This window comes from Oncorhynchus tshawytscha, linkage group LG04 (genome assembly GCF_018296145.1).
Source record: "Oncorhynchus tshawytscha isolate Ot180627B linkage group LG04, Otsh_v2.0, whole genome shotgun sequence".
NCBI classification, from domain to species: domain Eukaryota; kingdom Metazoa; phylum Chordata; class Actinopteri; order Salmoniformes; family Salmonidae; genus Oncorhynchus; species Oncorhynchus tshawytscha.
The window spans coordinates 36,071,665-36,205,945 of record NC_056432.1 but is presented as its reverse complement, the minus strand read 5'-3'; the positions used below and the strand labels follow the sequence as shown (position 1 = coordinate 36,205,945).

General features: G+C 43.1%; 4 protein-coding genes across 15 annotated transcripts in view; 1 reads left to right on the top strand and 3 right to left on the bottom strand.

Annotated features, from left to right (window-relative positions):
- Positions 1–15,383: 15,383 nt before the first annotated feature.
- LOC112248643 (T-box transcription factor TBX1) lies at positions 15,384–25,039 on the top strand. Of its 3 annotated transcripts, none has more exons than XM_024417840.2 (8): positions 15,384–16,209; positions 17,664–18,003; positions 20,186–20,287; positions 20,534–20,705; positions 21,273–21,428; positions 22,910–22,977; positions 23,258–23,358; positions 23,930–25,039. In XM_024417840.2, exons 1-8 carry the CDS (start codon positions 15,888–15,890, stop codon positions 24,313–24,315), a joined length of 1,647 nt encoding a protein of 548 aa, XP_024273608.1. In that variant the 5' UTR covers positions 15,384–15,887; the 3' UTR covers positions 24,316–25,039. The 3 variants fall into 3 exon arrangements, with proteins under 3 accessions (XP_024273608.1, XP_024273607.1, XP_042176621.1); XM_024417839.2 differs by having other exon boundaries at positions 17,613–18,003; XM_042320687.1 differs by lacking the exon at positions 15,384–16,209 and having other exon boundaries at positions 17,054–18,003.
- A 4,579-nt stretch (positions 25,040–29,618) lies between these two features.
- Positions 29,619–66,276, bottom strand: gnb1l (guanine nucleotide binding protein (G protein), beta polypeptide 1-like). Of its 2 annotated transcripts, XM_024417838.2 has the most exons (8): positions 66,163–66,261; positions 55,426–55,597; positions 48,964–49,125; positions 48,623–48,748; positions 47,016–47,178; positions 45,321–45,413; positions 40,439–40,654; positions 29,619–31,747 (listed from the first exon to the last, which is right to left on the bottom strand). In XM_024417838.2, the coding sequence occupies exons 3-8, from the start codon at positions 49,071–49,073 to the stop codon at positions 31,466–31,468; spliced, it is 990 nt and encodes a 329-aa protein (XP_024273606.1). In that variant the 5' UTR covers positions 49,074–49,125; positions 55,426–55,597; positions 66,163–66,261; the 3' UTR covers positions 29,619–31,465. The 2 variants fall into 2 exon arrangements, with proteins under 2 accessions (XP_024273606.1, XP_024273605.1); XM_024417837.2 differs by lacking the exon at positions 55,426–55,597 and having other exon boundaries at positions 66,163–66,276.
- A 26,285-nt stretch (positions 66,277–92,561) lies between these two features.
- txnrd2.2 (thioredoxin reductase 2, tandem duplicate 2) lies at positions 92,562–119,122 on the bottom strand. Of its 2 annotated transcripts, XM_024417834.2 has the most exons (17): positions 119,002–119,122; positions 118,595–118,660; positions 117,668–117,724; positions 117,364–117,508; positions 114,594–114,668; positions 114,074–114,152; positions 113,834–113,896; positions 113,312–113,382; positions 105,807–105,826; positions 105,439–105,530; positions 104,989–105,163; positions 99,857–99,993; positions 98,006–98,101; positions 97,144–97,236; positions 96,313–96,384; positions 95,982–96,079; positions 92,562–95,138 (listed from the first exon to the last, which is right to left on the bottom strand). In XM_024417834.2, exons 1-17 carry the CDS (start codon positions 119,075–119,077, stop codon positions 95,015–95,017), a joined length of 1,539 nt encoding a protein of 512 aa, XP_024273602.1. In that variant the 5' UTR covers positions 119,078–119,122; the 3' UTR covers positions 92,562–95,014. The 2 variants fall into 2 exon arrangements, with proteins under 2 accessions (XP_024273602.1, XP_042176620.1); XM_042320686.1 differs by lacking the exons at positions 92,562–95,138; positions 95,982–96,079; positions 96,313–96,384; positions 97,144–97,236 and adding an exon at positions 97,243–97,346.
- Positions 119,123–122,252: 3,130 nt separating this feature from the next.
- The window catches only part of LOC112248640 (ARVCF delta catenin family member), a 240,150-nt gene continuing 228,121 nt past the window's right edge, over positions 122,253–134,281 (bottom strand). For 5 of the 8 annotated variants that reach the window (XM_024417832.2, XM_042320685.1, XM_024417828.2 and 2 more), the window contains 9 exons: positions 134,006–134,133; positions 132,500–132,650; positions 132,015–132,207; positions 129,942–130,053; positions 129,709–129,859; positions 128,869–128,922; positions 128,233–128,327; positions 125,730–125,842; positions 122,254–123,848 (listed from right to left, as the gene is read on the bottom strand). In XM_024417832.2, coding sequence (XP_024273600.1) covers positions 125,741–125,842; positions 128,233–128,327; positions 128,869–128,922; positions 129,709–129,859; positions 129,942–130,053; positions 132,015–132,207; positions 132,500–132,650; positions 134,006–134,133 — 986 coding nt within the window. In that variant the 3' untranslated portion in view covers positions 122,254–123,848; positions 125,730–125,740. Of the gene's footprint in view, positions 123,849–125,729; positions 125,843–128,232; positions 128,328–128,868; positions 128,923–129,708; positions 129,860–129,941; positions 130,054–132,014; positions 132,208–132,499; positions 132,651–134,005; positions 134,134–134,281 lie in introns of all 8 variants that reach the window. The other 3 variants (XM_024417827.2, XM_024417833.2, XM_024417831.2) reach the window with 3 other exon arrangements.

The window sequence follows — 134,281 nt, the reverse complement described above, 5'->3', positions numbered from 1 at the left end:
CACACACACTTACAGAGGGAAGTGTGCGTAGCTCACACACCCACAGCTCAACACCACTTTGTCCAAGGGTCAGTAAGTGGGAAAACATGGAGTCAGCCGTTCTCACCATTCAACGCTGAAACAACAAACAGCGGGAATCCCAATGGGACAACTTTATTTACACGTTTATGTATCGAGGACCAAAAGCAACTTGTTGTTGGCTATCAAAAGGCAGGAAATATCAAATATTACAACAGCCTAATACACAGCATATAACAAATAATACACAATATTAGCACATTTCAGGCACCTTGTTTAAATGTGACTGTAGATTAGCATATCATGGTGGCTATCCTTTCCTCAGGACCCTTGAGACATTAACTTATGTGAGGTATTTCTTCCTAAAAGGTCTACTCCTGTCTGCTCTGATTCCCTGGTCCTCAGCCCTCCAAGACTACAGTTTAGACTAGAGGCTAGGCTTCAACACCTCGGAGGCCCACTACCCTCCACTCCACAGCCCTGAGAGCACAGTGTATCAGTGTCAGACCCCTGTGGCCTGACGACCTGATACTCTGACCCAGCGCTCCTGTCAAGTGAGACCCACTGAGAGCATTCCTGCTGTGGGAGTCGAGGGGCTGGTCAGTGGCGATGTTGGGGGACTGGTGGGGGAACAGCAGAGCCGAGACCACCACCCACTGTGCATTCCACGGTCGCTGATCCTCTGGAAGGCTTGCCACTAGCTAATTTGCATCAGTAAACAGGCGAGTGGCTTCCTCAAAGGCCCATCGACAATGGGGCATGACGCGGGAATACCTCTCAACGTGTGTGTGTGTGGGGGGGGGGTTAGAGGTGTGTGTATGTGTATGTTTATTCTCCCATCTCGAGGTGCCAGGTGCTCTTACACACCAGCACCACATAGGGGAGCTACAGCTTTTTACAAGTCAGTCAGACAGACAGACAGACAGACTCAGATCTGTCCAGCACTACACTGCAATCCAACAAACCAGAGTTTGGAACATGCATTTGCAGGAAAGATTCAAATGTTCACTCTCCACGATATGTGACATGTCCTCATTGTGCCATTGGAGAGGTTAATAATATGAATATGGGTGAAATCACATCATTTCACCAATAATACTCATGAGGAGGACACAAAACCTAAATGACTTTTATAAACCACACCAATACAATTCATACTGAACTTGATTTTATGATTTTATGTACTGCACTAGATTTTATGTAGGCCTACTTTTAATGTAACATGTCCTTGAGTGTTCTGAAAGGAATCTGCCAAATAAAAGGTATTATTATTATTATTATTATTACTACTATATGCATACAGTCACTACCAGGAAACTCATCTTCATTTCAAGGTTACATTTAAATATTGGTGTAAATATAGTTATGGGCGCATGTTTTCATTGAACAATACAAAAGTTAAATATACAAAAATATATCACTAACATTTACTGATATAAACTGCTCACAGATCCAAACGGATCTACAAGAGTTGTTAAAAAAAAAAGGAATAGGAAAATATATGTTTTTTTGAAAACATGTTAGTCACATAGTCCAACACAGCTCTGTAGCTATGACAATGACGTAAGAGAAAGGCATTCTGCGTGCTACGACATGTAATAAATATCATTACATTCATTCTGGGCCATGCCAACCTCTGAGACACATTGGATGAATGAAGACAAATGAACTGAGAAATCCAAACATACATTTTTTTCTCAAATGAATTACTGTGTTTAGCCTATTCTTCTGTAGCCATGATTGAGAAGGATTTGTTGTTTTCTGAGGGTCTCTGTTTGTTTGTCATAGATCCCACCGATACTTTTACAGGGTGTGTGTGGGTAAAGAGGGATGTGGGCTCCTAAAATATAGGTGAAGGAACTGAAAATAGGGCGCAAACACTATTTTTAAAGGGTAGAACACACACATGACTCGAGATGAGCACAACACCATCATTCCCCCGCTCAACACCTAAATACATGTTTTATTCAAGCTTTTCTGTTGTCCAACAGGAGTTTTCTAGAGGACCCTATCAGGTATTTTGTTATTAGAGCAACACGATGAGAAGTTGAGAGAATTCATTTTAGTTCAGAGTTCACACATTTAATATTTATGATCATGAATCAGAATTAATGTGTTTCAAATGAATAAAACATGAATATTTAAATATTTGAAGTATAGCTAATAAGATCTATATCGATTGTTTTCTCTATGTATCATTCATCAAATTAAGGTTTGGAAAGGTTTTTTAAAAATCGAAGCCTATATGGAAATATGTATGTATGGAACATGAATAGTTTCCATACCAAGATCTTACAGAGAAACACACATCATGGGCCTATTATACCACAGTAAAATAAATATATATATAGTCATGTGTGTGTATATATATATATCATACATAGGTTACTAATATCTGAAAGTACATTTCCAATTTAGATTAAATTCATTTAAATTACCCCCCAAAATTTTTTTTTTTTTTTTTTTACCTTTATTTAACTAGGCATGTCAGTTAACAACAAATTCTTGTTTACAATCGTATTGTCGCCCTTCAATGCCATACCAGGACGATGCTGGGCCAATTGTGCGCCACCCTATGGGACCCCCAATCACGGCCGGCTGTGATACAGCCTGGAATGGAACCAGGCTGTCTGTAGTGACGCCTCCAGCACTGAGATGCAGTGCCTTAGACCACTGCACCACTCTGCAATATTTTATGTTATGTAAATGCTGTAATCGCAGAGCTTTTGTAATCCTCTTCATTCATTTTGGGACGGGTCACAAGTAATTCTCTTTTTCATGTGGTTTAAACCAAAATCTCTAAAATTAGTAATCTTTGTAGTGAGTTTAAATTTTTTTTTTTAAATGTATGACACAAATGTAAATGAATTGATTCCATTTAATAACATAATACATAACCTCATCCCTAAAATTATGAAGTGAATGCACAATTAGAAGAAAGGAATGATTCCAATACATGATAAATGTGATTGAAAATTACCCAAGGAATTGTAGTGTGCCGAAATAACATTAGTGTTGCACTTCCTATAGATCCCATTTCTGTTTTGATGAGACTAATGAATGACAAATATAGTAAATTAGCATTATTGATCAATTATGGATAGATTTAAAATTGTGTTCTCATACAAAATGTATTTATAAAAGTGATGAAAAATATTGAACGTAAAGTTAAATAAATTCATGAATCATGTTTTCTAAATAATGAAATATTGCTTTAAAACATGTATTGAATATATTTTAAATTGTAATCTTTATTTACTTTCCACAAAATCAACAGCCAATTTTTATACAGAAACTGAATTTTTGGGCGTTTGTAAATCGAAGAGCCGAGCTGAGGAAACCTTTTCATTAGAAACAGGACATGTAATCTGGAATCTTTGTTTTCCTTCTGGGCTCAAATGTTCCTCACTTCCACGACAACGGGCAAACGGATGCAAATGGAGGAAATGTTTGACATCACGAACACAACAGTACTGCTTGTGTTAGAACTAGGAGCCATGCAGCCATGTGGTCTGCCTCTGCCTTCCTAACCAAGGTTGTATACCAAATGGCGTCCTACTTTTGGGCCCTCCCTGGTCAAAAGTAGTGCACTATAAAAGGGAATTGGGTGCCATTAGGGAGATCAACCAGGCCACGAAGTGCCCCCCTAATCTGACACAGACCCCTAGACCCCCCCTCCTGACTAGAGTTTTCTAGAACTGTCCGGTCAGGGGTGAGAGAGTGTCAGTTTAGCTCCCCCAGCGAACACAAGTCAACATGCCATAATCCTCCCATCACCTGATGTTACACTGCACCCGGCCTGCAATTAGCCAGCCGGCCTAAGCCACCCACACCCCACTGAGATATAGGGCTACGGCTGGAGCTGGGTCTGGGCATGAAGCTCTGAGCCCCTATTCATAAAGCGTCTTAGAGTAGGAGTGCTGATATAGGATCAGTTTTGCCTTTCTGATTATAATGAATTGACAGGGGACCTGATCTTAGATCAGCACTCCTAATCCGAGATGCTTTCTGAAATCGGCCCTTAGGTAGAGGCCCATGGCACTGGGTGGGTATGGAGCTCTGAGATGGAGCTGCTGGTGTTACAGGCAGGTTTCCATGGCTCTGTGCCGACCGGCCCGGGCCTGGCTGCATGGCCCCTCATCTCTCACTATCACCACCCTGGTGGGGAAGAGATCAAAACAAACACGTGGTGGCGGGCACGGCCTGAGATGATGAATGACTGTAATCAGTATCAGGCGACTCACACTGCTCTCCCATTGGCAGAGCTTGGCGAGCTGAGGTTTTGTCGGATTCCCTGAGCCGCAGAGTGACAGGCTACACACAGTGGGATCTGTGACCTGGATCACCATCCGAGACTAGGGAGGTAACAGATCAGAGCAAGGCTCCGGCTACTTAACATAAAATATCCCCCTTCTTTACTGTGGAGCTGTCCACAGATATACGGTGCCGAGCCTCTGAATGCAAGCACTTGTAAAGGGAAAATGTCAGAGGGAGAAATGGGAAACGTACCAGTTTAAGCAGATGTTTTGGTGATGGTGGTGGGCGCCGGCATATCCATTATGGGCCGGCCCTGAAACAAATTGATGGGTTAGGGAAGGGAATTCCTGGGGCTTCGGAATCGAACTGGCCCCCATTCTCCACATTGTTTAGGGACCATGTGATTTCCCGCCCTTCATCTGGGGAAGGCAGCAGCAAGGGGGAAGAGGAGCACAGGAAGCAGCAATCTCTCTCTCGCCTCGACCCAACCTTCCCGAAACAGCCGTTACTCGTAAACAAAAAGCCATATTGTAGCTAATTTTCCTGTCTTCTCTCAACTCTACAGTGTGTTACCGACGTGGGTGTGGGGGCGTGTGTAGTGTGGGTATCAGCATTGCAGAGGCTGGATCTCTACGCCTATGATCCCCAATTTCACTGTCTGGGCTCTGTGTGGGGTGCAGGGGTGGGGATTCCCCAAATGGACATGTTATCCATTTCCTGCTCATGGTGAGTGGAGACCTGGTCCCACAGTCACAGACCGAATCGGCACGTTAAACTGCCACAAAAAAACATCCAGTGTTTCGCATTCACGGGGTTTCGAGCGGTCATCATGTAAACCTCCCTGTGGTAGGGCCGTTCCTCTGGACAACCTATGGGGCTGGGCGGTGGGCCGGAGGATGAAGAGAAGGAGGAACCGGTGATTGGGTTCCAGCTCCTGAAAGGTGCATTTAGAGACTGGACTGATGTAAAAGGAAGTAGTCACTCAGCTACATTCAGGAACGCAGCGGAACAGGATTTAGCAACCGCACTGAGTTGGACATGACACCATTTAAACAGCATTATTATTAATCGCTGCTGCAGGGGCTCCTAAGGAAGAAAACACACCATGGTGATAAATGATACACACACTCAACATGGGCCTGTCTGTAATGGCATTTGACTGGGGTCTGTGCAGACAAGGCTCTGGTTCAAGTTGATGAAAGTAAAGGCCATGAGTAGTGAGGACTGAACATGCAGCAGGCCGCGGAGGCATGGGGCTATAAGGGAGGGGGAGGGGGGTTGGGGTGAGCTCCTATAGTGTCTAAGACCCCCTCTGCCAGAAACAACATCAGGCCTTCTCATATTCAAATAAATACTGAGCGAAGGGGGTAGCAGGGATGGGCAGGGAGAGGGGGACCAAGGGGGGTGACAGGGGGAGTAAGATGGCTTCTCTACTACATTAAAGCCTATTTAGGCTCATGGGGCTAGCTGAGAAGAAGAAAGCAGGCAGTGACAGATTTATAATGAGCACAGACCTTGCCCTTGCATTTAATACCAGGCTTAAGTCGTATTAGAGACACACAAAAAAAACAGATCCTGTTCAGCTCAGCACAGGTCATGAGGAAGAAAGGCCTTAATTAATTTGGGAGATCACCGAGGGCCCAGCTCCATATCATCGGTTCTTTGTGGCAGGAATGCAAGCTATTTACGGGAAGTTCAATTGGAGGCAGGGAGAGGAGAGGTGCTGACGTCCCGGCCGCTTCCCCACAGATAGGAAAAGGATACTTTTCAAAAGCTAAAAGCTTCCCAGTTTTAAAACAAAGGTGGGGGGGAAGAGAAGAAGTGATTTTGAAAAGGGATCGGTTCTACCCTCCTCTCCTCCAGACATTCCAGGCTGTTTCTGCACTCCTCTTCTCGCTCTCTTTCTTTCTTTCTCTCTCTCTCTGAGAAATCTGCTTAAGCACCGCACGATGACATTCATAAAGACTAAACTCAGTACTACCTTTTCTCTGAACACATGCATCTGCAAACATGATAGGCCTGTCAATGAGGGGTTAATGGCTGCCACTCAGTCTGCCTCTGCCCCAATTGTTCTACCTCAGGCTGTGCCTTGGGGTTGGCAGGCAGGGCTGCATCAGAGCTGAGATGAGATGCATAGGGACTGGTGAGAGCACTGGTCAGGCTGGTCAGACGTGTTGAAGGGTAAAGTTGGCAGCTGTCAGGCCTATATTTGTTAACTCTGCAAAGACATGTGGAGAGAAGACCATCCTTCCCAAAATAAACAAACCGGGTTGGCACACATCTTCGAAAGAAAGAAAGAGAGAAAGGAAAAGAAAGAAATAGCCAGGTTGAGGAAGCAGGTAGAGGAAGTGATTTGGTCTAAGTGGATGTACTTTAAATGATACTGTGGTGCTTTTACCAGGGTCTTGATGGCTTAATGTCATCAAGGTTGGTTGAACTCACTAAGATGACATCGTTAGCTTTCAGTCATCATGCAGCTTCTTTTATTTTTTAAATGGAGGTATGAAAATACAAAACAATGGTTTTATGGCTCAATGTATTCATAGTAGTTCACTGTAGTAGTATTATTTTTGACATTTTGATTGTAAAAGACAAGCAATGTCTGTGATTCATATTCCCCATTACTACACAAACACATCACTGTGTACTATAACCAGACTAGCACAGATGAAGAGAGAGGGGTGTAATATGGCTGAAGCTTTTTTGCCAATTGTGTATTAGCTCTTCATGTGAGCATGTGTGTTGACTTCTTACATAACCTGTATGGACTGCACAAAGCATTATTCATTGAAACATACATTCAAGAATACAGGCCTTATGTTTGGTAAATTCCTGTATACAGTAAACGGAGATATATACACCAGGTGGTTCTTTCATCATGGCCTCAACACTTCTCACTTCTTCATCCACAAAGCACCTGCTCTTTCCATCCTGCCAGATTCAAACTCAACCGACAGCACGTGTCAACCTGTGAGTGTGAGAATCATTTTACGGACACACCAGCCAAACCTATTCACAAATATTATTAAAAGAAGTATTAAACACTCAGACTCAATTAGCAAAAGTTTTAAAAAATAAATTAAATAAAAAACATATTAGCCTACCACGTAAATAGTAATATACAATAAATAACCCATCACATCGCTCTCCACAAATGAGCATTCACTGGTTAAAAATCGTGCTGTGATTCGTGATTAGAAATTTGGGTTATTAGTGTGTTGGAATTTGCCCTGGTCTGGACACTAGGGGATGATGGTCAGACACCATTTTGTTTGTGTCCATTGTGTTTTTATGACCATCCATGTCCGTTTTCAAAGATGACCACACTCAAAAGGGTTGAACAGGAAAGGTAGATTTTCAAGCCAACAAGGAAACGTGTTTCACTGTAAATGTTCCAAGAGCTAGTCATTCCTTTTATGTTTTCAACTTTTGTCACATGTTCGGTCACATGCAATTTTCATTTAATCGCAAAAATATTCCAACAATTTACCAATCACAAATATACGATATTAAGTCTTCACCCAGGGGATAAAAAACGGCTCTCAGAAGAATACATGCACATCTTGCATGGAATTTAAAATAAAGTGCACAGCAATCAAATTGCCTTTGAAACAGATTATCCCTGACGGGTCTACAGTGACACGAAGCACCTGTGTGGCTGGTCATCATGGTCCCATGCTGTACTATGTCCACTGGTAAGGTTATCCCCACATATAGATTTAAAAACACCTGTTGGGCGGCTTCTAGTACAAGACTAGAAAGCAACTCGCTCTTTACGGCTTTTGTGTCTGCAAGTTTCGTGGCAACTAAAGTCAGGTGTTATGTAAGCTACCATTTTAGTTCGTTATCGAATTCGTGCTCATTTGTCAAATGAATCTCAGTTTACGCCACTGGTTATTTACTACTGTGATATCTGAATCGAAATCTGAACAAAAAGCTTATGAACTAACGTAAATGAAAATCGAATAATTGTGGTAATTTAAAGCTCATATTGATCGACCGAAATAACTGAAACGTTATCCAAATGTGTTTTCTGATGGCTGGGTAACGAAATTCTAAATTAAATCATCCCATCACACGAATTTAATCGATTTCAGAGAGTAGTCCGCCACATTGGTTTATTAACGAAGAAGCCAATCATTTCTTACAGTCAAATATTTTGAGTAATGAGTAGCCTAAAGCAGATTGCACCGATTGTCAGGTGGCATGTAAATCCTAACCTCGATAATGTTGTATTGTATCTATCAATGCGTGTATAAAGACATCAAACAAAGAGGTCCATGAGAAAGAGGTTATGAGAAAGAGGTCCATGAGAAAGAGGTTATGAGAAAGAGGTTATGAGAAAGAGGTTATGAGAAAGAGGTTATGAGAAAGAGGTCCATGAGAAAGAGGTTATGAGAAAGAGGTTATGAGAAAGAGGTTATGAGAAAGAGGTTATGAGAAAGAGGTTATGAGAAAGAGGTCCATGAGAAAGAGGTTATGAGAAAGAGGTTATGAGAAAGAGGTTATGAGAAAGAGGTCCATTTTCCCATCTGGGACCAGTAGCAGAAATGCCTTTACATCAAACAGAATGGGCAACGAATTCAAATCTGGTGCTCTTATTAATTCAACGTTGAAATGAGTTTGTATGTAAACCCATACCGATCACATCTCTCGAATTAAAATCGTACAGGGGTATGGTGACAATAATTTGATAGACAATAATGACCAGTGGACCTATTTAGACAATTAAACAAATAACGTTTTGTATATTGATGGCTTTTTATTAAACTGGTTATATATGCACTATTGGCTGTTAATTACTTCTAAATGTTCGTGGAAAGACGGGACACCTCGACCGGGTTGGGCAGCAGCTATTCCGCAAGTCAACTGTCAGCGGTCAACTAGCTGACTTCCTCTCTGTCTAATTCCAAGATTTAGACCAATATTTACATAAGATATACTTTTATATATGGAGCGCGCCGGGTCAGTCCCAACAGTTTCAGTCACGCTGCATGAATGTTAAAATTATTGTTTTATGATCCTTGGACACCACTTGATTTATCGTCTGTTAATTGATCTAAAGTCCTAATTAACATCGAACCTTTTTGCCTCGGCGGTTATGCAGATATAGAAAATAGTTCCTGGACAGTCGTTGAAGATGCATTATGGTCCAAAATGTATTTTTAAATTCAATAGAACCAGATTCTAAAAAGCAAAAAAAATATAAAAAAACGCTCACGTGGTGTGTTCTAGAATTAGTCAATGATTTTCATAGTCATGGATCAGTTAACCCCAAACTGCAATCGAGTCGTGTATTGAGTCAAGCATGCCCAAGTGTCTAAACCTAATCCACATCGCACCTAGACGTTTGATAACACACAAAGATAGCAGAGAACATGCCTAAACCGATACCGTGTGCCCTAAGTTATTTAATGAGGCATGGACTGGGGCTCTTGTTTTAGCGATATATCATGTAACCACAACAGAGGACTATTTAGCACATAGCTTTGGACCACACAGGACTTAGCAAATATATCAACAGGAGACTTTGGCACCTTCAAACTTTTGACAGCGGCAAAAACAACATGCACAACGGTGTCAACAAACAGCGATAAGAATGAATAGACCTATAATAATCACATCAACAACATTAACAGACGAATTAATTCGAATCTGGTAGACTATAGGCCTACTCATAAATTATGTTTTAAGATCTAATAAAAAATAAACTCTATACCAGGCTACATAACCTATGCCTCTTTTTTTTTCAGAGACGTATACATACAACACAACAATACATCAGCCCTATGGGTAAACGGAAATGATAAACAAGCGATGGTTAACGATATAAATTAGCCCTACATTGCGCAAGACATGCATAACGCACAATGACAGTGGAATATACATATTACTGGGACCAGCATAAATTACGTATCTTAAAGAAACATAGAAGGACAGACACTGGACCATTTTACATACATGGGAGAAAGTAGTGATAAGAGGTACTAAGACAAGAGAGAAATACGTGTTGACAGCGTTTTTCGTCCATGTTGTGGCTCAGGTTTATTCACTTCATCCTCACCAAATAGGCTATGCTATCTGTTCAGAGAACGGGACAACTCGCCAAATATATTAATGTATTATTTATTTTGAGATAATAGGCTAATAAAAACAAGTCATGTAAGCCTGTGTCTAAATCTTTCAACTGGATATTATTAGAGTTGTCTATATTCCAACTCCGAGTGTTCAAAATAAATATAGGCTATATCCCTACACAAAACTCATACAATTCAAAAGCCTATATGCTGGTAGGCTACACAATATAATGTGTTCCAAAACTGTGCATATCCTCATTTTAAATTCCTAATGTAAAATCATTGCGAGAGCTCGGGACTATAACGTTCTATCTGCATGTTCCTCAAAATGTAGTTATGGACATAACATTGAACGAAACAAGGCTCTCTTCCTACATAGTACTCTCAATACCCCCAACTCATGTTGTTAAGTTCAAAAGAATACAAGATCGAAATTGCTGCCACAATTCAAACCATGGAACTTTAAAGACAATTATCTCAGAATCATATTTTTGCAGGTAGAACCTTATAGTCACAAGCGCTCGATTGGGCACGTTTAAATGCTTTGAGCAAACCCCCGATATACACTGGTGCCTGTGCTACAGTTCATATTGCGCGTGTCACCTCGAGACATGGTTTGCCCCCCAAAAAATGTTTCTGGGCAATCAATATAGGCCTACTTAATGAAAAAGCGTTCGGCTTTCCGTAGAATAAGAAACACATCTGAAAACGAATCTTCAAAAAATGTATAATAATAAACAAAACATATAATATAGGCTATGCTATATAATATTATTACATCACTAGGCCTACCTATAGGGCTAGTTTGATGGGTTCGTTTAAAAAAAAATGGCATTAGATCGGGCACAAATGAGAAGATAAAGGAATGGAATCACATATTTGTAAAATCACTGGTGTAAAAGGACCATTACAAACCGAGGGCAATATGATGGTTGTTGGATATCAAACATAGGCCAAGATCATAGAATTGCAATTTGGCTTTTGATATTTACACTCTTGGCTCCACCACACTCTTGAGACGTGTGAACAATAATAGGCCTGGATGCTTCTTGAAACAACATACAAACCAAGAGAACTGCAAACAGCGAGATGAGTAAAATACGTTAGCTCAACACCCCTTCCTTTTGTCCCCGGTTTCCTGCAGTTGGAGGTCAATGGCACTGCTGTCCCTGTGCGCGGCTCCTTATCCAGACGGAATATCTACGTTACTGATGGGGATGACGCCCCGGATTTGGACAATATCCCCCAAGGGGCAGCAGGGTAGCCTAGTTGTTAGAGCGTTGGACTAGTAACCGAAAGGTTGCAAGTTCGAATCCCCGAGCTGACAAGGTACAAATCTGTCGTTCTGCCCCTGAACAAGCAGTTAACCCACTGTTCCTAGGCCATCATTGAAAATAAGAATTTGTTCTTAACTGACTTGCCTAGTTAAATAAAGGTAAAATAAAGGTAAAATAAAGGTAAAATAAAGGTAAAATAAAGGTAAAATAAAAAATAAAGGCCTCTTCTGATGCGTCAACATCCAAATTCGGGAATCTAGTATTTCCCAACTTATAACCAACACACAGAAGGACGAAATAAATTACATTACGATACTTGGTAAAATGAACACAGTTTAATTAAGCACGGTAAAACAGGCAATATTTCTGCGTAAGGCCTACACATGATTATTGCTGGGCTAATGTTAAATGGGTCAGTGGTGGTTATAGCCAACATCGGAATAACGACAGATACATCTCGTCTGCTATAACTGAAATATAAAACATAGAAATAATAATTATTTTATGTTTTTGTTGATAATTTGCAGGCTAACTGATCCATGCCGCCTGTTTAAGACAAGCCTAGACGTTTGATAGTGAAATATAGCCTACATCTTTTGACGATGGATGATGAGAACACGATTTTAACAGCATAATTCATGCAAACAAACCAGGGAAATCTATTAAAAAGAATACTTCTGAATACGTTCACAAATAAACGAACAAGGGTGTAATAACCTAGTAGGTAGCCTAAATTATAGGGTTTGAAATAACCTCAATAGAATAATTTAATTGTAGCCGACCAACAAATTAACCCTTAAAGTGGCACACCAAGAAATATATAGACTATGAAAAAATATTTCTGAAAACTATCTGTAGGCCTATTTAGCCTTAATATAGGCCATAAATTAATAATTTGCATTTTCATGACTTAACATTTGATAGTTAACGCATTGCAAACATCTCAACTAGCCGGTTAACTGCCCAATTAGGGTAGACTTAATCAACAACAAAAAAAATGCATTAACATTGTCTGCTTCAGTGATTTATAATGAAGACAGGCCTAGTTAAATGAGGACCGATATCAAATATGAATAAAATGATAATCCTACATGCGTTCCAACATATGAATATTCAAATTTATGTAAATGTATGTGTTTATGGTTCATATGCTCATAATACCTGTAAAATGACATCGACTGAATCATATTGTGAAACATATTGAACATAACAGGCATACAGTATATTAGCTACTGATATGAATGTGAAAATGTTTTCTATTTGCACAGACCAAAAAATAACATAACAATATTTCTCTATTGTCAATAATAGCTAGCTTTGACTAAACATTGCTTTAATGGGCAACTCAACCGCCTGGTAGAGCATCTTTTTCAATAGTTCCTAAAATTATAAAACAATATTTTTAGAATTTCATCATTACAAAATTATGTGTCAGAGGTCAACAACATTTTACACACAATTAGTACCCTACTGAAAATGCGTGATTAACAAGGTTAGGTTTAGCTAACCTTCCAACATTCACCTCCTTTCAACCATCTTTGAATGTGTGTTTGACAAAAGAAAGGAGTTCGCTCGTGAAAACCACATGATCCTTTGACTAACTGGCATTGGATGAGATAAAAATATGCCTCACAAAATTCATATGTTTAATTAAATTTAAAATTGGTTGGCTGCCTGTTAATCGGTTAGGGAACTTGCCCCCAAGTGCTCAATGAAGTGAATCGGAATATGCTATGGAGGATGTCTTGCTGCACCTAGAGACTGGAGAGCTAAAGTAGGCCTATTGCTAATTACTTTCCATAACACACTAGTAACAACGACGGGATGCTTCTCACTGCGCACAACAGAACTGCAAATTTTTTTAGAGGTACTACGGTAAGCTATGCGAAGAAGCAACAGGCACACCTGGTGTAGAGTGAGGAGCCAGCAGGAGTCATAACAGGAAACATGGCCGGGGCTGTGGAGTCCCGCGAAACTTAACCACGCTTTGAATAAATGTAAAATACCCGATTCAAATGTTCAGGAAACATTTCCATTATACTTACAATTAATATGGACATTAAAAAAGGGTTAAACGTTTGGTGCAGTATAGCCTATCCACCAATGCGTTGGGTTACACCTATTTTGTTTCTTATTCGCGATGTGAAAGTAGTCCTATATAACCTACCTATAGGTTTATAGGGTTTAACATTTATAGTCTAATTGGGTTTGTGAGTGAAATTAAAACACTGACAGGCTCAACATCAGGAAACTCATTCGGAAAGATGTTTAGACTTTGTCCACTCAAGTGTCCTGGTAGCCTAATGAAAATATATGTTTTAATATTACAAACCATTTCTCTCAATAATTCGGAAATGTATCTATTAACTCGTCTTAAGTATTCATGCAAAACGCATGAATAAGTCCACTGTTTTCATTCTCCTCCCACCAGTGCGCCAAGGCCTTCAATCGAATTCCTAAACAGTCTTCCTATTTTATCAGGTTCTGTATTTTGTCTGTTATCACCTGGGTATTTACAAAGGACGCTTCCGACTTGGCAATGATGAAGTGAGTTGGTATCAATGGCATCATCTGATAAAAATAAGGAAATGGCCGCGTTGTATTGAGGTGGACTACTTGATACGTTGTTAGTCTTGCATTTTCTTGAAATATCAATATAGCATAGTAACCAGATAGGCCTATAGACTATATAGGAATACAACAATAAATACACAACATTGTGTATTATATCCTATCTAGATGGTTTAGGTCTATTAGGCTATCAAATGGTTATGCATTTTAAGCTGCCTGCTACTGTATAACAACATACATCTTAAGTGTAGGGCCTATATGTTTAGATACTGTCGTAATTAAACAAATAGGAAAATAAATCAGGGATTGCTTGCTGTTAAATAGATGTGTCCCTTTCCATGGTTATTTGCATTAGTTAATTATGTTGGCCAAATATATTAACGATCCAAATAGTTCTGTATAATTCTACACTTAAAAACAACAGTTCACCACAGTAGTTTATTTATGCTCGATAGCACCAAGACAAACATCCAAAACAAATAGGGCTGATCCGCAAAGACAACAGCGGTGCCGCTAACTAGGTTATCCCATTAGTAGCCCGCTGCGGGCCGCAAGTTATTCAATCGCCCAAGTGTAAATTAGACTAAACCCCAGTTGCTATCGCAGAAGCTCAACAAAACATAACTTTTGTTACTATTAATTAATTATGAAGCTTGATAAGCTGATAACCCGATAGGCCTACTGTAAACGCAAGATAATGGTCAAGTGCCTAGGATCGCGCATGATGGCAGCTCTCCTTGCGTTACAGACAGGCTCCCAGGACAGCAGCCCCTAGTGACTTTATTAACACTTGCGCTGAACTTTGTTTACAGTCCACCATGGCAAGCCACAAACTACATTATCCTACGTTTGAGAAAATCTGTAAACGTTGCGAGATGTAAAAAAAAATGCATTTAGTGGACACATCATAATGATATTATCCATATTGCTTAAAATTGTCTGGTGGTGAGATCATGTAGGCCTTTCGGTTTGGGCCAGACATTGCACCAACTAGGCAATGCGTACAATTAATGAGTGAGTGAGTGTGTGGGAGTGAATTCATTGACTATAACCCTAAATGAATACACTATTCCTACCTCTATAAAAGTAGGGATGACAACACGACAATGCATAGGCTAGTTCATTAGACAGGAGGGGACAACAACGCCCACATGTCCAAAGTAGACTATTTGGAAATTACGCGCGCTATCCTTGCACAACCAAAGAACCTAAACATATAATTCACTGTACAATCGCAGTACTTTGAAGTCTGACATCCGCAATGACGTTACATTTGTGTTGTTGTAAAATGAATAAAACATTTGGCACATTGATTGACAAGGTCTTATTCAAATAAAAGTTCCAGTCAAAGCGTGCACACTTTTTTTCGAGCCCTGCATGGGAGGCGTGGAGCTCTCACTTTTGACATTCTCTCTCTCTGCGGTAGCTTCTCCTCAAGGCAGACTAGCGAACTCTTATGACATCACCCAGCCACCGAATGGGGGAAGAAGGGAACAGCTCTCTGCGTATGAACGATGTTTTAATAGAAGTGGATGTGTTTGGGCATATCAATTGAATTCGTGCAAGGGAAAAGTTTTTAAAGTTGTTCAAATCTTCAAAAAGATTCCGTGGGAATACTTTGCTTTGAAACCAGCGGAGTTACTCATAGACTACTTCGCCGAAAGGTCCCTGAATAGGCTACCAACGAATGTTAGAGGCGAAATGTAAAACTATAACTATTGTAGCGTATGTTCCTGCGCATTGTGTCTTGTCTCCTGCTTTCTGGAATAGAGCAGAAAGGAAGCAGAGGAGAGACGGCTTTTCTCGAATTCATTTCTCGCCTATGGACGACAGCGGTCCCCTCTCTCCAAAGGCAAATGCTTTCAGTATAGCCTCTCTGATTTCAGCTGCAGAGCAAGCAGGAAACGCAACATTTGACAAACACGGTATTGGCCTGGACAAGCAACACCAGCACGACTGTTACAGTTCATTGAAAATGCACTACAGCACTGTCACCAGGGAAATGGAAGGTACGAGCGCGGTCTTAACAATAACCGTGTAAATATTTGCCTGCGTTAAGTTTGTTTGTTGATCATCTCAGGTTCTTGTTGCATGTAGATGTGATCTTGTTCCCGTAATATCCTCAAATTGAGCAACCATGTTTGCGTTAGTGTAGATATGAAATGCATAACTTAAGCAATGTTGATACTGGAGTAGAATATTAAAAAAAAAATAGGGATCTATGAAGATATTCCCGAAAAGTCACACCCAGTAGGCAATAGGAAAGTTCGGGGAGAATTATGATGCATATGACGATAAGAAGTTATAACTAATAAACGAATCACAACTTTTAAAACACCCAGTAATCATAGACTACATGTAGCCTATATTCATAGAACTGACATATCTTGTCAAAATAGGGATTTCAGTTGCATTTCAAATCACAGTGAGTTCGTAAATACTACTTACAGAGAAGAAAAGAGCCCGATAACACATTTTGAAATTAGGGAACGCGAAGTTAGTGGCCGGGGTAGCCTTACATGGGGCACCAGTTCGTATTAATGGTAAAAACAGTTGATAGGCCTATATCCAACACATTGGCATGTGTCCCTTATCCCAGTTCCATTTGGCAAAACAATGTAACATACAATTCACCTCGAAATAACCTTATGTGTTTGTTTGTGCATGCAAATAAGTGTTTGTTTACCTTGTAAAAACGTTTACCCTCCACTGTGCCAGCTATCCCGTCTATTGTTACGGGAAGTCGATGTGGGCGATTCCCTTATCCAAAAGTAAATGGGTGCCGGAAAGCCCATTAAAAAGGGGCGCACTTCACTGTCAATCAGTCTCGTCCCAAGGCAGGCGGGGAAAGGGACTTTACCTGCAGTTCCTTATCTAAATAGAAATAAGACCTCTTTTTATCGTGAAGGGGAGGCCCTAGATAAGAGAGAAGAAGTCTGGATTGCAGTGTATCATACTGCAGTAGGGCAGCAGAGCAGAGGCCGCCTGGAATACTTTTGAACACAATCCCTCGAAAAAACAACTTGCGTGTGCCCAGGGTTATAGTTCTACAAAACCATTTCTGATCAGGATTGGGAATTATAATTAGGGTCGCCGAAAAAAACAAGTTCTGAATCAACTTTTTTTCACTATTTGGACGTTTTGCGAGAAATGCTGCGATCAAATTCTGTAACTGTAACAGACATTTTAGGATGTAGGCTGTGGTTTATTACAGCATCGGATGCAACAGCGATGATTAATGAACGCAGAAAACACTAAGACACACTATTGTAAAACTACTCGAACATTTATAAAGGGTGTTTGACGTTGAAGAAAATAACGCGAGCCTACAACTGCTTTTCAGGGTTGTTGTTTTATTTCTATCCACAAGTGCAACGCATATAGTAAAATCCAGCTTTTGGAATGATTTCAGCAATATCCAGTCCGTGGCTGACGCAGCTGTCCCATTTTTGCGATGTTGCAGCCTTCACTACTAGCAGCCTAAGCAGCCTCAACACGTCAGGAAGTTACCATCTCTCCCCGTCCCCCGGGGACCCCTACAGCCAACATGAAACCCACTTTGAGCCCTGCCCGGCCGCTCAACACAGCTACAACTACTCGGGGTCGAACCCGGCCCAGGCCCAGCACAGCGACACCGGAACTTCCAACTGTTCCTCGTCGTCCTCTAGCTCCACGCCGAACAGCAAGTCTCTGGTGAAAAAGAACCCTAAGGTGGCCAACATTAACGTTCAGTTGGAGATGAAAGCTTTATGGGATGAATTTAATCAGCTGGGAACAGAGATGATCGTTACCAAGGCTGGAAGGTGAGTGGAATTTACACCAAGATACATGCAGGCTTCACTGGGTTAGGCTGCACTGGGCCTCCAGATATGAGCTTATGTTATACATGAAGAAATATTTAGTTGCCCATTTCAAATGTATCCCCTGAGAGCTCGCACATACAACGCAAATCATGAGATATGTTGGGAGATATTTAAAGTCGGTGTGTATAGTCAATTGATCTGAAAGATGTTGGTGTGATGCTGCAATGGAAATTACGCAGCAATATCCAGGCTTTGGATCTACTGAAAACATCTTTCAGATCATGTTTTTTTAATAGCTCGTCACATTTTACGATACTACCTAGACAAATTATTCACTAATAAACGATTTAAGGAATATTCTGTAGTGTTATAATATAATTAACTCCAGCCAATAGACAGACAGAGCCCTGATAAAATTTCTAGACAGATTGGAACGGAATCAAATATGCCTATTAGCTTATTAGTATGTTAAGCATTCTCTTAAATTAAGCATTTTTATTTGTAGTAGTAGATACAATTAAGACTATGCTATTTCCCCACAAATACATTCAAAACGGCCTACATGCTTGCGCAGAGAAAGCTCAATATTTCCGACTGAATAATATTACGATATTTATCCAACAGTTTACGCATGCATTTTAGAGAAGAATTGTACGGGTAAATGCCCTTCTGTTTCCCCCTAAATGGGTCGTGCTTTCCTTGACATAAACTCACCGCACAAAATGTGAACTTGAGCTTTCCTATTCTGAGTCATAACACCATACCCAAGGCATTTATTTCTGGAACCCTAAACCCCGATTTACGCGCCAATGTCACAGATCGTTATAAGACCATTAGGGTCGCAGTAGGCCTTGGGTATATGCGTTAACCAACAAAGCAGCGGCACTCAAACATAAACATTAGTCCACTGAGTCTCACTACAGTGAATTAGGGGATGCTACATTAGATTGTTCAAACAGATAGAGAACGGTCCAGAATTCGACTTTATTCGGGCAATGAATAACGAGGTTCCTTTGGTGCTATAGTTATTTTACGGTTACGGTTTACTCTTGATACCCTCCTGAAATGCAGCATTTAGCGCTTTTCAAAAGCGAGTGAAAGTTTTGAAATAGGCCGATGTTCGCATAAAAATAACTTCCTACTGTAAACATTCCACATAATAGTAAAATGACAGGACTATAACCCATTTCTTGCTCTAATATAACTTGATTTCTATGCTTTCTCATAGGCAACAGAGCAACACAATATTTGATGGAATTGTAATATCAGTCAAAAAAACATATCGATTAATTCGCTGTATGACTAGGTCCACTTGCCATATCTATCAGTTAAGTTTTAATAACTGCGTTTTTAAAAATTCAATATTTACAGTTGTGTTTTATGGATTTGAGCTACATAAGAGACGGCATTTAAGCCGGCTCAGTTTACCTATAGGGTGACAGCAGAAAAACATCTGTCATTCCCGAGATACTAAGCAACACAAGATCCGAGGGAGGGTACTTTAAAAGCTACTTTAACCTCACCTATCCACAACTGCAGCCTTGAATAGACACTGACGTTAATTGAGCGGTGATTTTAGGATCACTTTCACTGGTTTGGCGATTTACTCCACACACAATAAAACGTTTTACTGTATGATACACCCCTCATGCGAGTGTGATCAGGAGAAAGAGAAAGTAGGCATATTTATTAAAGAGACGGGGGAAAAGAACAGCCCCTCGTGCGTATAAATGACTGGAATCCATCAAAGGGTAGAAGAGAAATGCAAGTGGATGTGCAGTATTATATAAAGCTAAGCGTCATTTGGGTTAACCAAAAATGTAGCACGTCGTTTATCCACCCATTAAAACGCGTCATACACAGTATAGGCCTAAAATCCCGGGCCTGCTTTTTTTGTGGAATAGGAAGGCGTCATAACATCATGTAGGCCTACTGCAACAACAACCCCCCCAAAAAACATAACAATACGGTTGTGGCTGCGGGTGAAATAATATTTTCGACTGTTGTAAAAACCCAATATGTTATCAAAAAGCATATCACAACATATTGCTCATATCCTGATGGGAATTTCTCAAAATCGCAAGTACACCCAAGTGACAAACACTTGCAGATCAGCCCACACAATGATAGAGCCAAGTCAAAGAAAACTGATTTGAATATATCCATGTGTTTTCTCTGTCAGGCGAATGTTTCCTACGTTTCAAGTGAAAATATTTGGAATGGATCCTATGGCAGACTACATGCTGCTAATGGATTTCTTACCAGTCGACGACAAAAGATACAGGTACGTTTTATTTACCAAATGAACAAGATACAAATCTACAGTTTTCTTGGGAAATATTTTGTGCCAGTGAACATTAGTTGCAGTGGTGTAGGGCAATGGCCTATAGTTCCAGTGGACGTGCATCCAACTCACAGTGGGCCCGAGACAATGCATTTAATTGGAAAACAGAACGTAGGAATTACAATCCATTGAGACCCCCTGTAAACTCGGTGAAAATGTTGCTCGTGTTTCATCTTCCTTTCATAGGTATGCTTTCCACAGCTCCTCGTGGCTGGTGGCGGGTAAAGCTGACCCTGCTACTCCGGGGAGAGTTCACTACCACCCGGACTCTCCAGCCAAGGGCGCACAGTGGATGAAGCAGATAGTCTCATTCGATAAACTAAAACTCACTAACAATTTACTGGATGACAATGGACATGTAAGTATATTGCAGCGAAGACCCTGGTTTACTAAATAGTGTATCTATGAGTAAGACGTTATAGCCCATATCCTATACGCCACATGTCACATGAAATCATACTATTTGAAAGTATTAATTTGAACTGATTCCATCTGCTTTCAAATGGCTTTAAAGAGAGCATGATTCAAAATAACTATACCTGCACAGGTGAATGTCTGTGCGCCAAATAGTTTCCACGGCACAATTCTTTCACATTTCCTAAACTACACAACAACAGTTTTCCAGTTTACCCATTTGTGTTGGATAGCTCTGGGTAATTATATAGGTCTAGTTCATCTTTTTGATTTGACATCATTTTAATCCATGCGTAATTTGATACATTTGGTTGTGCGTAAAATGGTAGGCCTATAGTGCGGAAAATCTATTGACTTCCGTTAGAATTATGCTCATTCATTAATTAACTGACCTTTGCGTTGCCGAGCCAACATGGGATTTCGAAAACACTATTTAGAGATATCACAATCGACAAATATCCATTGAGTTAAGTAAAATAGGCCTAACCTATTCCTCTCTCTCCCTCTGCAGATAATTCTAAACTCAATGCACAGATACCAGCCAAGGTTCCACGTCGTCTATGTGGACCCACGCAAAGACAGCGAGAAGTATGCGGAGGAGAATTACAAGACCTTTGTTTTTGAGGAAACACGTTTCACGGCGGTAACAGCATACCAAAACCACAGGGTAAGATATCGCCCTCTATGTGCTATGCAGATATAATAACACACATTGTAACATATTATAACACGATAATAGATGGTTGTTATTGTTGTTGTTAGTTTTACACTGTATTTCGTGAACAGGCAGTGTTTTTACAACATGGGACAATTTAAAAAGTATAAACGAATGAAGCCAAATATAAATCAGCAGGCCTTAAACAACAGGATAATCGTGGGGCCAGCCTGTTTCCCTGTATTTCTATAATAATGAAGTAAAACGAATAGGGATCTGTTAGGTTATAAACTTGTATTAGATTAGTAATTAACCTAATAATTTGCAGGACAAATAATTATATTGACAAACGAATAACCTATAACTGACGCAAGGATCGCAAATATATATATTTTATTCATATATGCATTATTTGACCCTTCCATATTTCGAACAAGGCACAACCTAACAGCATTCGTTGCAAGAAAACATGGCTTTATTTCATAAAACAATGTAGGCCACATTAAAAAAATGACTAAAAATAGTATTTATACCTCAGTGAAATAGATTATGGATTATTCTGACAAACTTTAAATTAAAGACATGACAAACACATTTAAGAAATAGGCTATAGGCCAAAAAACGCTTTTCTGACCGTGAAAAAAAAGCCTTATTCATTTTACGGAACATCTGATTCTTCCCTCTTCTTTTGATCCCTCCCATTTCAGTTTGATCCCCGTTAACTTTTCACAAAATATTTTATTGTATCAAATAACTGAACATAATTCCTTTACGTGATATTTTTGCGACTGAAAATGATCTGTGTCACTGATGCCCCTGCACAGCTGTCCAGTTTCTCTTTTTTCCTCCGTCTTTCCTGATATGTGTTCTATCTGTTTGACCCCTTCGTATCCAACTGGTCTTCTACGCAAACTAAGGGGCATTCATTTTGTTGTTCAACTCATTCCGGAAATTCATGACCACATAACTTCATTCGCGGATGTACAAAACTATTAGCCTCGTCAATTATAAAAAATGACATGTTCAGCTGACATTTTTATTCAGTGTCAAGGCCACAATAAAACACTTCTTATGACTAAACTGTAATTCTGTAGGCAAAGGCCTAGCCATCATTACAAAAATACGTTTTATATTTGAAGACTATGTTAAAAGATTCCTTACCTACCTTTTAACATGTTGATTATAATAGGCATGTTTCTATACAAGGGAAAGGGGGAGCGGCTATAGCATCGTTCTTTATGGCAACGTAACAGTAAACGCTTTGACCCTCACTAGTTAAGCCTATATCACGCCATAGGCAGATACACGTTCCGCTCAATTTTTTTCGTGTTGAGTAGGCGTAGGCTACATTATATTTCGTGAATATTACACGTTCGAATGTTATGTATTTAACCCTAATAATAACCTAAACGCCGCACGTAATGCGTGTTGTTCTGGGTTGGACTTTCTACTTTGACATGGAGGTTTACCTGACTTTGTCCTTCTGGTTGTAGATCACGCAGCTGAAAATCGCCAGTAATCCTTTTGCAAAGGGCTTCAGGGACTGTGATCCGGAGGACTGGTGAGAAAACTTTAAACTCCATTTAGGTCTACTCAATTTATCAGTAACAATCTGATTAATTTTCACAAAACTGCCTCAACTTGTTTTAACGGACCCAGTGAATATGAAATGTGCTAGTCTATTTACAGCCAATGTCATACATAAATAAATCCCATTTAATTATTTGTGTCTTGTGGCTCTGTTAATGTTCATCCTCTATCTTAATACATAATAAAGCTATTGGCGTTTTTGACACACAAAATATTTGACAGTGTAACTGAATTCACTCTCTCTGCTCCAGGCCCAGGAATCACAGGCCAGGCTCTCTGCCAATTATGAGTGCCTTTGCAAGAACAAGGAACCCAATGTCGTCTCCCCCACAGCAGAACAGCTCAGAAAAAGGTCTGTAGCCCTCCCTTTCTCAGATGAGGAATATAATTAACAAGTTCATTACCTTCACCGAGAGACCAAATTAATCCAGGAATGATCTTTTAGAACAAATGTACACATTTCATCTTAATTTAGCAATACTATAACTGAAATACGAGTAAAGTTTTGCTTTCATAAGTTCATATCCATGAAAAATATAGAACAGATATCACCTACAGTAAATGTAACTTTCACAATGTAGATTGCAGAATTATAGAAATGCATTGTATTACCACAGATCAGGATGCTTTGGTGTGCTTGCTCTTGACTTGGCTAATGTGTTAGTGGCGCAGAGGTCTAAGGCACTGTATCTGAGTGCTAGAGGCATCACTACAGACCCTGGTTTGATTCCAGGCTGTATCACAACCGGCCATGATTGGGAGTCCCATAGGGCGGTGCACAATTGGCCCAATGTCGTCTGGGTTAACGTTTGGCCGGGGTAGGCCCTCATTGTAAATACAAATTTGTTCTGAACTGACTGGCCTAGTTAAATAAAGGTTTTGCCGATCTCTGACTGTCTGCTATTGTTTGTTGTTGACGTTAGAGGACAGTAGGCGGGACTACGACCGGGACCCCAGTGGTACGCCGATGCACGCCGACCCCGCCCATCAGCTGATGTCACGCGTCCTCAGCCCCGCTCTCCCCATCCCAGGAGGCCTCCACGCTGTCCCCCTCACCAGCGGCCGGCCCAGCCCTCCCCACGACTTGCGTACCCCGGACGGCCACCCGCTGGCCCCAGACACCCTGCATCACCACCCATACAAGTACCCCACATCCTACGAACACTACCTTGGGGCTAAGACCCGGCCATCGCCGTACCCTTTACCCGGCATCAGAGGACACACGTACCACCACCACATGAACCCAGCCACAGCTAACATGTACTCTGCCACCAGCGCCCCATCTAACTATGACTACGGGCCAAGATAATGAATGTTTAGCTGTAGCTGGCAGCCGCTGCCCATGGCCGACACACCTGGGCCACCGCTACTAGCTAGCTAGCGCTGTGGAAAAGCAAACACACAGGAGGGGAGGGACAACACAACTCTGTCTTCATGGCTGATGCAATGTCAAGTGAGTCGGGAGATTGCGCGGTGCTCTCCTGTTGCTGGATACCCTCCACCCCTCAGAGAGACAAAAACTTCCGTATTTATTTTAGGGAAACGCATCTTGGCAGGAAGTACAGACTGCCTTCTGAGCCCAAGCAGCGGTCTGTCTTGACCTCTGAACGTTGACAGCAATAGCTCTATATGAGGGTACCTTTTTCCTGTGAGGTAGAGCGAAGCAGACAGTGAGCCCTCTCTTAAAACATGGATGATGCATTATCACGGACTGGAAATTATTATTTTTTTGTGTTGGATGCACTTTGTTTTTTTTTTTGCTTTCAAAAAAGCCATATGTTATATAGTCAATCAAGCTTCCATAAATATACAAGATATTTGCATGTTGAGCTCATCAGATAGGTGTTAAAATGCCTTTGAAATGTTTTTTTTTGTTCGAGAAAAAAAAAATGGATTTGATTTTTTTAACCATCCTGAGATGCAGCCCTGAGAAGCTTGTACCATGGCACTGACTTGCAGCAATTCTAAGTAAATAAAGCAGCAGCATGACTGTTCTGTAACTGTAAAATAAACATCACATTCTTAACTTTTAATTCATAAAGCACGAGTCCTCCCTGCCTGTGTGCTATCACGGGGCCAGGAAAGACCTTGCCTCATTGATTGCATTATTCTGTTTCCTCAAACTGGATTTACCCAGTTGGATTATGGTGTTCAGTGTATGTGTGAGAGAGAGGGGACTTGGAACCTGTCTAAACATTAGGTTGAACACCGACCGATATGCTACAGTTCAAAAGGTCAACATCCACACCTGGGTCTACAGAATTATTCAAATGGTGTGTTGCATAGAAGAGGAATCACGCTACACATACACACTCATAGTTGCACAGTAATAGGACCATACTTCCAAAAGGTAAACACACACATGGAAAGGCCAAGCCCCTTAATTGTCTGTGTGTGTGTGTGTGTGTGTGTGTGTGTAGGCACGCACAAGTGTGTGTTCTGTGTGCACATGTATATATGTGGGTTGTGTGCTTGGGCAAGTGTGTGTGTGGATTGTGTGTGTGTGGATTGTGTGTGTGTGTGTGAAAATAAAGGCAAAAAACAGTAAAATCAACTAGGCATGCCATTGAGCAACCCAGCAACAAAATTTGATACTCAATCAGGAATTCTATCCAACCCAAATGTATTAAATCAAACATTTCTTATTTCTTGTTCTGAAACAAAAAAAAAAGTTTTTTTTAGCTTTAAATGTAATAAACATGTGTAGGCCTAGATGCAATTTTTAGATTTACAAAAATATATATTTCAAAATATTGTTGGCAAATTAAACAAAAAAGTGTAGGCTATAAAACAAAATATTTTTGCAACCAGATGTCAATTGGTCAGACCACGATTCATTAATTTATTGAGAAAACAAAATAGTGCAGTATGGATTCAAACGTATTATCAACATTCAACTTTAACTTATAATCATCTACAATATCAGGAGCGGGAATAGCTTTAACCATGAACAACAGGTCATACAGCCAACCATCTGACTTCCCAGAAAAATACCCACTCTGTCTCTTCTACACAGACAATAAAAAAACATTAAACATTTCCTCCTAAAGGCCCGGTGCAGTCAAACACGTGACCACTCCCAGACAGTCAAAGCAGAATTCTTGCTTGAGAAATTGCTCTGAAGCAAAAAAAAAAATATTTACCACTTAAATTGGGGAAAAAAAATCACAGTAAATCTACTTAATTGTTATCCAGAAATGATTTGATATCGATATTAAAAACGGCTGCGTTGGACATTTAAAGGATCTATTCCTCACATGAATTGCCACAGTCGTGCTATTTTTTTTGCTTAAAAAGGATCACTAGCCAAAAACACACATTCATATTCCGTGCAGTGCTGTCTCTATTAGAAATCGGTCATATAAAGGATGCTTTGTTGTCAAGAATAATTCTTGCTAAAATAACATGCTGTTCGGGGATCTGGGACAATCATGACAATAGGAGACGTCATGATTCATTTCAAGTATGCATCTTCTCTTCAAGCGCATTGCAGATGCCGAAGGGTCCAAGGTAGGTGAAAAGGACGCCCGTGCGCAGGTTGACCTCTGCCTGTTAAATGACTTGTGAAGGAATCGAAGCGTAAATCATGTCCACTCATTTGACCGTCAACTAATTGATCGTATACATTCTGTTTAGGGTACTAACACCAACAGAGACCTGAACGCGTGGATTTCGGGAATATCATGGAATAAGAGCTGCTCTCGTTTGAGGGAAATCGTTTTTCAAAAGACAATCATTTTACTGTAGGTTAAGACTAGGCTACATATTTCCAAGTTGGAACAAAATGAAGATTGAAACACACGCCGATAAATTTGATGATCAAATTAGCCTTGGAAAAACAATACTTGTTTCGATTGAAAGTTATTCCTGACACTACAAACCTACAAAAAATTGGCACATTTACACAATAGTTATTCAATAACTAAAATAATGCAAGCCTAATGTATAAACAATTCTAACATTTACATTTGCCTAAAATCCAGGATAAAAGTGTGATTATATGATACATTTGGAAGCAAAGAAAGTATTCACGAAAGTTTGCCTTTATAGGCCTACCATCATGCACTGATTCGTTATGGACTGGTTCTACAATATTATAACGTCTTACGCTAATTTCGAAACAATAATGCTATTGCAGAGTTACTAACCATTTTGTAGTTGCTAAATACGTAAACACATTTTCCTTCACATTCACATTATTCCTGGTTCCTGTGTGACCTGGACAGGAAGCGTCAGTCTGGAGAATTGAGGCTCCCTTGGCGTGAGCTGAACTTCGGCTGGGCGTAATGAGAAGTGACCCATCAGGAAGGCGAGGACACCGAGACCCAGGCCTCTTCCGTTTGGTCGAGGACTCTTCCGTTAGGTAGACCCAGCTGTGTTTATCCTTGCAGTGCTTCGCCTTGATGTTGGGCCAGTGGTCCCGAACATGCGCCATTCCCCGACTGTCCGCTCGCTGAGGGCCGCCAGGTGAGGACAGGACATAACTGACAGATAATTACCGCTTGGACACAACAAAATAATCTCAGAGCAAGGTGAATATTTATGTGACGGACGATGCGCAGTAGCCTATATCATTAGAGTGAAAAAATATATTTGTGAGTTCTGAGTCCCATAAACTTATCACCGTCAACTAAATCCAAACTGGACACTTACGCATGACAGATTGTATTACGGGGTATGCTACAGCCTACATTACGGCTCAAAAGTAGCATAACTCTTAAATAGAATTGATAATACACTCCATTGCCATTAATTACATTTCTATGCATACTTTTGTCTTATAAAATGCCCTGTAAACATACCACCCTAGATAAAGTAGCCTATACCTGCTCTCAAACCGTGGGACAAGTGGAATTAAAAATACATCTAAAACAGCAGTTCATTTTAGGGGCTGGATGCTGCTCCTTGCAACAGCAAAAAAAAAGTTAAACTACTACAACTAAAACTATTTTTGAACAAAAATATAAACCAACATGCAACAATTTCAAAGATTTTACTGAGTTACAGCTCATATCAGGAAATCAGTCAATTAAAATACATAAATTAGGCCCTAATCTATGGATTTAACATGACTGGGAATATGTTGATAACAGATACCTTAAAAAAAAAAAAAGTAGAGGCGTGGATCAGAAAATCAGTCAGTATCTGGTGTGACCACTATTTGCCTCATGCAGCGTGGCACATCTTCACATCTCCTGGAACTGGAACTTGCGGTTGTACACGTCGATCCAGAGCATCCCAAATATGCTCAATGGGTGACATGTCTGCTGAGTATGCAGGCCATGGAAGAACTGGGACATTTTCAGCTTCCAGGAATTGTGTACAGATCCTTGAGACACGGGGCAGTGCATTATCATGCTGAAACGCGAGATAATGGCAGCAGAAGAATGACACGACAATGGGCCTAAATTTACATTGATAAAATGCAATTGTGTTCATTGTCAATAGCAAACTGCTCGCCCACACGACGCCATAGACATGGTCTGCGGTTGTGAGGCCGGTTGGACATAATGCCAAATAATCTTAAACGAAGTTGGAGGTGGCTTATGGTAGAGAAATTAACATTAAATTCTAGGGCAACAGCTATGATGGACATTCCTGCAGTCAGCGTGCCACACTTTCTCAAGACATCTGTGGCATTATTGTGTGACAAAGCCACATATTTTAGAGCGAGTGGCCTTTTATTGTCCCCAGCACAAGGTGCACCTGTGTAATGAGCATGTTTTATCAGCTTCTTGATATGCCACATCTGTCAGGTGGATGGATTTTCTTGGCAAAGGAAAAACGCTCACTAACAGGGATGTAAACAAATGGGTGCACCAAATTTGAGAGAAATTAGCTATTTGTGCATATGGACAATTTTGGGGATTTTTTTTTCTTTCCACTTAATGAAACATGGGACCAACACTTTACATGTTGCTTTTATATTTTTGTTCAGTGTATATTCACTATAATAAATGCTTCACAATGATCTGTGATACATAGGCTACATTTTAGACATAAGGCCATTACTGTTCATTTTTGATGCACATTCAGCTCAGGTAGGCCTAAATACTGACATTAATTCCTGTGTTTCCCCACTACTAACCTAATGCTTTAAAAAGGTGAGTGGGCATGTCTCAGGCTGAGCCGCCTGTGGAAAAACATACTCCAATCAGACAGAAAAATAAGACTTGAGTGAAATCTTTGGTATTTCTGTACAGCCTAGCTATGCACACAGATGTCTTCAGCTCCAAAGAAGATAGGATGCCAAATGCTTGCCATATGAGGACAGACTCAGGAGAATGAATGATAATGCAACCAGAGGCATCATTTGACACTCATCTGCATCTGGCCCATCTGTTGTGACAAGCCTATCAGAGCTGTGCTCAGATTGTTTCACCTTTGTGTACATCTCCCCTGCCGCACCCCGGCAGCTTGGCATATCTGTGGACAGATATTAAAAACAAGCCGAGGTAGACCTACAGGAGTCGTTTACCTAAAAGTTATGCAGAGAGAGCAGAGCAAGTGTTTCACATTTTCCCAAAGCGAGTGAAGGAACTACAGTTTGTTCCATTTGCCAACGCTGACAGACATTTTATGCTGAATATAAAAAACACCACTAGAGAGAGAGAAACAACCGTGATGCATTCATATTAGTGTGCAGACGACAAACAAAGATGACTCTGCCTGCAAAGCATGGCATTTTAACCACTCTCAAGCAGAAAACTATTTTCTTACCATCATATTCCTATTCATTTCTATTTTATAAACATTCATGGTCAGTTCGTCTCATGTCATCACCCAGTAATCCAACCCACCATTCAATACATCAAGGTATATTACAATCTGTGCTGTAATAGCAGAGGCCTAGGCTAAGCTAAATACTCGACTGAACTGAAAGAAAATATTCAAAATCACAATGGCCCGCTGACCCTTGACCTCCAAGGCCATGGTAGACACGCTAGGTGATAACTGACTGAGGCAGGGTTCTATTGTGTGTCCGGCCCTGTTGTGGGGTCCTCTCGTCTCCATTTATTGACTTCCCCCCTAGCTTGTGGGTCGCTCCTCCATTCAGCACACATCTGCAGCAATGAAGCAGCATTTGATTTATCAGAGAACGGACGGAAGCCAGCCCACGCCACCTCTGTTGTTTGTTCAAAGTCTACAGGAGAAGTAGGAAGCTATTAGAGATTGAAGAAGTCGCGGCAGAGGTCACAGACAAAGGTACGGCGAGAAGTCTGAGCGGAGGGAAGACAAGGACGGAGCACGCGCCAGGGGAGTTAGTTCATGTAATGAACGGCTTGCTCTTTCCTCTTACTTGGGATGGAGGAATATCTCACTGCTGCGAGGAGTCTTTGATTTCTCTGGCCTTTTCCTGTAGTCTAACTAGAATGTCCGGTCTAGGTCATCCCAGGAGACTGGGGCTTTATGAAGCAAAATGTCTATGTGAACGTCTGTTTGAAGTTTATAGCAGTGTAGGCAGCGCAGCCCTGTAACACATGAGATCCCATGCTGCTCATTGACTCACTGGGATATTATTAGAGACACCATTTACACCCAGTAGACAAACATTACATCTGTTTTCTCTGGTAGTTTGACAACAAGTATGCCGGACGGCTTCTCAACTACCCTGACCAAGGAAGACTCATTTAGATTCTAGGTTGCAGTTATACAACTGTTGATGCTTGGTGGATGTACAGAAAAACATATTTATAACCAGGAAATAAAAAAGTTAAAAAGCACAGCAGATACTATTTACATTTGGTGGACTTGGGGTGTAATTCACAAACCTTAAACACATCCAATCACAGTTTGAATTTGACACATTTTTCCCACAATGCACAGGGGCAACATATTGTACTCACAATGACAAACAGAAATACATTTAAGACCAAACTGAAAATACAAGTAACCTCTTAAGTGCAAATCCGTACAGACAGCCTCTCTAGTTGAGGGAAGATTGTTCAGTGGCCCTCCTTAACAAACAGCTTTGTCTCTTCTGTCCAAGTTCTGTGGTTAACCCTGTTTGACTGATGCAGTGTAGGTCAGAGCAGAGGGCAATGTTAAACTAGATCAACAACACAGGATTACACAGTCACTCAGGCGCGACTTATACCTCAAATTCAAGTCCGCTCAGGCAAATCTCCTACCAGATAAGCAAACACAATAAAACAGTTGGTTTTGACCAAAAATAATGTGTTCAAATTAAGTCTCAGTGAATTGTTAGCAGAACTAACCAGCCGTCTTGACAGCTTTTGTTTGGAAGCACAAAGACATCTCATCCTGACCTGATCCATCTTGGCTATGTCGGAAATGTCTTCACAGTCTGAGACAGAAGTTCCTACCCAGTAGTTCACATAGTCCAGCTCTAGTCAGTACATTCAGATATAGTCCTGGGATAGTAAAAGGAGCGTAAAAGAGTTGGTATAATCACTGGCGAGAAGACTCCCTATAACATACCAACAGGGCCCAGTGGCTCACCCAGTGTCCGAGCTGCCCTGGTTGTATATGGACCAGAGGCTGATGCGCTGGTCTTTGGAGCCCGCGGCCAGCATCCTGTTCCTGGGGTCCTGGTGGTCTGAGAAGGCCAGGCTCAGCACCATGTCTGTGTGGTGCTGGAGGACAGCCAGGGGCCGGAGCTTCTTCCAGCCAAACACACGGACACGATGGTCCCAGCCGGCCGATGCCACGATCTTCCGGTCCCCCCGGATGCACAGCTGGGAGATCCCAGGATTCACAAGGGCTACGGGTTCCTGGAGCTGAGGATTGAACAGCAAAGGCCACAGAGAGAGCAAGGAAGGAAGAGGGACCATAAGAATCCATACATTGAGGCTCTCTGAGAACAGTCTTTCACAAACACAAGCATGCACACACACACACACACACACACACACACACACTTTTCAACAAAAGAAAAGCACAGCAATGCACTCAAATGTGGGTATAACATTGTAGGCTGTTAATGGGTCAGGGCTTTTCAGTTGCTAAGTAACATACGCAAAACAGAAACCCATGGAGATTTAAAAATAGCCTTTTCGGCACAGTAATTGAGGAAATCATTTTGTTGCAATCGTCTCACACGTGATCTAAAATGAGACTCAGCAGAATTGCGCAACCAACCGAGAGAGGAAAAATAATTATCAAACACCAATTAGTTCACCAAGCTACTTAATCATTCCCGTCTGGGGAAGTGTGCCCAATAACACAGAGAGAGGGAGAAATAGTGGGAGAAAGAGAGGGAGAAAGAGAGGGAGAAAGAGAGTGAGAAAGAGAGTGAGCGAGAGATTATCAGCTGATCTGATGATTGAGGTCCAAGTGGAGGCCTGGATTGTTGTTGAACCTGGCCAAGAAACTCCAGGGACTCAATCATCGGGCATAAAACATTACGACACGAGTAGTGGAGAGCAAATCCCTCACAATTCAACTATTTGGTTTGGAGTTAAAGGCTGGGAGGTTTTCAATAGCAAGAGCAAATGGGGCTGAGATACCTTTTGTCACTTCTTTACGAGAGAGAGAGAGAGACAGAGTGAGAGACAGAGAGAGAGAGAGTGAGAGACAGAGTGAGAGAGAGAGACAGAGTGTGGGAGAGAGACAGAGTGAGAGAGAGAAGTAAATAAAGAGATAGACCATCTTGTTGAAATCCTCGTTTGCAGAACTGTGTTTCTTTAAGCACCTCTGATGAATTACATGTGCATTGAAAGGACTGGTCGACAGGAGAAGAGACCGAGAAGCACACAGTTGTAACGTCTGCCTGCTTCAGATCACCATCCGCTTCCATTCTCTGATCAACAATGTCCCAGAGACTGAATTTATCTCAGTAAAGGGGGAAACATTGTGACATATTCTAACGGATGGTGCCTAGATCCCCATCAATGGGCCATACGCACCACTGACATTCCCGAAGGGGGAACACACGTGCTCTACCCAGTTCTTCGCAAAGACTACGCAGCGTAACGCTGGTGTGTTTGCATGGGACATCCACATCTAGCCATGGAAGCAGAAATGAATCTGGACAGCGTAAAATTTGACTTCATAAGCTGTGTCCTTGCAGACTAATTGTCTCGTGCAGGAGGTGACACGCCAAGAATTTGTCTGCGTGCTCCTGTTCCGGATGGGAAAATCAGAGGAGTACAGCACTGCATGTGGAAGACGTAAGCCAGGTCCTCCCAGTCCCGACCCTAGTGGATAGAGTGGAATGCAACGGGAGAAAGACTACAGAGGAATGTCATTGATCATAAAACAACCAACGAACCAATACAAAAACCTAGAATAACTTGTAGGATTAATACGGGTTCTTACTAGACTTAGAACAAGCTAATAGTAAGGAACGTATTGTCAGCCGAACTAGACCAGCCCATGTAAGAGACCTACTATTCAACAAAGTGGGGCTGGGTGGGTGGCTGGGGGGTGAAAGAGAGATCATTTGGAATCCCATTATTACCTCAAGAAGTTGGTATGCCCAAACCCCCCTCCATCTGGTTGTCATTACAGACCTTGATAATGATAGGTTCAACTGTCTATTTTTGTTTGATTAGCTTCCCATAGATTGTGTCAGGAAAATGTATTTCAACTGAAGGGGTCAGTTGTAAGCCGCAAATGGCCGTAGAAAAAAACAGTAAGTAATTGTCCATCCATTGTTAGGTTGTAAGCCTAATTATACTCTCTACACTTTCTCCAATCTGAGACATGATGCTGAGAAAATGGCTGCAGGGCTGTCCTCTAGCAGAACCTTCTGTAGTCTAGATGGTTCTGTCTCACACCTCCCTCCTACATCAGGCACTTCCTCCAGTGAGTGTAGTCATCCACTAGCAGTGTCATTATCCCCACCTCAGTCATGAATAAAGTCAATTAGCTTTGTCTTGGGATTCTACTAGGCCTTCGTTCCTGAACCCCCTCACTATCAAATTCTCTAAATCATGAAAATAAGTCTTTGGGACTCATTCATTTTTCTGTTTGAGCATTCTTTCCTGGCTCGGTTACACACACACACACACACACACACACACACACACACACACACACACACACACACACACACACACACACACACACACACACACACACACACACACACACACACACACACAAGGCCTGCTGTCTAAATGCCAGTAATCTCAGCAGTCAGTCACGACTAGGCTACCTCCTGCTCTGCTCAATTCCATAGCTGGGGCCTTCCCAAAAAGCCGTTCCTTTCCCCAGATTACAGGGTCTGGTCCAATGAAAATTCATACGTTCAGATCCTGCTCTTGGCGAAGCGGACAGACAAGGCGGACGTTCAAAAGGAGCGTCTGCTCTGCTCCTCGGCAGATAGCTTAGGAGGACCATTTCTTGGCACGGAGCGCAAAGTTTCACGCTGATCTATTGAAACGTCCCATCATCACAGTCTCACTCGAGCAGATCGTGTCCATTCCATTCCGGAATTCTAGCAGGTATTTCTGACACCCCACCCAGGTCTGAATAACACTGTGGGTGTCAGTGTCAGGGGCCCCGTCTCAAGAGAGAGGAAAGGAGATGGACGTGACGGACAGGCAAGAGCTACACCTGTACCTGCCCTTCAAAACATTTTTTTTTTAAACACTAAAAGAGAATATTTCTTGACACCGGGGCGGCTGGGCCACGCCTCAGAGGAACTGTGAAAGAAGGGATCCAAGTCATCCATCCCTCAGTCCATCACCTCCAGCCTAGATTAGACATCAGTCTGTAATGACCTGACCTATGCTCCCTGTCGGGCTGATAGATGTAGGCCTCACTAGAATTCCTGGTACACTGGAGCAGACCTGGGTTCAAATACTATTTGAAATACTTTGAGTGTTTGCTTAAGCCTGCCTGAAGTGCCAGTCGGGTGTGATATGCACTTTTGGGCCTTCTCTATTGGTGTCAGTAAAATTTTCCACAAACAAGCTCACCCTATCACACCTAAAGTATGCGAAATGATTTCAAATATTATTTGAACCCAGGTCAGCACAGGAGAGTCTATGCAGGTATGTGTTGGTGACCCGGGGATGCTTGGCATTCGGGAGCTGGGCCAGGGTCGGGAGGTTGAGATGGCGCTGGGGTTAGAGATGGCTGTGATTGAGGGATGTGGAGCTCCACCTGTGAGAGCTGTCATCATGTCTCTGGCCTCTCAGAGTCAGCCATGCCTGATTTACACGGCTAATCTCCCTCAGTCTCTCTCTATGCCCACTTCTCTCTACCTCAGTCTCTCTCTCCTCCACCTGTCTATCTGACTGGAGAAAACCATCTCGCAGTGTCTGTCAGCAGTGAGCAGCAACCTAAATCCATATCCATGCACTCTCCCCTGCTCAATACACACACACACACACACACACACACACACGGTATCCTCACATACAAGTAACTAACAAAACAGTTTAGACACCAAGGCTCATCTGAACAGAAGATAACGGCCTCTAGGATCCATGTGTAATAAATTAAGTTCCATGTTTCTGTCCTTATCTGATGTTGATAAGCCCATGTCACAGCCTTCACCTCCACTGAGGAGAGTAGAACAACCATCAGGACAGGACCCCACTGTGTTCGCTCAAACTCAGTCCCCCCCCCCACCTCAGAGTTGACTCCATCCCTCCCCCAGCTCGGGCCTATGGTGTGGGGCTGATTCCACTGCGCTGGGCGGTGTGGGGCTGATTCCACTGCGCTGGGTGGTGTGGGGCTGATTCCACTGCGCTGGGCGGTGTGGGGCTGATTCCACTACTATGGGTGGTGTGGGGCTGATTCCACTGCGCTGGGCGGTGTGGGGCTGATTCCACTACTATGGGCGGTGGGCGGTGGGGCTGATTCCACTACTATGGGTGGTGTGGGGCTGATTCCACTGCACTGGGCGGTGTGGGGCTGATTCCACTGCACTGGGCAGTGTGGGGCTGATTCCACTACTATGGGTGGTGTGGGGCTGATTCCACTACTATGGGTGGTGTGGGGCTGATTCCACTGCGCTGGGCGGTGTGGGGCTGATTCCACTACTATGGGTGGTGTGGGGCTGATTCCACTGCGCTGGGCGGTGTGGGGCTGATTCCACTACTATGGGTGGTGTGGGGCTGATTCCACTGCACTGGGCGGTGTGGGGCTGATTCCACTACTATGGGTGGTGTGGGGCTGATTCCACTACTATGGGTGGTGTGGGGCTGATTCCACTGCGCTGGGCGGTGTGGGGCTGATTCCACTGCGCTGGGCGGTGTGGGGCTGATTCCACTACTATGGGTGGTGTGGGGCTGATTCCACTACTATGGGTGGTGTGGGGCTGATTCCACTACTATGGGTGGTGATTCCACTGGGGCTGATTCCACTACTATGGGCGGTGTGGGGCTGATTCCACTACTATGGGTGGTGTGGGGCTGATTCCACTGCACTGGGCGGTGATTCCACTACTATGGGTGGTGTGGGGCTGATTCCACTGCGCTGGGCGGTGTGGGGCTGATTCCACTACTATGGGTGGTGTGGGGCTGATTCCACTGATTCCACTACTATGGGTGGTGTGGGGCTGATTCCACTGCGCTGGGCGGTGTGGGGCTGATTCCACTACTATGGGTGGTGTGGGGCTGATTCCACTACTATGGGTGGTGTGGGGCTGATTCCACTGCGCTGGGCGGTGTGGGGCTGATTCCACTGCGCTGGGTGGTGTGGGGCTGATTCCACTGCGCTGGGTGGTGTGGGGCTGATTCCACTGCGCTGGGTGGTGTGGGGCTGATTCCACTGCGCTGGGCGGTGTGGGGCTGATTCCACTGCGCTGGGCGGTGTGGGGCTGATTCCACTACTATGGGTGGTAGGGGCTGATTCCACTACTATGGGGCTGATTCCACTACTATGGGTGGTGTGGGGCTGATTCCACTACTATGGGTGGTGTGGGGCTGATTCCACTGCGCTGGGCGGTGTGGGGCTGATTCCACTACTATGGGTGGTGTGGGGCTGATTCCACTGCGCTGGGCGGTGTGGGGCTGATTCCACTACTATGGGTGGTGTGGGGCTGATTCCACTGCACTGGGCGGTGTGGGGCTGATTCCACTACTATGGGTGGTGTGGGGCTGATTCCACTGCGCTGGGCTGGCACTGGGCAGTGGGGCTGATTCCACTACTATGGGTGGTGTGGGGCTGATTCCACTACTATGGGTGGTGTGGGGCTGATTCCACTGCGCTGGGCGGTGTGGGGCTGATTCCACTGCACTGGGCGCTGGGCGGGCGGTGTGGGGCTGATTCCACTACTATGGGTGGTGTGGGGCTGATTCCACTACTATGGGTGGTGTGGGGCTGATTCCACTACTATGGGCGGTGTGGGGCTGATTCCACTGCGCTGGGCGGTGTGGGGCTGATTCCACTACTATGGGTGGTGTGGGGCTGATTCCACTGCACTGGGCGGTGTGGGGCTGATTCCACTACTATGGGTGGTGTGGGGCTGATTCCACTGCACTGGGCGGTGTGGGGCTGATTCCACTACTATGGGTGGTGTGGGGCTGATTCCACTGCGCTGGGCGGTGTGGGGCTGATTCCACTACTATGGGTGGTGTGGGGCTGATTCCACTGCGCTGGGCGGTGTGGGGCTGATTCCACTACTATGGGTGGTGTGGGGCTGATTCCACTGCGCTGGGCGGTGTGGGGCTGATTCCACTACTATGGGTGGTGTGGGGCTGATTCCACTACTATGGGTGGTGTGGGGCTGATTCCACTGCGCTGGGCGGTGTGGGGCTGATTCCACTGCTGGGTGGTGTGGGGCTGATTCCACTGCGCTGGGTGGTGTGGGGCTGATTCCACTGCGCTGGGTGGTGTGGGGCTGATTCCACTGCGCTGGGCGGTGTGGGGCTGATTCCACTGCGCTGGGCGGTGTGGGGCTGATTCCACTGCGCTGGGCGGTGTGGGGCTGATTCCACTACTATGGGTGGTGTGGGGCTGATTCCACTACTATGGGTGGTGTGGGGCTGATTCCACTGCGCTGGGCGGTGTGGGGCTGATTCCACTACTATGGGTGGTGTGGGGCTGATTCCACTACTATGGGTAGTGTGGGGCTGATTCCACTGCGCTGGGCGGTGTGGGGCTGATTCCACTACTATGGGTGGTGTGGGGCTGATTCCACTACTATGGGTGGTGTGGGGCTGATTCCACTACTATGGGTGGTGTGGGGCTGATTCCACTACTATGGGTGGTGTGGGGCTGATTCCACTACTATGGGTGGTGTGGGGCTGATTCCACTGCGCTGGGCGGTGTGGGGCTGATTCCACTACTATGGGTGGTGTGGGGCTGATTCCACTGCGCTGGGCGGTGTGGGGCTGATTCCACTACTATGGGTGGTGTGGGGCTGATTCCACTGCGCTGGGCGGTGTGGGGCTGATTCCACTACTATGGGTGGTGTGGGGCTGATTCCACTACTATGGGTGGTGTGGGGCTGATTCCACTACTATGGGTGGTGTGGGGCTGATTCCACTACTATGGGTGGTGTGGGCTGATTCCACTACTATGGGTGGTGTGGGGCTGATTCCACTACTGATTCCACTACTATGGGTGGTGTGGGGCTGATTCCACTACTATGGGTGGTGTGGGGCTGATTCCACTACTATGGGTGGTGTGGGGCTGATTCCACTACTATGGGCGGTGTGGGGCTGATTCCACTACTATGGGCGGTGTGGGGCTGATTCCACTGCGCTGGGCGGTGTGGGGCTGATTCCACTGCGCTGGGCGGTGTGGGGCTGATTCCACTGCGCTGGGCGGTGTGGGGCTGATTCCACTACTATGGGCGGTGTGGGGCTGATTCCACTGCACTGGGCGGTGTGGGGCTGATTCCACTGCACTGGGCGGTGTGGGGCTGATTCCACTGCACTGGGCGGTGTGGGGCTGATTCCACTGCACTGGGCGGTGTGGGGCTGATTCCACTGCTACTGGGTGGTGTGGGGCTGATTCCACTACTATGGGTGGTGTGGGGCTGATTCCACTGCACTGGGTGGTGTGGGGCTGATTCCACTGCGCTGGGCGGTGTGGGGCTGATTCCACTGCGCTGGGCGGTGTGGGGCTGATTCCACTGCACTGGGCGGTGTGGGGCTGATTCCACTGCACTGGGCGGTGTGGGGCTGATTCCACTGCACTGGGCGGTGTGGGGCTGATTCCACTGCACTGGGCGGTGTGGGGCTGATTCCACTACTATGGGTGGTGTGGGGCTGATTCCACTGCACTGGGCGGTGTGGGGCTGATTCCACTACTATGGGTGGTGTGGGGCTGATTCCACTGCGCTGGGCGGTCCTATGGTACTTCCAGCTCCTCAGACTTGATTGTAGCCTCCCACTGTGAACTACTGTTCCTTTACTGCAGATGTGTTTTTTGTTTGGTTAACGGCCTCCGAGGTTTTTATATTTGTATTACCTCTCGCGGGTCGTTCAACAGGCAAGGCAGAGCAGGGCCGAGAAGGGCAGCCACCCGGAAGGCAGATACCCCAGCCCTCCGCCTCACCATACTGCCGTCCGCACAAAAATACTTTTGTGGGAAGAAGTGGAGATGGCTGTCTGGGCGTCACACTGCGCTGCACTTCAGGATCATTTAAAAGCCCCAGTTGGATCCTTTCCCCCACTCACTTTTTAAAATCTTCTCCAGAATGACATATTAAATCAATATTTTGTGTTTGTTCAAAATAAACCGAATAGCCAGGGCTCCTATTTTCAGTATATTGAATCAAACCCTTTTCAGTGTTATTGCAGGCGTTTGCAGCAAAAAAACAGAGGGTTTACAAATATTTCTAATTCAAGCGTTCATTTGTAAAAAGGCCTGGAAAGAATAACACCCCTCCACAGTACAGAACTGTAGTATATCAAGTCTCAGGTTCCCCTCTACACTGATTCATGGGGTAGACGTGAAATATTGGGCCGTTCCTTTTGACTCATGAAATCAACAGAAAATATGGCGTCAAATGAGGCATTGCGGCTCAGATGCGCTCGGTTGTTACGCAAGATAATATATGGCAGAAGAGTGATGGGATGTTTGTTTTTTCAGAGTCACTAAAGCAGCTAGACTAGAGCATCAGGATGGTTCTGGTCTGTGAAGGACCGAGCACGCACGTGTGTGTGTGTGTGTGTGTGTGTATGGCGGACGGTCTGCGCCTCTAGTGACACCCCAGCCCTGGGCCTGCCAACGCTGTGTAACCAGCGGTCTGATTTATGTCCCAGAGCCCTGCAGAGACTCTTCCTCTGGACTGTATGTTTTACCAGAGAGAGAAGAGAGCCAGGAAGAGTCTGGAAAGAACAGACCTACATGGGTTCAAATACTATTTAAAATCCTTTCAAATACTATTAGTAATTGATTGAGCTGTGACGGAACCAATAGAAAAGGATCAAAAGGGCAAACCCCGCCCACATGGCACTCCAGTCTGGCTAGAGCAAACGTCAAAGCCTTTGAAAGATTTTAAATAGTATTTGAACCCAGGTCTAGGAGAGAGTCTGCGGAGAGGGCTCACACTCACTGACCTGGAGTCTGTGCTGTCCGTCAAGCTTCCAGGAGGCGAGTCTCTTCTCGGAGGAGCCAGAGATGCCCCTCTGCCCGGCGGGGTCAAAGTCCAGGCACATGACGGGCTCAGGGTGGGCGGCCGCACGGCTCAGCACGGACCTCTGGGATACGTCCCACAGCGCCAGGGAGCCGTCCTCATAACCAGCCAGGAGGAGAGGTCCAGGGCTTGAGTCTGGCTAAGGGGGATGAAAGAGCGAGATAACGAGGGTGAGAGAGGGAAAAGAGAGCAATGGGAGAAATAGCATAGGAGATAAGGGGGGGTGTTACCATGGAAGCAAGAGGGCTGTGGAGACAGAGCAGGGATTATCTGTATGGGAGCACACTGACACTGTGTGACTGAGGACCATTACTCTCCAGCAGACTATTACAGTGCTTGTCACTATACTCCTCATCGGTATCTCTTCCTACAGGAGCAGACCTGCAAATAGACTCATTGCACTGTCTAACACACACACACACTGGTTATACAGACGTATTCTATATATCCTATTCTACTGCACATCCAGACAACAGCCTTTTACTATGTGTTTACTGGCTGACTGAAGGATCACTTGTATTGATCAGACAGGGAAGAGGAGTTATGAGGAGGAATACAGTGGGCTCCTAAATCAGTTGAGTGGATGAAAACAAGCAGAGGGCTTCATAGATGACCTCACAGCTGGAGAAAGGGACGCAGGGAGAAAAGGAAAGGCGGGAGAAAGGGAGGGCGCCTCCCTCTCCCCACCCCTGACCACGGGCCCACCATTCATCTTTCTCAGAAAGTAAACGCACAGCCCCCTCAGTCTGAAAGCCCCACCCCCTTACAACCACCTCCACCTCACCTATCATTATGTCTTCTGGAGAAAAGTCAAGCAAAAAACAATATTAGAATGCTGGCAGGTATCGCAACCCAACCAGTTTAGAGGGAGGATATCTCCATAACCATCAAGTATTTAGAAAGCAACTATGCTTCTCTGTATTGGTAGCACTCGTCTTGGAGCCTTCGCTACAAACTTGACCCATCTAGAGGCTGGGCATACCATCTGGCCTCAAGTGATAGTGTGCCCTGCAAAGGCAAGGCTGATGGACGACAGAAATTCTTTCCATATGTGTAAGGAGCCAAGAGAACCGAAGACACTTTCTCCCCTCCTCCGCAAGTCCTCCTCTCACTTAACAGTATATTTCTCTTCTCAAGCCCTAAACAAATTATAGACAGACCCGTGTATTCCTTATAAACACGTCACTAACGAACGATATTAATGAGATTTTAAAAAACAAATAAAAACAAAGTGAAAATCAGCGTTCCCCTGCCTGCCGGCTGGGTTTCTCTGGGTTGCTAAGCGTTACCGCCTGCTGCCCCTCGGCCCTTGCACTTCACTCTGAGAGTAGGAGCTCCTCGATTGACGATGTCACAGGGCGGAGGTCAGGGAACCCCGGGTAGACACCTAATTCATTACATCCTCCGTAGCCCCTCTATGAGAGGGCTCTCTGCTGGAGTAGGGCTCACGCTTCAGGGAAAGATTCATCATCATAAAGCACCGTTGGCCAGATGGATGAACGGTGCACCCGGAGTCAGAGAAGTGGGGCCGCTGTACTGTACTCTATGAAACTGTTGTTCACCATCCAACACCATCTCCTAGGTGCAACCCAAATGGCCCCCTATTCCCTATAAAGTGCACTACTTTTGATCACACACACAAAGCAAAGCTTAGGAGCACAGAGTGAGGTGAGGTCTGTACAGAATGGCACCATATATATATATATATATATATATATATATATATATATATATATATATATATATATATATATGTGTGTGTGTGAAGCCTTGCTTCACTGAGTAGAGGGTCAGACTTGAGCAGAAGAGGTCTTGGGATTTTTCATGTGTTCTTCTAATAACCAAGGCAGGGTCACACATGCTCTACCAATCTGCTGTATGTAATGTAGCACACCATACTCAACCTGTTCATCATCATCAGTCACACAGTCACAGGACTCAGACTACAGTACGTCCCAAACCAGTGGTGGGAAAGGGAGAGAGAGACAGAGAGAGAGAGAGAGAGACAGAGAGACAGAGGGAGAGAGACACAGAGGGAGAGAGACAGAGAGAGAGAGACAGAGAGAGAGAGACAGAGGGAGAGAGACACAGAGGGAGAGAGAGACAGAGAGAGAGAGACAGAGGGAGAGAGACAGAGAGAGAGAGAGACAGAGAGAGAGAGAGAGACAGAGAGAGAGAGAGAGAGAGAGAGACACAGAGGGAGAGACACAGAGGGAGAGAGACACAGAGGGAGAGAGACACAGAGGAGAGAGACACAGAGGGAGAGAGACACAGAGGGAGAGAGACACAGAGGACACAGAGAGAGACACAGAGGGAGAGAGAGAGAGAGAGAGACACAGAGAGAGAGACAGAGGAGAGAGACACAGAGGGAGAGAGACACAGAGGGAGAGAGACACAGAGGGAGAGAGAACACAGAGGGAGAGAGACACAGAGGGAGAGAGACACAGAGGGAGAGAGACACAGAGGGAGAGAGACACAGAGAGAGAGACACAGAGAGAGAGACACAGAGAGAGAGAGAGACACAGAGAGAGAGAGACACAGAGAGAGAGAGACAGAGAGAGAGAGACAGAGAGAGAGAGAGACAGAGAGAGACAGAGAGAGAGAGACAGAGAGAGAGAGAGAGACAGAGGGAGAGGCCCGGTGATGTGACTGATCAGGGGAAAGGAGCGGTGGGCACCCCACCACAGCAGCACATACGGAACCAATCCCATCCCCGTCCATCCATCCGCTCTACTCCACTTCACTTCACTTCACTTCGCCATGACGATGGCTGTGGGGCGATGAGCTGAGAGTGATGGATATCTGTATAGGAACATTTCCTTCTAGCCGGCAGCCTCTGTTCATGTTAAAAGCCTTGCACATCATACATCACGTCCACATCTCCCCTCCGCACAACACATGGAGGCACTTTCTCCCTCTGCTCGCCGGCCTTAGCCAATCAGAATGCGCCGTTAGCTCGTTTACCTTCCAGACCCAGACCCCATTACGCATGCTAACTTTAGGGAGGCCTGGGGAGGAGAGGAGGGGGAAAAATACAGAGCAAAAACCCAAGAGGGGAGGGCAAATGAAAGAGCTACGTAATATGGATTTAATCCTTTCCAAACGTCCAGCGTCGAGCGTTTAAAAGGCGCCAATAAATCTGTTCTCAGGTCTCCGTCAGCATGATGGAGGATCCTTGCTCTCACTCTGTGGCGGGATGGAGGGAGGAGAGAGAAAGGAGAGCCAACTCATTGTCTCCCCTCCAGAGGGTCAGAGGTTGAGGAAACAGCGGGCTGCACCAGCAGGGATCACGTGGATAACGAGGTGAGCGTCTTGTGATTGACAGAATGTGTGGGCAATATATTCAGGCTGCCTGTGTGTGGCTGGACCTACTATACCCCTCAACGCTTGGTTAACACATTCACACGCAGAAACGTGTAACACACAAAGACGTACAGACACACACACACACACATTCACTCACAGTACTGTAGACACACACACACACACACATGCACTCACACAGTACACACTCTCGTACGCACAAACACACATTGTTTTCAACTCTCCCCTGGCAGTTAAGGTTCTGTATCGATCTCCACCCAGCAGCATTGCAGTGAGTTTTCAAGTAGCTCTGTGATAGTAACAGATGATTCTGGCCCGGTGTTGAAAGGATCAAACTGGAATGATTTAATGCAACCTGGGCCTGTTGTCTTACAGATCTGCCTGCCTGCAAAAGTATCCCTCCCATTGACATTCCATAATTAATAATAATATTTTCTGGCACTTAACACTGAAACTGCATTGGCTTCCAAAATCTAATGAAAGGAAATAGTAAAGAACACAACAAGGAAAGAAAACAAAAAAGTATTAAGCAATAAAGGACAATTACCATTGATGTCTGGTGATACATACAGCCACCCAAACTGCCCTGGGTCAACACACAGTACACACACGGCATCGCCTGCTCTGCTTCCTGCTGCCACTAAACTCCCAACGAACACAGACCCAAACTGCCCTGGGTCAACACACAGTACACACACGGCATCGCCTGCTCTGCTTCCTGCTGCCACTAAACTCCCAACGAAGGCAGACCCAAACTGCCCCTGTTGTGTCATCAAACCAACCGGCCGCAATTCATTAAACGTCTTGCATAAGCAGAAAATCAGAAATACTGCAAAGCAAGAAATATTAATTAACCATGAAAATAATTACAGGTCTCTTTCATGGGGGGGAATAAAACTCGACAGTATTTACAAAACAGAGGGCGGTGAAGAATCTTTAGATGCAATGTGCAGCTGGCTGGTGGTTAGAGGGCTGGTTGAGTGGCTGATATATGGCTGTTGAACCCCAGCCCTTGCACACACTGTAATTACAGTGTTGGGACTCGACTCGCTCGTCGTCAATAGAGAAAGGAACAGGAAAAAATGGCCCGGGACAAGTTCTAGCTATAAATCACCGAGCCAAGAGTAGTCTCATATTGGTTGACGTATCTTTTATGTATGCGTCTTGTCAAAGGCTCTCAGCCAATCCGTTTACAACCAGTAAAAATAGAAACATTAAGAAGGAAGAGAGAGGAAGGGAAAATACATTTTTCTCTCTCTCCCTTTTATGGTTGTAAAGTGAACTGACTGAACTCTATAGTGCAGTGTGATGCTGCACTGTAGCTGCAGGTGGCTAGACGGTGTCCCAAAAGGTATCCTATTCCCTTTATAGTACATAGGGGCTCTGGTCAAAACTAGTGCACTATATGGGAGATAGGGTGCCATTTGGGACGCAGCCCTAGACTTCTGGGAGAACAAGACTGTGTATTGGATACTCCTTGCCTGCCATAGCTTGATGCACATGACCATCCCCAGCTTGGCTTGTGGTATCAGGGAGCAAACTGGGCTCTTGCTGGGCAGCTCAATGATCTTCACCTGTAGGAAGAGGGACAGTCAGACACTCAGGCAGAATAAGAAGCGGAGTTCTACATGGTTATTACATTCAAACTATGTCATTAACTTTCCCACCCAGGCAAGAGATGATCAAACAAGCAGATACGTCGTGGTGTAATAATGTTATATGATGTACTGCTCTGTATTTTGTTTTATGTGTGATGTAAGTGCCTTAATGTGTTTGGACCCCAGGAAGAGAAGCTAATGGGGATCCATTATAAATATAAAACATGAACAATGGAGACAAGGCAAACTTTAGGCTGGGTGCCAGTCACTTAATTTATTTATTTTTCATTTTCATTAATCAAGTTCAAACTCGAATCCCTCATTTCAGCGCAGCAACAGGAAACATAACAGCTTTACACTTTATGGCCGTCTTCTTCTTATTAGACTCAAACAGGGGGGAGCAGAGCTACAGTCTATAATACATCCCAATAAGACCTGACTTCCTGACCTAGACACGCTGGCACTGACTGATAAAATACAGTCTAATGAAAGCCCATGAGAGAGAGAGAGCCTATAGCTACTCCGTCTCTGTACCTAGATACAATCTAATGAGAGGGAGGCAGCCCCTATGGCTAGACTACTCAGTCTCTCCGACTGACACAGAAACAGAGAGATACATCCTCATTAAGGCTCAGATTAAACATCCTGTTCAACAGACCAATCCCATTCACACATCACGTTACGCAGACCAATCGGATTCCACATCCCGTTTAAGGGAGTGATCTGTATTTTAATCGGGGTGCCTCATGTTTACCCCGAACTTGCCAGCCAGACAAAGAGGGCTTTAAGTAGCTGCTTCACTCGCTGTGCCTCAGGTGCACACACTGATATCCATAAATAAAACACCCACTCTTTTAATGAATGCTTTTGCAATGGAAGCAATCCGATGGCAACGAGGTAGCGAGGGAGAAACATTAAACCTGCCTGCCTCCCAAATTGATGGTGCAACTCCTTCCCTCCCTCCGCCTCTGGCTCAGATCTACACCAGCGTGCCATGCTTTGTAGCTGAGTGTGTGTGTGTGTGTGGAGGCATGGGTCTAGACCTATGATTAGGATCCCCTGGGAAAGGCATGGATGACTGTGGGAAAGGCATGGATGACTGTGGGGCAGCCAGGGGTGAGACAGGAGAGCGGGACAGAGTGATAAGACAGAGGGTTTGTGTGTGTGTGTGTGTGTGTGCGCACGCATGAGTGCCGTCACAATGTCATTATTGAGGGTGCTGGTCTTGCAGGCGCCCCGTGGCCTCGCCCTGCCGGTCTCTATAGGCTGAAGTTAGCGGTGGCACATCGGTCTCATTCATGTGAGGCTTCATCAGAACAGGGTGAATAACACGAATCTGAAGGCAATAACGGTGCCTGGAAAGCTGCCTGTCGCACACACTAAGAATAACTCACATGAAAGTGGGGGGGAAGGTGAAATGTGCAATCATTCGTCTGTCATTGGCTGATACACACTAAACCTACGCCTGCTCACAAGTTTCTGTAAGAGAGGCTTAAAGCCCTTCCACAAACACAAATCTCTCACCCCCCACTCTCAGCCCCCCCCATCATCCCTCAGCCCCTCCCCTCTCTCTCTCACCTCCTCCATGGCTTCTCCAGCGTGGGCCAGTAGCCATCTCCCAGGGCCAGTCTCTAGCAGGGAGCAGCGACAGAACCCCACACTGCCGGTCCACAGGGCGTCCGTGACATCACTGCGCCCCTCTGCCAGGTCCCACAAGCACACACGCATGTCGCGCCCCTGACTGACCGACAGTACACAGATCATAATCACACACTAACATATTACAGAAAAGACTGCAGTTAACATGGCACCCGCAGTGAGGCTACAGATGTATGGGCAAGGGTTCCCCAAAGGGCAGACAGCAGGCCGAACTCTTCCCGCTGCTGCTTTTATTTGGCCCCCCAATTTTATTGGAGCATTTTTGGACAAAAATACTTTAACACCAGGAAATCAGCTCCAAGTGATTTTTATTTAAGACATCTGTTCAAGTATTCCCACACATAATTAGAAAGACACACGAGTAAGCAAGGCTTGAAATTATTATGTTTTAGTCAAACATTATATCCATTTGGGCTTCTTGCACTTCATTTGCAGTCTACAAATTATTTGTAATTATGCTTCCCCCCCCCGACAATCTGCTCAAGAAAAAAATATTATAAAATCGGCCCATGGCTGAATCTAGTTGATAAGAAAATCAATGGTCCAACCTCATGTCTCTATCATAATCCGTTATTGGAGTTTTTACCCTAGTAGGTTGGCCAGGATTCGGGTGACTAAATCAATGGAGACCACAGAAAAAAAAGCAATAGGAAATCTGGACAATTGCACCTTGTAAAGCAGGCTGGATTCTGTGCAAGGATTAAGGCTACCTGACAGGCTACCTGACAGGCTCACTCGTCATCTTTTCTAATCCGCAGGACATAAAACAAGAGGTAAGATGAATATCAATATTGACAAGTGACATGTAGTATTTTCATATATTATTATTTTTTATTTATTTTAATTTGACCCCTTTTCTCCCCAATTTCGTGGTATCCAATTGTTTTTCGTAGCTACTATCTTGTCTCATCGCTACAACTCCCGTACGGGCTCGGGAGAGACGAAGGTTGAAAGTCATGCGTCCTCCGATACACAACCCAACCAAGACGCACTGCTTCTTAACACAGCGCGCATCCAACCCAGAAGCCAGCCGCACCAATGTGTCGGAGGAAACACTGTGCACCTGGCAACCTTGGTTAGCGTGCACTGCGCCCGGCCCGCCACAGGAGTTGCTGGTGCGCGATGAGACAAGGACATCCCTACCGGCCAAGCCCTCCCTAACCCGGACAACGCTAGGCCAATTGTGCGTCGCCCCACAGACCTCCCGGTCGGGGCCGGTTACGACAAAGCCTGGGCGGGAACCCAGAGTCTCTGATGGTATACGCTTTTCATGTTAATTTGAAATTCCAGTTCTGTCTTGAAGATTTCTCAACAAAAAAACAAGCAAATCTCGCTGCAATGTCAACAGAGCAAGCACTGAGTGTATACCAAGCGTTTCTATTTTCAAATCCTTTTACATTTAATTCAGCTTGTGTCATGCTAACATTGAACCTGGCTAATTTCATACAGCTAAACAATGCACATGGTAAGTAAAAACTGAAGAGCAGTTGAGGCCTGGTATTGTCAGTAAGGTAGTTTGTCATTACCTGATGAGAGCGTCTCTGGAGTAGAGCATGTTGAGCCAGGTGACAGAGGCTCCAGAATGACCTTTTAGAACCCTCTCAGCTCTTCTGGTGGTCAGGTTCCACACATGGACTGATCCCTGGCCTGAGCTACACAACACAACATTCAAGTCCTCATCATTCTTACGTCATAAAGATTCATCTGCATGTAACTAAAGCATGTTGTTACGTATGAGACGTTTTCAAAAACAACAAATCATATACCCAACCATTCAACAAGGACATGTTTAAAAAAAGACAAATGCTACGTGTCTGGCTACTAATGCAGCTCAGCTGTTCTATGGAGACGGGGCGTGATCCCGTACCCAGAAAAGAGCAGGGGAGGGTCCCCTTCACAGCAGCCGAAGTGCAAGGCATTAAGGGGGGATCCAGCCCCCCTCAGGGTGTACAGGGGAGCAGGGGCAGGACGAGCCATCACTGGGTCACTCTCGAAGCTCTGGAGGTCACCACCACAGTCATCTCATCCACTGAAACACAAGCAAGATCCCGCAGTCACAACTGAACTGTGTTAAAAAGGAGAGAGGTCAAACAAACAATGGAGACTGTTTGAAGTGAGTTGGGTAAATCCTGTTCTGATTACAATGGAATTGAGGGGGTTGATAATAAGTGAAAGGAATGAGGGTGTAATTTTAACTTCATTTAGGTGAATTATTCCAATCAGTGCAGATCCAAATCCAGATCCGATAGTGAGATGGAGTTTGGCTAACACGCAAGCCTGGGCTGATGTCAACGGTGTCAGCTATGATTGAGAAAGACCTTGCCATTAACAAAAGGGAATTAATGAATACTACTCTCCAGACAGAGCTGATTAGATTGACTCTTGTAGAAGGAATTTGTGCAAGTTAGAGGTATAATAATAACGTGCCTAAAACAAGCCTTAGTATCCATCTTCATTTGTTGCTATAAAAACAAATGTTTTGGACAGTGTCAAAAGGACTATATTTCATACATCCTCAAATCCTCAGCCATCTTCCATTATGGTAATAATTTGAGAATGTCTAATAGACTGTCTATCTATTCACTACATAAATAAGGCCTGTGGGCATTAGGCAAAGAAGTGGATGAGATATTTCTTCCTCGTCCTTCTAGGCCTGCATGATAAGAGCTGATCTTACTCAATACATCCTAAATCCCACCACTTGACAGCTTAATTACTGCAAACACAGAGTCAGGATTTTCCCTCGAGTTTCGATCCACATACGCTTCTCAAAAGGCAGCAGCAGGATTTTGAATTTAAACCTTTTTGAATTTGTTATGCACAAACTGAATCATTGAACTCTGAATTGAATTAACATTGCATTTAGTTTTAAAATTCAAATTTCAACATGAATATATTCAGTTTTAATATGGTAGATATTGCATTCACTGTCTGTGTATCAAGTTTACAAACTAAACTCAAAAAAAGAAAAATCCTCTCACTCTCAACTGCGTTTATTTTCAGCAAATTTAACATGTGTAAATATTTGTATGAACATAACAAGATTCAACAACTGAGACAAACTGAACAAGTCCCACAGACATGTGACTAACAGAAATGGAATAATATGTCCCTGAACAAAAGGAGGGGGGGTCAAAATCAAAAGTAACAGTCAGTATCTGGTATGGCCACCAGCTGCATTAAGTACAGCAGTGCATCTCCTCCTCATGGATGGACTGCACCAGATTTGCCAGTTCTTGCTGTGAGATGTTTACCCACTTTTCCACCAAGGCACCTGCAAGTTCCTGGACATTTCTGGGGGGAATGGCCCTAGCCCTCACCCTCCGATCCAACAACGGGATTGAGATCCGGGCTCTTCGCTGGCCATGGCACAACACTGACATTCCGGTCTTGCAGGAAATCACGCACAGAACGAGCAGTATGGCTGGTGGCATTGTCATGCTGGAGGGTCATGTCAGGATGAGCCTGCAGGAAGGGTACCACATGAGGGAGGAGGATGTCTTCAGCATTGAGATTGCCTGCAATGACAACGAGCTCAGTCCGATGACGCTGTGACACACTGCCCCAGACCATGACGGACCCTCTACCTCCAAAATCGATCCCGCTCCAGACTGTAGGCCTCGGTGTATCGCTCATTCCTTCGATGATAAACGCAAATTTGACCATCACCCCTAGTGAGACAAAACCGCGACTCGTCAGTGAAGAAACAGGAAACAGTGTTTAAACCCTTTACAGTGAAGATCTGTGAAGTTATTTGGATTTTTACTAATTATCTTTGTAAGACAGGGTCCTGAAAAAGGGACGTTTCTTTTTTTCCTGAGTTTATAATTTCAATTCTAGCTAAGTTTCATATATTCAATTCAATTCTGATTCAAAACCACATCCTGGTACTTTTCCAGACAGGTAAGGTAGAGGAGAACAGATTCAACAGAATCAAACGCTCTGTATGTTAAACAGTAGCTGCTGGCGGTTCTGAAGCCAATGTGACATGTTGAATAGATTTTCTTCCTATGAATGTCTCTAGCGTTTGAATCATTTTGGCTATAAGCTATTATGACCCCATTCCTGAAAGCGAAGACTCTTGAACATGGACGGCACTTCTGTTCACCTTTATTATATTCACAGGCCGCGCAGGAGACGTTAGAATGGCGTGTATAAAAAAAACTTTTTGTATTAAACTTAATTTGGCCACCATAAAAATATAGTTCAATAACCCTGTAACATTCAGGACAACAAGCTGCTTTCTTAACGAGTAGCCTACCGCTTCCCCCCCTGATTCCTCTCATCCCGAGACTCGAACTCGGGACATCTGCCTCGCAAACACAAACACACGTGACCACCCTCCTGAGGTGTTCCAACCCAACACACTATTGAAAAGGCCTTCTTCAAATTGCCCAAGGGGTGACACTTCAAGGCTGATGAGTGAGTTTCACAGAACCCCATCTGCTACATTCACCTCCCAAACTCACTCCACAGTGACCCAAGTGGTTGAGCTCAGCACAACTGTAGATCCAAGTCCAGTGGCACATTGTAAGGGACGTCACGCTGCCTGCTTAGCGAGTACCGCTTCCCCCTGATTCAGCTCATACGGAGACTCGAACTCAGGACTTCTGCCCCGAAAAGACTCTTGGCCACCCTCCTGAAGCATTCCAACACATCGTGCTATTAAAAAAGGCCTTCTTCAATTGCGTAATGGGCGACACTTCAGGCCGAGGAGTGACTTTCACAGATCTCCACCTGCTGCACTAATACAAGTCTTCAAGATACAGCAAGGTTACTCCTTAAAAGATCATAGTTTGGTGATTCATGCTTATGTGATGAGCAACCTGAAGACGTATTCGTTTGACGTGTTAGTTTCAAGTCTCCAGCAAGGGAAGTTATTATAACGGTGTGACTGACTAGACAAAGACTGTGTTAGCCTGCTGAGCTAAAGCCTAGGGATTGGTCTTGTGACTAGGATTTGTCTATTCAAGGAGGTCGTTAAAGGGGGGTGGATGAGCAACTTGTCTGAAAAGTTGTCAAAACCTGCAAAGTTGCATTGTCTGGCGAACAGGAGACCTGGGTTAGAACCATTGAGATATAAAACAGTTCTATCTATGGTTAGAACCCCATCAGTCAAACTTACACGTCTTCAGGTCTCAGGCAAGGTTGCTCATCACATGCATGGATCACCAAACCACCTCTGCTGCACTCTCATTAAACGTGGTGCACAGATCCTCCGGAAATTGTTGGTGTGCAGGAGGCCTGATTTCAAACCCAGTCAGTTATATTGGTGCTGTGATCTCTGAGTGTGAGGTCAAAGGGGGGATGAAACCTAACTGCGGTGGTTTGATGAACCATGCAATTTTGATGAGAAGGCCTAACATTGCTGGAGACTTGAAGATTTGTGTCAGCTTCCTGAACTCCTCCCCATAGGCTTAAGCTAAGTGGGCTAACACAGTCTTGTAAAATGCAGGAGACCTGGTTCAAAACCAGTCAGTCACATATTAAACAAGGAGTAGAAAGGCTAGTCCCTGTGATCATCATAGAGGGGAGAGTCTTAGCTTTCAGGAATGGGGTCATACTAGCTTATAGACAAAACGGTTCAAACGCTAGAGCCAAATTCATAGGAAGGAAATCAATTCAACATGTCACATTGGTGGTTTCTGAAGCTAGAGGCTACTGTTGACAACAGAGAGCGTTTGATTCTATATCTTTCTTGGCTGGCAAAGTACCAGGACGTTGTGTCTGTTTTTGAATCTGAATTTAGAGAACTGAATTTAAAAACGGAATCTGAATGCACCGGAGAAGTTGAATATATGAAACGTTGACAAACTTAAATTATTGGTTGTAAACTTAATACACTGACAATGAATGCAATATATAGCATTTATATTGAAACTGAATATATAAATATGGAATATATAAATTGAAATGGAAATTTAAAGCTGAATGCAATTCATTCAATTCAGTTTCAAATCGTGAACGATAAATTCAAATGAATGAATTCAATGATTAAATTGCATTACCATCGAAAAACAAATTCAAGTTCATTATCTTAATACACAGTAAAAAATGATGGAATTGAAATACAATCTCTGTTGGCACTGAAATTGCTCCGTAAGAAACGTGAGAATAGACCGATTTTGTTTCAAGACTTTTGTATTACTCCTTTTTCGGCAATCTTAGTTTATAATCACACCCACCCCTACTCCTATAGGCTAACCCTTGCCCTCCACATCAGCACACGCTGAAACTGGAGCCGCAGGTATTTTGGAGAAGCTCATTTCAGAAGGTTATTGGTTCAATTGTCCATGTTAATCTGTGAAGCTGAGAGAGACAGACCTCTGGACAGCCTCCCTAATTAAGAAGAGGGCACCTGCACCACCGTCTAACTCGAACCATCACAAAGACCACAGTCATCCCCAGTCCCACACCACTATCCCATTACCACTTCAGCCAGCCAGCCACCACTATCACACTATCACCCAGGGTCTGACCGCTCAAGCAGAGAGAAAGAGGATCCCCTAAAGCTTCTGGAATCGGTCACTGCATCATCATAAATGTCTAGTCTAACCAGAAACCAGAGACATAGGCCTACATCTTAAGCATATTATAGGTTTAACACAAGCGACCTAATAATCTAAAGCACTGACTGTACAAAACATTAGGAACACCTGCTCTTTCCATTGCATAGACTGACCAGGTGAAAGCTATGAGCCCTTGACCAGGTGAAAGATATGTCACTTGTTAAATCCACTTCAAAATCAGTGTAGATGAAAGGGAGGAGACAGGTTAAAGAAGGATTTTCTAGCCTTGAGGCAATTGAGACATGGATTGTGTACAGTGTATTCGAAAAGTTCAGACCCCTTCTCTTTCTCCATATTTTGTTACGTTACAGCCTTAATGTGAAATATATTCAATATTTTTTTCCCCTAATCAATCTACACACAATACCCCATAATGACAAAGCGAAGACAGAAATACCTTTTTACATAAGTATTCCGACCCTTCGCTATGAGATTCGAAATGGAGCACAGGTGCATTCCGTTTCCATTGATCATTCTTGAGATGTTTCTACAACTTGATTGGAATCCACCTGTGGTAAATTCAATTGATTGGACATGATTTGGAAAGGCACACACCTGTCTATATAGGTCTCACAGTTGACAGTGTATGTCAGAGCAATAACCAAGCCATGAGGTCGAAGAAATTGTCTGTAGAGCTCAGAGACAGGATTGTGTCAAGGCCATGATCTGTGGAAGGGTACCCCAAAAATTTCTTCAGCATTGGAGGTCCCAATAACACAGTGGCCCCCCCCAAAAAAGTTTGGAACCACCAAGACTCTTCCTCTTCCACAGCTGGCTGACCAGTCAAACTGAGCAATCGGGGGAGAAGGGCCTTGCTCAGGGAGAGGAGTTCCTCTGTGGAAATGGAAGAACCTTCCAGAAGGACAACCATCTCTGCAGCACTACATCAATCAAACCTTTATGGTAGATTGGCCAGACAGTTGCCAGTCCTCAGTAAAAGGCACATGACAGCCCACTTGGAGTTTGCCAAAAGGCACCTAAAGGACTCTCAGACCTTGAGAAACAAGATTATCTGGATTGATGGAACCAAGATTGAACTCTTTGACCTGAATGCCAAGCCTTACGTCTGGAGGAAACCTGGCACCATCCTTACGGTGAAGCATGGTGTTGGCAGCATCATGCTGTGGGGATGTTTTTCAGTGGCAGGGACTGGGAGACTAGTCAATGGAAAGATGAACGGGGAAAAGTACAGAGAGATTCTTGATGACAATCTGCTCCAGAGCGCTCAGGACCTTAGACTGGGGCAAAGGTTCAACTTCCAACAGGACAACGGCCATAACCACACAGCCAAGACAACGTAGGAGTGGTTTCAAGGACATTCAGAGACTTGTCCTGAGTGGCCCAGCCAGAGACCGAACCCGAAAATAGCTGTGCAGCAACTTACCCCATCCAACCTGACAGAGCTTGAGAGGATCTGCAGAGAAGAATGGGAGAAACTCCACAAATACAGGTATGCCAAGCTTGTAGTGTCATACCCAAGAAGACTAGAGGCTGTGATCGCTGCCAAAGACGCTTCAACAACATACTGAGTAAAGGGTCTGAATACATAAGTAAATGTGATAGTTATTTTTTTAAATATAAATGGGTGTAGATTGATGAGGGGAAAAAACTAAATATATTTTAGAATAAGGCTGTAACGTAACAAAATGTGAAACAAGTCAAGGGGTTTGAATACTTTGTGTGCCATTCAGAGGATGAATGGGCAAGACAAAAGATTTAAGTGCCTTTGAACGCGGTATGGCAGTAGGTGCCAGGCTCACCGGTTTGAGTGTGTCAAGAACTGCAACGCTGCTGGGTTTTCACCACCACAGATTCCCATACGTATCAAGAATGGTCCGACACCCAAAGGACATCCACCCAACTTGGCAACTGTGTGACGCATTGGAGTCACCAGCATCCTTTCGACACATGCCCCGACGAATTGAGGCTCTTCTGAAGGCAAAAAGGGGTGGAACATTAGGAAGGTGTTCCTAATGTTTTGTACACTCAGTGTAGTAACCTACATTGGGGTATGAAGAAATTGAACAAAATGGCAACCGTAGAAGTTTGTGAAAATATATTAGTTAAGCCTGAGGTTGTGAAAGGATGGGTGGGAAGGCCAGGCTACATTCCATAGCTATTGTCGTGCTGTTTCTGTTGCCGTTTCTGTATGTGACAGGGAGGCTCACCCTGATAACAGGTGGATTAAGGTACCTTTCCCTTATTGTACTACTGCAGGCCTACAGCTCTTGGAGCTGAGCTGAGGCTCAACTAGTTTGGAACCACACTGTGCTTTCGTTGTACAAACACTGACTGCCTGGGCCTCAGAACATTCCTCCCCTGACCAACGGCCTGCATGTCAATCAAACACACTGTCTGTGCATGGGGGTTTGGATGATTGACAAGGAAACTACTGCAGTTGGGGAAATATCACAGAAGTAGGTAGCGTGCCCACCACCCAGCCTGCATCCCCCACAATAGAATGGTGGAGGTGGAAATAGAAACAACCCCATCTACCACACCACGGCTTCCTCAGTCCACTGTCCTCATCCTCTGTTTAGTGGCGTCAGCATTTCCAGAGCCGCTGCCTGTGATTGCCCCAACAATGGAGCTGTTGTGGTGGCTGGTTGTTAGCAAGTCAGCCAAAAACCCCAATACAAACATGTGGAAGGCAGTGAAACTACACAAATAAACAGTCCAGTGACAGGGTGTCACTCAAACCCATTCAGAGAGGCTCTTCAATTGTTTCACGCTAACCTGAGGCGGCAACCAAGCAAACAAAGCTGTAATTGGTATTCTAGTCCAAATGTTGTATGAAAACTGATGTAAAATCAAGACAAATACTGTACTTAAGCGAAAAACTCACCAGAAGCGGCTGGGCGGAACAAACAGAGCGAGGCGGGTGGAAAGGACGGGACAGGCAGAGCCTGTATGCTAGCAGGATAGTCCATATCTCCAATCACCTTCGCTGATAGCGATGTTGTGTTTCTATTAAGTGGATGCGTTGATGTTATTTAACATGTATGGTAAAGCCTTAACCCGTAGCTACCTCTCAACTGAAATGAGCTTGGGAAAAAAGTGAACAAAGACAACATGTGTGACTACAGTGCCAGACAAAAACACAAAAACAGAGACACATTCTAATTGAGCAAGGCGTCATAGCGGACAACCTGCCCGCCTGGCTTCGGTTGGGTCATTATAATTCAAAACAATGAGTTCTAAAATATATGACACACACGCCTCGCATGCTCACCTTTTGTGTGGAGGAATGGATAGTTGTAGCAGTAGGTCTATAGAAGGCAAATAGGACACTAGGCTAGTAGGCCGCACGCTATTGTGGAGAATCATCACTGTTGGGCAAACCACAGGTCTTAAACCCCCCCCCTCCCAAGTTAATAAAACTAAATACCCGACATTTCAAAAATGATTGAACCAACAGATAAAACCAGTGGGTCAGTCAGGGAATTTGTCATATAGCCTACCCGCAAGAAATTATAGAAGGGTTAATTAAATTTGTGGGACAGGGAGGAAGGGAATAATAAATCACATTGACTGATTAATATACCTGAGCTCCTCCGGACCAGATCTGCCTGCCTGTCCCAGTGGGAAGAGCCAGGCAGCCAGGCCAGGGAGGGAAAGAGTAAGTCTCCTACTGGCCCTGTAACAGATAAGACAGCTCTGGTAATCTGACTCTAAGTCCGTGGATAAAGGCAGCGTGTCTCTTCTCGGCCCATCTGTCAACACCTGTGGGGTAATTAGGCCTAATTATGAGAGTTCGCTTCCCCTTCATGTTATTAAATAAGAGCCAGCTCCTCCAGCCAGGTATCGCTCAACACCGGCAAGGGGCTGGCGACCTTCAGATCAAACGCAGCCACTACCTGTGTCTCCCGCAGAGCTTGCTGCTTATATGAAGGGGGAGGGGGGGCTTCAAAGTTGTGGAATAACGGCTGTCCAGACCACATTCCTTCAGTGGCTCTTTGGAGTTGGTAGCTGCCTCTCACATGATAGTTAGCCACCCACCTGAGCTGCCCCTGTCATATTATGCCATTCATAAATACGAGCAGGACATACAGATCACAGGGAGGCTGTTACGGAAAATATACTACCCAGTCTCCCACTACCCATTATGTAGAGAGAACAGGGCCAGGGTCTGATTATAATCATCAAATTTCAGCCTTGATAAGCATGATGAAAATGACAAGCACCTTGCAGAGCATTCACACACACGCACATTCTGAATAGCCTGCTTTTACAGGTTATTTTAATTAACAATATATTTCTACTACAGGTTTGACCTACTTGGCTAAACACATTACGGTAGGTTCCATGGCAACTAAGAAATGCCTCCTTTAGTGAGATCATACCTCAGCTATTAGTCATTGTTTTTTATTGGAACAGTCTTATCTTGCATTTCCCCCTTTTCTCGCTGTTCCTCTGTGGGCACTTCCACTTCACTGGGGCCTGGCTGCATTGACTCTAACCATTAGTCAGCCTTTCTTCTGAGACCCTCCCCACATCTAGGGCTGTTACGGTGACTGTATTACCGCCTCACCGGTGGTTACAAGTCATGACCGTAGTCAAATTCCACATGACCTTTTAGTCACGGTTACTAGGCTTCTCCAAGCTCTGATGCTGCCGATGGTCTTTAGTAGGCTACCAAACTTGCTAACGGGTACTATTGTCCCTTTAAATCCCTCTGACATCAATAGAAATGTATATGAAAAATCTAATCAAACACTTCATGAGAGCCCATGAGCTCAAGTTGCACAACATTTCTATAGGCTATGTAATTGCGGGAGAAAACAGTGATGGCCGCTAATAAAAAGAGGAGGATCCCATCAGCTTTCTATAGGCTAGGCCTACTATATGTTTCTCAACTTTCCTAATATTACGCACATTGCTTCTCTTTACAACAGGAGTATAGCCTACCTGGCTGGCATGAAAATGAACCACGGGAAAAGCAGAGGACGAGCCAGCAGCAGCAGAGACAAGGAAACAGCCCTTGCCTTAGCCTAATTGTCTACGAAAATTGAGGAGAGAGGAAACTAAACTTAATTAGGTCTATAATCAATAGCCTAACTGTTAAAATGTGCCTGGCTTTATAAATAGTCCATATTGATCTACAGAACTGAGACAGATTTTGCTTTTGTTGCCTGTTTGAGTGTTTAATAGCTTACTGATTCTGCGAGCACCAAGCCTCATGCAATGGCAAAATGTTGGATAAAGCAATTTCACAGATTCAGCTGTTTTTAAATCTTTGCTATGCTGTAATAAAGGCTTTACAATTGATTTGGTTATAATAGACTGGTATTGCTTATCATTTATTCAGTGTTCTTTACACTGTTCAAAAGAGGCTCTCGCTCCTATACACTCCTTTTTCTTGATCTCCTTATTGTTATAATTACTATTATTATGATCATCATTATAATAATAAGTAATGTCATTATCATTAGTAGGTTTAGTATAGCAGCCTTGTATAAACACCATCGAACTGTAGGCCTAAGAGCGCATCCTGTTTGGTCTTAATACCGTGACTTACTTAGGCCTATATTTCAATATATAGTGTAGTGCAGGGCTGCCCAACCCTCTTCCTGGAGATCAACTGTGGTGTAGGTTCTCAATCGAACCCTAATTTAGCATATCTGATTCAGCTAGTTAAGTTCTTGTTGAGCAGCTAATAAGTAGAACCAGGTATGTTAAATTAGGGTTGGACAGCCCTAGCCTAGTGTATCACAAGACATTCATGCTTTGAAATGCAATCAAGCATTTTAGTTTTTAAATAAATATCAAAAAGGGAGCTTTCAGCTTTGAATAATTAGCCTAAACAATAAATAAACGGCAATTCACGAACGCATGCAACCGTTTCTTTGCTCTGTAATAAGGGCTTTAGATATATTTTTTCTCTCGTTAGAAACGACACTCCGGTACATGTATTTATTTAGTGTTGTTTACACTGTTCCAAATGGTCAGAAAAATGTATATTGTAATCTGACAACAACTTCATGACACACAATACCGCTCGCAACTCTTGCTGTAGTTTCCCATGCTTCGCAGTATGTTGGAAACACCCGCTTTAGCTACAGAAAGTCAACATACGAGAATACCACGAGAGTCTGCGAGAGCGGGGGCGGAAGATGACTCATCGGCTGACAACATGGTAACGACTGGACTGGAAACAACTACGAGTAATGAGAGCACAGCACAAGAGAACACCACAGCAACTGTCACAAGTTCTGCTGCAACAGTGGGCCACAAACAGATGCAGGTATGTGTCTGTGGTTGGAGGAAAGTTACATCACACCATGGGTTGAGGATCCACCAGGGGAAGAAGGGGTGTTTGGGTAAAGAGAGACAGAAAACTCGCATTGATTACTTTCTGCGAAAGCGATCAAATCAGTCGAATGAAGCACAGCAACTGGACGTAAACCATAGTTTGCAGTGCATCAGTACCAATGTCATGGAGGATGTAAACTCAAGCACCGAAGTAACAACTGAGGTGGAACCAACAACAGGAGTGGAACTCACCCAGCCTCCCAGACCTGCAGTCGAGAGGAGACTGCCAGGGCACAGACCGTATGTGAAGTGGCCTGGCGCCAGTGACATGAAGTTGTGGGAAACAGTGAATACTGACCTTACCTTGACCCTCGAGAAACTTCGAGGCACAGTGGAGAAGAAGTTGGAGAGGATGGGGGACATCATCTATGAGTACGGGACAGAAAGATTTGGAGTGGAAGAGGCAAAAGGCGGGAGAAAGGTTCCAACTCCACCAGTTTCCAGGAGGCAACAAGAAATCAAGTGCCTCGTTCAAGAAAGGCGGCAGCTTAAGAAACAGTGGAAGAAGGCCTCGGAAGTGGAAAAGGAGGGCATAGAGGCACTTCAGGCTGACATCAAAACCCGGTTGGCATCCCTCCGTAGAGCAGAGAACCTACGGAAACGCAGATGGAAGAAAGAGCAAACTAGAACTCAATTCTATAAAGATCCCTTCAAGTTCCTTAAAAGTCTCTTCACAAAGAAATAAGTGGAGCTCTAAAAACAACAAAGAAAGACCTAGAGGAGCACCCTGAGAACAACAAACTTTGACTCAAAGCGACATGAACATCTGGCCATCCCATCAGATATCCCACCCATTGAACCCCCAGAACATCATATTGAGACCAGCCCTCCGACATGGAAAGAGGTGGAAAACACAGTTCGACGGGCAAGAACAGCATCAGCCCCGGGGCCAAATGGAGTCCCGTACAAAGTGTATAAGAACGCACCAGACATCCTGAGGTTCCTCTGGAGGCTTATGAGAACAGCTTGGCAGAAGAAGATAATACCCAAAGTGTGGCGTAGGGCAGGCGGGGTCCTGATCCCTAAGGAGAAGGATGCAGTGAACATCAGCCAATTCCGCCCAATCTCCTTACTGAATGTCGAGGGTAAAATCTTCTTTAGGGTCATTGCCCAGAGGATGGCCGAGTACCTGCAAAGGAATGCGTACGTCGATACATCTGTACAGAAGGCAGGAATATCAGGGTTCTCTGGCTGCTTGGAACATTCCAGCATGATCTGGCACCAGATCCAAATGGCCAAGGTGGAGAAAAGGGACCTCCATGTAGTCTTCCTCGACCTCGCCAATGCATTTGGTTCTGTGCCCCATGAACTCCTGTGGTCTGCCTTCAGATTTTTCCACATACCGGACACCATCACAAACCTGGTGAAGTCGTACTTCCAGGATCTGCAGTTCTGCTTCACCACCTCAGAGTTCACCACCTCATGGCAGTGCCTGAATGTAGGTATAATGGCGGGATGTACCATTTCTCTGTTGGCATTCACAATGGCAATGGAGGTTATCATCAGATCCTCAAAATGGGTTGCTGGTGGACAGCGAGTCGACTCTGGTTTCCGCCTCCCTCCACTCAGAGCCTACATGGACGACATTACAACATTGACCACCACTGTCCCATGCACCAGGAGACTGCTCAGAAAACTCGAGGAGAACATCAGCTGGGCCCGTATGAAGATTAAACCATCCAAGTCAAGCAGCATCTCGATTGTGAAGGGAGTACTCTCTGACCTGAAATTCTTCATCGGAGATGACCAAATCCCAACAGTGTCTGAGCAGCCGGTAAAAAGCCTTGGAAGGTGGTATGATGCAAGCCTGAAGGACAAAGACCAGGTGCAACAGCTGTGTAAAGACATCAGTAGTAGCCTACAGTCCATCGACAACACCCAGCTACCTGGAAAGTTAAAGGCCTGGTGTCTGCAGTTTGGTCTCCTACCCTGGGTGTTGTGGCCCTTAGCACTGTATGAGGTTCCAATCTCAACAGTGGAGAAGATGGAAAGAGGAGTCACAGGCTACTTAAAGAAGTGGCTCGGAGTTCCACGATGCCTTACCACCATAGGCCTCTATGGAGATGGTGTCCTCAAGCTGCCCCTCACCAGTCTAACAGAGGAATTCAAGTGTGCAAAAACCAGGCTCCAGATGACACTGAATGAATCTCGAGACCCAGTGGTGAGCAACAACGCGCCGACCTTGGCAACTGGGCGAAAATGGAGGCCAGGAAAAGCAGTCCAGGAGGCAACAGCAGCCCTCAGACATGCTGACATTGTGGGTCATGTTCAGCAAGGGAGAGGAGGCCTTGGGCTAACTAGCCGTGCTGCTTGGAGTAAGGCCACTGCACCCGAGCGGCGGAAGATGGTAGTGCAGGAAGTACGCCATCAGGAGGAGGCTGCAAGGTGGGCCAAGGCAGTCTCTCTTGCCAAACAGGGACAGTGGACTCGATGGGACAGTGTGGAGAAGAGGAAGATCAGCTGGAAGGATCTGTGGGCCATGGAAGCGAGGCGGTTGAGCTTTTCCATCAGAGCAACATATGACGTCCTTCCAACACCAGTTAATCTTCACCAATGGTATGTTGAAGATCCGGACTGTGCCCTCTGTTCCATGCCAGCCAACCTCAGGCACATTCTCACAGGGTGTAAAACAAGCCTCACCCAAGGACGCTACACTTGGCGTCACAACCAAGTCTTTAAAAACCTTGCGTCCGCCCTGGAGGACAAGCGAGCTGCCACCAACTCCCTACCACCCACAGCAGCATCACACTCCTTACGGACAAACTTTGTCCGCGAAGGGGCTAAACCACCGAAGAGCGGCTCTACACCATTAGAGCGAGACCAGCTGTGCTTGGCCCGCGACTGGAAAATGCTAGCTGACATTGGCCGGCAACTTGTGTTTCCTCCGGAGATCGCAACCACCACCCTAAGACCTGACATGGGGCTCTGGTCCCGTTCGCTCAATAAGGTCTTCATCATTGAGCTCACAGTACCCTGGGAGGACTCAGTAGATGAGGCTTATGAGCGAAAACATCTGCGCTATGCTGATCTAGCTGCCGAAGCACGGCATCATGGCTGGAACACAGAAGTCCGACCAGTGGAGGTGGGCTGCAGAGGTTTTGTGGCAACATCTACAACCAGACTGCTTAGAGACCTGGGAATTAAGGGCCCGAGCCAGCGTTCGGCAATCAAACCTGTATCGGAGGCAGCAGAAGGCAGCAGTCAGTGGCTCTGGATGAAGAGGAAAGACCCCAGCTGGGCCCCGAAGTGAGAGGGCCAGGAGGTATGGGGTCAACAACGCTTGACTCAGGGAGGAGGACGCCCCTGCCATGCATAGTCCCATGGGATGTTGGCTATCAACAACAAGGCAACTCCTATGACTAATTGGGAATGGGACGCAAGCGTAGGTTTGATCACCCTGTCGCTGGCCGCCTTTGGGGAGGGTGTATAGTGTGAAAGGCCGAAACACCCTAAGAACCAAAAGGTACACTACTGACGATGCACTCCCCAAATTTCACCACGCTCACTGTTCATTAACTCTTGGAAGTGCTTGCACAAAGGATAGTAACATCTCATCCTGTGTTCTTGGAATCTCCTATACCCTCCTTTATCTGGATCTCCAGTAGTTTCCACAACTAACTCAATGTCTTCCACAGATCTGACTTCCCCTTTCTCTCCTGAGCAACCAGTAAACATTCGCCCGTTTCAAGTACATTTTTCACATCCTCCTCATCTATTTTACTGTCATGTGTTACTGTGTTCAGAGTTTGTTATAACCAATTTATTGATGTGATTATGATAGGCTATAGATCAGGCCCTATTGGTCAAGTAAAGAGAGCAAGGGTCGAGGGAATAGGGGATGTTTTTCCTAAACAAATTAGGGATTTCGGTAACAGAAATGTTCAGTCTGAAACAAGTAATAAAATATACGGATAAAATTATGTGGCAGCTTCAGCACACACAGCGCAATAAACACTTGCTGTGGTGCTTTTTTGCTGCAGTAGGGAGGAGAGCGAGACAATGTGCTCCAGTCACACAGACATTGGCTGTAAAAAACAATGTAAACAGTGTGACCGTTGGGGTCTTTCTTTAGTCAATTGTGTGTCATAATTATTGAATCAACCAGTGTATTTAAAGCATCAGACAGGCTCAGTGCATATGTAGTTGATTTTATTCAAACACATAGGGTGTGACTGTCTTGCGCTTTATTACAAATGCCAAGCCACTCACCGACCATTGTAACAAATGGTAGGTTGGACCTCACTTTATATGCGCAGAAAGATACATTTGTATGTGTTCATCTACAAAGCCCCTTTGGGTGAACTCACTCTTTACCTCTGTAGTCTGGTCTACTTCACCACCAGCAGTTACCATACCCAGTCTGCTAGGTGGTTGCTACTTAAAGTCCCCAGGACATTCACAGTATTAGACAAGACTTCTCTTCTTGTGCCCCAGACACATGGAATAATCTACAATCCATGCTTCATCTAGATATGTTAGTGACACTGAATTCATTTAAAATATTGATGGGAGACTCTGTTACAGAGGAGTGTAAATGCTTTTTTTTAGGCTGGATCATGTTGTTGCATGTTTTAATTCTGTAATGTATTGATTGTTGCTGCCTTCCCTTGAAAAAGAGACTCTGGGTCTCAATGGGCTTTTCCTGGTTAAATAAAAGGTTAAATAAATAAAATAAATACATGGAAAATAAGTTTAAACATTTCAACCAATCGATTGGTTGAAAGAACAGGACGATTCTCGGTCGACCAATATTTGTTTTAGTCGGGGACCGCTGTACTATGTTTGGAATATTTATTTCTTGCATAATAAAATAGGTCAACATTTGTACTACAGGGGATAGTAGATTGATATAGGCCAGTCATTTTGCTGTTCGTTAGGCCTACTCATCTTGTTGGCTGACAAAAACTAAACGTGGACGGTTCTTCCAACATCTTCAATTTGCGCCTCGGAAGTCTTATCTCGCGTTTCCCTTTTCCTCCATGGGTATTTCCACTTCACTGGGGGCCAGGCTGCCTTGACTCTTTAACCATTAGTCAGCCTTTTCTTCTGACCCTCCCCACATCCCTGCCAATACTATCAGATTCTCCCGAGGAGGAAACCAAGAGGCTGAATGGAGACCCGGGTCCATTATAAAACTCCAGTTTATTCAACAGCATAGGAAGTGGAAGGGACACACGCCCTTTTATTGTGTGACTGATCGGCTGGTGGGGAGGGTATCTGGACTGGAATAACTTGACACCCCAGCACAGCGGCAGCTAGCCTAGATAGAGGGTAAAGTCAGACACAAGTGCACCCACGCCCACTGTCATTCATGGCGCCAATGGGGGGGGAAGAGGAGGCATTGTTCCCGTCAATGGCGTGACTGCTGAACTGGGACCATGGTAGATAAGGGACTCTAATACCATACAAGCCTCAATCAAGCAGGCAGGCACTGATGGAGCACTTTGTCATTGCATCGTCCTGACTTAGGGCAACAGGTACCTCTGTCTTATCTGTTTGTATTATCACCAATTCCCTCCTCTTGGGGTTTTACCTGCACACTTCAGGATAGCGGGACAAGAGGATTGGCTGCTATTCATCACCAGGCTGCTATTCATCACCAGCCTACACCACTGCTGTACTCCTCTGGCTAACCACCTGATGTGCTCTCTCCAAGACATAACAAATCAATAAAATTGACTAACTAGTTAGACAACTTTTTTGGCTCTCAATTTAATCACTGTTCTCTTGTATCACACATTCTCCTGACATGTTTAAAGTGTGTGCATAACAACCTGTGTGACACTATTCTTCCTTGATAGTCTCTTACTAACGTTGGTGTTGAACAGGAAGCAGGGATCTAGCAGGGATTCATATCTAACAGTTCGCTGTAAACAACGCAATCTAGCTTGATTTACCTATACAGATGCAGTTATACTACAATTGTATGTATTGTCAACGCTTAAGATATTAATATTTTACTACTCGCTAGAAGCTTCTATCCCAGCTAACGTTAGCCTAGCTAGCACAGGCTTTCCAATGCCGTGTGCTTATTAGCTATCTAAGTCCACAGGCTATCAACATTTGCAAAAAAAAAAACACAGCACTAGCTCTTTAACGTGAGTCCAAATACCAGTGATACTAACAAGAGGAAAAACGATACATTATGAATGTGCATGTAATTTGAAAGGTGTCAAGGAAGGTACCTTAGCAAAGCGTAGGGAAGCGATGCAAAACAAGCGCCGGTTGAACTTGAAGGACCCTTCTTTTCAGTCGTCCTTACCAGTGCCTGCAATTTTTTGTTGCAGTTCATGCGCTGACAGGCTGGACCATTGAGCTTTTGGCTGTACCAACGCCAACTGAGTGCCCTTTTCACTCGTAGTGTAAATGAAACAATTAGAATTTCTAAAGATTAGCCTACAGTAAATGCAATACTAAAGAGACATTATCATGATAATATAACATGTTATATCAGATGTGTGCTGTGTTTACAATTAATTAATGGCACAACCTAACACGTCTGAATCTGAGTGTAGGCCTATATGAATAGCCCAAGGATAATACAAATTTCACATTTATTAAATCTATCAGATTCAGTCATAGCATATGAAAATATGAAGCCCCATAAAAGCCACTCAACTTGTAAGGTGGTCACTAATAATACCACTGACAATTTAGCAATGCAATCTAAATATTCTCTGAATATGTTCAATCTGAAACCTGGATTTGATTTGAGAGATCCCGAGTCCCGTCAAAGGCAGAATATGCTGTTTCTGGAGAGCACAGCTGAGGTTTGAAAATAGACGAGTAGAATCTGCAAAACCTTTGGCAAGGTATAATACTGAGCAAACGAGACTATATTTAAAAATATATATTTTTCAGTCTAATTGAGAAAGAGAAAAAAACAAGCCCCTAATCCACAGAGCACACAGTGTCCTTTCACAAGTGTGCTGGGAGAGACCTTTATTTGTCCATTCCTATCATAGAAAATAGGTTTCAAGCTCGGCTGGGTCTGAGCGAGAAGATTAGATGTAACCAGAGTGTTTTAAACCTCTTTAGGGGCCATGGATTAAGGCTGGAAGATGGCTACATTGAGCCATTCCCCCTCACTCCTAAATGAAACAATAAAGAATACAAGATCACAGGTGTTCGGTCAAAAATACTGTTAGGGACCAAGGAAGAATTTGGCATGAAGAAGAATTAATGTACAGTGTGACGTATTGTCTTTATGAGGGCTTGGAAATATGCCACACACATGGTCATGAATGATTACTTTACATCAACCACAGCTGAAAAACCAAAAAGAAGTGGGAGAGAAAGAACCACTTCATATACCTGTAGCTAATGTGATGGGAGGGAGGAGGAAGAGAATGCAGACGGTCGATGGAATAAAGAGGAGGGGAGAGGAGGAAGGAGGGGCATCTGTGGTTAAATCAATTACAGCTAATGGAGGTGGCAGGATTATGACCCTTCAGTGGAGGGCCACAGGAACATGTCTGCTGACTGGCCTGGTCAAATGCCATGCCCTACATCTTCATCAATTATTGGTGGCTGTGTCTCAGTTTACCCCGTGTGGATGACCATGTCTGCCAGCCCAGTGCACCGGGGTACCAGTGCCCCGGTCTCCCTGGGTCAAAGGAGGGGGGTTACTATGATCACTATTATCCATCCAACCAAGAGAGAAGGGGCAAGCAGGTCATCTTACAGCTCATCACCAAATTAGAAAGGCTTTAGGTTGGCCAGCCCAGCCGGGTCCTGTTGTTGGTTGGACCTGACCATGCAGCCAAACCGTAGATAGAACTAGAATCAGTCTCCTGTCACTCACTCAGAATGGTCTTCTCTCTCACCACAGAGGAGATACACCAACCATCCAGTGCAAAACACTCAACAAGACTGCAGCGTTAGTTCATGGATACATACCATACAGTAATGGATACATACCATACAGTAATGGATACATAACATACAGTAATAGATAAATACCATACAGTAATGGATACATACCATACAGTAATGGATACATACCATACAGTAATGAATACATACCATACAGTAATGGATACATACCATACAGTTTTGGATAAATACCATACAGTAATGAATACATACCATACAGTAATGGATAAATACCATACAGTAATGGATAAATACCATACAGTAATGGATAAATACCATACAGTAATGGATACATACCATACAGTAATGGATACATACCATACAGTAATGGATACATACCATAGAGTAATAAATACATACCATAGAGTAATGAATACATACCATAGAGTAATGAATACATACCATACAGTAATGAAAACATACCATACAGTAATGGATAAATTCAGTAATGGATACATACCATACAGTAATGGATACATACCATACAGTAATGGATACATTCAGTAATGGATAAATACCATACAGTAATGGATAAATACCATACAGTAATGGATACATTCAGTAATGGATACATACCATACAGTAATGGATACATACCATACAGTAATGGATACATACCATAGAGTAATAAATACATACCATAGAGTAATGAATACATACCATAGAGTAATGAATACATACCATACAGTAATGAAAACATACCATACAGTAATGGATAAATTCAGTAATGGATACATACCATACAGTAATGGATACATACCATACAGTAATGGATACATTCAGTAATGGATAAATACCATACAGTAATGGATAAATACCATACAGTAATGGATACATTCAGTAATGGATACATACCATAGAGTAATGAATACATACCACAGAGTAATGAATACATACCATAGAGTAATGAATACATACCATAGAGTAATGAATACATACCATAGAGTAATGCATACATACCATACAGTAATGGATACATTCAGTAATGGATAAATACCATACAGTAATGGATACATACCATACAGTAATGGATACATACCATACAGTAATGGATACATAGCATAGAGTAATGAATACATACCATACAGTAATGAATACATACCATACAGTAATGGATACATACCATACAGTAATGGATACATACCATACAGTAATGGATACATAGCATAGAGTAATGAATACATACCATACAGTAATGAATACATACCATACAGTAATGGATAAATACCATACAGTAATGAATACATACCATAGAGTAATGGATAAATACCATACAGTAATGGATACATACCATACAGTAATGAATACATACCATACAGTAATGAATACATACCATAGAGTAATGGATAAATACCATACAGTAATGGATACATGCCATACAGTAATGAATACATACCATACAGTAATGAATACATACCATACAGTAATGGATACATACCATACAGTAATGAATACATACCATACAGTAATGGATACATACCATACAGTAATGAATACATACCATAGAGTAATGAATACATACCATAGAGTAATGAATACATACCATAGAGTAATGAATACATACCATACGGTAATGGATACATTCAGTAATGGATACATACCATACAGTAATGAATACATACCATACAGTAATGAATACATACCATAGAGTAATGAATACATACCATAGAGTAATGAATACATACTATACAGTAATGGATACATTCAGTAATGGATAAATACCATACAGTAATGGATACATACCATACAGTAATGGAAACATACCATACAGTAATGGATACATAGCATAGAGTAATGAATACATACCATACAGTAATGAATACATACCATACAGTAATGGATAAATACCATACAGTAATGAATACATACCATAGAGTAATGGATAAATACCATACAGTAATGGATACATACCATACAGTAATGGATACATACCATACAGTAATGAATACATACCATACAGTAATGAATACATACCATACAGTAATGAATACATACCATAGAGTAATGGATAAATACCATACAGTAATGGATACATGCCATACAGTAATGAATACATACCATACAGTAATGAATACATACCATACAGTAATGGATACATACCATACAGTAATGAATACATACCATAGAGTAATGAATACATACCATAGAGTAATGAATACATACCATACAGTAATGGATACATTCAGTAATGGATACATACCATACAGTAATGAATACATACCATACATTAATGAATACATACCATAGAGTAATGAATACATACCATACAGTAATGGATACATTCAGTAATGGATACATACCATACAGTAATGGATACATACCATACAGTAATGAATACATACCATACAGTAATGGATAAATACCATACAGTAATGGATAAATACCATACAGTAATGGATACATACCATACAGTAATGGATACATACCATACAGTAATGAATACATACCATAGAGTAATGGATAAATACCATACAGTAATGGATACATGCCATACAGTAATGAATACATACCATACAGTAATGAATACATACCATACAGTAATGAATACATACCATACAGTAATGGATACATTCAGTAATGGATAAATACCATACAGTAATGGATACATACCATACAGTAATGGATACATACCATACAGTAATGGATACATACCATACAGTAATGGATACATTCAGTAATGGATAAATACCATACAGTAATGGATAAATACCATACAGTAATGGATACATTCAGTAATGGATACATACCATAGAGTAATGAATACATACCACAGAGTAATGAATACATACCATAGAGTAATGAATACATACCATAGAGTAATGAATACATACCATAGAGTAATGAATACATACCATACAGTAATGGATACATTCAGTAATGGATAAATACCATACAGTAATGGATACATACCATACAGTAATGGAAACATACCATACAGTAATGGATACATAGCATAGACTAATGAATACATACCATACAGTAATGAATACATACCATACAGTAATGGATAAATACCATACAGTAATGAATACATACCATAGAGTAATGGATAAATACCATACAGTAATGGATACATACCATACAGTAATGAATACATACCATACAGTAATGAATACATACCATACAGTAATGGATACATACCATACAGTAATGAATACATACCATAGAGTAATGAATACATACCATAGAGTAATGAATACATACCATAGAGTAATGAATACATACCATACAGTAATGGATACATTCAGTAATGGATACATACCATATAGTAATGCATACATACCATACAGTAATGAATACATACCATAGAGTAATGAATACATACCATACAGTAATGGATACATTCAGTAATGGATACATACCATACAGTAATGGATACATACCATACAGTAATGAATACATACCATATAGTAATGAATACATTCAGTAATGGATAAATACCATACAGTAATGGATACATACCATACAGTAATGGATACATACCATACAGTAATGGATACATAGCATAGAGTAATGAATACATACCATACAGTAATGAATACATACCATACAGTAATGGATAAATACCATACAGTAATGAATACATACCATAGAGTAATGGATAAATACCATACAGTAATGGATACATACCATACAGTAATGGATACATACCATACAGTAATGAATACATACCATACAGTAATGAATACATACCATAGAGTAATGGATAAATACCATACAGTAATGGATACATGCCATACAGTAATGGATACATGCCATACAGTAATGAATACATACCATACAGTAATGAATACATACCATACAGTAATGGATACATACCATACAGTAATGAATACATACCATAGAGTAATGAATACATACCATAGAGTAATGAATACATACCATACAGTAATGGATACATTCAGTAATGGATACATACCATACAGTAATGAATACATACCATAGAGTAATGAATACATACCATACAGTAATGGATACATTCAGTAATGGATACATACCATACAGTAATGGATACATACCATACAGTAATGGATACATACCATACAGTAATGAATACATACCATACAGTAATGAATACATACCATACAGTAATGAATACATACCATACAGTAATGAATACATACCATACAGTAATGGATACATACCATACAGTAATGGATACATACCATACAGTAATGGATACATACCATACAGTAATGAATACATACCATACAGTAATGAATACATACCATACATTAATGAATACATACCATAGAGTAATGAATACATACCATAGAGTAATGAATACATACCATACAGTAATGGATACATTCAGTAATGGATACATACCATACAGTAATGAATACATACCATACAGTAAATGAATACATACCATACAGTAATGGATACATTCAGTAATGGATAAATACCATACAGTAATGGATACATACCATACAGTAATGGATACATACCATACAGTAATGAATACATACCATACAGTAATGAATACATACCATAGAGTAATGGATAAATACCATACAGTAATGAATACATACCATACAGTAATGGATACATGCCATACAGTAATGAATACATACCATACAGTAATGAATACATACCATACAGTAATGGATACATACCATACAGTAATGAATACATACCATAGAGTAATGAATACATACCATAGAGTAATGAATACATACCATAGAGTAATGAATACATACCATACAGTGATGGATACATTCAGTAATGGATACATACCATACAGTAATGAATACATACCATAGAGTAATGAATACATACCATACAGTAATGGATACATTCAGTAATGGATACATACCATACAGTAATGAATACATACCATAGAGTAATGAATACATACCATACAGTAATGGATACATGCCATACAGTAATGAATACATACCATACAGTAATGAATACATACCATACAGTAATGGATACATACTATACAGTAATGAATACATACCATAGAGTAATGAATACATACCATAGAGTAATGGATACATACCATACAGTAATGGATACATTCAGTAATGGATACATACCATACAGTAATGGATACATTCAGTAATGGATACATACCATACAGTAATGAATACATACCATACAGTAATGAATACATACCATACAGTAATGAATACATACCATACAGTAATGGATACATTCAGTAATGGATAAATACCATACAGTAATGGATACATACCATACAGTAATGGATACATACCATAGAGTAATGAATACATACCATACAGTAATGAATACATACCATACAGTAATGGATACATACCATACAGTAATGAATACATACCATAGAGTAATGGATAAATACCATACAGTAATGGATACATACCATACAGTAATGAATACATACCATACAGTAATGGATACATACCATACAGTAATGGATACATACCATACAGTAATGAATACATACCATACAGTAATGGATACATACCATACAGTAATGAATACATACCATAGAGTAATGAATACATACCATAGAGTAATGGATAAATACCATACAGTAATGGATACATGCCATACAGTAATGAATACATACCATACAGTAATGAATACATACCATACAGTAATGAATACATACCATAGAGTAATGAATACATACCATAGAGTAATGAATACATACCATAGAGTAATGAATACATACCATAGAGTAATGAATACATACCATACAGTAATGGATACATTCAGTAATGGATACATACCATACAGTAATGAATACATACCATACAGTAATGAATACATACCATAGAGTAATGAATACATACCATACAGTAATGGATAAATACCATACAGTAATGAATACATACCATAGAGTAATGGATAAATACCATACAGCAATGGATACATACCATACAGTAATGAATACATACCATACAGTAATGAATACATACCATACAGTAATGGATACATACCATACAGTAATGAATACATACCATAGAGTAATGGATAAATACCATACAGTAATGGATACATGCCATACAGTAATGGATACATACCATACAGTAATGAATACATACCATACAGTAATGAATACATACCATAGAGTAATGAATACATACCATAGAGTAATGAATACATACCATAGAGTAATGAATACATACCATACAGTAATGGATACATACCATACAGTAATGGATACATTCAGTAATGGATACATACCATAGAGTAATGAATACATACCACAGAGTAATGAATACATACCATAGAGTAATGAATACATACCATAGAGTAATGAATACATACCATAGAGTAATGAATACATACCATACAGTAATGGATACATTCAGTAATGGATAAATACCATACAGTAATGGATACATACCATACAGTAATGGATAAATACCATACAGTAATGGATACATACCATAGAGTAATGAATACATACCATAGAGTAATGAATACATACCATAGAGTAATGAATACATACCATACAGTAATGGATACATTCAGTAATGGATAAATACCATACAGTAATGGATACATACCATACAGTAATGGATACATACCATAGAGTAATAAATACATACCATAGAGTAATGAACACATACCATAGAGTAATGAATACATACCATACAGTAATGAATACATACCATACAGTAATGGATACATTCAGTAATGGATACATACCATACAGTAATGGATACATTCAGTAATGGATATACCATACAGTAATGGATAAATACCATACAGTAATGGATACATTCAGTAATGGATACATACCATAGATAATGAATACATACCATACAGTAATGAATACATACCATACAGTAATGAATACATACCATAGAGTAATGAATACATACCATAGAGTAATGAATACATACCATACAGTAATGGATACATTCAGTAATGGATAAATACCATACAGTAATGGATACATACCATACAGTAATGGATAAATACCATACAGTAATGGATTCATATACAGTAATGGATACATACCATACAGTAATGAATACATACCATACAGTAATGAATACATACCATAGAGTAATGAATACATACCATAGAGTAATGAATACATACCATAGAGTAATGAATACATACCATACAGTAATGGATACATTCAGTAATGGATACATACCATACAGTAATGAATACATACCATACAGTAATGAATACATACCATACAGTAATGGATACATTCAGTAATGGATACATACCATACAGTAATGGATACATACCATACAGTAATGAATACATACCAAACAGTAATGAATACATACCATACAGTAATGGATACATACCATACAGTAATGAATACATACAGTAATGAATACATACCATACAGTAATGAATACATACCATACAGTAATGGATACATTCAGTAATGGATAAATACCATACAGTAATGGATACATACCATACAGTAATGAATAAATACCATACAGTAATGGATACATGCCATACAGTAATGAATACATACCATACAGTAATGAATACATACCATACAGTAATGAATACATACCATACAGTAATGGATACATTCAGTAATGGATAAATACCATACAGTAATGGATACATACCATACAGTAATGGATACATACCATAGAGTAATAAATACATACCATAGAGTAATGAATACATACCATAGAGTAATGAATACATACCATACAGTAATGAATACATACCATACAGTAATGGATACATTCAGTAATGGATACATACCATACAGTAATGGATACATACCATACAGTAATGGATACATTCAGTAATGGATAAATACCATACAGTAATGGATAAATACCATACAGTAATGGATACATTCAGTAATGGATACATACCATAGAGTAATGAATACATACCACAGAGTAATGAATACATACCATAGAGTAATGAATACATACCATAGAGTAATGGATACATTCAGTAATGGATAAATACCATACAGTAATGGATACATACCATAGAGTAATGGATAAATACCATACAGTAATGGATACATGCCATACAGTAATGGATACATACCATACAGTAATGAATACATACCATACAGTAATGAATACATACCATAGAGTAATGAATACATACCATAGAGTAATGAATACATACCATAGAGTAATGAATACATACCATACAGTAATGGATACATTCAGTAATGGATACATACCATACAGTAATGAATACATACCATACAGTAATGAATACATACCATACAGTAATGGATACATTCAGTAATGGATACATACCATACAGTAATGAATACATACCATACAGTAATGAATACATACCATACAGTAATGAATACATACCAAACAGTAATGAATACATACCATACAGTAATGGATACATACCATACAGTGATGGATACATACCATACAGTAATGAATACATACCATACAGTAATGAATACATACCATAGAGTAATGGATAAATACCATACAGTAATGGATACATACCATACAGTAATGAATACATACCATACAGTAATGGATACATACCATACAGTAATGGATACATTCAGTAATGGATAAATACCATACAGTAATGGATACATACCATACAGTAATTAATACATACCATACAGTAATGAATACATACCATACAGTAATGAATACATACCATACAGTAATGGATACATACCATACAGTAATGAATACATACCATACAGTAATGAATACATACCATACAGCCATGGATACATACCATACAGTAATGAATACATACCATACAGTAATGAATACATACCATACAGTAATGGATACATACCATACAGTAATGAATACATACCATAGAGTAATGAATACATACCATAGAGTAATGAATACATACCATAGAGTAATGAATACATACCATACAGTAATGGATACATTCAGTAATGGATACATACCATACAGTAATGAATACATACCATAGAGTAATGAATACATACCATACAGTAATGGATACATTCAGTAATGGATAAATACCATACAGAGTAATGAATACATACCATACAGTAATGAATACATACCATACGGTAATGGATAAATACCATACAGTAATGAATACATACCATAGAGTAATGGATAAATACCATACAGTAATGAATACATACCATACAGTAATGGATACATACCATACAGTAATGAATACATACCATACAGTAATGAATACATACCATACAGTCATGGATACATACCATACAGTAATGAATACATACCATACAGTAATGAATAATACCATAGAGTAATGAATACATACCATAGAGTAATGAATACATACCATACAGTAATGGATACATTCAGTAATGGATACATACCATACAGTAATGGATACATGCCATACAGTAATGGATACATACCATACAGTGATGAATACATACCATACAGTAATGAATAATTACCATAGAGTAATGAATACATACCATAGAGTAATGAATACATACCATACAGTAATGGATACATTCAGTAATGGATAAATACCATACAGTAATGGATACATACCATACAGTAATGGATACATACCATAGAGTAATGAATACATACCATACAGTAATGAATACATACCATACAGTAATGAATACATACCATACAGTAATGAATACATACCATACAGTAATGGATACATACAGTAATGAATACATACCATACAGTAATGAATACATACCATACAGTAATGGATACATACCATACAGTAATGGATACATACCATACAGTAATGGATACATACCATACAGTAATGGATACATACCATACAGTAATGGATAAATACCATACAGTAATGAATACATACCATACAGTAATGAATACATACCATACAGTAATGAATACATACCATACAGTAATGGATACATACCATACAGTAATGAATACATACCATACAGTGATGAATACATACCATACAGTAATGAATACATACCATACAGTAATGGATACATACCATACAGTAATGGATAAATACCATACAGTAATGGATACATACCATAGAGTAATGGATACATACAGTGGAAACTGGAACATTAACATCAAATCTATAGAACACATGTTTATTGCTTTGTGTTGTGCCTAATATCTGTTATTATTCAACTAAATTATATATTCTTGTTGACAGCAAAGAAACTTAAAACCAAGTATATGACCCAAGAACAAGGCAATTGAGCCATTTCTTTTAGATAACACAGCTAAAAGCAACAACCCTTAGTGATCCATCAGACACTGTCTGTCTAGATCTCCGTCTACCATCCCGCACCATGCTGCATCATGTTGTCTAACACTGTCTGCCATGCTGCATCATGCTGTCTAACCCTGTCTACCATGCTGCACCATGCTGTCTAACTCTGTCTACCATGCTACACCATGCTGTCTAACCCTGTCTACCATTCTGTCTAACTCTGTCTACCATGCCGCGCCATGCTGTCTAACACTGTCTGCCATGCTGCATCATGCTGTCTAACACTGTCTGCCATGTTGCATCATGCTGTCTAACCCTGTCTACCATTATGCATCATGCTGTCTAACCCTGTCTGCCATGCTGCACCATGCTGTCTAACTCTGTCTACCATGCTGCAACCATGCTGTCTAACCCTGCATCATTCTGTCTAACTCTGTCTACCATGCTGCACCATGCTGTCTAACACTGTCTGCCATGCTGCATCATGCTGTCTAACACTGTCTGCCATGTTGCATCATGCTGTCTAACCCTGTCTACCATTATGCATCATGCTGTCTAACACTGTCTGCCATGCTGCATCATGCTGTCTAATCCTGTCTACCATTCTGTCTAACCCTGTCTACCACGCTGCATCATGCAGTCTAACCCTGTCTACCATGCTGCACCATGCTGTCTAACTCTGTCTACCATGCTGCAACATGCTGTCTAACCCTGTCTACCATGCTACACCATGCTGTCTAACTCTGTCTACCATGCTGCACCATGCTGTCTAACTCTGTCTACCATGCTGTCTAACTCTGTCTACCATGCTGCATCATGCCGTCTAACTCTGTCTACCATGCCGTCTGACTCTGTCTACCATGCCGTCTGACTCTGTCTACCATGCCGTCTGACTGTCTACCATGCCGTCTAACCCGGTTTACCATGCTGCATCATGCTGTCTAACCCTGTCTACCATGCCGTCTAACCCTGTCTACCATGCCGTCTAACCCTGTCTACCATGCCGTCTAACCCGGTTTACCATGCTGTGCCATGCTGTCTAACCTTGTCTACCATGCTGTCTAACCCTGTCTACCATGCCATCTAACCCTGTCTACCATGCCGTCTAACCCTGTCTACCATGCCGTCTGACTCTGTCTACCATGCTGTGCCATGCCGTCTGACTCTGTCTACCATGCCGTCTAACCCTGTCTACCATGCCGTCTGACTCTGTCTACCATGCCGTCTAACCCGGTTTACCATGCTGCATCATGCTGTCTAACCTTGTCTACCATGCCGTCTAACCCGGTTTACCATGCTGTGCCATGCCGTCTAACCCGGTTTACCATGCTGTGCCATGCCGTCTGACTCTGTCTACCATGCCGTCTAACCCTGTCTACCATGCCGTCTGACCCTGTCTACCATGCCGTCTAACCCTTACTACCTGCATCATGCTGTCTAACCCTGTCTACCATGCCGTCTAACCCGGTTTACCATGCTGTGCCATGCCGTCTGACCCTGTCTACCATGCCGTCTAACCCTGTCTACCATGCCGTCTGACTCTGTCTACCATGCCGTCTAACCCTGTTTACCATGCTGCATCATGCTGTCTAACCCTGTCTACCATGCCGTCTAACCCTGTTTACCATGCTGTGCCATGCCGTCTAACCCTGTCTACCATGCCGTCTAACCCTGTCTACCATGCCGTCTAACCCTGTCTACCATGCCGTCTAACCCTGTCTACCATGCCGTCTAACCCTGTCTACCATGCCGTCTAACCCTGTCTACCATGCCGTCTAACCCGGTTTACCATGCTGTGCCATGCCGTCTAACCCTGTCTACCATGCCGTCTAACCCTGTCTACCATGCCGTCTAACCCGGTTTACCATGCTGTGCCATGCTGTCTTTCCTTTGGTTCAGAGCCCTTAATGACAGTGGAGCAGACTCTCACAGAACTGCAGCCAGCCAGGGCCACATCTGCATGGCTGTGGGAACTGGCAAAGCCTTTCAACAGTCACCACAGCATGAGCTATCCATTACAACTACCAGGAAATGTAGTTGTTCATCCTTATATCCAGCTAATCCTCAAGAATTCGCCATTTTCTTTTAGGTATTAATTTTGTCAGGTAAACTTAGTGTTGGAAATACCCGAAGAAGAGGAGTAGAGGTATTAGGATAATGTGGAGAGTGCTGTGGAGACCACCTGTATCTACTGTCTACAGACCTTCAAAACACCTACAAACACTTGCCACTATAAGTCATCACCTTGCACTGCGCTCAATAAATTCTCACACGGGAATAATAAACAATGTACTTTGAGGTTTTTGTCCATCATGTATCCAGTGGATGTGGTTAAGTCTGAAGTCGACTCTAGGCAGTGACTCTTACAGAGGATTTTGACCAATGGGCCACAGTCCAGTCTCACCAAAATGTATATTGGAAGACTAAAGTTTGAAGTTAAGCATTCAACATCCTGGTGAATCCAATGATTAATACTGTTCAAGGATGGGCTCTCATACCAAGCACAGATGTCTGTATAGGTTAATTGGACAATTTGAAGCGTAACAATGATTTTTCATTACATTAAAACAATACAAATCTTACATGATGCTGGAGTTTTGTTCTGTAAGAAAATCTAGTGTGTGTGAGTGTGAGAACGAGAGGGAGAGAATAATAGTGTGTGTGTGTGTGTGGGAGGTTTGGGGTAAATGTGCACAACCAGGTATTATGGAAAATGTGATCCATGGGTTCTCCCAGGTCCTGCTGTTTTTGTTGGACGTCAGTGATGAAATGAGGTGGGCTGTTGGCTTGGGGTGCGAGCGGAGAGATCTCAGGCCAGGGAAGGTGAGGAGAGATGGGTGAGGCCGGAGCCCAGGGGAGGCAACCTAACACACTTTTAATGAAGACCCTGGCCTGCTCAGCCTGCATCGGGAGAGCACAACAGAACATAGCAGATGCACTGTCATAATCAGCAACACCACCATCAAGACATCCTCCCCTGGACTGGTCGAGAGGAGGGGGAGCACACAGTGTCTGAAGTTAATATTCTTATCAGGGCTTTGTGAAACTCCCCCCTCCTGCTGGCGCGGATGGTGCAGCCCTGTCTGTTCCTCATGGTCACTTACTGCAAGAGTCAGCCACAGCAGGGAAAGGATACATACCCTGCTCCTGGAACTCCTCCATATTTACAGGGAAAGTTGGGATTTCTCCCCAAGTTCATGTCCTCTTGACTTTCCCATCCCAGCCAGTGGAAGTGGCAGGGGCAGGGACGGGGAGCTATTTTGTCACTGGCTAAAAGGTGAGTGCCTAACACAACAGGATACTGTTCCAACAGTATAGGCCTCCACATAATGATCACCTTGCCTATACTCTGGCACTGAGCTCATTTGTCATAACGTATGACACAGGGCCAAAGGGCTACATTACATACACAAATTACTGTAGTTATATATATATATACACTGGCCTATGTGCATTGATCCTGAGATTTGCTGCCCGGCCGTGAGACTGACGTCCCGTTTATAGAACTGTCATGTTAAAACAGTGGGAGTCATTTCATGTGCACAGAGGTATACATTTGGAATGCTCTTCTCTCGGGTTCTACAACAGCGAGCTCCTAAAGTACTGTGACAGTGGCAATTATGTTGTTTTGGCTCTGTACTCAGCACTTTGTATTTGAAAGACAATGACTATGGAGTTTAAAGTGCAGACTGTCAGCTTTATTTTGAGGGTATTTTCCATCCATCGGGTGAACTACAGCACTTTTTGTACATAGTCCACCACATTTTAGGAGACCAAACGTATTGGTACAAATTCACTTCTATGTGTATTAAAGTAGTCAAACGTGAAGTATTTGGTCCCATATTCCCAGCACGCAATCATTACATCAAGCTTGTGACTCTACAAACTTGTTGGATGCATTTGCTGTTTGTTTTGGTTGTGTTTAAGATTATTTTGTGCCCAATAGAAATGAATGGTAAATAATGTATTGTGTCATTTTGGAGTCACTTTTGTTGTTTCTAAAAATGTCTACATTAATGTGGATGATACCATGATTACGGATAGTCCTGAATGAATCATGAATGAGAAAGTTAACCTCCCGTTATGGGATGCAACCTGCAAAGTTACATCTATATGCAGATGATACAGCCATATATTCATGTGCTCCTTCTCTGGTTCAGGCTGTTGAAGAGCTCCAGACTGCTTTTCTGTCACTGCAGGCCTCCCTTTATGGTCTCAAACTAGTCTTGAATGTACAAAGAAATAAATTCATGACCTTTACCAGAGCTAGAACTCTGCCTGAGAAATTTTGCATTGTCACATCTGGTGGCTTGTCCATTGAAAAAGTGTCATCCTACAAATACCTAGGTGTTTGGTTGGATGACAAGTTGTCCATGTGGATAATCTTGTGACAAAGCTTCAATTGAAATTGGGTTTTTATTTTCGTAATAAGGCTTGCTTCCCGCTAATGACTAGAAAGAAGCGTGTTCAGGCCATTTTTCTCTCTGTAATTGATTATGGTGACTTGTTGTATATGCATGCAGCCTCCTCCGTCTTACAGAGACTGGACTCTGTTTATCATGCATCCTTGCGCTTTATTACAACTGCAAAGTCACTCACCTACCATTGTACATTGTACCAAATGGTGGGTTGGACCTCAATTTATCTGCGCAGAAAGATACAAATGTATGTGTTCATCTACAAAACTCCCTCTTTACCTCTGTAGTCTACTTCACGACCAGCAGTTGCCATACCCGGTCTGCTAGGTGGTTGCTACTTAAAGTCCCCAGGACATTCACAGCATTAGACAAGTCTACCTTCTCTTCTTGTGCCCCAGACACATGGAATAATCTACAATCCATGCTTCATCTAGATATGTTAGTGCCACTGAATTCACTTAAAATATTGATGGGAGACTCTGTTACAGAGGAGTGTAAATGCTTTTTTAAAGCTGGATCATGTTGTTATATTGTTGCATGTTTTAATTCTGTAATGTATTGATTGTTGCTGCCTTCCCTTGAAAAAGAGACTATGGGTCTCAATGGGCTTTTCCTGGTTAAATAAATACAATTGTAATGGTGAGAGGGTGGCATGTCTTGGGGGGTATGATATTTGTGCATCTGTAACTTTCTCACTTATTATCATTACTCACAATTAATTTGTTCCAAAGACAAGACAAGACCAGACCAGACCAGACCAGACCAGACCAGACCAGACCAGACCAGACCAGACAGAACAAAAAAAGTGCTGTAATTTCTAAACGGTTCGCCAGATATGGATGAAAATAACCTCAAATTAAATCTCAAATCCAAAGTGCTGGAGTACAGAGCCAAAACAACAACAAAAATCCACTGTCCCAATACTTTTGGAGCTGACTGTATATCTACAGGGAGTGTTATAGCAGACACACACATACATCCAGAACATGCCAGCCATCTCTCACAAGATCATTACGACAAACAAAATGCCAGAGATAAAAGAGTACTGGTGAGTACCAGAACAGAAACGAATTAGTGCATGGCAGTGTGCGTGTGTGTGGTTTTCATTTATATGCTGGCAGGCAGTCGCACCACATACACACAGACAGGCATAACTTGAGCTGGCTAAACAGGAAAGAGGGCATAAATCAGGACTGCAAACGACAGGCACCCCGGGGCTATCCCAGCATGCAATCTGTCAGTGTTGCACAACGAGCCCATCTCTGCAACTCTGTCTTTTTCTGTCTGTGGTAGGAGCGACAGGACAGTCAGAGGAGAATGTAATCTTTTGGTTCTGCCAGTCAAGCTATCCCCCCCACCTCCCAGCTAAACCCCAAGCTAATGTTTTGGCTGTAAAGTGGGGTTATAGTGTCATGGCGGGAGAAGATAAGTCTTTGATTTATGGCTATCTGTGTCAATTTGATAACACAAGGGCCCCAGGGCAAACGCATGCAGAAGTGATACATTTGGAAGGAAATTGTCATCTGGACATTACACTGCTGATGCTTTTCCTTTTCCCTTAATGGTTATAGGAAGCTGGGACCTTATAACAAGCTTGTAATCAGCTTGATGCTTATTTGGAGTTTTAAGATATCTCTGAATACTAATATCCATCTGTGAATACTTTGGCATAGAGGCTATACACAAAATTACTATACAGTATAATATCATTTCAAATGATTGAGACAATTTTAAAGGGATTTTCCGGTTCTTTTGTATACTTTTTAGCCAGTAGTTCTGAAAGTAGGCTCACGAGCCAAAAGTGGTCAGTGAAAATCTCTCTCATCAACACCATCTCACACTCAATTAGTGCAAATATGTACAAAAAGTATTTTATGCATTTTTGTGTGGCTTAATTCGTAGGAAAACACATTTTTGTGCGATATTCATTTAGAGGAGGCAAACTTCGGAAACAATCTTTCAAAAGTTATTAGAGCGATGCATGATGTGCAATGTTGCTCTACACTGCCTTTTTTGTGTCCCACATTTATTTATATAAAAAACAAAACGTGTTAACAACCCAATATTGTTAATCAACCAGGTTGTCAACAAAAAATAAAAATAACACTATACCAAGGCCATTGTCATAATTGAGTAAAGATACCTTAATAGAAAATGACAAGTAAAAGTCACCCAGGAAAATATTACTTGGTTTTAAATATGCTTCAGTATCAAAAGTAAATGTGATTGCTAAAAAATATACTTACGCATCAAAAGTAAAAGTATAAATCAGTTCAAATATCAGAGATCATCATCTAGATTCAGTCATGTGCCAATTTTTTCTTGAGCGATGAGCAGGGGGCCGTAACATAGTTGCAAGTCATTTGAAGACTGCAAACATAACGCAAGAAGTCTAAACAGATATAATATTTGACTAAAACATTATTTCAAACCTTGCTTACATTTGTATACTATCTCGTACACTGAGGGTACAAAACATTAGGAACACCTTCCTAATGTTGAGATGCACACTTTTCCCCCTCAGAACAGCCTCAATTCATCAGGGCACGGACTCTACAAGGTGTCAAAATCTTTCCACAGGGATGTTGACCCATATTGGCTCCAATGCTTCCCTCAGTTGTGTCAAGTTGGCTGCATGTCCTTTGGGTGGTGGACCATTCTTGTGAAATGGTGTGAAAAACCCAGAGCGTTGCAGTTCTTGACACGGTGCGCCTGGCACCTACTACCGTATACAACGTTCAAAGGTACTTAAATCTTTTGTCTTGCCTACTCACCCTCAATTACACACATACATAATCCCTGTCTCAAGACTTTAAAATCCTTTGTTAACATGTCTCCTCCCATCCCCGTGAGCCGAAGACGTGGTTGATTAAGGCAGCCCTCCGCACCTCTGGGTTAAATGCGGAAGACACATTTCAGTTGAATGCGGTACTCGAGGAGCCATGGAAAGAGCAGGTGTTCCTAATGTTTTGTATAGTCAGTGTATATCTCTATTATGCGTGGAAATACTTTTGGATTTCCTAAATTAAAATCACTTGGAGTGGATTTGTTTGTGTTTTTAATGTCTTATGTCCAACAATAAAAAATACAAACAATGCTCAAAAAACATGGGGAACCCTGCCTTATATTAAGCAAAACAGACGGCACCATTTTCTTTCTTTTTTTACTCTTTACAGAAAGGGTTAGGGTTAGGGGCATAGGGGCAGACACATCATTTACAAGCAAAGCATGAGTGTTTAGTGAGTCCGCCAAATCAGAGGCAGTAAGGAAGACCAGGAATGTTCTCTTGATAAGTGTGTGAATATAACGAGTAATTTTGGGTGTCAAGGAAAATGTATGGAGCAAAAAGTACATTATTGTCTTTAGGAATGAAGTGAAATAAGAGTAAAAGTTGTCAAAAATATAAATAGTAAAGTACAGACACCCCAAAAAACAACTTATGGTACTTTAAAGCATTTTTACTTAAGTACTTTACACCACCAGTAATAAGGAAGGTTCTTGTGTGGCCAGACCTGACTAGATGATTTAGGAGTTGAGGTAGGTGATTATAATTACATATTTTATTGACATCTGGAAGTCAAAGCCGGAAAAATGGCCAGAGGCGCTGGTGGCCTACGTAGGGTTGTGGTGGCTGGCTGGTGGGTGGGTGAACCAGTTTAGACAGAGAAACCTCAGCCCATAGTACATCTCTCTCTCTGTGTCTCTCTGTGTGTGTCTCTCTCTCATACAGAAACCCACTTCTCCTCCTTAGATAATGGCCTAAGAAGCCATGTGTAATAAATTAAGTTCCATTCCAGCGTGTTTCTGTCCTTATCTGATGTTGATAAGCCCATGTCACAGCCTTCACCTCCACTGAGGAGAGCAGAACTACCATCAGGACAGGACCCCACTGTGTTCGCTCAAACTCAGTTTCCCCTCCACCTCAGACTCAGTTATAAGCCATGTCTTTCCCCAGCTGTAACAGAGTGAGGATGGATTCAGGGTGACGAAAAGGTGACTTGCGGATGACCCTTTGCTGAGGCCTTCTATTGGGGTCATTCTTGAATTGCGTTGGGAATACTGTCCCTTGACTTTGGCACCATGTAAAAACACTTTAAAACATGTTCAGTTTAATTTAACTGAGCTTCAAGTCTGTGCCATTAATAAGGAGTTTGAGGCCTCCCGGGTGGCGCAGTGGTTAAGGGCGCTGTACTGCAGCGCCAGCTGTGCCATCAGAGTCCCTGGGTTCGCGCCCAGGCTCTGTCGTAACCGGCCGCGACCGGGAGGTCCGTGGGGCGACGGGTTAGGGAGGGCTTGGTCGGTAGGGATGTCCTTGTCTCATCGCGCACCAGCGACCCCTGTGGCGGGCTGGGCGCAGGGCGCGCTAACCAAGGTTGCCAGGTGCACAGTGTACCCTCCGACACATTGGTTTTCAACCTTCGTCTCTCCCGAGCCCGTACGGGAGTTGTAGCGATGAGACAAGATAGTAGCTACTACAACAATTGGATACCACGAAATTGGGGAGAAAATGGGGTAAAATTCAAACAAAAAAAAACAAAAAAAAGGAGTTTGAAATGGTTTGGCATAGGTCCTCAAATCCTCAAAAATGTATACAGCTGAGAGCTTTGAGAGCATCTTGACTGGCTGCATCACTGCTTGGTATGGCAACAGCCTAGTACATGTGTATAAAATCGAGCACACCGCCATGCAATCTCCATAGACAAACACCTTACTGAAGAGCTCAGTGTCTTTCAACGTGTCACCGTCATAGGATGCCACCATTCCAAAAAGTCAGTTCGTAAAATTTCTACTCCGCAAGAGCTGCCCTGGTCAACTGTAAGTGCTGTTATTGTGAAATGGAAATGGCCCTACAAGCTCACAGAACGTTACCGCTGAAGCATGTAAAAATCAACTGTCCTCGGTTGCAACACTCACTACAGAGTTCCAAACTGCCCCGGGAAGCAACGTCAGCACAAGAACTGTTCATCGGGAGCTTCGTAAAATAGGTTTCCATGGCTGAGCAGCCGCACACAAGCCTAAGGTCACCATGCGCAATGCCAAGCGTTGGCTGGAGTGGTGTAAAGCTCGCTGCCGTTGGACTCTGGAGCAGTGGAAACACGTTCTCTGGAGTGATGAATCATGCATCCCCATCTGGCAGTCCGACGGACAAATCTGGGTTTGGTGGATGCCAGGAGAACGCTACCTGCCCCAACGCATAGTGCCAACTGTAAAGTTTGGTGGAGGAGGAATAATGGAATCTGGTTTATGTTATGTTAGGTTTAATCTAGTTTCAATGAAGGGAAATCTTAACGCTACAGCATACAATTACATTCTACACGATTCTGTGCTTCCAACTTTGTGGCAAGTTTGGGGTAGGCCCAGCGTGACAATGCCCCAATGCACAAAGCGAGGTCCATACAGAAATGGTTTGTCGAGATCGGTGTGGAAGAACTTGACTGGCCTGCACAGAGCCCTGACCTCAATCCCATCGAACACCTTTGGGATGAATTGGAACACCGACTGCGAGCCAGTCCTAATCGCCCAACTTCAGTGCCCGACCTCACAAATGCTCTTGTGGCTGAATGGAAGCAAGTCCCCGCAACAATGTTCCAGCATCTAGTGGAAAGCCTTGCCAGAAGAGTGGAGGCTGTTATAGCAGCAAAGGAAGAACCAACTCCATATTAATGCCCATGATTTTGGAATGAGATGTTCAACGAGCAGGTGACCACATACACTACATGACCAAAAGTATCTACCTCTATCACTCGAGTATCCCTGCACATTATAAATATGGTATTGAAACTGACGCTATATATATAGCTTACTTACTTTCTCGTGTTCTTATTTGTATTTATTGTTTTTAGTACTACATTGATATTGATTACTGCATTCTTGGGTTTAGAACTTGCAAGAAAGACATTTCACTGTACTTGTGCATGTGACATTAAAAACTTGGAAGTTATTTAATAAGTTAACATACTGTATGTAAGTCCTTTATACCGCAAAATATATATTTGTACGCATTGTAGAAACTACTGGGGGCTAGCAAATTGGCTTGTCCCGCTGATGATGTGTAGAGGTGTAGTTTTGGGGAATGAGAGATATCTATTATTTTGAATGCTAGACAGTGAACAAAAGTATATATCAATATAAACAAAGGCTATTAATATATATATATTTTTTACTAGTATAATGTGTATCCCTCAGTTTTATGTCATTTGTGTTACTGCCATGAAAATCACTGATTACAAAGATATACCTTTAGCATTTTCTCCAGTGGCAAACTTATCAGGGGTAGGGTTTATATTAAAAATAAATTATTAGCTAATCACACCTTTTAAGAATGCCATACAGTGGGCTCCAAAATTACTGGCACCCCTGACTTGCAATGCACAAACAATACCTTGAAAAAATATAAACAGTATAATTATAGAGAGAAACTCAAAATACCAACATGTGAGAAATACTGTATATTAATGTTTCAATGGAACCAACCAAAATCATACAATTATTTCATGCAAAATACATTTCACCAAAATCAAGGTTTCATAATTATTGCCACTCCTCATTTAGTACTTAGTGCCACCACCTCTGGCAAGGATAACAGCATGGTCTTTTCCTGTAATGTTTGACAAGGTTAAGGAACACATTTGGAGGGATTTTGGACCATTCCTCTATGCAGATCCTTTCAAGATCCTTCACATTCTTGGGTTTGCACTTATCAACTACTCTTTTCCACTCAGCCCACAGGTTTTTGATTGGATTGAGGTCCGGCGACTGAGATGGCGATGGCAGAACATTGATTTTGTTGTCACAGAACCATTTCTGTGTGGATCTTGAGGTATGTTTTGGGTCATTGTCTTGTTGGAAAGTCCACATACGGCCAAGTCCCAGCCTTCTGGCAGAGTCAACCAGATTGTCAGCCAAAATTGCCTGGTACTTGGTGGAATTCATTATGCCATCAATCTTAACCAGTGCCTCTTGGCCTCTGGAATTAAAACAGCCCCAAAACATCACTGACCCACCACCATATTTCACCGTGAGTATGAGGTGCCTCTCCTTGTTTGCATCTGTGTTTCGACCCCAAACATTCCGATGCTCATCTGACTGGAGCACCTTCTTCCAATCATAATTTAAATGACATTTGGCAAACTCCAAGCGCTTGTGTCTGTGTCTTGGGGTCATTAAGGGCTTTCTTCTGGCAACCCTTCCAAAGAGCCTGTGGTTGTGGAGATGGCATCTGATGGTGCTTTTTTAAACCTGGTGACCCCAAGACGACACCAAGGCCTGCAATTCTTTACCTGGTGACCCCAAGACGACACCAAGGCCTGCAATTCTTTCACAGTGAGTCTTGGGGATTTTGTTGCTTCTCTCACGATCCTCCTCCCTATCCTGGGGGGCAAAATGCATTTGTGTCCTCTACCCGTGAGGTTTTCAACTGTTCCATATCTTTTAGAATGTTTTAATAATTGCCCTGACAGTGCTCAGTGGTATATTCAATCGTTTGTGGATCTTCTTGTAGCCATTACCAGATTTATGAAGGTCTACGACCAGCTGTCCCCTTTTGAACAGCCAGTCCTTTTCTTTTCTTCATGGTGTTGGATGAGGGATATTGCATGCCTGTTACCTCATTTTTATACCCTAGTGAAAAAGGAAGTGATGTAATGGCTCAATATAGTTCCTTAACACTTAAACTTAAATACGTGGAACTTAATTCCTGGTTTAATTTTGGTAGATGTTATTTACAATAATATTTAAGGGTGCCATTAATTGTGAACTTGATTTGGAGGACATTGATTTTTAATTAAATCAATAAATAATTTTGTTGGGTTCCGTTGAAACATTAATAAAGTACAGTATTTTTCACATGTTGGTATTTTGAGTTTCTCTCTAAAATTATATTGTTTTAAGTATTGTTTGTGCATTGCCAGTCAGGGGTGTCAGTAATTTTGGAGACCACTGTACATTTGAGGATTCCATTGATAATTTGGTGAGTCTAAATCCAAAGTTTCACTTGGTGTTTGTCAGTTTAAATGAAGGGAAACAATATTGAAAGCAAAATGAATAATCATATCACTATACAGCTTATATTTGATCATTTGTGGTCTCCATTTCAGTAAAAGTACCTAAACATTTTCATTGGCGTTACCATCATTGGTGTTACTACTCCTAATGGTGGCACAATGTTAACATAATGGTCTTTCAAAAAGAAGTAATTCAACTACCATATTAGTTGAATTAGAATGGGAAGGTGCACCTAAATACATTTAAAGATGGAATCTGTCTTAGGGGGCTGCCCCCACCACCATTATAATGTTGCTGAGCTGAGGAGTGTCACACAGCATGGTAAAAACGTTGTGTGCTCTTCTATCACACGTGCAATGATATCCGAGGGTAAAAAAAAAAAAACATTGCTCACTGTTATCGTTGTGTGGTAATATCGCAAACGGACGTAGCTATTTCACCATCAAGAATTCCAGCTTTAAAATGTTAAAAAATAAAATGCCATGAGCAAATGCCACCATAATTCAAGAACTACCCACTGGGAACTAATGCAATCGCTAAGACGGGTGCAAATCAATCCTACTGCAACTCAACGTGGGAATTCAACGGGTCAGTTGATGTGAATGGTTGAAGGAGACAGTCTTGAGATTCCAGCCAGGGAGTGAAGTGAGAAGTCTCTTGATTCAGACTGCTGACACAAACTTTATTAAAAACTGTCAGCTGTTGATAGCCATGGAGGACCTACAGAGATCACCCCCAATCTGATATTTTCTTTCCTTCTTGAATTTTTTCAACATATTAAATATGACCAAATATCCCCGTGTAAAGCTAACAGAAAGTACATTTATTACATTAGTTTATCACCATACTCATACTAGCCATTGTTCATCACCCATGTTCAATTTGTTGTATCAGTCACCATTAGGCTTACCACACATTCTTCAAGGAGTTTTCGAGCTAAATGTCTCAAACTTGGGAGACCAGACAGTGCAGAATATTACACACCGGTTTGAGTCTCACCTCGACTTCTCATGACCATTAAGGGCACCTTCTAATTCTCCTTTAAACTATAATATGTATCTTTCTGGGCAACTAATCAAATTTACATAGAAATGTGAGTTATAGATCTGTCATTCTCATCGAAAGCAAGTCTAAGTCTTTTCCTTGTACCACCCTCCAGCAGCACCTCACCCTGTCCAGGCATTTGGGCTCCCGAATGATGCAGTGGTCTAAAGCAGTGCAAGAGGCGTCACTACAGTCCCTGGTTCGAATCCAGGCTGTATCACATCCGACTGTAATTGGGAGTCCCATAGAATGGCGCACAATTGGCCAAGCGTTGTCTGGGTTTGGCCGGGGTAGGTTGTCATTGTAAATAAGAATTTGTTCTTAACTGACTTGCCAAGTTAAATAAAGGTAACCTAAAAAAAATAATTGTCCCCTATTAATTTCTGAGGGATAATCCTCATCTGTTTTGGCCTTTTTTGTTTCCAGCATAATTTTTATGCAAATGTTTACACAAGACAGGAATTTGTCTCATTCCTCACCTGCGTCTTCCTCCCAGGGCTTTGGGCCCGGCCGTGGGGCTTGCGTACCCTTCGTGTGTGTCGCTGTACATGTGTCATTGGTGTGTGTGGATGTCTGCGCTCCCAGAGTTGACTGTAAGGGCTCAGAGACTAAAGTCACAATGGCCCTGTGAATGACAACTCAAGAGTTAAGACGGTCAACCTTCAATGGGCCGGATTAAGACTGAAAATATCCCTGAACGCACCTTGACATGTTTACATGTTCTGCTAAGTGTGCTACCAAGCTGAATCTAACCTGTTGTCAACCAGTTCCCTCTGTTTCTGGAGGGAAACAAAGAACACAAAGCATTTCGCTGTTCACCATTACTCACGAGCCACATAATGATCTTCATTGCTAGTGGTCTGACAGCAGATTTCAGAGTGACACGGGCCTCAGTTCAGGGGTGAAGCTGTTTGGGGATCCCAAGGAGTTTCTGGGTTTGTGAGAGCCCGGTCCTTAACCAAACAAACAGAGAGGAATTTGTGGCATTGTTGGTCCAGAGGGTTGAGTGACAGGGCTGCACTACACCGCACAGCCTCCGACGCAGAGCTTAACTAACTAACAATCATCGAGCCACAGACACACACATGGAGACACCCATGCAACAGACACAGACAGAAAGGCAGGCCCGGTGAAACAGAGGACATCATTATTTTAATGGGAGACATCAGTGCATTCTCATATTTTATTCCTTCTTTACATATAAATAATGCAATACAAAGCGTCATTGTGAATTAGGCTACTCTATTTACAGTAACTAAAGTTGGTCGCCAGGTGTCATCAGACATGCCCTCCCCAGATGTGGGTTTTAGCGCAAGTTATCATTAGCTGGCGACCTGAAAGTTGAACCCTGACCCCTGTGAGGAACTAAGCATTACATTCTGCAAGGCTGAGGCTGATTCTGCGCTCCCATTTAAGCCCCTAGGCCCAAGGCACTTTTGTCTATCAACAACAATTAACAGAGACATTTCAAACAATACAATAACAAATTAATGTTTGTCATAAATATGATTCTGACTTGTGCGTTTGGGCAGCTTCATGCAGAAAATACAGGAACTTACTGTTAGATGGGATCAACAACTTTGCCTTGAGCCCAGCAGCAGCAGCCTGCTCTCTGGACTGAGTGCCTCGTTAAGATGAGGCATATACTCATTTGCCTGGCTAAATACACCCAGGCAGTGTGTGTTGGATGGTCCCAGCCTCAGCATGTGTAGTGGGTGATGGAGTCAAGCTGTTCCTGCTGAGCGGGGGGTCAGGGTCCTTCAGTCAGCACCCCGTCCCTGAACGGAGCACACAGGAATCGCCCCTTCCTTCTACACCTCCTCCTTCACCTCTCTATCCCCCTCCTCCACCTCTTCCCCTGGTCTGGCTGCATCCCTCGCTCTCCCTGCCTCAACCCCGGGTCCAAATAAACCTGGTAGCGCTGTTGCTCTCCTCTCTCCCCTCCCTCCATCATCCTGAGCAGTGCACTGTCACTCCCCTCATCAGGATCATTAATCAGGCATGGCAGATTAGAGTTCAAACACAAATAAACCAGCCCAGTGCCCTGCTCTTAGCTCCCCTCAGCTCCACCGTTCCCCACTCCACTCAGACTGCATGACCTGTCCAGCTCAGTCCAGCACTGCATAGTTCTCTGCTTTCAGGACTTGTAGGAAAGGATGATTGGGTGAAGAGTGGACTGGTGTACTTGACATGTTTGAAGACTTAAATAGTACGACATCATTTACGTGACTGGTAAAAATCACAATAGTATAATGGCAGTTAAGTGAAATAAACAATCGGCCTTATCTCAGAGGGTGATGACTTTGTGGGCTAAACTGCCAGCCGTGTAAATACACAATGTTATCAGTTAGCGCTACAAATGCCTCCATGGTCTCCACATTCATTCCATAACAGACATCTCAAATAAGGATTAAAAGATTCCAATGTGCACCTTGAATGCGCCCGGGCTTATTCATTATACACCGACTTCACTACCCTATTATTTCTTTACTAGCAGGTTTTCCGAAGAAAATAAGAGGGCAATACCGCCACCTTTAGGCAGCATTTGGTACTGCCACAACTGTGGCCCAGGCAATTTCTTTCCCTCCATCTCTCTCATAGAGGGATTGGGTTGCCAGAGGTTGCTGGCCAAGGCGTCCCCACACACAGACTGACAGAGATTGTTATTGTAGTCCCACTGTATTCCTTTGTGCATTGGGGTTGAGGTGAGAGGGGAGCAGAGTGCTGGAATGAGTGGAGGCCTAATCAAGGGCTCTGCACTCTGGCCCAGACTGGGCCCTGTGCTGCTCTGCACCTCTGACTGACAGCCTGCCCGCTGACTGTTTGTGTGTGTCCATGGGAAACGGGTGGTGTCACCGCGGCGACGGCCCTTGGCCCATCCATCAGTGTCACCCGGGCAACGCATGTGTCACTTTCAAGACTAATGGACAGGAAGAACAGGAGGAGAAACAACAATATTTGCTGAATATATTTCAGAAACATTAGTTGCCCGGCTTTCTCTCTCTTATACAGTTATTTTCAACAAACTGGAATGGGCCCTAATTCTGATTTATGAGCCAGTTTATTTAAAGGATGCTGCTTGTGTCTGGACGTTTTCACGAACCTGGGTCTAGAACTCCTTATGGCCTTCAAAATGGGAGAAGGGGACATACTACATACATTAAGGGGCTACATTGGGTAACCATGGCCTGGTTAATGTGACCACTAGTCAAACCTGACACAAATCTAGCCTTACCTAGATATAGCATTGCAGTCATGACCTGGAGGAACCTGCAATGATAAGACGGAGTGGAGACCTGAAATCCAGTGGAACTGGGATGTCAGGGAAAGGAGAGAGTGCTTCTACATGGACCGTTATGAGGTGGCTAGGGTGTATATGCATTACAATTACTTCCCTGTATGCGTCTCTAATGGGACCATATTGCCTTTCTAGTGCACTACTTTTGACCAGAGCCCTATGGGCCCTGGTTGAAAGTAGTGCACTACATAGAGAGGAGGGTGACATTAGGGACACATTCCCTGTCTCTACGAAGAGGTTCCTTCCCATGTGCTCGGGTGTGTTCAGAGAAGGGGGTGCTTAACCTCAGCAGCCGGTAACCGTGGCATCCAGCCCAGAGCGCTTACTGACATTGACTTTGGTCAGCTCCTCGGCACAAGTGGGGTGGATCCCCACGGTCTCCTTCAGGTGAGTGAGGGTGGCCCCACACCTGGAGAGAGACAGAGACATAGAGACTTCATTCATACAACCGGCACCACCCATTCTCCCATCTTTAAGTTTCTCTTAATATAGTGAACAAAAATATAAAACGTAACATGCAACAATTTCAAAGATTTTACTGAGTTACAGTTCATATAATGAAATCAGTCAATGGAAATAAATTCATTAGGCCCAAATTTATGGATTTCACATGACTGGGCAGGGGCACAGCCATGTGTGGAGGGCCTAGGAGGGCCTAGGCCCACCCACTGGAGAGCCAGGCCCAGCCAATCATAATGAGCTATTCCCCACAAAAGGGCTTCTGTGGCATTGTGCTGTGTCACCAAACTGCACATTTTAGAGTGGCCTTTAAATGTCCCCAGCACAAAGTGCACCTGTGTAATGATCATGCTGTTTAATCGGCTTCTTAATATGCCACACCTGTCAGGTGTATTAATTATTTTGGCAAAGGGGATGTAAACACATTTGTGCACAACATTTGAGAGAAATAAGCTAGAGAAAATGATTTCAGTTCATGAAACACAGGACCAACACTTTACATGTTGCATTTGTATTTTTGTTTAGTGTAGTATCTCTGCTGCACTGATAAAGGCTCATCTTGTCACGTATATACTCAGCTATATGTAGAGTTTACAACGTACATGACATCCATTCATTTTAGATGAATGAATCTACAGATTAACATATGTTAGTATGATAACTATACATTAGAGCCAAAATCATTTAAAAAAAAGCAGTTGAGCAATTTCTTAAAATACCCACAACCCTACAACATCTGTATGATCGACTTTGAATCCCTATCTAACTCAATCAAGCAGAGTGGTTGACTTACTGGAAGCCCATAGCAAAGCCCTGGGTAACTTCTCCAGCGTTGGGGCCAGTGAAGTGCAGGCCGAGGATTCTCTGGTCTCCACCCCGCTTACACACCACCTTAGGCGGTGAGAGAAGCAACGTTACACCCCCTAAACCTCCAGGCTACACTTCAGATGCGACATAAGGAGGTAAAGGTTGCAACTTTGCCAAAATTCACAGGTTTTCCAGAAATCCCGGTTGAAAAACTCCTGGAATCAGGAGGGAATAAGCAGAATATACGAGAATCCTCCAACCGGGATTTCTGGAATACCTGGGAATTTTGCAACCCTACTGTGAGGGCTTGTTCTGACCTTTATGTAACACTGGCTGGCATCTCTCTCAGCCACAGTGAACTCCAGAGGCTTGTAGAAGGCATGGTACACCTAGACAGAGAACAATAGACAACATGACCATTAGTCCACCAAAAATATATAGTATTTTACAATACTTGCTCGTGTGAAAGGTAGGCCCTGGATCTCAGATCGTTCACTATGAATCTGGTATTACAAAACTGTTCTCACAACACTTTGCTCGATTTAAAAAAAGGTACATTTCAGACCCTGGTTTCATGGTGTGTGTTTTATATGGAGCCAGCGAACGTGCCGACACAAGTCGCCGGCCGGGCCATGCACACAGGCAGCTGTCAGGACCCGTGGTGCACCTCTCCCGCCGCGGTGCTTTAGATCACACAATGCCTGTCAGCACCTGATACACACGTCAATCAGGCCCTCTGCTCACCTGTCAATCACACAGCGGCGCTACACCTCGCTCTACAACGAGCCGGGGCATTCTGGGCGCAGGTGTTAGCAGCTGGCACTCTGTACACACACACACACACTCTGTACACACACACGGAGCGAGAGGCACTCTGTACACACACACGGAGCGAGTGGCACTCTGTACACACACACGGAGCGAGAGGAACTCGGTACACACACACACGGAGCGAGAGGCACACGGAGCGAGAGGCACGCACGCAATTATGCACACACGCAATCACACCGCTTTCTATTTCACAAATGTATAAAGCAGTAGACAGAGGCACACCAGGAGTCACAATCCTTTCCCAGCATACCTCGGCAGACCTCCATTCAGTTAGAAAATCAGCTAGCTATAATGTTAGTGGTTTAGGTCTACTGTACCTCTATGGAGTCCTTCCCATGTCTGCTCTCAGCCTCCTCCTCTGACAGGCCCACACAGCCATACTCCAGAGGGGTGAACACTGTGGTGGCGACCTAGGGACACAACCAATCAGAAGGCATATAAAGTCTTGTTACATCATGTTACATGAGGATAGACAGGCCACACAGCCATACTCCAGAGGGGTGAACACTGTGGTGGCGACCTAGGGACACAACCAATCAGAAGGCACATAAAGTCTTGTTACATCATGTTACATGAGGATAGACAGGCCACACAGCAATTCTCCAGTGGGGTGGCAACCGGACAGACAGAAAATCAAGGATACAAGAAACAAGGCAAGGCAAACAAAGTAATATTATAGCAGGATACTGTAGATAGGCAGACCCATACTACAGGCCGGTCACATCGCCTACTCCATCTCCCACCATTGGGAGTAAAATAAAGTGGTAATCTAATCTACTGTATCTCCTACCATTGGGAGTAAAATAAAGTGGTAATATAACAATGCTACAAAAGACCACAAAAAAGGAACAAAGACAAAACTAGAGCACAAACAATAAGCATTTAAGCAATAAGTATCATTACGAATGGTTATGGAACAAACATTTGGAAGAGGTGCAGAAGACGTGCAGTGCGTCCCATTAAAACCCCCATAAATCAGACCAGGCTGCATAATCCAGGGAAAACAACGACTAGGGATTAAAACCCAAAATACACAGAAGTGGAGCTGATTTAACACTTAAAACCAAAGCATAAAGCAAAGACATCAAAGGCCACATACAGACAAGCTGTGGAGAGATGGGGGGTGGGGGGAAGCATAGGAGTAGTGTGTGTGCTTGGTGTGTGTGTGTGTCTACTCACGTTGTCGTAGTTCATTAGCTCATTGGTCCGGCCTGCGAGCCTGCGGGCGAGGAGCTTCCCTGCCTTAATGGCTGTGGGGGTCAACTCAGGACGACCCTGGAAACACAGAACAACGCTAATGAGTGACATGAGAAAACGGGGAGACAGACAGATAAACAGAGAGAGAAGCAGACAGAGGCAAGCCGACAAAAGTACGTATGCATGCAGGCTCTGCACACAAACACACAGAGCGCACCTCCTTAGCACAGGCCCTTTGGCTATTTAGAGAGAGAGAGAGAGAGAGGGGACAGTTGTGCCTGTGAGTTACTGTGTAGACTAACCTGTAGCCTCTGGCTTGAACACACATCCACGACAATGGCATTGACAAATAAAGGTTTCTTAACTGCCTTGCACACTGAAAAACAAACATTGCTTTTGTATCCTCAAACAATTTCCCCACTCGACCCAACTGACTGTTAGCTCCTTACACTCGTGGGGAATTGCACATTTGGACTCAAGGGTGTTTGGTTTGCTTGTATGACGTCAAAGCGGTATTTATTGTAATCCTCAACGTGTCATCTTTCAAGATACATTGAGTCCTCGTAATTTACAGTGTTCCCCTCACTCAAACAAAACATTTTCAAACGTTGCCCAATTAGCAGGAGGGATGGTGGTAACTTCTTGTTGCGCGCGGTGCTCATGCTCCTAACAGCTGTCAGTCAAAACCCATACAGCGCTGTGAAGCGGAGACACTGAGCGCTGACGAATAGAGCATGTTACTGTACTGCCAATGCGTACCAATTTAGGAGCTTAACAGTGCCCAAGGCTACCATTTTCAACCCGAATACGGGTACAAGTGTAAAGGCCTACTCACAACAACAGCTTAACAATACAGGAAGGGGCAGAGCTGCAGGGGGAATTCTTTCTGAAAGCTTGACAAAGGGATACTTTGGGATTTTGGCAATGATGCCCTTTATCTACTTTCCCCAGAGTCGGATGAGCTTTTTGTATGTCTCTGTGTCCAGTTTATGTCTAGTTTCGTAAACCAATGCTAATTAGCGTTAGCGCAATGACTGGAGGTCTATGGTACCTAGTAGGCGCCGTGGAAGTAGATAAAGGGCCTTATTGCCAAAATCCCCAAGTATCCCTTTAAGTCATGAGCAACCCGTTTGATTAGCACCGCTGCTGAACATCCTGTTTTCTAAGACAGCTCCTCTGGCGCTGGAGGTGTGTGTGTCTGAATGTGTGTGTGTGTGGTGGTATTTTGGTAACTGTGTTTACACACCACTTGGGTCTGCGTCATAGTAATGCATTTCTTGGCAGTCCACAGGTGCTCTTCAATGTCTCAACACAAAAAGGTGCTCTGTTTGGACATAGACTTAAATATCAATCCACCCCCTTTTAAAAAGTCTCCCAGTATGTGAAAAGATGACAGGCATCAGGGCTAAGAGTGACTCATCAAACGCTTGTGTCAATCGAACCGTCTGGAAGAGGCCTGTGGAAGTTAGGAAATCCACAGCTGGCCACATTAAAAAGACAGGACTGATATTTGATACATGTAGAAGGAGTATTGTGATAGAGCAGCACAGCAGTTTGAGAGGAGTCCTTGTCCCACGCCATCTGCTGTGTAGCTCCAGCCATATGCTTCAATATCAAATGGAAAGATAGGCAACATCTAAAATGATGAAATTTGATGGTGCCCAGTGAACTAGGGTATCACGTCAACTTTTTGCATACCAAATGGTTTCTTGTAAAAAGCGTCACCTTGGTAGGACCACTCATTTCAGCCTTCATACATTCCTGGAGAGGTTCACGGTGGTGTTGTAAGGCTGGGGGGGTACACAGAGGATGACGGACATGATCAACTCCTACCTCGCCGATATCGCCGAAAGCGTAGATGTTCGGCACAGATGTGGATTCATCAGCAGCCACAAGTATTTTCCCCGACTCTTTGTTGAGCTTGACGCCAACTTTCTCCAGGCCGAGAGTTTTGGTTTCAGGGGCTCTGCCTATGGTCAAGATGGAGGAAAACACAGTCAGAAACTCAATATTATGTGACACATTAAGAGAGAGAGAGGGGAGGTTAATGGAATCTTAAGATTCTTAGAAAAAAAAGAACTGCTGCTCAGTGTTCATAACACATACCATTGAGTGGGCACGCTAAGGGAATAAGTTAAAGGCATGTCCTGAGACTCTCCATCCAACAGAAAGGCAAATCTTATCCAGCTAGAAGAAGAAAAAACATCCGCACAGCTGGGAGGAGGAGGAGATGGGGAGCGATGGAGGCTTGTCTTTTGGCAGGGGATAGGAAGGCATCCCGTCAGCCACCTGGGCCACCTGGGGCGCTGGTTGTCATTTCTGCCACTTCCTGGGGTACGGTTGACTGATGCTGTCAACGCTTGCCCATCTCGTCACCCCATCTCCATGGCGATGGTGAGCACACCAAGCACCCCTGCAGCACCGGCCCGGGACCTGGTCGAGGCTCTCTGCCTCCCTCGTCTTCCCCCTCTCCCCCCCACCTTCTCACTCCCTGCCTGGGTAACACAATAACCCCGCTTATCGGCAGGGCCTAGAGGTACCCACGTACAACGTAGATGCTATCGGACAACAAGAATAACAAACTCCCCCCCCCAAGACCCTTTTCCTGGCTGGAGCCGAGGAACAACTTCCTCCGTTGCAGCCAGACCTGGGACTGGGAGGGCCGAGGGACCTGTCCATTACTGCAGCACGGGGGGTAGAGAGACAGGCAGTAAGGCTCAAAGCAGCAGTTTTCTTGAACTAGGCTAGTCTAGCAGGACCATGTAGAGCCACCAGTGTTCAACTATGCAGATTAGGTCTAACACAGGGATCTCTACCTGTCATGACTGCCTTTCTCAAAGTATGTACACACACACACACACACACACTGCATACATACCTTGCTAAGAGACAGTGCATAGTTGGACATTCTAGCATGAGTTGTGTTTACAAAAAGTTGGTTCTTAGGAGGTCTTGCCCCACCCTACCAAACCACAGATCATTTCTGTCAGGAGGACTATCCGAAACCAGTATCCACTCTGTTCTCTCTATGTATAGACTCGGCTACTACAGCCACTCACGGCCTGCCTTTTCTACTTAACTGGGTTTCTCCATCTATGATTGGAGACTGTTGGAGTGCCACTGTTCCATTGTGTGGCGTGGACACAACAAGAGGTTCTGCTGATAAGAGCCTTCAGTGAGTGTGGAGCCACACACAGGGGTAATGACAGGCAGGTCTGATAGGACTACGCTGAACAAAGACTGTTGTAAACACACAGAGGAAATCAAGACCCAACAGCTAATTAGCCACAACAAGCTTCCTGGCACGACTTGAGTCCAACTAGGCCTACATGGCAGCTTTTTAGATCAATCAAGTGAACATAGACGAGAGAAGAAAATAAGACTGCATTTTTGGGAAATAGATTATTTTGTCTCCAAAAATAGTTTTCTGAGAAGGAAGCATATTAAAGGCCTAAAATGAGCATAAGAGATGTGATTGTATCAGGATCCGCACTTTGGCTCAGAGAGACTTCTGGGGCGCTGGGGAGTAGGCTTCTCTCAGAGAGGCTTCACATCCAACCATTTCAGTTCACATGGAGACAAATGCATCACACAAACTTCAACCTCTTTTGGTGTTCCTCTCAAAATCTGAGAGGAAAAGGGTTGGGGTAACACAAATAGGTGTGAGAGAAGCGTTATGTTGTACACCCAGAGGAAATAAGCTGTTTCCTCCTCTATGCCGTTGGCCACCTGGCCTTGGGTGCGGTCCTGAGGAAGGACAAGCCTTGGGAAGGATGACCATGGAGAAGCAGCCATAGCTACAGGACTGGAACAGACAGTCCCCACCAACACCAGCCTCCTATTCCTCCCTATGAGTAGTTCACTGTCTGAGTCCTGATTCTCCACCCTTCTCCCAAAGTGTGCACTTGCACACTTTCCAACACAGATTTACAAGCATTAAATCAATGCAAGTGTAATTATTGGCTGGAGGGAGATTCCACCATTGTTAAATCCATGACAGGAAATATGCAAGTGCACTCTGAGAAAAGAGTGGAGAATCGGGACATACCCACAGTCTTTTAAAGCTCCACTGAGGGCACAGACCCAGTCTGACCTGTAGTGTAAACGGAACATTGGGGAAGTGGCGAGAGGCCCACTCATAACTCCCACAGTCAGACAGACAGACACACTTCAAAAGGAGAGGCCCAGAAGTGGATGTCCTCACTGCCCTGCACGACAACACCAGGGTAAAGCCCGCAATAGACTGTAGCCTACACAGTAAGGTAGTAATGCAAGCTAGAAATCAGGTAAGTATAAAGTCATATTCCTCCTACAACCAATAACCCACATACACTGGGGAAAGCTTTACTCCCTGCTGGGTGAGAGTGCATGTGAGGATGAGACCTGCACCGTCTGCACCATCTCAACCATGAAGAACATCTATCCAGCAAAATATAACAACTCAGTGAAAAATATCATTTGTGCTGCCAATTTTCCATTAGTCTCAAAGTCTGGGTGTTTTGAGTGCAGTGATTCGACAGAATAGACACTTTGCCTTGATGTTCACATTGTGAGAACCCCAGCTCTCTGAGAGCTGCAACCTGCCAGGGTGGGAAGAACGTAATCTCTCCCTAAATGTCACCCATATCCTGGTCCCTGTCACACGCACAGGCAGAGAGAGAGAGAGAGAGAGGGAGAGAGAGAGAGACACCCGCTCTAGCCTCTCCTGGCTGGTACTGCAGAGTCACACACTGCTGGGACTCGGCATGGCGTAAGGTCAGGTTTTGGGAAACAAAGACGCCTCAACACAAATAAACATTGGCTGGGCAGCCAGGCGGAAGTTCCCTCCATTGTGCTGGTTGGCGGAATGAGACAAATTACATGGTGTGATAGAGAGAAAATGACTGTGGCGCGAGAGAGAGAGAGGTCTGTTGGGTGCGCAGAGCTGCAGACAGACAGGGCCTTGCCGTGCAGATGCTGCGGGGTGGATGAGATGGTGCGGCCGGGCAGCCTGGTTTCCTCAGGGCTGGCACGGCGGGCAGGAAAGCCCAGAGCAGAGTGGGAGAACAAAGGAGGGAATGCAGTGACCCCCCGTGCCTGGGTGCATCCTGCTCCCCTCAGCCAGAACCAGGACTCAGCACTGGGCTGTGTGATTAACACTTCCCCTGGTGGTTCCATCACTCACGCTTTATTACCTTGTTTTTGAGCTTGATACCCTCACAGTCTGCTGACACTGCACTATATTGTGGATGACAATAAAAGAAATGGAAAGGGAGGACGACGAGTAGTTCCACTGACACAGTATCTCAGGATACGTCGTTGCAAAGCCAGTTGTTATGTTATCAAATCAAATTTATTTATATAGCCCTTCGTACATCAGCTGATATCTCAAAGTGCTGTACAGAAACCCAGCCTAAAACCCCAAACAGCAAGCAATGCAGGTGTAGAAGTATGTTGTGGCCTACTTAACACACGTGATTGCAGCTACTACTAAAATAGTAGGGACTTAGTACCCTAATGTAGTAATTTGTGTGACAACTCAGCAAAAAAAAAAAGAAATGTCCCTTTTTCAGGACCCTGTCTTTCAAAGACAATTTGTAAAAATCCAAATATCGTCACAGACCTTCATTGTAAAGGGCTTAAACACTGTTTCCCATGCTTGTTCAATGAACCATAAACATTTAATGAACATGAACCTGTGGATTGGTCGTTACGACACTAAAAGCTTAGACGGTGGGCATTTAACGTCACAGTTATGAAAACTTAGGACACAAAAGAGGCCTTTCTACTGACTCTGAAAAACACCAAAAGAAAGATGCCCAGGGTCCCTGCTCATCTGCGTGAACGTGCCTTAGGCATGCAGCAAGGAGGCATGCAGTGTGTCCAGGACAATAAATTGCAATGTCCGTACTGTGAGACGCCTAAGAGAGCACTACAGGGAGACAGGACGGACAGCTGATCGTCCTCGCACTGGCAGACCACGTGTAACAACACCTGCACGGGATCGGTACATCTGAACATCACACCTGCAGGACAGGTACAGGATGGCAACAACTTCCCGAATTACACCAGGAATGCACAATCCCTCCATCAGTGCTCAGACTGTCCGCAATAAGCTGAAAGAAGCTGGACTGAGGGCTTGTAGGCCTGTTGTAAGGCAGGTCCTCACCAGACATCACCGGCAACAACGTCTCCTATGGGCACAAACCCACCGTCACTGAAACAGACAGGACTGTCAAAAAGTGCTCTTCACTGACGAGTCGCGGTTTTGTCTCACCAGGGGTGATGGTCGGATTCGCATTGATCATCGAAGGAATGAGTGTTACACCGAGGCCTGTACTCTGGAGCGGAATCGATTTGGAGGTGGAGGGTCCGTCATGGTCTGGGGCGGTGCGTCACAGCATCATCGGACTGAGCTTGTTGTCATTGTAGGCAATCTCAACGATGTGCATTACAGGGAAGACATCCTCCTCCCTCATGTGGTACCCTTCCTGCAGGCTCATCCTGACATGACCCTCCAGCATGACAATGCCACCAGCCATACTGCTCGTTCTGTGCGTGATTTCCTGCAAGAGAGGAATGTCAGGTTTCTGTTGCCATGGCCAGCAAAGAGCCCGGACCTCAATCCCATTGAACACATCTGGGACCTGTTTGATCGGAGGGTGAGGGCTAGGGCCATTCCCCCCAGAAATGTCCGGGAACTTGCAGGTGCCTTGGTGGAAAAGTGGGGTAACATCTCACAGCAAAAACGTGCAAATCTGGTGCAGTCCATGAGGAGCAGATACACTGTAGTACTTAATGCAATCCTCCCCCCTCGTTGAGGGACACATTATTCAATTTCTGTTTGTCACATCTGTGGAACTTGTTCAGTTTATGTCTAAGTTGTTGAATCTTATGTTCATACAAATATTTACACAATAAACGCAGTTGACAGTGAGAGGACATTATTTTTTGCTGAGTACATCTTCCTCCTCAGACACACTCACCTACGGCCCACAGGACAGAGTCGAAGGTGTCCCGTTGGTCCTTTCCTGTCTGCTCGTCTGTCCAGGTCACCTGCAGCACCCCAGAGGACAGCTTGTCCACGCTCTTAGGGACACTCCTCCAGGAGAACTTGGTGCCATAGGCCTCCATGTAGTCTGTCACTAGCCCTGCCATTTGCTGCAGCACACACAAGAGGGAAATCATTGTAGGTTGTTGACAACCCAAAGTCACCTTTCCAGCACTTCAAATTGGGAAAAGTATTATTCCAAACTTATATTGGTAGAGTAAAGCCACCAATATCATCAGAAGACAAAATAAATCTAGAAAAGAACAGTGATAAATTACACTTTGACTTCCTACATATCTCTAAAACCTGAATCGTGGCTACAGTACATATGCATTTCAAATAGTGTACAATCTATTTTATTTTAATTCCTTAAGAGCAGCAGTACCTGATCAAAGCCTCGGAGGGGGATGCTGCGCACCATGACTGTGGTCTCCAGCCCAATACCGGTCAGGAAGCCAGCACACTCCAGTGCCACATCTTCATACCAGTGTTCAGGAAAACAGAACAAACGCTCTCATAGAGGAAACTCGCCTATCTTTAGTTAAAGCACATTTGACCGCGGAGAAACGAGAGTATAACAGGCAGAGATAGACTGAGGTGACCCCAGTCTAGGAAGAAGGGGTCACCACGAACTGCAATTCACCACTTTTTCCCTTCAACATTAGAGCCAGGCAAGTACCATACTCCACAACAACTCACTGACACCACACAGTCTAACCAGTGACTCATGTTCAAGCGCAGTCAAAAGGATACAGCTGGCACCAACTACAAGTCTGAAAGGTAAAAACAAAGAAATACATTAAATCTTACATTTTCATTTAAAATGCTTTCTCTTGGAGGTTATATAGTACAGGTGTATGTCGGAGGTTATACTCTACATGACCAAAAGTATGTGGCCACCAGCTCGTCGAACATCTCATTCCAAAATCATTGGCATGAATATGTAGTTGGTCCCCCCTTTGCGGTTATAAAAGCCTCCACTCTTCTGGGAAGGCTTTCCACTAGATGTTGGAACATTGTTGCGGAGACTTGCTTCCATTCAGCCACAAGAGCTTTAGTGAGGTCTGGCACTGAAGTTGGGCGATTAGGCCTGGCTTGCAGTCGGCGTTCAAATTCATCCCAAAGGCTTTCAATGGGGTTGAGGTCAGGGCTCTGTGCAGGCCAGTCAGGTTCTTCCACACCGATCTCAACAAACTATTTCGGTATGGATCTTGCTTTGTGCATAGGGGCATTGTCATGCTCTAACAGGAAAGGGCCTTCCCCAAACTGTGGCCACAAAGTTGGAAGCACAGAATCATCTAAAATGTCATTGTATGCTGTAGTGTTAAGATTAATTTTCTTTGGAAGTAAGGGGCCTTGCCCGAACCATAAGAAAAAGCCCCAGATCATTATTCCAAAGTTACAGTTGGCACTAAGCATTCGGGCAGGTAGCATTCTCCTGGCATCCGCCAAACCCAGATTCGTCCATTGGATTGTCAGATGGTGAAGCATTATTCATCACAGAGAATATGTTTCCACTGCTCCAGAGGGCAATGGCGGTGAGCTTTACACCACTCCAGCCAATGCTTGGCATTAAGCATGGTGATCTTATGCTTGTGTGAGGCTGCTCAGCCATGGAAACCCATTTCATGAAGCTCCCGACGAACAGTTCGTGTGCTGACGTTGCTTCCAGAGGCAGTTTGGAACCCGGTAGTGAGTGTTGCAACCGAGGACAGACAATTTTTACGCGCAAAGTGCTTCAACACTTGGGTGGCCCGTTCTGTGAGCTTGTGTGGCCTACCACGTCGCGGCTGAACCGTTGTTGCTCCTAGACGTTTCCACTTCACAATAACAGCATTTACAGTTGACCAGGGCAGCTCTTGCGGGGTAGAAATTTGACAAACTGACAAGGTATCCTATGACAGTGCTACGTTGAAAGTCACTGACCTCTTCAGTACGGCCATTCCACTGTCAATGTTTCCCTATGGAGATTGCATGGATGTATACTAGATTTTACACAGATTTCAGCAACGGGTGAGGCTGAAATAGCCAAATCCACTCATTTGAAGGGGTGTCCACATACTATTTTATATATAGTGTATAGTACAGGTAGATGTTGGAGGTTATATAGTACATGTTTTTCTATATGATACACTATATTCATTCATACATTTTCTTTCAAATTATCTTGAATACTGTGCTAAACAAATAAATGTTTACTCTGAATGTACTACTCTTTTTACTCTGAATTAAAAGTGATGAAAATGCTGTTTGAACATCGAAGGCCCAACTACTGTAAAAAGTCAAGACACCGAGAGAGAGAGAGAGAGAGAGATACAGGCAGAGAAAGATATGCAGGGGGGATGCATAACAGAGAAAAAGACAAGGGGGTGGAGGATTTGGCAGGGTCTGTGTCTTTCTCTGTGTGTGTGTGTGTGTCTGTGTGGGCCAGGTGAATCACACCTCTAATCCAGCCCTGAGCTCCACCGTTGTTTGTGGAGCTAATTGCTAGCATTCAGGCTAATCCCTGGGGATGGGGTGTGCGATGTTTCCGTGTTCAGGGCTCAGTCCACACATCCCTCTGCTGAGTGATGCCTGTCACCCGCATGGAGAGCCTCTCCCTATTAGCCCTCCAGGGCTCCCCCACCTCAGGATTCTCTACCCTGGCCCAGGCTCTGACAGCTCAGGGAGCCTGGTGCACACAGGCCCTGACGAGGCCCCCCACATGCTAGCGCTAGCCGCTGAGAGCGCCAGTATCCGCTGCTCACGTCCACCTAATGCACATCTGCACTTAGTGCAACATTTTGAGGTGGCTTATGTCGAGATTAGGCTAGGAGCCTTAACCTGATTCCACACTTTAATCAACGACATCTCATTTTCCTGGCTGGGTCTATGCATGGTCATATTGCATGTCAGAGTGTCTCTGGGATTTTTCTTTCTCCCTCATCCAGCTGGCGGTGTCTGAAAGCATGGGTGGAGGTGTTCAATGTACATACAGTAGGTACAGCCTCACAGGTGGGTCTCAAAAACACTACATCCAGGCGTGAACAGGGGATGGCTGCTTGTGAAAACAAGGAACTACAGAGGGTTGGGATCCAGTGAGAGGACATAGTAATACAGTGTCTGCCCTGCAAATGTTACTGGACTCCGCTGAATGTATAAGGAGAAACCTACAACAAAGATAACGCAATCAAATGTTTAGGGCTCGTGTATTAACCTCACATACCCCTACATTCATTAAGGTGACTTTGGATTGGTATGTCGGACTGTCGTAGTTTAGAATTAGCCCAAGTCGCTCTCATAACCTTGGAGCAGTCTTCAGCAGTCCAGACAAGAGATAAGTGAATCAGTATCCTCCTCTAGCGTGTCTGCAATGCTTGCCGCAATAACAGAGCTCTTTCACAAGTGTTCCTAAGAGGGGAGAGTTCTATTGGCAGCAGACTCGATCAGTGTCCAATAGATACAGGATGTGAACTCAACTCCTTTACACACTGTAGTGACTACAGAGCAAGGAAGGATACAATGTGTTACAGTCTCCCTGGGTGCTTTTGAGCTTGTCATCACAGACTAATTTCCTCAGCTGCTCTAAAGGATGACAAACAGCAGCATATTTCAAGCCTGGTTCACTGAGCTTTAGCTCTGGAATTAATTTTGCATGGAAACAGAATAAATATAGAATCCTAGAAAATGGAAACGGTGCATTACATACTGCAATAAAAGCCAACATAAAACATCTTACACTCATGTCTACACTTCTCATTGCTCTCGTATGCGTGGGAGTGTGCGAGCGAGCGTGCTCCAGCCCCTCTTGAGGCATTCGTCACTCACCTGGAGCCATCCACTACCTCCGCCAGCCTGTCAACTCAAACACCCTCTCAGACCCCACCTGCACAGCTGACAGCTCAGAGCAGAGCAGCACAACAACTAGTCAACAACTCCTCAACACACGGCTCCTCCTAGGTAGCGAGGGATAGGTCTGAAGAGAGGAGAGCCACGGGAGGGCCTGCTAATCCTAACCCCTAGTAGCCTGAGGGCAGATATCACCAACAGTAGGCCCCTACCTAACAGCCCCACTACCTAAGGCACCCCTACCTAACGCCCACTCACATTAAGGGTTTCCTGGACTCAAGTGCTCTTTCCACTCACTTGAAAGCGCCATAGAAAGCTGTGAGCAAATATTTATGATAATTGCTTTGGAAAGATGCTGAAAGAGGGGAAAGAAAGTTCAGGGAAACACGTTACACGCCGAGTGGCATCATCTTAGAATGGACTCTACAGTACGAGTTCATATTGCCCTCTAGTGGTAGAAAGCTAAAAGACAGGCTTGTTTGGCACACGGGAAATACTGTGCATATATACGGAACAAAAACAGAAACACAATTTTACTGAGTTACAGTTAATATAAGGAAATCAGTCAATTTAAATAGGCCCTAATCTATGGATTTCACATGACTGGGCAGGGGCGCAGTCATGGGCGGGCCTTTGGAGCCAGGTCCACCCACTGTAGAGCAAGACCCAGTCAATCAGAATGAGTTCTCCCACACAAAATATCTGAATTACAAACAGAAATACTCCTCAGTTTCATCAGCTGTCCGGGTAGGCTGGTCTCAAACGATCCAGCTGGTAAAGAAGCCAGACGTGGAGGTCCTGAGCACGTGTGGTTACACATGGTCTGCGGTTGTGAGGCCGGTTGGAGGTACTGCCAAATTCTCGAAAACGACTTTTGAGGTGGCTTATGGTGGACAAACTAACATGACATTTTCTGAAAACAGCTCTAGTAGACATTCCTGCAGTCAGCATGCCAATTGCACACTCCCACAAAACTTGAGACGTCTATAGCAATGTGTTGTGTGACAAAACGGCACATTTTAGTGGCCTTTTATTGTCCCGAGCACAAATTACACCTGTGAAATTTTATTTTTTACCTTTATTTAACTAGGCAAATCAGTTAAGAACAAATTCTTATTTTCAATGACGGCCTAGGAAGTGGGTTAATTGCCTGTTCAGGGGCAGAACAACAGATTTGGACCTCGTCAGCTCAGTGATTTGAACTTGCAACCTTTTGGTTACTAGTCCAACTCTCTAACCACTCGGTGCCCTGCTGCCCAGTAATGATCATCATGTTTAATCAGCTTCTTGATATGCCACACCTGTAAAGTGGATGGATTATCTTGGCAAAGGAGAAATGCTCACTAACTGGGATGTGTGAGCTTTATGTGCACATGGTAAATGTCTGAGATCTTTTACTTCAGCTGAGAAACATGGGACCAACACTTCACATGTTGTGTTTATATTTTTGATCAGTGTACATTGTAGTCATTTAGCAGACGCTCTTATCCAGGACGACTTACAGGAGCAATTAGGGTTAAGTGCCTTGCTCAAGGGAACATTGGCAGATTCAAACCAGTGACCTTTTGGTTACTGGCCCAACACTCTGCACCGCTAGGCCACCAGACTAAACTGCATTTAGCAAGGATTTTCGATGTGCAGATGACTCAGATAACTCAGCCCTCTGCTCTACACTGGTGGCACACTGTACAGTTACATTAACAAACATTAAACTCAAACCCCCATTGTGTTCCAAGTGGAAACGGTGTGGAGAGGCCAATTAGACAGGTGATGACAGGGTTTAAATGGCTGGATTAGAGATGGGTTCAGTAAACGTCAGGAAACGCACACACACAGCTAATCCGAGTCAGAAGAAGAACACTTAGTAGAAGCGTCTCTGTGTCTTGGATCGGTCACTATAACCGAGGTGTCTGTGTATGTCTGCTGATGTACAGTATTGCATGGTATGTGTGTTACAGGGAGGTCTGTTACGGTGACAGAATTATCGCAACATCGGCCATCACGAGTCATGACCGCAGTCAAATTCCACGTGACCGTTTAGTCACAGCAACTAGGCTTCTCCAAGCTATGATGGTCATTAGTAGTCTACCAAACTTGCTATTCTACAAAGTAGAAAATAGTTTAAAAAAATAAGAAAACCCTTGAATGAGTAGGTGTGTTGAAACATTTGACTGGAACTGTGTGTGTGTGTATATGTATGTATGTATGTGAGTGAGATATACATACACACACACACACACATATATATATATACAGTGCCTTGCGAAAGTATTCGGCCCCCTTGAACTTTGCGACCTTTTGCCACATTTCAGGCTTCAAACATAAAGATATAAAACTGTATTTTTTTGTGAAGAATCAACAACAAGTGGGACACAATCATGAAGTGGAACGACATTTATTGGATATTTCAAACTTTTTTAACAAATCAAACACTGAAAAATTGGGCGTGCAAAATTATTCAGCCCCCTTAAGTTAATACTTTGTAGCGCCACCTTTTGCTGCGATTACAGCTGAAAGTCGCTTGGGGTATGTCTCTATTAGTTTTGCACATCGAGAGTGACATTTTTTCCCATTCCTCCTTGCAAAACAGCTCGAGCTCAGTGAGGTTGGATGGAGAGCATTTGTGAACAGCAGTTTTCAGTTCTTTCCACAGATTCTAGATTGGATTCAGGTCTGGACTTTGACTTGGCCATTCTAACACCTGGATATGTTTATTTTTGAACCATTCCATTGTAGATTTTGCTTTATGTTTTGGATCATTGTCTTGTTGGAAGACAAATCTCCGTCCCAGTCTCAGGTCTTTTGCAGACTCCATCAGGTTTTCTTCCAGAATGGTCCTGTATTTGGCTCCATCCATCTTCCCATCAATTTTAACCATCTTCCCTGTCCCTGCTGAAGAAAAGCAGGCCCAAACCATGATGCTGCCACCACCATGTCTGACAGTGGGGATGTGTGTTCAGGGTAATGAGCTGTGTTGCTTTTACGCCAAACATAACATTTTGCATTGTTGCCAAAAAGTTCCATTTTGGTTTCATCTGACCAGAGCACCTTCTTCCACATGTTTGGTGTGTCTCCCAGGTGGCTTGTGGCAAACTTTAAACAACACTTTTTATGGATATCTTTAAGAAATGGCTTTCTTCTTGCCACTCTTCCATAAAGGCCAGATTTGTGCAATATACGACTGATTGTTGTCCTATGGACAGAGTCTCCCACCTCAGCTGTAGATCTCTGCAGTTCATCCAGAGTGATCATGGGCCTCTTGGCTGCATCTCTGATCAGTCTTCTCCTTGTATGAGCTGAAAGTTTAGAGGGACAGCCAGGTCTTGGTAGATTTGCAGTGGTCTGATACTCCTTCCATTTCAATATTATCGCTTGCACAGTGCTCCTTGGGGTGTTTAGAGCTTGGGAAATCTTTTTGTATCCAAATCCGGCTTTAAACTTCTTCACAACAGTATCTCGGACCTGCCTGGTGTGTCCCTTGTTCTTCATGATGCTCTCAGCGCTTTTAACGGACCTCTGAGACTATCACAGTGCAGGTGCATTTATACGGAGACTTGATTACACACAGGTGGATTGTATTTATCATCATTAGTCATTTAGGTCAACATTGGATCATTCAGAGATCCTCACTGAACTTCTGGAGAGAGTTTGCTGCACTGAAAGTAAAGGGGCTGAATAATTTTGCACGCCCAATTTTTCAGTTTTTGATTTGTTAAAAAAATTAATTTGAAATATCCAATAAATGTCGTTCCACTTCATGATTGTGTCCCACTTGTTGATTCTAAACAAAAAAAATACAGTTTTATATCTTTATGTTTGAAGCCTGAAATGTGGCAAAAGGTCGCAAAGTTCAAGGGGGCCGAATACTTTCGCAAGGCACTGTATATATAACAATAAGTAAATTAAGCATATAGGAGGAACTGTTTCTTTGTTAAACGCTGAACACAGAATAACCGCATGTACGCTCTCCCTCAGATATTGTTTGGAGAAAATATGTTGTATTCAGCTTTGTTCAATTGTATTCTTCATACTATAAAATAATGCCACGGAACACAAAGAAAATCTTGTCTGCTAAATGAACTCGTGTAGCCTACAGCCATTTGGCATAGCCACATCAGGACAACTCAAGAGTATTCTATTCTGTTCTGAAATAGACTACACTTTCTTCATATCATGTTTCTTTAGACCGGTCTAAAATAAATTATGGATTTAGGTATAGGCTTTATTACATGGATTTATTAGACTTTTTAAAATGTTCCAAAGATCTGCATCAGTGGCTTGTATGCCATGCGTGGAAGCCAGGAGATGGTAAATGTGTTAATGTTAATTGCTGGTCAATTACCGCGAGACCGGCAGTTATTTCCTTGACAATCACCTGCCGACAAAATGTAATGACCGCCACAGCCCTAGTCACAGGATGTACCACTCACGTCTTGCCAGGGGACTCCTTCAGCCAGAAGATATCATCACTAGTGATGCCGTGCTCGACTGCTCCAGGGATCTGCAACACAGGAAATAGAACAGTTCAAGACAACAACACCTGTCCGTTTGAATCATACAATTTTCAGTACAGCCTCTGGTAAAAGATCAGCTCCGTTGGACAGATGAGGAAGGTTCTCTCTTGTTCCTTGTTAGTTTGTTATCAACAGACAGTGAGCAGCAGCTTGTGATACACCACAGAGGGAGGCCTCGGACCCATCGGTTATCCCAAACAGCACCCTGTTCCCCATGTGGTGCACTACAGAGTGAAAAGCTAGGGTGGCATTTGGGACGCAGTACCAGACACAGCCTCCCTCCTCCTCCACCCAGAGACAGACATGTTTTACCACCACGCCATCAAAAGATTCAGATCCACTGTGGTGTTATCAGCAGCTGTCTACTGGGCAAGGACACCACACAAATGGAGACGGGGATAGAGGGAGAGAGGGAGAAGCAAAGAGGTTAATACTTACATGTGTGGGGTACTTTGGCCGCCCCCCAGTGGCAATCACAATATTCTTAGCAGTCAACATAGTCTGCCAGACAAGGGGGAGAGACATGATAACTTCAATAGGAAAAAATGTAATATGGCAGTGTTGAAATTATACTCCTTTCAATTGTGTGAAACAGCAATTCATAAAAAATAAAAAAAAGACTGATACGGTGAACATTTAAAAATGTCACCATTAACTCCCAGTTCAAATGAGTGTTACCTCTTTTCCTGTCCTGGTTAACCCTTTCACCGTGTGCTCGTCCAACAGACTTCCTTTAACGTTCAGATACTTCACTTCCCTGTCCCACACAAAACAACATTATGGCAGCGCAAACACCACAGGAAGACTCATAAGAGATCTTGTGCAAAGACAGGGTTTGGCTGAGATAGGTAAAGCCTAGATCGCTAAAACCTGTTTTCGCTAAAACCTGTTTTCAATTAAACTGGGTATAATACATTTGAGATTTGGTTGCACAATGTATACATCGGTTGTGAGAGTATGGGCACATACAGGCATGGAAATACACCTGTTTAGCCCTGTAGCCATTCAGTCAGAGCACTGCTTATAATTTATTGTACCAACAGGTCATAACAAAAAAGGGTAGGTATGTATGTGTACATTTTTAAATATTTTTTATTTATTTAAAATAAAAACTAAAAAATGTTAAAAAAAATCGCTGCTCAAGTCGACAACAGAATCTATGATCTAAAGTGGCTGTAGGTAAGGAGGAGTCACTCACTTGTCCTGAAGCTGGACACGGTGACCCCAGTTGAGAGACCTGACGTGGTTCTGCACAGCCTCTGCCATGGTACTCCTGGAGAAAAACACATGGTATTGGACATGCATCTGTGATAAGAAAATAAAACAATGCACATTTTCACTCAGTGTCCATTGCGTGGCAAGCATTCGTCGTTAAATCAGCTAATAAAATTGGTGGATTATGAGTGATCTGAAGTGTGTTATTCAAAGAATATTCCTCAGTTCACCACAAAGACGCCCTATGTTGAGCTGTGTGAGAGTCACTATGTAGTGCTGACATCCTGTAGTCCTCCCGTGTGGCTCAGTCGGTAGAGCATGGCGCTAGTAATGCCAGGGTTGTGGGTTTGATTCCCATGGGGGACCAGTATGAAAAATAACCCAAAATGTATACACTCGCTACTACTGTAAATCACTCTGGACAATAGTGTCTTTCCTGCTAAATGACAAAAATGTACAACTAAGGTCAATCCCATATCATGTCTTACTGATATATATGCCATCTAGTGGTAATGTAAGGGTCCATTAACCTTAGTGTTGAATGCTTATCAATCCAAAACATTGACCAACATTTAACCTAGTAATGACTATGTGTAAAAAAAAATATATATATATATATATATATATATATATATATATATATACAGTACCAGTCAAAAGTTGACACATTTACTCATTCATTATTTTTTTTACATTTTCTACATTGTAGAATAGTGAAGACATCAAAACCATGAAATAACACATGGAATTATGTAGTAACCAAAAAACAAAAAAAAGTGTTATATAAAATCTATTTTGATTTGTTTTTGAGATTCTTCAAAGTAGCCACCCTTTGACTTGATTACAGCTTTGCGCACTCTTGGCATTCTCTCAACCAGCTTCATGAGGTAGTCAAGCGGAATGCATTTCAATTAACAGGTGAGCCTTGTTAAAAGTTAATTTGTGGAATTTCTTTCCTTCTTAATGCGTTTAGGACAATCAGTTGTGTTGTGACAAGGTAGGGGTGGGTATACAGAAGACAGCCCTATTTGGTAAAAGCCCAATTAAATTTTTTAAATTTTTAATTTTTAATTTTACCTTTATTTTACTAGGCAAGTCAGTTAAGAACAAATTCTTATTTTCAATGACGGCCTAGGAACAGTGGGTTAACTGCCTGTTCAGGGGCAGAACGACAGATTTTGTACCTTTGTACCTTGTCAGCTCGGGGATTTGAACTTGCAACCTTCCGGTTACTAGTCCAATGCTCTAACCACTAGGCTACCACTAGGCTACCCTGCCACTCCAAGTCCATATTATGACAAGAACAGCTCAAATAAGCAAAGATAAATGACAGTCCATCATTACTTTAAGACATGAAGGTCAATCAATGCAGAAAATGTAAATAACTTTGAAAGTTTCTTCAAGTGCAGTCGCAAAAACAATCAAGCGCTATGATGAAACTGGCTCTCATGAGGACCACCACAGAGTTACCTCTGCTGCAGAGGATAAGTTAAGAGTTACCAGCCTCAGATGACTGTTCAGAGGAGACTGCGTGAATCAGGCCTTCATTTGTCAAATTGCTGCAAAGAAACCACTACTAAATAACAGCAATAAGAAGAAGACACTTGCTAAGGCCAAGAAACACGAGCAATGGACATTAGACCGGTGGAAATCGTCCAAATTTGAGATTTTTGGTTCCAACCGCTGTGTCTTTGTGAGATGCAGAGTAGGTGAACAGATGATCTCCGCATGTGTGGTTCCCACCGTGAAGCATGGAGGAGGTGGTGTGATGGCGCTTTGTTGGTGACACTGTCTGTGATTTATTACGAATTCAAGGCACACTTAACCAGCATGGCTACCACAGCAATCTGCAGCGATACGCCATCCCATTTGGTTTGAGCTTAGTGGGAATATAATTTGTTTTTCAACAGGACAATGACCCAACACACCCCCAGGGTGTGTAAGGGCTATTTGACCAAGAAGGAGATTGATTGAGTGCTGCATCAGATGACCTGGCCTCCACAATCACCCGACCTCAACCCAATTGTGATGGTTTGGGATGAGTTGGACCGCAGAGTGAAGGAAAAGCAGCCAACTAGTGCTCAGCATATGTGGGAACTCCTTCAAAACTGTTGGAAAAGCATTCCAGGTGAAGCTGGTTGAGAGAATGCCAAGAGTGTGCAAAGCTGTCATCAAGGTAAAGGATGGCTACTTTGAAGAATCTCAAATATAAATTATATTGGTTACTACAAGATTCCATAGGTGTTATTTCATAGTTTTGATGCCTTCACTATTATTCTACAATTTAGTAAAAAAAAAAAACTTGAATGAGTAGGTGTCCACTTTTGACTGGTAAAATCAAATCAAATGTTATTAGTCACATGCACCGAATACAACAGGTGTAGTAGACCTTACAGTGAAATGCTTACTTACGAGCCCCTTACCAACAATGCAGTTTCAAAAATAAAAGTAACAAGTAACTAAAGAGCAGCAGTAAAATAATAGCAAGACTATATATACAGGGTCAATGTGCGGAGGCACCTGGTAAAAACAGAGTAGCAGCGGTGTAAAAGAGGGGCGGGGGCAATGCACATAGTCTGGGTAGCCATTTGATTAGATGTTCAGGAGTCTTATGGCTTGGGGGTACTGTATATAGCTTGTTATTTATTACATCTAGTGATAGGAATTCAAGAATTTTGCTATTGCTTTACAAAATAGTTCAGGAAATGTGCATATCCACAGGTCTCCATTGTTCTCGTACTAATGAGATTTACCAGTCATGGGAGATGGGCCCGGGGATTTGCCAGCCATATTTCTGAGCGTCTTTCAGAGCTGTGCCCAGCAGAGCAGCCTGGTGCATGAGCTTTTTGGGAATGCAGCCCACGTTCACGCACGTACCACCAATGCCCCACTTAGTACCTGAAAGGGAAGCATGAGATGTTTTGTTTATCTTCTATATTCATGCAGATTGGTCACAACATGCATACTGTTTCTTTACTCCGAGAGAAGGAGAAATACGTTTACAGTTCAAGTTAAGCTGATTATGATGGAATGCAGTCAGTGTAACATTTCTCTTACCTTTAACTGACGGCTCCACATAATCTAACACAGCAACTTTCTGTCCTAGCTGAGCCGCTGAAAACAGAGCACATTATGTTTTGGTCAATCGTCACGTTCAGTAAAGCTCAATTAGACCAGTGGAGGCTGCAGAGGGGAGGACAGCTCATAATAATGGCTGGAATGAAGCGAATGCAACAGTATCAAACACATAGAAACCATGTGTTTGATACCATTCCACTCCAACCAATACAACGAGCCTGTCCTCCCCAATTAAGGTGCCACCATCCTCCTGTGAATTAGACATTATCCCACCTATAGAACCTTCACATATAAGGGTCCATTGAGCCAGTCAACCTGGTAACAAACCATCTGGGGTACATGATTGTATACTATTCTCAAGAACAGTGGTTCCCAGTGGTGTAAAGTACTACTTAAGTAGTGTTTTTGTGTATCTGTACTTTACCATTTATATTTGACATCATTTAATGGACTACTGAAAGTTGTAATAGAATGCACAAGGTGCAATTTCGAAATTGGGTAGTGCATCAGCAGTTTTCCTCTAGTCATGTCCATCATTGCAGACCGTAGAGAGCTATTTGTAACTTGTTCAGAATTGTCAAGATCAACTAGCCCATGTCAGCTAACGTTTTTTAGCCCATTGATTTTGTTGCAATGTTTTACTTACTCAAATATCATATGAACACACAAGACAAATGACCAAATGTATAGAACTGCAGGAAATAAGCTTAAAGCCTGCCAAATGTTCTCTCAGCCAACAAGAGGGGTTTGAACGGTGCGTGTGCCCATAGAAATAGGCTTGGGCGCTATGTTCCCCAACGCGGAGTGAAAGTCAGTGAACCCCCGCGCAAGAACACCGACTAAACAAAAGGTAAGTCCCTAGCTCATAACGTATTGTAATACTAATGCTGAGATCGAGACACTCACCTTCTTTGGAACAAGCCAGACCCCCAGAGCCACCACCAATAACGACGAGATCATAGTCAAACGTTCCTGTAACAAACCAAATGCCATGCCATTCAATCTCTATTGGACAATGCTGATAGTGAGACCATAATAAACACAGCCAACATGTATGCCCGAGGTTACTCATCTAGAAACCAAGCTGACAAGTGAAGAGCATTTGAAAATAGCATGTTAATTCTACCAAAGACACTTAATGTCGGCAAGGAACACTTCACACTGACAGCTTGTTTGGCGTTGACAGGTAGCTTAGCTAACGTTAGCAGGGTCATGTTAGCCACTGTAGTGTAACAAACATAAAAACTAAACGCTGTGCGATAATCTGTCAGGTTGTCACAAGCTAACTAGTAATATGGCAACAACCTCCCTACCGGTCAAGTTTCTCGTAAGAAGTTGAATGCAGTTGGTGCGTTTCCACCGGTGTCTGACTCTACATAAGGCTGCCATGTTGTTCTTACAAAAGGACCTTCACGAAGTCATAGGCGTCTGGAAATCTGCCTGACCTATTTTACCTATGTGAGGCACATTCACTAACGCACCGTTGTCAAATGTTGCAGTTGAAATGGCGTTGTAGTGTTGGAAATAGAACATTAGATAAATTGCTACTGTAGCAGCTACGTAATAAATACGTATTTGATAGACTAGGTCAGGCTTATACAAGAAATTAAACATTCAGGAGCAGTTTGTGAAATATGATTTAAAATAGGAATATTTACACTGTTGGATTCCAAACAGTAACTGATTTGGTATTAGCATGTTTTTTGATAGATGACATCAGGTCTCATGCAGACAAGAAAGCTATAAGAGAATTGACACACCTTTCTGCAATACATTCGTGTTGCGGCTTCAGGTAAAATACATGAAGCTGTATATCCTTTAAATGTTTATTTTATTTATCCGTTATTTTACCAGGTAAGTTAACTGAGAACACGTTCTCATTTACAGCATCGACCCGGGGAATAGTTAGAGGGGAGAGGAGGGGGATGAATGAGTCAATTGTAAACTGGGGATTATTAGGTGACTGATGGTTTGAGGGCCATATTGGGAATTTAGCCAGGACACCGGGGTTAACACCCCTACTCTTACGATAAGTGCCATGGGATCTTTAATGACTTCAGAGAACCAGGACACCCGTTTAACGTCCCATCCGAAAGACGGCACCCTACACAGTACAGTGTCCCCAATCACTGCCCAGGGGTATTGGGATATTTTTTTAGACCAGAGGAAAGAGTGCCTCCTACTGGCCCTCCAGCAGCATCTGGTCTCCCATCCAGGAACTGACTAGGACCAAACCTGCTTCAGAAGCAAGCCAGCAGTGGTTTGCAGGGTGGTATGCTGCTGCCTTGCATTTGTGTGGAATACCAAACAAACAAACATACACATGCAACATGTTCTTTCCAGGCATGGTTTATTGAAAACACACCAAATTTATACTCTACAAATCTGTATTTTTTCCGTTATTTAAACAAGCATAACACTTGCCTCTGGGTATTAGTAAAATTAACATAATACATTGTCACTGTGGCATCGCTCTGATAGCTACGAAAGCAATAACAACTTACTCTATGAAATCAAACCATTTTTTTGTCTCCATCTTTTGAAAGTTTATAATTCAATGTAATACAAGGCAAATATCCACCAACAGTCTAGACTACACTGAGGACAGAGTGGGTGAATGTGTGAGTGTGTGAAATTAGGGGGAAGGGAGAGATGGATAGGGAGCCTGACAAAGAAGAACAGGAAAGGGGTAAACAGAGAAAGGGATGAGGGTGGAGGACAGTGGGAGGATAAAGCATGATATAAAACACATTTTCTTTATCTACCATGGAAAAGGTTAAGGCACATGATAGTTACAAACACATTTGCTACTGATACAGTTACTTTATTTTTGAAGAGTTTGAATCAGTGATATCTACACAGGTAGGTCTTGCGCCGTTGATTCAATTTCTGCCCCATTTTCTTGCATTTCTTTCACAGCATCTTATTTAGTAAATGTACAATTAGATGAACATCCACAAACAAACTCCTGGACTACTTTCATATGTATATAAATACAACGCCAGGTCCTTTGGTTGTGTACTGCAAAATGCAGTCAGGAATAGACAGTCAGAGATGAATAATCCAATGAAAAGCACATAGTTCTGAGGACATATGTCAACATGGAGAACGTTGACATTATTACATTACTTTTCTCTGAAATCAAAAGTTAATACATGTACTTTTTTATCTTTATTTTATCACATAAGTCTTTGTAAACACAGTGTAAAATATGCAAGCTTTATAAATCACATCACAAAGAAACTGACGCAGGCACATGCCATTCGCCTGTAGCCGACGCATGAGTTGAGCTGTTCTGTAGTGGAGGTTCCCCCTCACTATTCCCAGAATTGGGAGAGAGAAGGTTCATAGTGCAGTGTCCACTTGGAGATGGAGAAAGACGAATCACAACACCACTACTAAATCTTTACCCACGTGCAGTTTAGCTTGTCTTTTGTCCCTTTAAAAGACAACTGCGTAATCTTCTACTACATTTCAACTGCCTCTAGAGAACAAAAAATATAATAAATCAGACTTTGTATATTTTGTACAATGTGATGCAAATTCTGCCTTGAACCACACTAAACTGCTCTCCTCTGTTCTCTCCAGATGTGAATTACTTGAATATCCAATTCCACCACAAAAACTGGCACTTAAAGAATATATAAACATCTGTACATTTGCTCATGCTTGTTTCAAATAGTTCTTTAAAGATGCATTGGCAAAATCAAAGCACGTTTTTAGGTTATCAGCGACTATATAATTGCAGTGTGAAATTAAATGGAATTCTAGCACTGCTGTCTATCCCTGCTGCTGCTGCATCCATCCTTCTCGAGTGACCCCTGCTGAACTATCCACTTCCCCTCTCTTTCTCCCCCTCCCTAATCTCCGACAAAGATTTGGAGACCAGGTCATCAGTCCATCACACCTTTACAAAGAAAGCTGAAGATTAAAGGTCTTCTTTTTTCAATCTTAACCATACAAAATATAAATATGTAATTAACATGACTCTACAGATTTGATACACACCTAAATGATGTAGTTATTTCTGTTTACAAACATGGTGATCCTTTATCCAATGAATGTGCTTCCGAAACGACCTGTTATGAGTACACAATTAAGTTTGTCTTGTTTTTTTGTTGTTTTTTGCTTTTCTTTGACCCTAATATACATTTATAAAACCAACAAAAATATAAAACGCTTTTAGGTTCTACCCTTTGACAACAGGAGCATGTACACTGAATAAAAATATAAACACAACATGTAAAGTGCTGGTCCATGTCTCATGAGTTGAAATAAAAGATCCCAGAAACATTCCATAGGCACAAAAATATGATTTCTCTCAAATGTTTTGCAAAAATGTGTTTACAACCCTGTAAGTGAGCAGTTTATCCTTTGTCAAGATAATCCATCCACCTTACAGATGTAGCATATCGAGAAGCTGATTAAACAGCATGATCCTTACACAAGTGCAACTTGTGCTGGGGACAATAAAAGGCCACTCTAAAATGTGCAATTTTGTCACACAATGCCACAGATGTCTTTAGTTTTTAGGGAGCATACACAATTGGCATGCTGACTGCAGGAATGTCCACCAGAGCTGTTTTCAGATAATGTTAATTTCTCTACCATAAACCGCCAATGTAGTTTTAGAGAATTTGGCAGTACGTTCAGCCTCACAACCACAGACCACGTGTAACCACCCCAGCCCCTCCACACCCAGCTTCTTCAGAAGGGGGGGGGGTTATTTCTGTCTGTAATAAAGCACTTTTGTGGGGTAAAACTCATTCTGATTGACTGGGCCTGGCTCGACAGTGGGTGGACCTGGCTCCAAAGGGGTGAGCCTATGCCCTCCCAGGCCCACCCATGGCTGCACCCCTGCCCAGTCATGTGAAATCCATAGATTAGGGCCCAATGAATTTATTTAAATGGACCGATTTCCATATCTGAACTGTAACAGCAAAATCTTTGAAATTGTTTATATTTTTGTTCAGTGTACTTGACATAATCCTCTCCCTTCCTTCATAAACGCAATCCATTTATAAACAAAATGTCTTATATCCTATTCAACTTTATTACATATCAATGGCAAACAGCAACCAACCGAGTAAATCATATTCCTTCAGCAAACAACCACGACTGTATCGATTCAGAAAATATATTTTCATTTTGTTTTACTCAACAGCTATAAGTAACCCAACCAAATGTACATGTCATTTCACTTCCCTAACTCCAATCAACACTTGCAGGTGTGTGAAATTCTTGTGGGTTTATGAACTGAATCAGCACCCAGTCAGTCCCCTATGAGTTGCACAGCAATGATCCCAGTGCACTTAAAGAAACACAGTGAACCATTGTATGACAAATGTGTTTGACAGCCTTCGCGTGTGAAAAGCGCATGTGTGGAGTCTGTAAGCGCATGTGTGGAGTCTGTTACAGCTCCTTTAAGCGACGCTCATCAAGTCCCCAACTTAAAACCACACCAACATTCATCTGCCATCTACCACAATAGTCCACACTTCTTCAAACTAAAATGAAAAAGACAGATCAGCAAAAGAAAAACAATATTACAAACAAATACAATTTACAGTGCCTTGAGGAAAGACAAACAAAAATAAAAATGGAAACAAAAAGCTAAATTGTTACATGGAAATAAACAATTGGAAGCAAACTTCATTTTGACATGAAAATTAAATAGTTCAATTTTCTCTTTCCCCTTTCCCTCCACCTTTGCAAGCAGTAGAATCAACAAACATAACGTTCTCTCCTGCCTCACACCACCACCGATCATCCTTAGAGTAAGTGTAAAGACAGAGCTTTAGAACACTTGTATCCCGAGGAGGATAACTGCCTCCATTCTTCCATCCTGACACCAGAGCTGCTCCAGTCAGTCCTCATGTTCGTGTACACTATGTTTGTCCATCCAGTGGGAATGTAGATATGAGTAGTAGTAGAAGTAGTCATTCTTTTGATTTTCTGTTCTATACATTTCATTTGCTGATTCAAAAAGCATGAAACATTGGCTGATGGATGATCATTTTTTGTTGTTTTGTTTCTCTCTCTTTCATTTACAAAGTCTATCTGCTGACGAGTCAACATCAAAATAAGCTCCATGTGTTATGGCAGTGATGACGTGGGAAATCCTCATCTAGTTGAGATGTTGCGCTGTTGTTATTTAAGCCTAGAATACAGGGGGGGAAAAAAACAGAGCGAGAGGGGGACACTGGTGATTATGTCAGATCTGAACTCCTATGTAGAGCAGGGGACGCGTCCCAAAAAGGCACCCTACTTAGCGCACTACTTTTGATCAAAGCCAAAAAATGGGCCCTGGTCAATAATAGGGCACTTCTAAAAGGAATAGGGTGCCATGTGACGCAGGCCAGGTTTTATAAGCAGTTGAATAATCAAGCTTTTACAGTAAGTCAGAGGGCAGAGTGAGCAAGTGGTATTACAGTAACTCAAAATCACAATACTAAAATACATAAATCAATATTCCTATATGCTTGAGATGTCAAATCCAATGTAAAATGGAGACAAAAGACTGAGTGATGTCAAATCCAATGTAAAATGGAGACAAAAGACTGCGAGAGAGATGTTCGGATGACATGTTTGAATGGCAGCTGCAAAAAGACAGCTTGGTTAACACACAAATGAAGTGTTGACAAGCTGAATGCACCGACCTGTCTGTTTAAACTGCCTGCACACAGCTCTGACACCCATGCATACCCCACAATACACGCCACCAGAGGTCTCTTCACCATCCACACAACACTCTACACACATGTACATTGTAATATTGTTGTATGGTGGTATTATACATTTTGTATTGTAGATATGTAGTGGTTAATAATGTTATATGATGTACTGTTTTATATTTTGTTTTATGTGTGATGTAAGTGCCTTAATGTGTTTGGACCCCAGGAAGAGAAGCTGCTGCCTTGGAAGCAGCAAACGGGGATCCCTAACAAATACAATAGTGAAGAAGGCCTTTCGTATGATTATCCTGTCTTACATGATAGACTTAATGTCCATGTCAACAATAAGCATATCATTGTTAGATTAGATATGTTTTTTTGTTCATTAGCATTGACTTGACAAGATCATGTGATGATCAAAATATTTTTAAAAGCCGTATTAAATAATCAACTGTGTGCCGATAATCATTTTGCTTTTCAGACATGGAGTCAATCAAAGCTGTATAGCTGATCCCTTACATTTCACCTAGGAGGATGAGTGATGGTAGAGCAACGAGAGAATATTGAGACTAACAGCAATGAAGACAGACACGGCCCTTTAACTCTAAAGAGCTGCTGCTGATCAGCCACCTACCACAGCTTCTCACCCACCTACCACAGCTTCTCACCCACCTACCACAGCTTCTCACCCACCTACCACAGCTTCTCACCCAACTACCACAGCTTCTCACCCAACTACCACAGCTTCTCACCCAACTACCACAGCTTCTCACCCACAGCAGAAACACTCAGCGATTAGCGATGGGACAGGAGGACAGATATGAGTGAGTGATGAGAGGATCCTGTACAATGAGCTGTAACGAAGCGAACCCAGAGCAGCCAAGGCTAGCCTGGCCAAGCACAGACAGTCTACACGTAGACCGGCTCCTCTGGCTTGGCTATGTTCATCCAGGTATCCATTATTTAATCTGGAGGAGCTCTCTGTCCCAGAGAACAGTGTGCGTCATGACCGTAGATAGGGAGAGGGATACATCGTGTTCATCCTAAAAGCTATTCCTTAGAGCGGAGCGTGTGTGATCCACGTAAGGTCAAGAGATGTTCCCTTTCATCATTTAGAACAAACCTCATTTCATGTGAATTAGTCAAGGGAAACGGTGCATATTTCAACAGATGGATGTGCATCAAACAGGTGCTTCAAAATTGTGAAAATGAAGTTTGGTGTCATAAGCCAACTACTCTGGGTCAACCATAAACAAACATACAAACCAGCACTGAAGTGTGTGAGGGCTAAAACAGAAAGGTGGTGGAGCAAACAAAAAGGAGACAAACAATCCAAAAAGTGGAAAACAAACATTTGTAAGACCTACCATGCATGCATTTAGACCCAGGAGTCAACAGGCTGAGGTTTAACGTCACAAGCATCCACCAGATTGACTGCAGGCCTGTTACTCCTGACATAGTGCTTCGTATTTGTCTCATTCTGCAGCAACGGGAGAAGGGGTTAACAGCAAATCAAAAAGGTCAATAAATATAGTCTTTACAGAGGAGTGGAATGCCAGGGTTAGTTCCTAAGCATAAAGGAAGCTTTTAGAGTCCGAAAAAAAGGCGATTAGAAACAAGAAACCAAATTACGCATGCAAACAGAGGGGGACAAAGCCGTTCAAACAGCAGTTGCATTTTGGGTATCAGCCTTCTGGAGGTGTAGAAAGCAAGTTTGAGCAGTTTTGATTAGTTCTGTGCTTCAGTCAATTCAAAACAAGGGGGGTGGGGGCTGTAGGCATCAGAGAACATATCTGCCACCTCCAGTCCTGTCTGACAGCTAATTTGCTTCTGAAGGTTTTGCAGGACTTATAAAGCATACTGTATGTTGACAAGCATTTGTGTCTCCAGGCTGCAAAGCTGGCAGTTACACACTAAGCACTTATTTATGTAATCGTCAGACCAAAAAACAGCTGCGGTCGGATAACCGTGTTAGTTGAAGTTCAGAGTTGGGAAAGTTACTTTCTAAATTGAATCCGTTAGTCACTAGTTACCGGTCCAAAATTGTAATCAGTACTGTAATTTTTGGATGACCCTTAAGAGGCATTAGAAGAAGACAAAAAGGATACATCAAACGCTTTTGGTGTGTCATCATAGTGGTCGCGCTCAGGTGGAACAAACGTAAACTTTATCCAATGCTGAATTGAATGTCATTGAGAAAACAGAAAAGTGTCAGCAAATATCAGTTCTAAATTTAAAAGTAAGCCAATAACTAATCATCTAGCTTTTTAGTATCTAATCTGATTACAATACATTAGCTGGTAACAGTGGCGGATTTAGGTAAGGGCGACATTGGGGTGGCAGGTGGCCTAGTGGTTAGAGCGTTGGACTTGTAACCGAAAGGTTGCAAGATCGAATCCCCGAGCTGACAAGGTAAATATCTGTCGTTCTGCCCCTGAACAAGGCGTTGTTCAGGGGCAGAACGATGTTGTTCCTAGGCCATCATTGAAAATAAGAATTTGTTATTAACTGACTTGCCTAGTTAAATATAAAAAATATATGAAAAAAAAAAAATAGGCGGCACGGGGCGCCCGCATAAAAATAATGGTGACATTTGCACGTCACGTCAATGATATGTGGGACTGTGGGTCAATTAACTTGGTCGAAGTGGGCGCCCTGATTCTAGTTTGTGAGCTAGGCAGGCTACTGCCTGGGAAAGTCTCCCACTCAGAAGTACGAGATGGGTCGGTCTCCCCACTGGAAGCCCGAGGTAGGGGGAGCGGGGGAATCTATCAAATAGCGTACCTCTAACGTCATACAGTACTAATGCAATTAGTAAAATCAGTCACACTACCAACTGAACCACAATTCATTCATAATATTGTGAATATATATTTTCACAGACATATTGTTGCTTTTTTTTTCTGGTTTGTGCGAAATGGTTAAGAATAATATAAAACCAGTCTGCACACCACCAAGGTGAATTGGTTTAGTCTTGACTCTTGGTTGACAGTGTTGGGGGATGGGTAATGTATTGATGCTCGAGTGCCAAATCAACACAAATTTGTTTCCATTTGTCTTTGTTACTTCTTTTTGATATTTATAAGTCTTATTTTTATACATATATATTTTTATAGTTTTAAATGTTATGATTATTTATTTGTGTTGTTACAATAAAAAGTACAGTTAGTGCAGAATGAGGGGGGGTTCACCCAGGGAGCCATACAAGCTAGAACCGCCACTGGCTGGTAATCTAACTGATTACAGCTAAAAGGTGTTTTGTAATCATATTACATGTAACTGATTACAGCTAAAAGGTGTTTTGTAATCATATTACATGTAACTGATTACAGCTAAAAGGTGTTTTGTAATCATATTACATGTAACTGATTACAGCTAAAAGGTGTTTTGTAATCATATTACATGTAACTGATTACAGCTAAAAGGTGTTTTGTAATCATATTACATGCAATCAGTTCATTAAGTTTAGCTGTGTTAGCATGTTTGACCCATCGAACCACCTCTAGTTCTTCACAACCAGATATTCCTGTGAGTCTCTCTCTCTAGATTGAAGAGCAGGACTTAACACCAGTCCCACATTAATTACTTTCACAATCACAAAGCTTACGCTCAATTATCTGCTGTCGGCATCCAGTAAATTGGACTGCTAGATGAGTGGCACCCGGCTCGACAGACGACAACATCAACTGCTGCTCAACTCCTTTCTTAGAAAGAGCCTGGCGTGGGCATATGGGCAAGGGCACTAAAGAGAGACGGGTTCAGGCTATCTTAACAGAAACGGAGCATCGCGACTCCTGTGCTTTAACAGCCTGATCCACTAGTCAGTGTAGCTGTAGATGGGTCGTAATGGGTGGGTCTAGACCATTGTACCTTCAATGGCTCCCGGTCTGTCAGGTCCACTGACCCGTCGCCACTACTCTTGTACTTGCAGTCCTTGTCTCTCTGGTCGATGGTGGAGTAGCCATCTAATATGAGAGAGCGAGAGAGAAGATCACAGAAGGATATCACTGTTAAATGCTTGGCTGGAAACTACAGTAGCCTAGCTGCATGTAGCCTTCCGGGACTGGAGTGCCACACATCTGACGTAGAGGAAGAACTCATTAGTTAGAGAGGAAACAAGACAATTGTTTGCATTTTCATTGAAAAGAGGAGCACCGAGGAGAACATTTCAAATCAGAAAATTGCCCACACTTCCTGTTGCCATCTGTTCTACTGAATTAATGCCCATCCTTATACCAACATCTTGTTAAGAGAGGGGTCTTGCATACAGCATCATAAGTAAAACAGTACTGCACCATCTACCGTTACAGCATCCTAACAATTAATAACATTGTTCATTCCAAATACTGCAAAAAATGTACCCTACAAACTTTTTTAGAATTTCCATTTTGGCATTTGTGTTGTTGGGGATCTTGAACTGTCAGTCGTCCCTAGAGATCAGAACATTCCATCTGGGACTACTAGCGTTCGTCGGCGGCGATTGAGGTCATGCAAACTCGGTCTTACCTGGACCAAGCTCGTCCATAGGTATCATATCACCACTTCCATTTTTCTTGGTGCCTGAAAAGCATTTATACGCCGTTTTTATCATGAGCACCACACATACAATTAGTTTGATTCATGAGCCAATGTTGCTTTCAGGCCAATGGTCCTCAGTCACTGTCTGCTGATACACTTAACCAGTAACGCAGGCAGGCTGAGAATGGGTGTGAATGACAACCGCACTTCATGTGTATATGTATGGTTGCAAAAAAAGGTCACAAGCCCAGAAACAAGAAGACAAAAGTGCTGTCATGCCCTCGACTCGTTTATTAGGCTGCTACAGTACCTCCCTTTATGTCAAGGTTGGGCAATCCTTTTGACTCGAGGGTCACGTCGGGATTTCAGATTCAGGCCAGAAAAATGACAGTTCTTTGAAAACCTATAGGTCCATTATAATTCCTTCATAGTTTTGATCTACCTTTAGATGTTCAAAAATATATATTTTTCCTTTGGGCCGGCTTGACACCCAACTTCATATCCTACTCTACATGCTTGGATTTGCATTGGGAACACACTATTGGATTAGAAAAATCTACCCATGATGCATCATTCTCCAGACCACACTCTCCCAATTGTACTGACTATAGCACATGAAGATCACCAAACAACGCAGCAGAACAATGAGGGCGAAAGGTTTCAAGCATAGCGCCCCTAAAGTGTGTATTATGGCTATGAGTGAGAACACACAAAACAAAGTTCAGATTGAGCCATCCTCCTCAGCACTCATTCTAATCAAGACGTCTGATGCAGACACCAGCGGTTTCCTCCATAGATTCAGAGCAGTTATATCTATGGTTTCCTCACTCAGTTCACCACAGTAGGCCAGGCCCGGAGGATCCCCAGTCTCGCCTGCTGTCACAGACTGACCTTGGTTCTTCTCCATCAGGGGCAGGGTAGTGTCGTCGTAGCCTGGTTTGCCATTCTTGGCTGCTTTAGGGGCGCCGCTTGCTGTAGACTGAGAGGGAGAGAATAAGGACACATGAGTGTGTGAATGTGTGTGTGTGTGCATGTGCGCGCATGCACGTTCTGCCGTGTACCTGGAAGTGGCTCTTATTCCATCCTTCCTTGGTCAGGGCGTTCCTCAGGTCCTTGTAGCTCCACACCGTCTGCAGCACATGGGAGGCAGCCTTGTTCTCACGTGGTGATTGGCTGAGCGAGACAGGGGGAAAAGCAGGGTTGCGGTCATAAGTGCAGACCATAGCAACATATTTAGCAGTGGAAAATGTTTTTGCAACAAAAGCGTGTTTATTGGACAAGCTCCGGTAGTCTAGTGAATACAACCCAGAACGTTGGACCCAACCAATGCCAGCAGCTAGTGGAGGCGGGAGCCGAATGCAATCAATCTCACATTCAAAGCCATCATCCATCTATTCCCACTGATGGCCCCAGGAGCTTTCTTTTAATTCACACCCCAATGGCCGCACACATTTCCTTTCATTCAATTAATTAAGTACTCCTTAGCCCTTAGTGTTAATTACATGGGGGGGGTTCTCCATCACTTCAAAGTCAATCTCATGGGTTTAGGGAAAACACATTTATTTGGTATTGTTGGAGACTATTTTTCTTGAGCCCGTTTTAGTCCATTTATAATTGTATAATTAGCCTAGCAGCAGTGATTTTCATGTTATTGGTTAGATGGACTAATCTAACGTGCATTGTATTTGGGCAGAGGGAAAGTACAAAGAGGGCGTGTCTCAGAGGCCAGAATGTTCCCACATGGGATGAAGAGGAGCCATGTGTCTGGAGTACCAGCTGATAGACCATCATGACTGGTCTATAACACCGGCTTACATCTTCACTGTTTTATATCACTACATACTTTGTATCACTTTTATATATTCTTAACGATTGAATGTTAGTGTTGGGTTTAAGCTTTTTACACGTGAAAAGTGTAATTATTTAGTGGACCGCAGTAAGACAATTAGGAATGTGTACTCCCAATAACACAAGGCCTCTGCTGACTGATAAGAAGCCCTGTTAAAGGCCTGGAGGGGCACAACATTTCCCCTAACATGAGGAACAGACTCAGTTCCTGCCCAGCAACAGAGTGATTGTTTATCCTAGATATAGGAAGGCCTAGTTGGAAGGTATAAACATATGTGCTTGTGTGACCTGTATGGTGTGCTATGCAGCTGTGGTAAATAAATATAGTTTGAGCTTCCTTTGGTGCCCAACTGGATTTGTACCAGAACTTTGAACCTGACGGTAATTCAATAAAGTACGGGTGTAAAATCCCCATTGGAAACTAATCTTAATTAAATCATCAATAGGTTGTAGAATGAGACATTATCAAAAGAGACATTATCGTCTCCCGCTGACTTGATCAAGAAGATCCGATCAGTCAAAGGAAAACGAGGACAGTGATATGAAATGAAGTGGAAACTGGGAAATCATTCAAGCATCTCTTGAATTCCTATTCATAGTAATTAGTATTCCGGTGAAGTGCACTATAGTAGGTTTCCTGCAAACCAGACACTACACGATACGGGCTTATCTATTCAATCTAAGTCATGTTCTGCAGATCGAAATGATATGACAAGGAATCCAGCTTATAGCACTTTATATTATTAAAAAGGCCATTAACGCCCATCCTAGAGGACGTGAAAAGGCACGGGGTCATTACATTGTATATGGCCAGCAGCAGACAATCCTGGTTCTTGAGTGATTGCAGGATACACTGTATATCATGGATATTATTAATTGCATTTGATGTCAAAATAATTTAAAAGTATGGACACTTCTCTCATGGGGAGGGAGGCCCGTGGCGCATGTAGTCATTAATGTACATTCTGTACTTGCAAACAGGTTTAGTATAGCTAATGTGGAAACCATTCAATTGTTAAGCTGCCTTATGCTCTGTTGTACTGTACTGTACTATGTTGTAAATCAAATCTCAATCAAAGTTCATTGGTTGTGTACACCTGCAGATCTGTGTACGCAACCAATAAACTTTGATTTTATTAGCAGGTGCAGCGAAATGCTTATGTTACTAGCTCCAACAGTGCAGTAGAATGCCTAGCAAATACAACACAAACACACAAATAATACAAAAATAAAACCAAGAAGTCAAGAAATGTTTGGTATTGGTCTGTACTGTGCCATCATCCTACCTTGTCTTGTTGATGGCCACCAGTTTCTCGATGGCCTGGGCCTGGATGAGGGAGCGTGCGTTCTCAGAGCTGTCCGTCACGATCTCGTGGATGGTGTTGAGGATGGCCACCACTGTGTCTTCCTCCAGGTTCTTAGCTGGCCGCTGCTGACCACTGGGCAGGTTACTCACCAGGTCCCTCATGGCATAGCTCCCTACAGGGCAGAGGTCAAAAGGCAGGGTGCCAAGGGCATTGTACAAAATGCTCGATATCAAGCAATTCAAATTTGGACTAATCTACAATCATTCTTATCTACAGTAAGTAGTTTACACATTCCTATTCAGCAAAAGACATACACAGGTTCAACAATCATATTCTTATCCTCATTAACAGCTATCTAATCCCAACGTATTCCGAAGTGTTTTATCCCAATCTTGTTCTGTTTGCCCTACAGAGAGGCCTTGTGTTGACCATGTGTGGTCAGGTTATGTGGTCAGTGATCGTACCGATCAGGTCTTTGTTGCGGCGGTCGATGGAGAGGTTACGCAGGGCGATGGCCACGGCTCGGACCACCTTGTCAGCATCAGAACGCAGCAGCTCCACCAGGATGGGAAGACCCTTCTCCTTCCTCACAGTGGCTCGTATGTAGTTGGACCACTAGGGACAGAGGGAACATGCAGATTGTGTATGCGATACGCAATGCAGAGGACGCCGGAAAAATAACTATCATTTAATTACTACAGTGAATTATTGTAATGTTCGTTTATGTGTCAATTAATCCCATAAGGGATGGGTTGCCAATTGACGATTTGACACGAAAATAAAATGTCCTTCATTCATTCATGCTGGCTATGGATAACCAGTCTATGTAGAGAGAATAATATCAGCCAATACAGACACACACTTACACATAGCAACACACGTGCGCCCGCTTGCATGCCCGCCCCCCCACAGACTCAATTATTGTACAGTAGCACAGCCAACAGTGGATTTCTGGATTTGACTGCTTTTGGTTGTTGTCTCTGATTAAACACACATTTTCCTCTCTCTTTTCCTGTAACACAACACATTAAGTTTGACATGAAAGAGCTCCTTTGCTGAACACCGTCATCCCCCAGAGATGTAATTAAACTGGCGCAACACCAGACCACTGGGTGGCAGTAGTAAACCTAAAAGAAAAACAGACAGCACCGAGTCAAACAGCTCGGGAGCAGCAGGGAGAAAGGGACGAAGAGAGGATTTAAAACAAAAGAAAAGCTTTGAGATATCCTCATAGGGAGCAGGGACAAGTAATGTCCATCTCCTCCATGCCAGAGGTTTGACGTGTTAGCAGCTGCCCTAGAGCGTGGACAGGCGATCAGCCTCCTCCGCTCAAACTGAATGGAAAACCATGGAGGGAGGGAATCTGTCTCTATATATACTACAACGACAGCAACAACAAAATCACCAGTGCAGAACAGTGATAGAAATCAGAGCAAAAAGGAAAACGGCGACAGGTTATACAGGGCGTAGATGTACTGTAGCCTTCACATGTTATACACACGGTACAGGTCATGTGTAAGTGTTGTTGTATTTAAATGAACAAAGAGATCCAAATCGATCTAACATCTTGTCTGTTGGTGTTGTGTTTTTCCAACTGGAGCCTAGTGATGCATGCCGTGGCAACGGATATGTTTACAGCGTAACACATAATGTGTTAAAAACTGAATCACGATGGCGCTAGCATGCCAGAGTTCTCTAGGCCTAACATAGCCACTGTATTGACTATGAACATTCCATTCCTGAAGGGAAGAGCATGAATAGCCTCCGTACTTTACACTAGTGATGGTAAAATAATGCCCCTGAGCTGGACGGGAGATCACACTCTTATTACTCACTTCAGTAACCAAACAGAGGGTGTTTGGTAATGACACTGCAGAGCTCCATTCGGGGTAACTGGTCCTTCCTATTGAGCTTCAGAGACCTTATTCCCCTTAATTACAATGTGTGTGTGTTGTATGTGTGAGACTCACGGTCCACTGTCCGGCACTGAGGTTCTGCAGGGCCCCTGCTGCAGCCTCCAGAGTGTTGTAGTTCTGGCTCTCAGTGAGCAGAGACAGGTACAGCCTCACTACCTCTGGCTGGTACAGCAGCTCAAAACCTGCAGAGAGAGAGAGAGACAGAGAGAGAGAGAGACATGGAAGTTAGACACAGAGCCACACAGGGTACAGTAGACACACAGGGAGGCAGAGAAGCAACAGAGACCGATTATTAAACAACTGAAATAAACAGAGACATGTAATGTAGCT

Coding starts and splice junctions, on each gene's coding strand:
- gnb1l (XM_024417837.2), bottom strand. CDS start 49,073: ATGGCTCGTCCTGCCCCTGCTCCCCTGTACACCCTGAGGGGGGCTGGA. Junction 40,655..45,320: donor TGTGCATCAAGCTATGGCAG/GCAAGGAGTATC, acceptor CATCCCCCTTAG/CCAGACTCAAGCCCTGGACC. Junction 31,748..40,438: donor ACGGACAGCACAGACTCCAG/GTCAGTGAGTGT, acceptor TTCAATCCTCAG/CTCCAGGAACCCGTAGCCCT.
- txnrd2.2 (XM_024417834.2), bottom strand. CDS start 119,077: ATGGCAGCCTTATGTAGAGTCAGACACCGGTGGAAACGCACCAACTGC. Junction 113,897..114,073: donor TAACCAGGACAGGAAAAGAG/GTAACACTCATT, acceptor CTTGTCTGGCAG/ACTATGTTGACTGCTAAGAA. Junction 113,383..113,833: donor GGCCAAAGTACCCCACACAT/GTAAGTATTAAC, acceptor CCTGTGTTGCAG/ATCCCTGGAGCAGTCGAGCA.
- LOC112248643 (XM_024417839.2), top strand. CDS start 15,888: ATGTTAGAGGCGAAATGTAAAACTATAACTATTGTAGCGTATGTTCCT. Junction 20,288..20,533: donor GTCGACGACAAAAGATACAG/GTACGTTTTATT, acceptor TTCCTTTCATAG/GTATGCTTTCCACAGCTCCT. Junction 23,359..23,929: donor GCAGAACAGCTCAGAAAAAG/GTCTGTAGCCCT, acceptor TGTTGACGTTAG/AGGACAGTAGGCGGGACTAC.